Source organism: Doryrhamphus excisus, chromosome 13, assembly GCF_030265055.1.
Source record: "Doryrhamphus excisus isolate RoL2022-K1 chromosome 13, RoL_Dexc_1.0, whole genome shotgun sequence".
NCBI lineage: Eukaryota > Metazoa > Chordata > Actinopteri > Syngnathiformes > Syngnathidae > Doryrhamphus > Doryrhamphus excisus.
Window position 1 is genome coordinate 5340790 of NC_080478.1, and position 123468 is coordinate 5464257.

The following is a 123468-nucleotide window of genomic DNA, read 5'->3' on the forward strand; positions in this document are numbered from 1 at the left end:
CGCCTATTTCGGACAAAATCTCCAGTCCCGTTCCAATGCATTTCCATGAAATTTCCCTCGCATATATCGGATGGCCAAACACTGAGTGACATTCTCAAAAATAAGGACACTATAAAGAGTAACATTGAAGATCCAGAAAAAGCTGCACGAAAAGCGGGAGATGCCAAACGGATTAGAAAGGTCTCATATGACGATGTGGACGATGCACTGATGCTTTGGTTCCGGCAAAATGCTGGTTTACCGGAAATCCGCATTGACTCCGAGATGCTTCGCCAGAAAGCTGAATATTTTGCAAAGGAATTTGGCCACGAGGATCCAAAGATCACAACTGGCTGGGTTGACCGCTTCAAAAAACGTTGGGGGATCGCCAAGGACATTTTCCGGTATACGCATATAACGGATTTCGCTTATATCGGACAAAACCAGTGGGAACAATTGAATCCGATATATCCGAGGTTTACTGTATACAGTTTATGGCATAACATAGGACTTCAAAGATTTGAATGATACAAACACATTATTCTCAAAATATCATTCCTTCTTTTTCTTCCAAATGTTTGTTTTCCTTTCAGTATGGCATCGATAAGCCTCTGTAGGAAGGCAGGGGAAGAGAGCAGAGGGGTAAATTGCCCAATTGTAGAAAGGGAGATGAGAGAAGTGGGAATTGGGGGGTTGTGTGAAACATGTCAGGGTTACATGAAGGTAAAGGTGGATAGGGAGGATGGCTAACTGTGTGTGTGTGTGTGTGTGTGTGTGTGTGTGTGTGTGTTGGTTGCTTGTGTCATTAGATTCAGATTAAAGCAGAGAGGACCACTCTGGAGGACTCACCTCTGATTCACACAGTGTTACTGCGGGCAAAGACAAGCCACATGGGATATATATGTGTGTATATATATATTAGATATATATATATCATATATATCATACGTATATAACACACACACATGCACATGCTGAAGTCGTGATTCACATGCAGGATTACCCACCAGCAGAAATTCCTACATTGAAGGTAGCTACACATGATCCACAATGACACACACACACACACACACATGTGAGCTAATTAATCAAATGTGCTGTATTAATTAGGATTCAAATCAGTTGCTATGGGAACACCTTAAGGAATCGTCAGGTAGACTGTGTGTCTTTGACGCTTCCGATGACTCTTTAAGGATGAAGGCCAAGGGGGACCAATTCATAGCGCCTACAATGATTCAGCTCGATGCTTTTTACATTGCTAACACCCCCCCCCCACCACCACACACACACATAGAGACATTTCCCCTTAAGTGGCCTGAGGTGAACTTCAATTTGGGCTCGGTCATAGAGAGGCGGAGGAAATGGCTGTATTATGGCGGTGCGCGGTGCAGTGGTGCAGCTAAAAGAGCATATGTGTCGGCAGTAACAAATAAAAAAGAAGAGCGGGGTGGTTACTCCTTGCTGCAAACAGCAGCTTTGACATTTGTGGAAAAAGTTGAAACGCAGCTCGCTTTGCAACAGCTCTCATCGTCACCATTACCACACCCGGTGACTTCAATTATTGTAGTCTTACTTTGGTAGGAGCGGCTACGGAACTTTTACTGTGCTTTGCTGAGAATTTTTGCAACATTGAGTACCATAAACAATCAGAGGATGCCCATTAGGATACATTGTGGTCATCTGCTGCTATGCATTTTGCGTATTAACTAGAGAATGGTATCTTTTGTGTTCTGAACATTAGCAAAGGTAGAACCTTCATGTGTGTGTGTGTGTGTGTGTGTGTGTGTGTGACTCGCCAGTTGTCATGGTTGCGGTGTTTATCACCTCATTCCGCCGCGACAGAGGCCCGGGGGCACGTGTGATTGGCTTCAGTCAGACAGACAGACTCGAGAGGAAGTGGAGAGTGAATGGTTGGAGGTCGGGGTTGGGGGGACGTATTGGCACAGAGGAGTAAAATGCCAACACGCTGCAGAGAGAGAGGCGGACGAGTGTGGAAGGACGTTGGACAAATGTCAATGCAGGCCCTCTTCATGATGATCATGTCATCGTTTGAGCTGCGCAGTGTCGATGAATGCAGCATGCGTGTGGAAAATGAGCTATAAATGAAGGTTTTGTAGTAGGTCGGGGTTAGAAGAGGTGTCAGGTAATTTGCACGTGACATGTAAACCTGTAACACACGTAACCTGAATGTGAGCTCTTGTTAAAAAAAAAGTTATGATTAATTAGTGATGTACAGCTAACATCATACCACCTAGCTAATGTTTGCCACCTGGCGGCGATGCAACACAAGTATCCGTTCGGCAGTTGCTGACAAGGCAATTCACTCTAGCAACCTGTTATTGGAGAGCCAAACCCACTTACGAGAGTAACCGATGATGGCAACTGCCAGGTTAAACACTCCCGTTCTCTCTCCAGCAGTCATAATAACGTCGAAACAGATGGCATGCAGCTGTTTCCACATCCAGGTGGCATTCTTGCCCCCCTCGGCTTAATACAATCATGACAATACTTCCGGGTTCCCGGTCGAGTTGACATCCAATCAGACCGCACAAGAGTGACTCACTTGAACTTCTTAGCCAATCGCAACACCCCTTCGTCGTTCGCCTTGCCTTACTCGGGGGCCCACGCTTATCGGCATTGTTTATTTAGGAGCTGGGATTCAACTTAGTAGTGAGAGTTAATTGCTATGTTAGTTTTCCTGCCAGACAGATCAGAAGGAGGTGTCTATTTGAGGTTGCTGTACTTTCGGGGTTTTGCCAGACAAACGCGCCCCTTCGATATCCCAACCAATCAGGCCCCTCCATAGTGAATTGTAAGAATTTCTCATCCAATCACAGTACCACTTGTTTTGGCGTCGTTCATTTTTGCTCAGCAGACCGGAAGTTAATAGGTCTGTCACGCCGGCTTTTGTTTACTTCAAAGTTGTGCGTACACTTTGGCTCCAAACATAACCAGCGAATGCGTATCTGGACACTTACCTGCTGAATGTGTATTTATGTAGAGTAACGTGTGTGAGTTCATTTTAAAGACATCGCGTGATGCGCTTTGAGTTCGGCGTGTAAACACGCTGCTGTGGCTGGGTCACATTTTTAGCTGACATCCAGCTGAATCGGCGAAAGCACTAGAGAGTCAATCTGAATAGCTGCATTGTGGGGCGCCAGGCAAGTGTGTGTGTTGTGTGTGAGAGAGAGACAGTTGACTATCAGACCTCACAGGCCTCTGCAGCGTTTTTCTCTTTCCTCTGTGTCGTTTGTGCTCCCTAACGGCCCACGTTGCCACACGCACTCTCCATCATCGCTGCCTCCAGGCTGACACGCTGCGTGGCCGCGCTGAGGAGGAGGACATTACCAGCGACAGCGAGCTGTGCGCTTGTTTATGCTTGCCGCTTGCTGTCGGCCCACGGTGACAAAGTACCCAGGATGCCCCAGACAAGCAAGTCCAGAAACGCCCCGACATCGGACTCTCCACGTTCAGCAAGGAATCCAGACCCAGAGGAGTGCCGAGATGTGGGGGAGACTGGACGAGGAGGAGGTGGGGCTGAGGACAACCAAGGAGACAGTGAGATCATTAAATCTCCAAGTGATACCAAACAATACAGGTGAGATACCTACATAAGGTGACTTCCAACTCACAGCTCACGTTGCTCTTTGCATTATTATCTATCCTGTACTTGTGACATCATGGACAAATGTGACAAAACATTGTTGTGCGTTAGGTTTAGGCCACTACCAAGTACCAGCTGTAATTACTGACATAGTACAACTGTAAATACCATCTCATATAGCAGAGGTAGGGAACCTATGGCTCGGGAGCCAGGTAGGGCTCTTTTGATGACTGTATCTGGCTCTCAAGCATTTCTTACCACAATAAAAATGCATTTTTGCTAACATTTTAAAGTAAACCATCACAGAAATGACTGTTAAAAATAATATTCAAAATCAACAACTTTCTTATGCATTTTAATTCGTCCATCTATATTCTGCTGCAATACAGCCAACCATATCTATCTTTCCTGATGATATTTTCCAGGTCAAACACCAAAACTCGATTATTACTGGGTAATGCGGTAGTCTACCTCGGTCATTGAGATGTCAAAAAAACATGTAAATGTAAACTTTCCTCCTTTAGTCAAATAGCTAAAGCTGCAGAACCAAGCCTTCTGGTGAAGATGGCCAAAAGAATGAAATACGTGTACTGAATACGGTTCAAAACTATGCAGCAGCAGAAGTTGCATTAATGGCAACAAGTATTAGATTTATTATTAGACACTGCGCTGCTCACGAAAGTGTGCTGGCCACACCCATTGGCGTGGGGTAGTGTGCCTGGTCTACGCAATTAGAGCCCATTATATCTAAAACTGTTGGTCTTACATAAAAATGCACACATTTTATTGCATTCAATGTTTAAAAAATGTATATGGCTCTCACAGATACACATTTAAAAATATCTGGCCTTCATGGCTCTCTTAGCCAAAAAGGTTCCCGACCCCTGTCATATAGTGACCTACTTAACTGCAAACGTATACTGGCGTGCTTTAATGTGGAGCGTGCCAGGCACCTGCAACAGCCAACAACAATACTATACAATTGTTGTAGGCTACCACTAAATATTCACATTTTTTCATAGTGCTGGCCTATGCAAGTGCAGAGTGCCAGGCACCTACAACGGTCAAACACGACTGTGCAGTAGTTCTGCTGTCAATACCAATACCTTTAAACGCCGGGCTACTCCACCACAGAGAGCTCCAGGTGTCTTTTAGGGGCAAGGCGCTCTAGTGTGTACATTTTTAATTTGCAGTTACTTTTCTTATTCATACAGCTGCACTGGCTGTTTAAACTCTGCTATAAAAGACCGCTTTACAGATGCCATGTCTACTCTACAGGCAGTGTGTGTTGTGGTCAAGATGTCTACCGCTACACAGTGTAGTGTCAGTTATGGTAAAGGTCATAACTAAAAATGAAGCATCTATTTGTGGTGACAGAACAGCCGATGTCTACTGGAGCAAATACAGTATTGTGCAGCATCTGTTCATCACTCCCCAGGTACATTGTGCTGAACAACGGCCTCCGAGCTCTCCTCATCTCAGACTACAGCACCCTAGCGGCATTGGAGGAGGAGGAGGAGGAGGAGGAGGAAGAAGAGGAGGAGGAGGATAACGAGGAAGAGGAGGAAAAAGATGACTCTGGCGACGAAATGGAGGAGTCAGATGAGGGCAGCGACGATGAGGACGATGACGGAGAGGGGAAGAAGAGGAAAGGGCGTGCCGACAAGCAGGTATCGTCATGGTGATGCCAGCTGCAACTTTAGGTACCCCGTTACTAGTGGTGACATGGTGGAGGTGCACATAATGACGGTGTCTAACATAAACTCCAACATCATGGCTTGTCACCGTCACCGTCACTGATGTCTGGTTATCTGATGACCATATGTAAATGAATTTGTGTGTGTGTGTGTATCAGTCTGCAGCAGCACTGTGTGTCGGAGTGGGCAGCTTTAGCGACCCCGGCGACCTCCCCGGCCTTGCCCACTTTCTGGAACACAGTGAGTAATTATAGCAATTACAGTGAGAAAGCGGATGGGAGGGAGGTGGTAGCGGTCTAGCGCGCCAAAGGTTAATTCGCTTCAGCCTTTTACATGGTTACCCATCACCAATACATTTGAAGCTGACATCCACCGTATATGTATTGCACCTCTGAGTTGGATGAGATAAAACGTATTAATGGGGGGGTGTGGGGGGGAGGGCGACCCTTGTTAAACCTGTTCCAGAGGCTACTTTGTCTCTCTAATTACTCATTTGAACCTATTTTCCTGCCTGACTGAAAATGGCCTCAGACTTATTGCATTCATATTTAGTTTAGAGGAAAAATGTGTCATTTTAACAAGTGTACATTTTATTCTTGTATTTAAATTCTCAAATAAAGTAGAATTTGAAAATTATTTTCTTCTTATTTTTACAAATTATGGCTTATTTTATATATTTTTTCTTTGGGTATTAAAAAAAAAGAAATGGAAACTTATGTCTTTTAGGCCTGTCACGATAATCAATAAATCGATTAATAGATTAATAAATAAAAAAGTTGATCATTTTGCGGGCCTCGATAAATTGACGTGTGCATGCGTGGTTGTTCCTCTCTCTCCTCTCTCTTGACCACACAGGCTGGATGACAAGAGGCTTTACTCTGCATCTGTCTGGCGTTAACAGAGCGAGTGAACCCTCCTCTGTCATCCAGGCTACCGCAGACGCATGTATGAATAAAGGCACAAAAGTGATGGTTTCTAAGCCAAAAGCCACAGACCCAGCGCGGGAATACTGAGGCTTTAAACAGAATTAACAAAGTGAGCGTGTGAGCACCGATGAGCTGATATGTGGCGTTTGCTAGAAAGTAGTGGTGATTAAGAAGACAACAATCCTGTCCAGTTTTCCCCACAGGGAAGCAAACCACCTGCTCAAGGTGCAGCAGAGCCTTCACCCGACAGTCGATGCTTGCCGAGACGTCTGGTCGTCAAAATAAATATGAACAAATCAGCGATATAAGGTGCACGCTCATGTTGTCGTTGGCTATATGTTAAGCCTTCCTGCTAAGGGATAATACCCAATGTTTATTTTTTATTCAAGTGCAATTTGGTTTACAGAGACTTGATAGTACATCTTATTTATTATTGTGTGTGCTTTATTGGAGTTTTTTAGTTTTTGGTTTTTTTACACAAACGGGGTCTATTTTTTTGTTGTTTTTGGTTATGATTGTGAATTGCAGTTTTTGCTACAAGAGCCCGAGTTCACTGAGGGTTGTTTTTGGTCTTTTCCCTTTTAATTTATTTGATTTAAAAGCTCTTGAAATTCAAATTTAGAGAAATTTGAGTTTATTGCTTTTGATACAATGTACTATGATATTTCAACTCTATGCTATCAAAATTAAATTGTGACTTTTTTCTCGTTAGAATGACTTTTTTTCTTAATATTTGTAATTTTTTGTCATAAAATTTGAGCTGTTTTTTATTTTAAATTCAATTTAAAACTTTTAGCTTCCTCCTTGAGAATTCTCTTCTCGTAATTCTGACTTTATTCTTATTGTATATAGACTTTATTTTTCTAAAATTATAGCTTTTTTTGCAACCTGATTTTCCAAAAAATCATTTTGTGATTTGTGTCTCATAATATTATTATTACATTTTCCCTCATTATATTACAAAGTTATCGTCATAAATTCTGCCTATTTCTTCTTAAATTATAACTTTTTATTTGGACTTTTGTCTTGTAAAATGAAATTCTTAATTTTTGCTGGTTATTTTCACATTTTTAATTTTCTGTTTAAATAACATGTCTAGAATATGGTGCTGGGCATACAAATGTAAAGCGTAATGATAGCGCTGACACACCATGAGAAGTGTTGTGGCTGGTCCAATAGGTTACTGAAGTAGACGTTTTTGGTGCTGTACTCCTTATTACAAACTAGTGTACCAACAACTTAATTTTGAAGCCGCTACTTTAAGGTGTAACTACATATCGTTACTTTAACTAACACAAGGATGATTCAAGTATTAATTTAGATGTGGGGCAAAGGCTGCATGAGGTGTCCTCACTGGTCCAAAGAGGCCACTAAAGTTGGGCTCACAACAACAACAGATGCAACTCTCCTTGTGGAAAGCAAATGGAGCATCAGCATCATTATTTAAAGGCAAAGTACTTCATACAGTATGCATTGTTTTGCAATATATTCCCAAAACAAAAGCAAAATGTCCCTTGTGAATCTCCTTCACTTCTCCCAATGCCTCTCAGAGGACAAATTGTCTTTCTCTTGCACTGATGGGTTTGTCGAAGAGCTCTTGATGGCCAATGTGAAAACACGGCCACCATAAAAGCCGCCAGCCAATGTTTACAGCCGTATTTAGGGCCATCTTTTAGATAGCAACTTTGACAATAAATTTCCCGGCTGCATCCTACCGCCGTCCGCATCAAACAAAGCAGCCACAAAAGCGAGCGAGCTGAAGGCGGAAGCGTGTTGGCATTTTGTTGATTCACACTTTGTGCTTTGTTCCCAACTGCACGAGCCAGTGGTGTTCATGGGCAGCAAGAAATACCCCTTGGAAAACGGCTTTGATGCCTTCCTCAAGAAGCATGGCGGGAGCGACAACGCCTCCACCGACTGCGAGAGGACCGTCTTCCAGTTTGACGTCCAGAGGAAAAGCTTCAAAGAGGCGCTCGACAGGTGAGAGCGGATCACAGGTGCTTTTGTTGTGAGGGAAGAAAAGGAAGTCTGAGGGATGACATTTAAAGGTGAAGGCAGGGAAACTGAAAGCTTTAAGTACAAACATCCAGACATGTTTAACAACTCAAGTAAGCCTCAGGCTGCTTGTCATTGTGATTAAAAACAATGTTTCAGTGAATGCTGTTCAGGTATGCAATGATTTAGCCATCATGTTTGATCAGGTTAATGCAGGTGTGGCCGGGGGGGGGGGGTTGCATTTGTGGCCCCATTTTTGTTTTTGGCCCTTGGCACATATTAAAAATACAATTAAACAGGAAAACAACAACAAAAATTGAAAATAATTCAGTAATTTCATGATGTTAATGTGTAAATATTCTGAAATTGAAGAAATTGTCATTCATTCATTCATTCATTTTCTACCGCTTTTCCTCACGAGGGTCGCGGGGGGTGCTGGAGCCTATCCCAGCTGTCCTCGGGCGAGAGGCGGGGTACACCCTAGACTGGTCGCCAGCCAATCACAGAATAAATTGTCATCTTAATGCAAAAAGAAAAAAGTCATAATTGTATGAGGATGTTGAAGTCATGATATTGTTGGGAAAAATATGCAATTTTGTTAAACAATACAATTTAAATATTAAAGGAAAATGTTGTAAAATTATGAGCAGCAAAACAAAGAATGACATGGCAAATTTGAAAGATGGAGAAAGAGTTATGATGTAGAAGCTAGCAGGGCTGCACGCATACCTTAACGTTTAGGAACACAGAAAAAAATGTGGCCGCAATGTGAAATTTCTTAAATAACCCAATTTTATTATTAAAGTGGACTTATTGTGTTTTTTCATTTTTCAGCCCATTGTATTGAATTTTGGACTCCTGTAGAGCAGCGGCACACAATAACCCGCACAGAAAACTTTCTAGATCTTCCAGAATCTGCACCTATTCCAGCTATATTTCCTTAGACTCTCAAACAGTCTGTTTTAATTTATTCTATCCACAACCCACCTCCGGGCACGCACACTCCGCTGTGACTCCAGGAGTTGATAATAAATGAATAAACTCTTTGGAGAACTACTTGAAAAGTGGTTAGGAGCTACTGGTAGCTCAGGAGCCACTGGTTGGAGACCCCTGACTTGTCAGGTATGAACTCAATGAGTCGGAACATGGCTTTGTACATCGGTTGTAAAAATGTGTTCATTATGTGCTTTTTTGTGGGATTACCCTTGTTTTTCCACCACTAATTGTGGTGGAAAATGGCTATTAGCAACTACAGACATCGGTGAGCGTCTTTTTTTTGTTTTTTGGCCGATAGTCCAGCTGTGCCCGTGCGAAGCTGCATGTTAAAAAACATGTGAGGAAAAAACTCTCTGAAACCGACTGTTCACAGCCATCCCAAACATTTCTCAGGGCTCACGTCGACATCCATAAACCTCATTATCTGAAACTTTGGCATCATTTAACAGGAGAATACAACATTCTAACAAGATTTATAGGTCATTTATTGTCGAAAAAGCGCAATAGGTCCCCTTTAAACTCAAACAACGTACACTGTAACACTCATACATACATATACACAGTGCCATGCAAATTTCATATCCATGTCCATAAATATTAAAGTATCATACTGTACATACCATGGCATACTACAGTAAACCTGGGATATATCGGATTCAATTGTTCCCACTGGTTTTGTCCGATATAAGCGAAATCCGTTATATGCGTATACCGGAAAATGTCCGTTTTACGCATATATCGGATTTATATCCGGTATATGCGTAAATCGGATTTTATCCGTTCTAAAAAGGCACTTCCTTGACTATGTTTCCAATGTACCTGGACTGGGCAATGAAAAGAGACGTAAGGTAATGAGAATTGAACTTTATTGGACTCTGAGCATAACAAATTGTTAATTAAGCTAGGCCCTGTTACGCCCGTCAGGCCTACGTTATTTCCAATAGTGAGGTTAAGATCTCATTCACTGCTGTGCTAGTATTATTGACGTCACTCACTTTTATATTTGTCCTAAATCTGGAGCCAGGAGAAAGACAATAGCCAGTGACATCAACAAGATTAGCATAACGATGCGGCCATCCGATATATGCCAGGGAAATTCAATGGAAATGCATTGGAACGGGACTGGAGGTTTTGTCCGAAATAGGCGAAATCCGTTATAAAAAATCCGATATATGCAATTAATTTTTATTGGAAATGCATTACAGAAAAATCGGTTCTTTTTTATCTGTCCGTTGTGAGCGAATTTCCGATATATCCGAGGTTTACTGTACATCCTGTCCACACTTGTCACATGCAATTCCATTACTAATGGGGCATTATCTGTACAGCCAGCAAGTGTCTTTTATGTACATTTTGCTGGTGTCAGGTTTGGGCAAAATGTCAGTTTTTTCAGACTCCCATGTGTTTTTGTTACTTGTTACTTTATGCTTTTTTGTTTCATATTTCCACTTTTGTTTTATATTTTGTACCTACAATGTGCCATTCTCGGGCCCATAAAAGATGCAATATCCCTGGATAACATATTTGACAAGTGTTAACAAATGAGTGTCTCCTTGCTCTGTTTTTGTGGCACAATGAGGCAAAGCCTGGCTGCGGGCTCCCTTGCACACACACCGGGCTTGTGGAGGCTCGCTCCAGCCAAAAGCCTCTTGTGACCACTTGTTGATTCGCAAATGCATGACAGAAACACTTCCTCGCTTTCCTTGTTGATACTCGCCGCATGGGACTTGAGAGCGGAGTTCCAATGCATACAAATGAGAAAAAAAAGTCTTTGTGTATGAGTGGGGCAGCACTTGCATCACAGAAAGCAGCCATATGTTCTGCAACCCTCCAGTATCCATCTGATAAGTTAAGCTATTTAGCGCTACGTCAGCGGTGCAGCCGCACTCTCTCAGCCGCGCAAGCTAGCCTGTATGGCCGAGACGTCATCGAGCGTCAGCGTGAGAGCTGCCGAAAAGTTGTAGCAGACTTGTAGATTTCATTTACACTTTATTGGTGTTCCAATTCCTGCTTAGCACTGAAAAGCATTTTTTTGTGTTGCTGTTCTGTATAAATGGCAGTGACACTGAATTGGGGGAAAGAAGTTGACTTTGGGAGTAGTATCAAGAGGCGAAGTAGGCCTGTGTGAAAGGACATTCCTCAATGACACCACACCGCTGTCAATTTTCCCACCACTGACAGCCAAACGCCTCCATTGTTACTAAACCTTTTCTTTGTTGCTTTTCTGTATAAAAGAAATGGAGCGTAGCATAACATAAGCTGACAAGAAGGTGACACAGCAGTTTTTGGGCTTGTGGGGGTAGTATAGTATCAGAACCGTAACAGAGATGGTACCTCTGTGTAACAATATTCTACAATGCCAGGACCGGGGTTTTAAAGGTTTATCCATGACATTTATCTCTTCTCCGCCGTTATGATGGAAGCAATTGTCGCTGTCTGACAAGTATATTATATTTCACACCTGACGCTGATGCTCCAAATAGTGGGATACCCACTTCATGTGTTTCTGTATAAAAGGTGGAAGTGGAAAGGCACTCTTGTTGACTTGTGCATGACTCGTACGTAATTGTGGCCCCCTCTTTATCCCCCCTATATCAGGTGGGCTCAGTTCTTCATCTGTCCTCTGATGATCCGCGACGCCATCGACAGGGAGGTGGAAGCTGTTGACAGTGGTAAGTCTCCTTTTGCGTTGCAAAACCCGAGATGTCTTTATTTCGTGGTCTTGAGTATTTCCTCTGTCTGTGTCAGAGTACCAGCTGGCTAAGCCGTCAGACTCCCACAGGAAGGAGAGGCTGTTTGGCAGTCTGGCCAAAGCCGGACACCCCATGGGCAAGTTCTGCTGGGGTGAGTTGATGAAGCGCAACCGCCGGGACAAATAGAACACGGTGGACGCCCTCCAGCCGGGTGTATCGTTTGCCAAGTTCCCCGCCGCCCCTCCCTCCAGCTCTCTGCCGTTTTTTGCATTTGTGGACGATTTGTCTCTGTTAATTCTGCAATGTCCCTGCTCACTAGGGAACGCGCAGACTCTGAAGGAGGAACCCAAGAGGAAGAAGATCAGCGTTTACAAGCGGCTGCGAGCCTTCTGGAAGAAACACTACTCTGCCCATTACATGACCCTGGCTGTGCAGTCTAAAGGTCAGCAAGATGTGTCTTTCAGAGATTGACAGAACTCTCTAACGAGCAATCTGTTGATGAATTGACTCCTAATTAAATCGTATCGCTCTTAATGAAGATCCGCTCCATCCATCTTCAGCAGACTGTGGCTAATTATTCACAGCTCACCTCAAGTGGCCACATTCTTCACAGTGATGTCATCATCGGGCCCCCACACATTCTCCGACAGAAAATATCATGCTGCAGCCTAATTAAGAGCTGTAGAGAAGGCCGATGATGGCTAGTGCTGACATTTATGCCAAAAAAAACCCCAAAACGTTATGAATTCTTGCACATAGAAACTCAATATATCAAAAATAATGATCTTTGCAGAGTTGTCTTGGGGAAAGTTAAACCACCGGAACAGTTCAATGTTATAGTGCAACCAGCGTACATAAACGGGTTAGAAGTAAAAACACAAAAATCTAATGTCTCTGATGTGCATCAACTCAACCAACATTTTCTGTAAAGAATTGCACAAGACTAGCAAGATGATTTCAACAATTTTGTTTAGCTTTTTCTTTGGCTTATTTGCTTGTTCATAGAAGTGTACATTTTAGGGTAGTGGTTACCAACCTTTTTAGACCAATGTACCGGGGGCTCACATGGGGTGGTCCTACATAAAATAGTGACCTAATTTATCTTGTGTATTATCTTCTTACATGTGGTTTCCCTGGTTTCCTCCCACATTCCAAAAACATGCTAGGTTCAATAGCGACATCAAATTGTCCATAGGTATGAATGTGATTGTGAACCCCGCCTCCCACCCAAAGACAGCTGGGATAGGCCCCAGCATACCCACAACCCTAGTGAGGATAAGCGGCACTGAAAATGGATGGATGGATGTGGATGTGGATTACGTACTGTGTAAAACAAAGACAGGAACAACATCAAATTAAAAGCACAAAATGAATACAGACCCGCCATCATCCACCAGTACCAGCCTGGTTTTTGTTTTTCAAAGAGAAGATTAGACTGAACAAATACGCACATTCATTAAGATCATCAAAACTTATCTTTGTGCTTCCCCGCATACTTTCTAATATTTCCACAATTGGCATGCATTTACATAATATTTGATCTGGTTATTTAGTTTCCAGGTGCTTGGGGACCTCTGTTTTAGGCCATATAAGAAGTGTGAACCAGATATGGAAGTTTTTGTGGAAATTGGAATGGTAGCAGTCATAGATGAAAGATGAAACTGGCAGCTCGGCACAATATGGCTAAAGTGACTAAAATATTAGTCAATAATGGTAATAGAAGACGGATGTCTCACCACCCAGTAATTCAGCATATATTGTGAGGATTCATTCCACAAGTTTGTTTTGCTTTTGCCTTGTCTTTGGCTTTTTTGTGTGTTTTTGTGAAGCCACCACAAAAGGGGTACCATTTATGGTAAAGAGAAAAAGTGTGACCATAACCATAGAACTAAAAAGTAAAGATTAACACCTTTCCATGTCCTGCCTGTTCGGTACAACATGGCCAAAGTGACTAGACAGGTGCCGGTTTTGAGGTATACCACATGAAACAGTCACTGTATCATTCATTCATTCATTTTCTACCGCTTTTCCTCACAAGGGTCGTGGGGGGTACTGGAGCCTATCCCAGCTGTCTTCAGGCGTGAGGCGGGGTACACCCTGGACTGGTGGCCAGCCAATCACAGGGCACATATAGACAAACAACCATTCACACTCACATTCATACCTATGGACAATTTGGAGTGGCCAATTAACCTAGCATGTTTTTGGAATGTGGGAGGAAACCGGAGTACCTGGAGAAAACCCACGCATGCACGGGGAGAACATGCAAACTCCACACAGAGATGGCCGAGGGTGTCACTGTATCAAAATCACTCAAATATAGCATCATCCACTTCCTACGATATGAGAGAATGCGTGTCCAGTGCAGCCACTGTGTGAAAATACTTCCTGTGTTATTCCTCTCAGTCTAACTGGGTCTACGTGTGTTGAAACCACAGGCTTGCCATACATCGAGGATAAGTGCTATAAGCCATTTGTTTGTCCAACACTGAACAACATGCTGTGGGTGTGGTGTGAATGGGTGTTTGTCTATATGTGCCCTGGGATTGGCTGGCCACCAGTCCAGGGTGTACCCTGTCTCTCGCCCGAAGACAGCTGGGATAGACTCCAGCACCCCCGCGACCCTTGTGAGGATAAGCGATAGAAAATGAATGAATGAATGAATGAACAACATGCAAGTCTCAGTTACTAACAACAATCACATGATCCGGAAACAAAAGTTGTGACTTGCTGCTATGAAATAATAAAGTCACATTACAAGTTAAAAAAAAATATTTATGTTATGACCTAGATGGCATTTGCGCAAAGAATACAGTTGTTTTTTATTTATTTTCAATACACATGCTTCACTTTCATCCTGTTATATGGTTTAAAAATGATTTTTAACCCCCCCTCCCCCCTTTAATAAAGATATTTCAAAATAACATATTTTAGAGCTGCAACCATGATCTTCCCAAGGTTATCATCCATCTTCTGTGCCACTTATCCTCACTAGGATCTACTCTCAGAATCTCGTAACGGGCCACGCCTAGAAGGGGCTATTCATTTTTATAATAATAATAATAGAGGAAGAAATGGTGAATTTGGTGTTAATGTGAAGAGACTCACCTCCCAGGCATGTGCAAATATTTCATTCATTCCACAATGATGTCTTGCTTTTTCATTGGCTTTGAGTATAATGCAACCACACAATGGTCCCATCTATGGCAACAAAGATACAGCCTGACGTTAACCTAAAAAGTCCATAGGTATGAATGTGAGTGTGAATGGTTGTTTGTCTATATGTGCCCTGTGATTGGCTGGCCACCAGTCCAGGGTGTACCCCGCCTCTCGCCCGAATACAGCTGGGATAGGCTCCAGCACCCCCCACGACCCTTGTGAGGAAAAAGCAGTAGAAAATGAATGAATGAATGAATGATTTACTAATGCTGGACATTAGAGATAAGCCAATCGATCGGCTATTGATTAGTATGGGTCGATTTCTGTTTGCGTTTTCATAAAACTACATCAAGGGTTTAAGAACCTAAAAATGATTGTTAATATACTGATATACACGCTTCCTGTCTAGGCTCCTTGGTACAATACGGCTGAAGTGATCATTGGACTGTATAACAATATTCATAAAAATACTAGATAAATAATGGGTGTATTTAGTGCTAATGTCAAGAGAATGCACAAAGTAACCTCGGCATATTTTGTGAGGATTAATTCCACAATTTTAGTTTGTTTTTCTTTGCCTTATTTAGGAAGCGCAGGGCACTGTGTTAAAAGCGTTATAACGTGAGACCCGTAAAGATGCTCTGCATCATCCAAAAGTAAGTAGGGTTTTGAGCCAGTGGGTAACTTATTTTTACATCACAGTTCAAAACATTAAAATTGCCTGTACTGTGCAATTAGAGGTTTTACAGCAGCACTGGTTTATTTCTATTGTTTGCAATGGGGAAAAATTGCATTTGGGATTCGTGTAAATGTGCACTGAATAGTTCTAGCTACGATTACACACTCAGCCTGCTGTTGTCACAAGCATAGAGGAGGATCTTTTCCCCACAAGCACGGCTGAGAGGATTCACACAGCCAGGTGCTTTTCTGGCAAGGATAAAGCCTGTATAAATGAAATGCTTTTTTTTTCTTCTTCTTCTTTTTTCCACAATCCACATCATGCTGTGAGCACTCTGTCTGATATGTCACTTCAGCAATGACTTTTTTTCTAGCAGCAAAACAAACAACACAATGACAGAAGGGCTGAAAACGGGAGCGAAATAACTATGTAGCTTTGGTTACTATAATGGATGACGGTTAGTGCTGAAATAAAACCCAAAAGTTCCTTTCGAAACACCTTTTTTAATGTCATGCGTCGGCTTAACTGGAATTGTAGGAGCATTTCATTATATTTTAGGCGCTGTGTTTGTTGGGATTACTTTTAGCCACCACAAGGAGATTTGACTTGAGTGTGTGTGAATTAACAAAAATGCAGTTCAAATATTTATATATCCAATAAATAAATGATCATTAGTGTCACGCGACATGAGATGAGACAGTACACGACATTGGGTCTACGAGAATGAGATAAGATATTAACTTTACTTTTATTAAAAGTACAATGAAAAAATCTGAAAAATATACCACAATATATTGCAATCTACTCATATAATTTCTACTATGTTACATTCTTCTGCACTCTGTGTGTATGCTAGCAGCCCCGTTCATGCTGTTGTCCTATTGAACAAACCACCAACATGTACAAATTTATAGTACTCAACATGCAATTTGACTCTTGAATATGCTTGCATGCTCTCCATTTGGTTTCATTTTCAAGTTCAGTCTTTACAGTACAGATAAATGAAAAAATATTAGCAGTTTCTCTAGTATTTAAATCAGGGGATTGCAAAAAAATTCCTGTGCCTTGGGGGGGCATGACTATGACATGAATATAATTGAAAAGCACTGGACTAACCTAACATGCTTGAGGAATGTTTTTGGAAAACCGGAGTACCTGGATAAAACCCACGCAAAAACATGCAAACTCCACACAGAGATGCCCAAGAGGACATTCAAACCCAAATCTTCCCGGTCTCCTGACTGTGTGGCTAACACGCTAACCATTAAGCCACCGTGCAGCCACAGTCCCAGATGCGAACATTATAAATAGTTCTTGGTGTTATATTTGTAGATATATTGTTATTGTCACAAAAGCACAAAATTATGCTTTAAATGTATCTTTTACTGATATTGTGCTGAAACTTATCTATGTTCTACTGCTGATAACTAAAGAATTGAAAAAGGTACATACAAACTTTTTTTTTCCCTGAGGAAATATGAGAGTCTAATCTTTTTTTTTGTTGTTGCTAGGTTCGATGTTTATATAGCCATAGAACACAATACTTTGTGTGCCTTGGAAGATCAGTCAAAATAATCCAAAATGGCCGGTATTGAATGAGTTAATTTATTATCGTCCCAGGCTCGTCCCAAGGTTTGTATTTGCTAGCTATAATCACATATGAACGATAAAAGACAAACCCTTGAAACCAATTCAAAACTACTGTCCAAAAAGTAACACAAAACACCGTAAAACGGTCAAAGTGAACAAAACTGAAGGTTCTTCAGACACTATGCCTTTAGAGAAAAAAAGTTCAGCTATAATATGAGCTTTAATAATACACCCGTTTTAAAAATACAACCGGTTAATTGGTCTGGCATACTGTTTGGGGCCTTTGCTAAATTAGCAGTTAGGTTTTGGGCTTTTGTATGGTGACAGTTGCAATACTGCTAAACCGTAAAATACGACCTGCAATCTATCTTGTTAATAATAAATTAATTTTATGTTGAAAATATGCATAATAAAAATGAGGTAAGAGCTAAAAGTGGCCCCCGGGCTGCACTTTGGACATCCCCGCAAATGTGCCTGACATTGTCTGCCAGCCTGACTGACACATGCACACTTGCGTACTCATTTATCCTCGCCGTCTCTGTGTTCTCAGAGAAACTGGACACGCTGGAAGAATGGGTTCGAGAGATCTTCAGCAAGGTGCCCAACAAGTAAGTGTCGCTTCAAGGAGGCACTCGCTCACCACTGCGGCCATCGGGGTCCTGTCTCCTCAGCAGGGATACCACTGGAGATGTCGCTCCAGGGATTTAGCTAGTAAATGTCAAGACTTCAGCCATTTCTTTTTAAGCCTTTTTTCCCCTTATCGCAGGCAAACTCCCCCTCAAAATCCTTTGACTTGAAAGGGCTGTTAAATTATTCCTCCGTTAGTTCTTCGCTAGACATATTGTAAGATCCTTATTGTCACATGGTGACACTGTTGCTTTTCAGGTTCTGCTCATGTAGGCAATCTGAACCAGCTACGCCGGGTGTGGTCTGCAAAAGCAAATAACCACAGGGGCCTCGAATTAGCCCCACGCTCGCTCAACAATATTGGCATCGGGGCACCCTTGATGTAGTTTTATGAAAACGCAGACAGAAATCGTCCCATACTAATCAATAGCCGATCGATTGGCTTATCTCTAATGTCCAGCATTAGTAAATCATTCATTCATTCATTCATTCATTTTCTACTGCTTTTTTTTCTTCTTTTTTTCGTGGTTGGGTGCTGGAGCCTATCCCAGCTGTATTCGGGCGAGAGGCGGGGCCAATCACAGGGCACATATAGACAAACAACCATTCACACTCACATTCATACCTATGGACAATTTGGAGTGGCCAATTAACCTAGCATGTTTTTGGAATGTGGGAGGAAACCCCCCACAGAGATGGCCGAGGGTGGAATTGAACCCTGGTCTCCTAGCTGTGAGGTCTGCGTGCTAACCACTCCCCCGCCGTGCCGCCCTAGTAAATAATAATTCTCTGATGGTAATTGATGGTTATTACAGTTTATAGAGTTTGTCTATGCTAATACAGTATGTTGTGTTTCCATGTCTGCAGTGGCCTTCCCAAGCCAGACTTCTCCGACCTACTAGATCCCTTCGACACCCCGGCCTTCAACAAGCTGTACCGAGGTATTGTCTCTCTGTAAACATTTGCTCTCCAAACCTTGTGGTTAAGTTGGAACCAAAGATAGCGAAATGCTTCCAGGCATAAGAAGGGTGTCGTAGTGGAGCAGCAATAGTCACTCATGTTGTGCGTTTATGTGCCTGCAGTCGTCCCCGTGCGGAAAGTTCATGCTTTGAATATCACCTGGGCACTCCCCCCTCAAGAGAAGCACTACAGGTGTGTGCAAAAGTATTGCGACAAATAGGAAATGGCTCGGCAACAACGCGGCACTGACTTTTCTCTGCGTATTTGTCCATATAGCATGTAGTAAAGGCTGACTATACTTGATCAAACGTAAGGAACTGAACAAATGTTTTTGCTGCATTCCAGAGTGAAGCCTCTTCACTACATGTCTTGGCTGATTGGCCACGAAGGCAGAGGAAGCATCCTTTCTGTGCTCAGGAGGAAGTGAGTGTCTATTTGCTTTTCTGATTTGAGAGGCCTCCAAAATCTAATTTAAAGGTCTTCAATTTACTGGCGACTCACTGGCGAAGCGTTTTATTTTATTTATTTATTTCCCCGTCCCCCCCTCCATCTGCGGGGGTTTTTGAGCCCAATCTCCCAGACACTCTGCCGGTCCACTTGACAGTCTGATTCATGGATTCACTACATGATGTGTTGTCTTTTTTCTTTTAACAAGAGCATTTCAGTCTCTTGTTGCGGAGTGGTCGAGCCAACTGCAAAAACAAAAAAAAAACAAAAAAAAAACCTCTCATCAGCACCACTTGTCAGCGTGGATTCCATTTTGTCGCGTGTGAGCTTTTGTTTTCCATGCGTGATGAATGGCGACAGCGGACAGCTTGGAGTGCGCTGCAAATCGGAGCCAGTCGAGTGGTTTGCATTTGAGCGCAGACGATCTGTGTTAAGTGGTGGGCTTTCAAGTGCCCCTCATTGGATTTGGGTCTGGAAGGCAATAAAGCCGTGCATCCACTTCATTTCCTTCCCTGCATTTTCAGATTTTGTTTCAGTGCAGGGTGCGAACTTGACACAATCCATGAGAACATCCTTTTAATACAGCGGAAGTTCCCAAAGTTAAGTTTCCATAGGAATGAATTGACATAGAAATAGTCAGTTACAGAGACAAACTGTGGCCACCATAAAACTTTGAATAGATTATTTTTAGGTAACAATTTGACTCTCATACAAGTGAAAAGAAAGTGTTGGCAGTCAAATGTACCCATTTAATTTTGATGCTGTGATGTATGCAGAGGGTTTTTGCTTGGGAGGTTAGTCTTTTCATAAAAACACTGATCTTTGTGCACAGTAACTGTTGCTTTAGCCCAAGAGTGGAGTGCAGCCAGAAATAAACTCAAAATGTTACTTAATCTAACAAGAGAATAATTTTATGGCAATAACATTGTAATGTGGGCTGCACGGCGACTGAGTGGTTAGCACGCAGGCCTCATAGTTAGGAGACCTGAGTTCAATCCCACCCTCGGCCATCTCTGTGTGGAGTTTGCATGTTCTCCCCGTGCATGCGTGGGTTTTCTCCGGGTACTCCGGTTTCCTCCCACATTCCAAAAACATGCTAGGTTAATTGGCCACTCCAAATTGTCCATAGGTATGAATGTGAGTGTGAATGGTTGTTTGTCTATATGTGCCCTGTGATTGGCTGGCCACCAGTCCAGGGTGTACCCCGCCTCTCGCCCAAAGACAGCTGGGATAGGCTCCAGCACCCCCTGCGACTCATGAGGATAAGCGGTAGAAAATGAATGAATGAACATTGTAATACCGTCATTTTAACAGCATAAAGTTGAAATAATAAAATTAAAACATGTTATTTTTTTAAAAGTATATATATTTAAAAGTAAAATATTCTGAGACACACACAAAGCAACAAAATAAAGTTATGTTGCGAGACTGAAGTGAATATATTATTGAAATTAGAGAAGAGTAATAACAACAAAAACATTGAAATAGTTAGAAAATAAAAGAAAACAGCATAAATGGAAAAAATATAATGGAAAAAAAAATAATAATAAAATAAAATAAAAATAGAATAAAAAAATATAATGGAAAAAAGGTACAATGAATTTGTAATATCACAAAGAAAAAATATGTATTTTGGTAGCATAGAGTTCAAGTATTACACAAAAAAATTAATTTCAACAGTTCAACAGTAATATTATGAGAAACAAGCAAAATAAAATTATATTCCAAAACGTTTATGGAACATAATATTATGAACATTTATAAAGATTATCTAAGAAGAAAGTTTAAATATTTGAAAACGTTTAAATAAAATGTGGAAGAGAGAGAGAGCAAAGAGATACTAATAATAACATTTGTATCCTATAGAGTTATCCCTGTAAAAAGATCTTGAAAGACAAGACTTATGTTTCCTTATCGAGACATTAATTAGATTACTGTCACACCGCATGGAGTCAGCAATGGCATGTCTGACATGATAAGAGTGAAAAGAAGTTCTCCTCCTACTCTGTGTGGAAGTGGTAAGTTTTTGGCTTCTTTGTCCTTATTCCCACACTATTTAAAACACTTCCTTAAATTTAGAATACGGTAAATAAATAAGAGGCTAACTAGATAGCTTGCTAGCTTGCTAATGTATAAAGCCATTGCTGTGTCTCTGCAGTGACCCTGTTGCCTGCTCATTACAGTTGAGCAATGTGGTGTAAACATAGATTAATAGGAGTGTGAAGGTGACTATGGAGGTGTTATTTACTATCGAGGTGTTTAGACATGAGATAACACCCCTATAGTCACCTTTACACTTCTGCTGGCCAATGCAGTGGAACCTTGGTTACTATCATTAATTCATTCCAGAAGATCGGACTCTAACTGAAATTATTTTTAAAAATCATGATAGAGTGAAGCCATGAAATTCAAAGCACCAAAGATAATAATAATAATAATATTATACACCAATATTAAAGGACGGTTACTATAGTGTCCACTGGGATCCAGTATCATCTTGAAAGCCCCTTTTCAACAATGCATGAACCTTCCTTTCCATCCTTCAATCATCCAATCTAATCATATGTGTGACTGTAGGTGCTGGGCTCTTGCTCTGTTTGGCGGCAACAGCGAAACCGGCTTTGACCAGAACAGCACTTACTCCATCTTTTCCATCTCCATCACCCTCACCGACGAAGGTTTCCAGAACTTCTACCAGGTATCGTTCCCTGTTAAATGAGATGCATGCCACTTCTTATCATTTCCACGACTTGCACGCCGCCTACCAGCCTGGCTGTCTTGCCACTGCTTTTAGCAACGCAACAGGTTATTTGAGGAAAGTGTGGAGTGTTGTCTTGACAACGCTTGTTAACCAGGGGAGACATTCAACAGGGGATCTGTTTTGTAACCCTAATGGCAAATAAATGCTCTTTTAAATGTTACCACAACCTTGAGGACACTGTTTATTGTAATGGGGAAACGTCTCATGTTGTTAGTGGGCGTTGCCTGTCTCCATGCTTGGCTGATGTTTGTTGGATGTTTGTTTCTCACAGGTGACGCACCTGGTGTTCCAGTACCTTGCCATGCTCCAGAAGCTTGGACCTCAGCAAAGGCACTCACACAAACACAAAGCACATTCTCTACCTATAGGTTATCACATGGTTTGTCTGGAATCAGGCCAGGTATCATGCCCCCAAGTGTCAGTATCAGATACTGGCGCGCCATGTGATGATCTTATTATCACATACTATTTAATCATGAGCTTATTATCACGTACTATTTCATCAAAAGACCATTTTGTTTCCAGAAAAATTTCAGTTTATTACATGTATTATATCTAAACAGTGTAAACACAATAATTGCAAAAATATTTCAACAATAATATCTTATCAACAGTCTTATCTTATCAATGTCTGCGCTGTTCTCTGATTGGTTGTTTCACGGGCACTTTACCAGTGCAGCGCGCTCTGAGTGGACAGCTACGGGGGCTGATACTGGACATGGTTAAACTCTATATTTTATCAGTATCACTGCCCTGGGCTTTGACACAGTATCATTTCGGCCTTTTCCAATTAATACTGTAGTATGTGATAAACTTTGGTACCACTTTTATTATACTACCAAAGGTGGTGGAATGCTACCTAATGGGAGGAGCTAGACATGCTGTTGGTAATGGTAATGGTAATGTTGTTAGTAATGTTGGTCAAGAATGTGCTTTTTAAGTCAATTTTATATATATTTTTGCCTTAAATTAAACATTTTTAAGCATAAAAATAGCTAAATGAATTCACATTCTGGCAACCGGTCCTGAGTGTATCCTGCCTCTTGTCTGAAGTCAGCTGGGATAGGCTCCAGCATACCCCTGTGGCCCTTGTGAGGATTGGTGAGACACACAAGCTTCAGACTTGATCTGACTTGAAGCTGAAATTCAACTCTGAACCCCTGACGTCACTTCCTGTCCACACGCCACTCAACTCCTCTAGCACCGGAACGCAAGAGCACCAGTCTTATTTATGTCTATAATGGCTTATTTACTCCTTTTATGTCTACTATATTGGGTAGTATGGTTGGAAATATGACTATAGGGGGTGTTATAATATAACAGAAATGTATTTAGAAGACACTGAACAGGTCTTCTGCGCTTGAACTGCCAAAATATTGTATTTATAAATAAGAAAAATCCTACTTTGTGGGAATTCATTCATTCATTCACGGTCAGGTCTGGAACCGATTAAGCACGAAGGCTAATAATAAACGAGGGATTACTGCATCACTGAACACTTCTCCTACTACCTACTCCATTTACCATGACTCTTTTCCATTGGCAAACTACGAGGAACTAATTTTAGTACCTGCTCAGACAGTGTCGAGCAGATACCAACCACACTGCAAGCGGATTCATCATTTGTTACTTGGAACATGACAAACATCAACACATGATAATATTAGCTAAGCCTAGGGGTCGTCAATCTTTACTATCAAAACAATTTTTCCCCAGCCGCTAAGGTAACACACGTTGTAATGTTTTTAATAAATCAAAATTTAGGAACGTTTGTTGACGGCTGTGAAATAAATATTTTCTTTGTGTAAAATAACAGCCTTTTAAATGCTTTCGTTCCCAATCATTGAATGTGACTTGTATTTCTGATGCTCTATGCTGATCTTCCTTATGTTGGGGCAGGAGGATGTGCTCTTCACATAGGGTAGTTTATGACCAATATTTATCAATTATGATTTTTTCTTATGTACATAATGGTGAATTGGCTTGTCAATTTTCACCTCCAACTTTTTCACGTCCTCCTTCCTGCGGAGCGCTTTAATACTCACCTATTTTTGCCTATCGTGCAAAAAAAACCACCAAAGCAGTATAAATATGTCTTTGGGATCGGGTGTGAATTCATTACCTTTTTTGTTTGGGCCATAACTTAAAAGAGCCACACGAGGCTCCAGGGCTGTGGGTTGCCAACCTTTGGCTTCGCCTATTGCTGTGGAGGCTGCAGTATGATACAGTCCCCACTTTGCTTCAGTGCTCCATTTTCTTGCTGCCCACAGTCTTCTCTTGGATAAAAATAGTAAAAGGCGGACCGGCCCCTACATCTCCTGCAGTTTTTTGTTTGTTTGTCTTTTTAGTAGGTTTATAGTTTCCAGGCGTACTGTTTAGTAGTGGAAAAGCAACCACTCTAATCAGGGATGATGCTGTGTTTCTTGGTGCTTCTTTTCTTGTCATATGGAAAAAACAGCTTGTTTTTCTTTGAATGCCATCAGGATATATGAAGAGATTCAGAAGATTGAGGCCAATGAGTTCCACTATCAGGAGGAGGTAAGAGTCTAAATCAGGGGTCGGCAACCTTTACTATGAAAAGAGCCATTTCACCCACTTGCCCACTAAAGAAAAATAGCCTGGAGCCGCAAAACGTTGTATGTTTAAAACAACATTGGAGGGAAAAAAAAAGACGAGTTGGAGTACTCTTGCTAGTACTGGAGATAAACTTTTGTTTTTAAATGAGCTCTAATTTATTTTTTAGAATCGTCAAATAACTCATTAATAATAATTAATAACTCAAATAACTCAAAGTATTACTCATTTCCCTTCATGTTAACCTGTCAGAGAGAACTGGATAGCATCCTGTCTGCTCATTCAGTCACCAGTCAGAACTCAGTCAGGATGCATTCATGGTCTCACACAAAGTTGGATTTTTGTAAACTCATAACAAAGACGTGCATTTTCACCACACGGGTGCTAAAAAATATTCAAGCATTGCAAAGGGAGCCGCAACAAAGAGGCTGGAGAGCCACATGCGGCTCTGGAGCCGCGGGTTGCTGACCCCTGGTCTAAATGATGCTGTGCCGCATGCTCCAGTATCAGAGTCTCCAGAGTCATTTTGTATTTTTCCCATTTTATTGTAAAGCTGTGTTCCTTTCTGTCTTTGTCAGAGTGACCCTATAGAGTATGTGGAGAACATCTGTGAGAACATGCAGCTGTTCCCTAAAGAGGACTTCCTGACAGGAGACCAGCTGATGTTTGAGTTCAATACAGAGGTCAGCAGCTTCACTTTTGCATCGAAACAAATATTTTCTGTCAAGCCATTCCTGTTTGTGTCTTTGTGTGATGCAGATTGCTTTGTATAGAATGTCAAATTGAAGCTTTGAATGAAAGTAGCATGCTTTCTTTTCCCCCATCGCTGTGGGAGATTGTTCCTGCATAAAAAGCAGGCATTTACACACTGAAAGCAGGAAATTTGTTCCCTGCATGTGTGTTTGTGTGCAGGTGATTGGTGCGCCTCTGTCCCTGCTCACCCCAGAGAAAGCCAACCTGATGCTGTTGTCACCAGAACACGAGGGCCGATGTCCCCTCAGGGAGAAGTGGTTTGGAACACAATACAGCATGGAAGGTGTGTGTGTGTGTGTGTGTGTGTGTGTGTGTGTGTGTGTGTGTGTGTGGTCCACAACACACGTGAATACATTGTCTTCTCCTCTTCCCGCAGCAATGTTCTCACTGCTGTAAAACAATCCAGCCATTTATCTCTGTCTCTTCCATGACACACAATGGTGATAAGACAGCGTTGCGCCACATGAAAAATGCACTGAACGAGCGATTTTTGTAGAAGAAGCTGTTTATTTGCTGTAGCTTTCAATGCCCTGATGATTGTCTCCTTGCAGACATCCAGACAGAGTGGATGGAGCGCTGGATGGGAAATTTGGAGCTGAACAGTGAGCTTCACCTTCCAGAAGAGAACAAGTTCATTGGTAGGTGACTGGAAAATAGTCTCCTGAGTGGAGCATTAGTCATTCTGATAATAATGTGCATCAAAGTAGCTATTGAAGGACACCAAATTAGGTCTGTTTGTCCAACACACGGCTGCAGATATCTGCTGGAGGAGAGCCCTCCGTAAAGAGGACGGCGTCTCACCACTACAACTCAAGTTGTGTTGCAAACTGTCCCTTTTTAAATATATAAGATATTTGATAAGTTGGGGCAAAAATCTGCCATTTGGGCTGCCCCTTGTCATAGAGCAGAGGTAGGGAACCTATGGCTCGGGAGCCAGGTAGGGCTCTTTTGATGACTGTATCTGGCTCTCAAGCATGTACCACAATAAAAATGTATGTTTGCTAACATTTTAAAGTAAACATCACAGAAATGACTGTTAAAAATATTAAAAATCAACAACTTTCTTATACATTTTAATCCGTCCATCTATTTTCTACTGCAATACGGCCGACCATATCTATCTTTCCTGATGATATTTTCCAGGTCAAACACCAAAACTCGATTATTACTGGGTAATGCGGTAGTCTACCTCGGTCATTGAGATGTCAACATGTAAATATAAACTTTCCTCCCTTAGTCAAATAGTCACCTAGCTAAAGCTGCAGAACCAAGCCTTCTGGTGAAGATGGCCAAAAGAATGAAATACGTGTACTGAATACGGTTCAAAACCATGCAGCAGCAGAAGTTGCATTAATGGCAACAAGTATTAGATTTATTATTAGACACTGCGCTGCTCACGAAAGTGTGCTGGCCACACCCCATTGGCGTGGGGTAGTGTGCCTGGTCTACGTAATTAGAGCCCATTATATCTAAAACTGTTGGTCTTACATAAAAATGCACACATTTTATTGCATTCAATGTTTAAAAAAATGTATATGGCTCTCACAGATACACATTTTAAAATATCTGGTCTCCATGGCTCTTGTAGCCAAAAAGGTTCCCGAACCCCTGTCATAGAGGGTCATAATTTTATTTACAGTATTCATATAAACAGTTATCCCTCGCCACTTCACACTTTGAATTTTGCAGCTTCACTTTTTTTCTAAAATATATGAATAGATCATGCTATTTCCTTGAATACGGCCTATTAGTAAAAACAAAAAAGCATATTTAAGACAATTTTACCTATTTTTGCGTAAATTTAGCGTTTTCAAGCATAAACATGGCTAAGTGAACAACCACAGAAATACAGTAATCCCTTGTTTATTGCCGTTAATTGCTTCCAGATCTGACTTCATAGTTGGAGCACGGTAAACCTGTTCATATCTAGAAAAAACTCAACTTTAAACCCCTGACATCACTTCCTGTCCGCCCGCCACTCAGCTCCCCCACGGAACGCACTTATAACAAAACACAGGTCTCTAAGGAGGCGCAGGGTGGTCGAGCGTGCTGCACCCCACCCACGCAGTGGCATTGCCCCACCAAATCAACATTTTAGAAATGAACGCTCCACCAGTAAAAGCACAAGGCAGCTCCACTCATTGCTCATCTCCGTGGCTGTGTGCACGCACGCCTTTCCCTTGCCTCCCTGCCCTCCCACATCCAATCACCAACATGCAGCACGTCCATCCATCCATTTTCTATACCGCTTATCCTCACTAAGGTCATGGCGATATGCTGGAGCCTATCCCAGCTGACTTCGGTCAAGACCCTGGACCGGTCGCCAGCCAATCACAGGGCACAAACAACTCAGATTCATACCTTTGGACAATTTGGAGTTGCCAATTAACCTAACATAATTAATTAATTAAAATCTAGCTGTGAGATATATTTTTTTACTGTTCATTTTTTCTTCTCTCAAGGAGGATAAGGAGGCGATACCGAGAATATACCATCAAAAGTTTTCCTATTTTTCGATGTAGAGCATGAATGCAGGTGGATCACAACCCCATTGACTGCATTAGCCTGCTGCTGTTTTTAATGTAATTGTCAGGAGCAGATGACATATTCCACAACACGGTGTACATGGTGAATGACACGTATGGTGGCCTCTGATGCGCAGTCCAATGGGCCCTGCCCATTTAAAGGCAGTGAGAGCCGTTCGTTTGATTGGTTAAGATTACACTCGGCTGTGTTAAACTTTCTCATGCCTTTTCTCCTTCTTCTTTGCCACTTGCGCCGATGGGAGGCACTTGTGCTGCGTTGGACTGCGCTGCTCAGGAAAATTGCAATGTGCACTGGCCACACCCTGTTGGCACGGCCTTGGCACGCCAGAGGCCGCACCTGGTCTACGAAAATAGAGCCCACAGTCTTATTTATGTTTGGCTCATTTTCTCTTATTAGGTGTACTATTTTGCATAAAAGAGGTGACTGACTATAAGGGACATTTCATTCTAGAAGACTCTAATACTGCAAATATTCCTTAATAAAGAATACCACTTTGTGGAACTTGTCTTATCACAGTCTGCCTGGAAACAATGAACTACAGTACCCACATTTACAGTAATACTTGGCTAGATACTGTATGATGTGTTGCCCGAGTTTTGGTTTATGTCAAGACAACAAAGAGGTCCATCCCGCCTGGTAATAGTGGGATTATTTTCCAGGCATACGGTGGAGCATTATTTCCAACTACTTTTGACCACGTCCATCCCTTTGTGACCACAGTGTCCCCATCTTCTAATGGCCCAGACACAATGTTCATCTCACAATGCTTCCTTGAAAGCTATAAGAACCTTTTGAGGGACTGTGGCGGGATTGGAGATTCACAACATAATGATGCTTTACGCTGATATCATCCTTGTGCTTTGCATGGCATCTGGCTTAGCTAAACCATTCCAGGCCTCAATTTAGTATTGTTTGCCCTTTTTTGTGTCATTATGTCTCACGACAGCTTCTTCTTTTGCAATTGCTGAGGTTCATTTCTAGTCTTAACAAGTTCCTGGATGCACTCCACAATAGCGGTTCTGTCAATGCTGTCTTGCATTACATTTAGTTCCCTCGTTAATAATAATCACTGATCTAATAGAGGCGTTATTACTCGGGCTTTAATTGGTTAACTTTATATTCTAAGCTCCATTCAGGCGGGGCCCGCTGTGCTAATCACACTGGGAGCATATCAGTATTCGTCACTCCTCCTTTATCTCATGATACATAATCCCTGCATAATTAAGTTTCTGTCTCTCAACTTAAAAAAAGAACGAAACAAGCTCTATTTACATCTGCACAGTTTCTTATAAAAATCCTTGAAATGTGCAATTACTGTCAAAATAGCTTGTGTGCGGAAGCTAACAACAAAACTCAAATAGACAGCACTGTAGTTTTTTCTGAGTTTTTTTTTCTATTCTGTAGCACACAATGTCAGAGGTCTCGGTTAAAAAAACAGCAAAAAACCAACCCATGACAACAGGATTTGAACAAATAATGAACACAACCCAACCAAATCCACATCAACATAGTCTTATGGTCGTGCAGCAAATGCAAAACAGAATAGATGTGCCTCAAACATACCTGATTGTTGTTAATACCTTTTAGATCTGCACTGACAGCAAGCTCATTGTTGTGGATTTTGTTGTTCGTTCTAGCCACTGACTTCACCCTAAAGGCTTCTGACTGCCCCGACACGGACTTCCCAGTGCGGATCGCAGACAGCGAGAGAGGCTGCCTGTGGTACAGGAAGGACAATAAATTCAAAGCACTAAAAGGTGTGTGTGTTTGTGTACTCTTTCCTTTACATTAATTAGTGAGCGTGAGCTTCTGACACGTGTCGGTTTTCTCTGTGCAGCCTACATCAGATTCCACCTAATCTCTCCTGTAATCCAGCAGTCTGCTAAGAAGTAAGTGTTTTAGTTTTTAGTACAGAAGCTCACAATAGTGAGTGCACCACTCACATTTCAGAATATTTTCTCAATGGGCAATACTGGAATCAAGCTTGTATAAACACTACTGTCCTCGCTACATCACCATTCGAAGCGCCTACTCTTATCACGGTTTCTCACAGAGTAGTTAATAAATGATGGCTGTTTTGTGGTTGGATACGGCTTTTTTTGTACATTTTGTACAATTGTACATATTCTGGCCCTTAATTAAGCTGTTTCATTCATAAAACTCACAATAGGCACAATAACAACAACAGAATAATTTTAATGCTAACATGGGCTACTGTGGGCCGTAACCCACGACAAGCCAAAAAACTCTAAACCTCTGATGTCACTTCCTGTCACTCCCTGTCCTACTGTCCACCCACCACACACACAAACAGGAGTTTTATTTATGTCTTATTTACTCCTATTATGTCAACTATACATATATTGGGTAATACAAGTGTAAATCCATTTATATCCGCCATTACATAATTAGCACTGATGAGCCACCCCAGGAAGTACGCCGTCCCAGGTGCAGTCAAACAGCCCAGGAATGTTATTAACTAAATGTGTCCAAATGAGTCTTCTAGGGGTCTCCTTAAACAGGCAGGCTTGGCCAACAATCAACACCTCAGTTTAGCCAAGGTTCTAAAGTAAAAAGTTACAGGAAATCCATTGTTTAACATCAATGAGACACGCCTCAAGATTAGAGCAGTTCCGTGGGTCGGTTAGCTTTAGTGGCACATACAACTGAGTGTCGTCGGCAAAACAGTGAAAGCTAATCTCATTTTTGTGAATGATGTCGCCGAGCGGCAGCATGTAAATGTTGAACAGAAGAGGGCCAAGCACTGATCCTTGTGGAACTCCCCAAAGGACACCACAGTACTTGTAACTACACAATGCGTCCAATCCAGGAGATAAGAGCTAAGCCAAGAAAGTATCGGACCAGCGTTCCAGTAGGATAGAGTGATGGACGGTATCGAAGGCAGCACTGAGATCCAGTCATAATAATATTGAGGAGGTGTTAAGAATCCATAGATAGAAGAAAATGGTTTGTCACTTTTGCAAGTGCTGATTCAGTAGAGTGTTGCACCTTGAAACCAAACTGAAGAGGTTCAAATACATTTCTCGAGGCCATGTGATCATTGAGCTGTTGCGCTACAATTTTTTGAAGGATATTCGGGAGGTTAGACCCCAATAATTTGAAATACTCTTGGGGTCGAGGTTTGGTTTCCTGAGTAGATGTGGAATCACTGCAGTTTTGAAAGCTGCATGCACAGTGCCGGAGGAAAACGATATTTATGTTTAAGTTTGAAAGACCTATAATTGGGAAGTTTCCCAGGAAGGGGGTCAAGCTCTAACAATGGCAAAACCCACATTTAGAGGATTGTAAACTCCATAACTATGAAAATATTCTGTTTATTAATATTGAATCCTACCTGGTGAAAATTCACTTATCACAGTTGAGTCTGGTACCAATTAATCGCGATAAATGAGGGACGATTGTAGAGATTTATAATCTACTAAAAATGAGTCAACCCACATTTATTACTTTCTCAACTTTTGGAAGTACGAGTACAAAGACAATTGTGTCACAATTGTGATAATTATGCAGTCAAGCATGGTGGTGGTAGTGTTATGGTCTGTGGTGCATAAGTGCTGTCAGCACTTGTGGGGGGAGCTGTGGTTCATTCAGGAGAGACAAATTCCAACATGTACCGTGATATTGTGAAGCAGAACTGGGAAACTGCATCTCATGGCAGATTTTATTACCATACAGCAGTCGCCCCTCATTTATCGTGGTTAATTGGTTCCAGCCCCGACTGCAATGAGTGAATTTCCACCAAGTAAGATGTAATTAAATAAATTGAATGTTGATGGTCCGCTAAAATGTTTCTTATACATCATTAGAGCCCTACTATATACATGACATAACACCCCAATATTCACTTTTACACGCCGATTGCATGGCATTAAAAAAAAAGATTCATCTATCCTCACTCTGACGTTTGTTTATACAGGGCAGCCAGTCTGACATGCATCTGGCATACAGGTATGCATTACTGTTATCTTATCTTACACCACATTGCTCAACTCTTATGGAATTGCTAGGGACAAAGAGACGGCCCCAGCTTCAAGCATAGCAAGCTACCGAGCTAACTAGTTAGCCTCCAGTGTAGTTATTCTAAACTTAAGAAAGGGTTTCAAACGGAGTGGGGAAGAAGGAAAACATAAGAAGCAAAAAAAGTAACACTTAATCCTCTTGGGCATGGAATTGAGCAGAGCTGCACAGGTTATTCCTGGAATCCTCTTCCACTCCATGATGACACTGGTGGTAGATGTTAAAGACACCTTGCGCTCCTCCACCTTCCTTCCACCCCAGAGGTGCTCTGATTTGTTCAAATGTGGAGGAGTCATTCATGTCCACTCCATCACCTCCAGCTTCCTCAGCAAGGCACTTGTCATTGGTGTTTGGGCTCTTTATCATGTTGGAAAACTGCCATGCAGCCCGGTGTCTGCTTCAGTTCGTTTTGCTCAATGAACCACAGCTCCCCAGTGCCAGCAACACTCGTGCATTGAAGGCCCATGACGCTACCACCATCAGTAATACTCTCTTGTGTGTTTACAGCTATTTTACCAATAACGGATGTGTATGGCTCATTTTCAGAGGACAGTAAATCTATATTATGGAAAGCAGGAAGTGAACAAATTGTAACGGTTACTGATTGTAAAAGTACCAGATGGAGGGGTAGGATTTAATAAGCTTTGCTTCTTCCTACTCCTTTTGGACATGTGGAACTGGGAACTGATTATGGGATGCACTTAACTGTAATCTGATGCATGTTCAAATGAAATAATACCATTACCATTACCATGACCATGACCATGACCATACTGCTATACAAGCGGTACACTGACTAATCTTCAAGTTTCATTTCTACAGTACTGTCCCTTGAGAAGATATACTATGTGTTTGTTACTTTGCTTCCATTATTCCTCATTCCTTCCTCCATCTGTCATCACCTTCCTTCATCTGTCTCCAACTGCCTGCTTCATGTGTTGCAGCGTGGTTCTGTTTGACCTGCTGGTCAACATCCTTTGCCACAATCTGGCCGAGCCCGCCTATGAGGCCGAGGTAGCCCAGCTGGAGTACAAACTGGTCTCCGGAGAGCACGGGCTGGTGATCAAGGTCAAAGGATTTAACGACAAACTCCCCGTGAGTGAGTGCAGCTAGACGGATTGGTTTGGTTAGCAACCCATGTCGTAATAAACCACCAGTGGTTCTTGTGCTATTCCACCTTTTTTGTATAATAATGCTCGATTTTGATTAACCCTGAGTTATTGTTTATGGTCGTCGTTTGCAGTTGTCTTATTGAGCTATTATAGGTGCAACATTCAATGATGCATTGCTTTAGCTGAGCATTATAATTTCTATGAAGGCAGAATATTATACAGCACTTGCATTAGATCAGGCCGTGTACTTTTTCCTCATACATAGCTGCTGTTTCACCTGATCGTTGATCACCTGGCTGATTTCCATGCTCCGCCGGACGTCTTCAGCATGTTCACCGAGCAGCTCAAGAAGACCTACTTCAACATCCTCATCAAGCCTGACAAGCTGGGCAAGTGAGTGCATTTACCCTCCGTTCAAATTCAGTCCTGTGGTGCCTCCTAGTGGCCCAATATATCCCAAATACATGTACATACATACATCAACCCCTCCTGTCAGGGACGTACGCTTGTTAATCCTGGAGCACTCCCGCTGGTCCATGGTGGACAAGTACCAGGCGCTCATTGCCGGACTGACCAGCCAGGAGCTGATGGACTTCAGCCGGAGGTTCAAGGCCGAGCTGTATGCAGAGGGGCTGGTGCAGGGTAACTTTAGCAGCGCTGTGAGTGCACACCACCCACCAGCTCATTACATACAGAACGGCAGGCACAGATTTAACAGTCAAATGCCATGTATGGCAGTTCGCTAAAAAGCCAGAGAGATGCGTCTTTTCTATTTAGGGCGTGAATCATTTTCACATTTTGCCTTTTCTGTTTTTTTTTGTGTGTTATTTTATGATGCTACCACAGGAGGGTATGAGCTGCAGAGAGGAAAAAGTGAGATGACAAGCGTAGAACCAGAATTGCACGCTTTTGTGACATGGTCATAATAGGGCTGTCTTGAGATATAGGGTATATAGGGCATGCCATGTACGTGGATATGCGGAGATGACAGCCTCCATCTCAGTTTTGTGTTATCAATGACAAAGTATATTATTAGTATGAACCTTTTCTTTTTACATGACAATTTTTGGACCTTTTAAAACAAATATTATGTCTTTATTCTCATAATAATCTGACTTTATCGTATAACATTTACCCAATATGAATTGCAACTTAGCCTTAATAAGAGGCAATGTACATACGCACAGTTCGATGGCTGCAGTTTAACCCTGGAACAGATTATTTCCGCCGAGCGTGTTGTAACTGTTTGTGTTCTCTTCGATGTGTACCTAACTGGCCCTTGTTTTCATCACAGGAGTCAGTGGGCTTCCTGCAGTACGTGACAGAGTGAGTCAGCCGCTACTCCTAATGCCCCCTACCCTCATGACAGCTTCAATACACTCACCGATGCTCGTACCTGACATCGGCCGTCATTTGCATGAGTCTCAGTTGTTGAATCCATCATCCCACCCCCCGCACCCCCAATCTTTTGACCTGCAGCAAGTTGCAATTCTCCAAGCTGCCAGTGGAGGTGCCGGTGATGTTCAGGGTGGTTGAGCTCCCCCCTCAGCACCACATTTGTAAAGTCAAGTCGCTGAATAAGGGAGATGCCAACTCTGAGGTCACAGTTTACTACCAGGTATGCACACACATACACTTGTCTTTTTTTTTCAAAACCAATACCAATAACTTTATGCTTCTCCAGACCAATATGATATGTATGGATAAAAATGGGCATATTTCTAACATGGTTGCTAATGGTGATTAATCTGATTAAAATTTGTAATCATTTAACACCATTTAACATCATTTAAAAACTGTTTATCATGCCTCGGTTGGGTTCCTTATATTCAGTCCAGTGTCCTGTATGTGATTGTACTGTTATTTTTTTTTATATTTTGACAACTTGGGGGAAAATACATGGGCGTCACAAGATTAAACATGACAAGATTTCTCGTTTACCGGAAACAGGCTCGACTTACTACTGGCAATGCGAACCAGACTCCTGCCCCGTTTGTACAAGGACCGGATAGCACGTAGTAGCGCGCCACCAATGCCGTACTCCCAGAGCACCCCCCAAAGGACGCCACGGGGGACGCGGTTGAATGCCTTTTCCAGGTCCACAAAGCACATGTAGACTGGTTGGGCAAACTCCCATGCACCCTCAAGCACCCTTGTGAGGGTGTAGAGCTGGTCCAGTGTTCCACGACCAGGACGAAAACCGCATTGGACCTCTTGTATCAGAGGTTCGGCCAACGGTCGTACCCTTCTCTCCAGCACCCTGGAATAGACCAGGGAGGCTGAGGAGTGTGATCCCCCTGTAGTTGGAACACACCCTCCGGTCACCCTTCTTGAAAAGGGGGACCACCACCCCGGTCTGCCAATTCAAAGGTACTGTTCCCGACTTCCACGCAATGTTGAAGAGACGTGCCAGCCAAGACAGTCCCTCAACATCCAGAGCCTTGAGTAATTCTGGGTGGAACTCGTCCACCCCCGGGGCTTTGCCACTGAGGAGCGTTTTGACCACCCCAGGTACCTCAGCTATGGTGATGGCACTGTCCACGTATGTGTCCTCAGACTCTGCTTCCTCTATGGAAGGTATGTCAGTGGGATTGAGAAGGGCCTCAAAGTATTCCTTCCACCGTCCGACTACATCCCCAGTCGAGGTCAGCAGGCCCCCGTCTCCACTGTAAACAGTGTGGACCGGGCACTGCTTCCCTTTTCTGAGCCGCCGGACGGTTTGCCAGAACCTCTTCAGGGCCGACCGAAAGTCATGCTCCATGGCCTCACCGAATTCCTCCCACACCCGAGTTTTTGCCTCGACAACCGCCGAAGCCGCGAGCCGTTTGGCCTGACGGTACCTGTCAGCTGCTCCGGAGTCCCACAAGCCATCAATGCTCGATAGGACTCCTTCTTCAGCTTGACGGCGGCCCTGACCTCTGGTGTCCACCATCGGGTTTGGGGCCTGCCGCCACGACTGGCACCGACCGCCTTGCGGCCACAGCTCCGTTCAGCTGCCTCAGTAATGGAGGCACGGAATATGGCCCATTCGGACTCAATATCCCGGTCCTCCCCCGGGATGCAGGTGAAGATCTGTCGGAGGTGAGAGTTGAATCGACGAACGGGAGACTCTGCCAGACGTTCCCAGCACACCCTCACTTACTCGTTTGGGTCTTCCAGGTCTGTCCAGCATCCTCCCCCGCCATCTAATCCAACTCATCACCAGGTGGTGATCAGTTGACAGCTCAGCCCCTCTCTTCATCCGTGTGCCCAGAACATGCGGACGCAGGTCTGATGATACGACTACAAAGTCGATCATAGACCTGCGGCCTAGGGTGTCCTGGTGCCAAGTGCACTTATGGACATCCCTATGTTGGAACATGTTGTTAGTTATGGACAAACTGTGGTTCGCACAGTAACATCACACCGTACGGGTTCAGATCAGGGAGGCCGTTCCTCCCAATCACGCCCCTCCAGGTCACACTGTCATTGCCCACATGGGCGTTGAAGTCTCCTAGTAGAACAACGGAGTCACCGGCCGTTCCTCCGCCAAGGCTGCCCTTTGTCACCGTGTCTGTTCACAATTTTCATGGACAGAATTTCTAGGCGCAGCCAAGGTGTTGAGGGAGTCCGGTTCGGGGGCCTTAGAATCTCATCTCTGCTATTTGCAGATGATGTGGTTCTTATGGCCTCTTCAGGTTGTGACCTTCAGCGTTTACTGGGACGGTTTGCATCTGAGTGTGACGCATCTGGGATGAGACTCCTCCTCCTCCTCCAAATCAGAGGCCATGGTTCTCAGTCGGAGAAGGGTGGAGTGCTCCCTCCGGGTTGAGAAATGAGGTCCTGCCCCAGGTGGAGGAGTTTAAGTATCTCGGGGTCTTGTTCACGAGTGAGGGAAAGTGGGAGCGTGAGGTCGACAGATGGATGAGCGCAGCCTCGGCAGTAATGCGGTCGCTGTCCCGGACCGTCGTGGTGAAAAGAGAGCTGAGCCGGAGGGCAAAGCTCTCAATTTAGAGTAGAGCTGCTTCTCCTTCACATCGAGAGGAGTCAGTTGAGGTGGCTCGGGCATCTAGTCTGGATGCCTCCCGGACACCTCCTTGTTGAGGTGTTCCAGGCATGCCCAGCCGGGAAAAGGCCCCGGGGCAGACCTAGGACACGCTGGAGGGATTATGTCTCACAGCTGGCCTGGGAACGCCTTGGTGTCCTCCCGGTGGAGCTGGAGGAGGTGGCCGGGGACCGGGAAGTCTGGGCTTCCCTACTGAGACTGCTGCCCCAGCGACCCGGGCCCGGATAAGCAGAGAAAAATGGATGGATAGATGGAAGATTTCTCGTTCGTTTCCTGGGCACAAGGCCTGTGATGATAATAAATTCATGAATTCATCACACAATAAAAGAACATTAAGTCATTCATTCATTTTCTACCGCTTATCCTCACGAGCGTGCTGCGGGTGCTGGAGCCTATCCCAGCTGTCTTGGGGCGAGAGGCGGGGTACACCTTGGACTGGTGGCCAGCCAATCACAGGGCACATATAGACAAACAACCATTCACACTCACATTCATACCTATGGACAATTTGGAGTGGCCAATTAACCTAGCATGTTTTTGGAATGTGGGAGGAAACCGGAGTACCCGGAGAAAAGCCACGCATGCACGGGGAGAACATGCAAACTCCACACAGAGATGGTGGAGGGAATCGAACTCGTATCTCCTAGCTGTGTGGCCTGCATGCTAACCACTCGCCACAATAAAAGAAAATGAATTATAATAATAATTTTGCCGACCTCAATATATTGCCATGTGCATGCGTGTCTGTTTTCCTCGTCTCTGGCCTCCAAACCGGCAGGAAGAGAGTTGACTCCATGCATTGCTTTCAGCAATTTGGCACGTTTGTTCTGTAGACAAATGGCATGAATGGAGTGAGCCCACTTCTCAGTCATATAGTCTCTTTGGTGGGTGGAGACAAGGCCGTAGTATACACACCATAGTATACGCACCAAGTACAGACGAGTGTGTTACCTCATGAGGAGCAATGGAAATGAATTAGCACATTGCAATATATTGTCATATTTCACGGTACTTTCCTTAAAATCTCATCTTGTCTCATTCTCATAGACCAGAGGTGGCTCGGGAGCCAGGTAGAGCTCTTTTGATGACTGTATCTGGCTCTCAAGCATTTACCACAATAAAAATGATAACATTTTAAAGTAAACATCACAGAAATCACTGTTAAAAATATTAAAAATCAACAACTTTCTTATGCATTTTAATCCGTCCATCTATTTTCTACTGCAATACGGCCAACCATATCTATCTTTCCTGATGATATTTTCCAGGTCAAACACCAAAACTCTATTATTACTGGGTAATGCGGTAGTCTACCTCGGTCATTGAGATGTCAACATGTAAATATAAACTTTCCTCCCTTAGTCAAATAGTCACCTAGCTAAAGCTGCAGAACCAAGCCTTCTGGTGAAGATGGCCAAAAGAATGAAATACGTGTACTGAATACGGTTCAAAACCATGCAGCAGCAGAAGTTGTATTAATGGCAACAAGTATTAGATTTATTATTAGACACTGCGCTGCTCACGAAAGTGTGCTGGCCACACCCCATTGGCGTGGGGTAGTGTGCCTGGTCTACGTAATTAGAGCCCATTATATCTAAAACTGTTGGTCTTACATAAAAATGCACACATTTTATTGCATTCAATGTTTAAAAAAATGTATATGGCAGATACAGATACACATTTTAAAATATCTGGTCTTCTTGGCTCTTGTAGCCAAAAAGGTTCCCGACCCCTGTCATAGACCCATTCTTGTGTCTTGTGTCGTGAGCCAAATGTCTTGTGACACTCCTTGTAATGAACCCTTCTTGTTAGAATGAAAATGTAAAATGTATCATTCATAAACCCATGTACAAACTATCATTTAACAAATTTTTGTGTTATAGTCTGGGCCCAAAGCCTTGCGGGAGCATACTCTGATGGAACTCTTAGTGGTGAGTAATATTTTTATGTTGTCAACCCTCCAGTAGTCATTGAGTGGCATGTTGTCTTGTAGATGCACATGGAGGAGCCTTGTTTTGACTTCCTACGCACCAAAGAGACTCTGGGGTGGGTCCGCTTTTACCCTTTAGCCTTTCCATTAAACAGAGTTGCCTCTTCTTATTGGTCAATTGGACCTATTTTCCTGCTAACCTGCTCTTCAGGTATCACGTCTACCCCACCTGCAGAAACACTTCTGGTGTTCTGGGTTTCTCCATCACCGTGGAGACTCAGGCCTCCAAGTTCAAGTGAGTCTGCAACAACATTCCCCCCCCCATGCATGGCCCAACTTAAAACATTTCAGTTACGCTAGCGACAGCTTGACCCTGGAACAGATCGTTCCTATTTCCATTTTTTCTGTGGAGATTCTGATTGGCTGCTAGAACAAAACCAGTTGCCTGAGTGCATTGACGATTCGTGGACAATCCTGCTTCTCAGCACAGAGCTGGTGGAGCTGAAAATTGAAGAGTTCCTCACTTCGTTTGGGGAGACAACACTTGGTGCGCTGACTGAGGACGCCTTTACTACGCAGGTTTGTGTGCTAGAACCTACAAAGCTGTTCTTGTCTATTTGCGTTTCTCAGCCATAATAATAATAATGATGATAATGTGGATGTGCTGGACAGGTGACTGCACTAGTGAAGCTGAAGGAATGTGAGGACACACACCTTGGCGAGGAGGTGGACAGGAACTGGACTGAGGTGGTGACACAGCAGTATGTGTTTGACCGACTCAGCAGAGAGGTGACACAATCATAACACATGCTGGTTAAAACATGACTGTATTTTCTGGACTATAAGTCACATTTAGCAAGGTTTCTTTTTTTTTTTTTTTTTTGGAGTGTCCAACAATATTAAATACATGAGAGAAAAAGCCGAAGCAAGACGGGAGGGAGCAATGTTTACACCAGAGATGTCAAACTGGTTTTCATTGAGGGCCACATCACAGTTATGGCTACCCTCAGAGGCCCACTTGTAACTGTCAGTTTAAATGAATACAAATATGAATATAACCTCATGTTTGTTATTACACAATTGCCCATGAATTTGATTATTATAAGGAATGTCAAGGTGACAAGCAGACATTCAAGTATTGATAAAAATATTGATAAACAGCCTAAATTACCCACATTGTCATTGTATCAGCCGCAGGGTTCAGCTGGTAGAGTGAGTACTTGTCTCCCAACCTGAAGGTTGTGGGTTCCATCTTCTGCCCTGCTGTGATCATGTTGAAGTATCCTTGGGCAAAATACTGAACCCCCAGTTGCTCCTGATGCTGTGTCATCAGTAGGTAAATGTAAACAGTGTCAAAGCGTCAAAGCCCTTTGTGGAAAAGCGCGATACAAATGAAAGACCATTTACCGTATTTCACTCAGAACTGAAATGACATCGGCGAGCGTCATAAAATGCTTGTTTGCTTTAACAAGCGGTAAAACACATCTCGTAAACACACTCATACAGCCACCTTAGGATGCTCTGCTAAACTAAGCTAACCCGCTGGCTTCTATTCACACGGCATAAGAGATTTTTGCCAACGTTTGCCCGTGTTTCAGGTCATCGTTTGGAAGGAGTACGTTCGGGATGGAGTGGGCTTGTGTTTGTAACAATGGAGCAGTCTTCCGCAAATGTACATCCCCTCACAAATGTTCCTTCTCCTCATCCTCACGATGACAGCATTTCATCCACATAATGTCGATTCCCACAAGATTACACATTCAACAGCAGATTCCGTTTTTACTGGCCAATTGCCCGATTCCGTCTGTGATCAATCATAGATAGATAGATAGATAGATAGATAGACTCCCTTTATTGTCATTGCACAAAAACACAGCAGTGAAATGGCCAACGAAATGTCGTTGCCTGGCTCCCATATAACAACAGACACAAAAGAAGATAAGTAATAATAAATAATAATAATAATAATAATGTGGAGAATAAATAGATAGAATAGACACCAAATATGAACAACATAATGTAAAGTGCAGCGTGAACAGTAAATTGCCCAAATAATTTAAATCATTTAGATAAATAATAATAATGTAAGTAAAGGTAGAGGGGCTTATTTGGCAATCATAGGGCCCTAATAAAGGTAGCACTTGCTACTTGTTACAAATTATATTCATTCATTCATCCATTCATTTTCAATACCGCTTATCCTCACGGGGGGTCACGCTGGAGCCTATCCCAGCTGTCTTGAGGCGAGAGGCGGGGTACACCCTGGACTGTTGGCCAGCCAATCACAGGGCACATACGTATAGACAAACAACCATTCACACTCACATTCGTACCTATGGACAATTTGGATTTATGGCCACCGTGCAGCCTGCGTATTACATATTGTATATCATTTGCTGTGTAAGTCACACCTGATTGTCACGGGACCAACCAAACTGAAACAAGTGTGACTTAGAGTCTGGAAAATACGGCAACCTGTATTGGCTGTCCAGTCTTTGGACAGTGAAGTTTATTTTCATCATTTTGCCGTTAAACATCCCTAGCAATGATTGAGAAATGAAAGAGGGTATGATTAAAATGTAGACTTTAGTTGGTGTTATAATTTCTGTCAGATCAGGTTGTAATTTGTGTCTGTCTTGCTCAGTAACATGAGTACCCTTAACGAGGTTTGACAATGTGAAAACACAGAGGGCTCGGTGGAGACCTTGCTAATACAGTCGACGGAACTATCCCCAGGCACTCTCCAAATATTAGAGGAGGCGACGTAGCTCCTCTCAAAGCCTTTCATTTCCTCCTTTCATTCACAGTATTCAGCACCCGCTTGGACGCCGACTAATTAGCCGAGCTCGGTTGTCGCTGTCTCAGCAGTGCTTGGGAGTTATTAGTTTAACTCCGACTAAGTTGACTTCTGCTTTCTATTTTCTGAGTCAAAACAACAATCTTTCCCGTAAGAAAAAATGGAAATAGAAATAATCTGTTCGAAAGGCAAACGCTTTATTTACCTGTCAAGGAAATTCAATTCAAGGTAAATCCTTAACTGCAATACAAGTGTAAAAATAAATTGCTAAAATGGAAAAACATAAAATGCGTTTAATTTTGAATTGTTTTTGTTTTGCTAATCCTTTGATGCTCTCTACTAGAGGTGTAATTTCTGCAGACATTTTGGTTGAATTCTAAATTTGATGACCGCCAATATTGTCATATGGCCCCATCACGTCCAGCAGGTGGGGCTGCTGTTAATGCACAACACCGCCACCTACAAGCCCGGACTGCAACATCAACTCCCAATTTTGAGGCATCTTTGAGCTTTAGTGGGAGTCTGCGGTCCACTCCAGTGGGAGTGCTGTTCTAGTTGATTCATTTGTCGTGCATGTGTTCAGGTGGAGGCTCTGAAGCAGATGAGCCGTGACGAGCTGCTCTCCTGGTTCCGAGAGCACCGAGAAACCAACAGTCGCAAACTCAGTGTGCACGTAAGCGGCGTTCTATTTCACTTCTATCCATACTTCCTCCTCTTCGTCTTCTTCTTCTTCACCGTGCTCCTCTTCTCCCTCCAAGGTGGTGGGATTCGGCGTGGAGGAGAACGACAAGGAGATTGCTGACGACGACAACCAAGAAGAAGGCCAAGGGGAGGGTCCAAGCAGCTCTGCATACGGGGAGGTGTCCAAACTGACCTTCCTCCAGCCCTCGCCCAAGATGGCAGGCGCCACAGCCATCATGGACGTCCCCACTTTCACTCGGGGCCTCTCCCTCTTCCCTTATCATAAAATACTCAACTGAGACACCAGCGCTCTTGTCGGAGCGGAATGTTACACGTTTTAAAAAGAAAAACGAGTCACGTGAAAGCTGCTGAGCTCACAGCTCAGAGACGTGCTTTGGAGCGGGGTGGTGTGACAATTTGGAGCGGAGCCGTGTGCACTCGCTATTAGCTGACCTGCTTTTTGCTGTGGAAAGGAATCGTGTAAAGGAATAATTTAATGAGTGATGAGTGAAAGTGCGTGACTTAATAAAAAGAATCACATTTCCACTCAGCGTTTCCTTCTGCAACTGCCGGTAAAGGTGGAGAAACAGGATTTATTTTTACTTTTTTTCTGTGTAACTTCCTGTGTGCTCTTTTTTAGATTGTATTCATTCATTCATTTTCTGTATCACTTATCCTCATTAGAGTTGCGGGCATGCTGGAGCCTATCCCAGCTGGCGAGAGGTGAGGTACACCCTGGACTTATCACCAGCCAATCACAGGGCACATACGTATAGACAAACAACCATTCACACTCACATTCATACCTATGGACAATTTGGAGTCACCAATCAACCTAGCATGTTTTTGGAATGTGGGAGGAAAGCGGAGCCAGTCAAATACTGATACTGAGTTAGCTTAGGGGAGGATTTTTGCCAGGAAGCACAATTTGGTAACTTTTCAAGTCCAATTATAGTCAACAATATTGATACAATGAAACAGCAATTTCCTGAGGGCCCTCCTTAGATACATGCTTGTCATTGCTTGTCCACACAAGTGCAAAAAGAAGCTAGCCACTCTACCGAGTGATGTGATGCCTTCTGTGCTTTCCAGGGAGATGCCCAATTGTTTGTCCTGTGTGTACGGTGTCGTATTTGGGTCAGGAAGTCCTGATTCAGGCTTCTTCAGGGCTGTGCAACAAGCTGCGACAAGTGCCTCCGTGTTGCCACATCAACTGCTTGGTGGCGGTCCTGCTCCAGTGAACATTTGTGACTTGAATCATACACATATTTCACATTACTGCACTTTAAAAAAAATTCTATAATTTGTGTTTTAATTGCATCCACAGGAAGCCAACCAGGATAATAACAAGCTTGATGTTTACATGCACGCATGAACGCTTCAGACAGAAAGGTAAATAGAGGGAAAAGATGGCCTGCCCTCATTTTTGTGTGTGTGTCTCTAAAGCCAATCAGTGCAGCAGGGTGTATCGTCTAAGCCTCTGTAATGTGTCGCCACGTTTATTCATTCTGGAGTCGTAATCTCACAGCTCCCCCGCTGGCCTGCCTTTAGCATGGCAGCGCTAGCTGCAAAGCGAGCTCAGCCGCAGGCAGACAGACACAGATAGAGATGCACTTGTTTAAGTAGAACTAGGATAATGCTACTCATTATACTGGAATTATAGCCAGCATGGACCCCCGCTTGTGGAAGCGTTTGCAGTTTGTTTGTCTCCATCTGGCTCCTTTGGAAAGTCAGTGGCCTCAAATTTAGCCCAGTATATATGACAATATAAATGTTGTTACAGTGTTAGGTTTAGCATCCAACCACTAGGTGGCGCCTTGTTTATGCTATTTTAAATTGTTTTCTGCAATATAACTTTTTTTTTATGAAGGGTACATTTACTGGACATATGATTTTTACTTTTTCGTAAACCAAAAAAATGCAGATTTTCTTTTTTCATCGCATCCATAATCCATGCATTATCTATAAGGAACGCACTAGCTCTCAAACCATTTATCTAACATTTGAATTATGGAAAGCAGTTGTTCTCAAACCATTTAACACAACTAAAACATGTGTGTTACTTTAATTCAGGTATGAATGTGAGTGTGAATGGTTGTTTGTCTATATGTGCCCTGTGATTGGCTGGCGATCAGTCCCCGCCTCTTGCCCGAATTCAGCTCGGATAGGCTCCAGCATACCACCGCAACCTTATTGAGGATAAGCAGCACAAAAAATGGATGGATGTAACATTACTGTCACCTAGTGACTAGTGTGGAGTACTACATATCGTGTCTTGAATGTATCTTCTGAAAGCCTCGTATTTATATTTGAGGTCATTTAGCTAGTTTTATGCTTGAAAATGTTTAATTTAGGCCAAGAACATGTACAGTTTACTTAAATGTGCATATTTTTTGGACTACTAGGTCATGGTCAACCACTAAACAGTGATCATTTATGAATTTGTTTTTTAAAAAAAAAAAAAAGGATCGAGTGAAGCTGTGAAATTTGAACCATGATGTGGACAGGGACAACTGTATATATTTCATTCGATTTCAGCAAATCTTGGCTTAATTTGACATTCATACCATTTACATATCACATATTTAATGTAGGTGGCACGGCGATCGAGTGGTTAGCGCGCAGACCTCACAGCTAGGAGACTCGGGTTCAATTCCACCCTCGGCCATCTCTGTGTGGAGTTTGCATGTTCTCCCCGTGCATGCGTGGGTTTTCTCCGGGTACTCCGGTTTCCTCCCACATTCCAAAAACATGCTAGGTTAATTGGCCACTCCAAATTGTCCATAGGTATGAATGTGAGTGTGAATGGTTGTTTGTCTATATGTGCCCTGTGATTGGCTGGCCACCAGTCCAGGGTGTACCCCGCCTCTTGCCCGAAGACAGCCGCAACCCTCGTGAGGAAAAAGCGGTAGAAAATGAATGAATGAATATATAATGCATGTATTTCCAATATAATTTTATTTGTAGTCCATCATACCACTAAGTGGAGCCACGGTTTAAAGGGGACCTATGATTCTTTTTCCTCTTTTCTGACCTATAAATGTAGTTAGAATGTTGTATTCTTGTGTTAAACCATACCAAAGTTTCAGATAATGAGGTTTGTGAGTTTGGAAGTGCGCCCTGAAAGAAGTTTGGGATAGCTCAAAACGCTCAGTTTCAGAGGGCTTTGTAAACCTGGAGGTTTGTGATGTCACACATGGCCGGGCTTCCTTATATGGGCGTGCACCGTAGGCCAGATACACTGTCTGCCCTCCCCCGAGCTCTGCTTCTGAGTTCACGTTGTTGACAATGACTCCCAGGAAGTGTTTCTTTGGGTGTAAGGGAAAGGTGCATTTGTTTACAATTCCTAAAGACACCACCATCAGGCACAAGTGGTTGGACTTCCTGATTCCCTACCAGCAAAAGAAATTATTATAATCTGTAAACAGCATTTCACACTGGACTATTTTGTGAACATGGGCATGGGTGATACAGCTGGACTAGCCGACAAACTTGGTGAAACCTGACACCTTTCCAACATAAATTGGTCGTGTGGAAGAGTCAGAAGAGTAAGTAGTCAGTAACAATTTATCAGTGTCCTAACTGCTTATTTTGTGTAAATGATGGAACAAAGCTGCTTGTCTGTGTAGCATTGTAGAGGGAGCGGGGTTGCTAATAGCCATTTCCCACCACAATTAGTACCTGAGTTTTTTTTTAACACTGTTAGTCCTGCTAAAACGTGTAATGACCACATTACACTTGAGATCAACAAACTCTTTATTGATCGCATTACACTTGACGTGACAGAACGCTAATATGCTAAAGCGACTTACCATTGATATACGTCTTGAAGTAACCTGTTTTCTTGGGAAACAGCACCGAAAGTCATCCTGAGCACTCGGGAGTGTGACCAATCACAGCGGAGGCGGGGTGCTTGGAGGCGGGCCTTGGTTGGAAGCATGAAATCCAGCTGTCATAACCCCGCTGCCCCACCACGAACAGTTCCATTACAAACCCTTTATCCCGGACTCACACTTGATCTGTCACGGCCACCCCGTCACTTGTCACTTATCATTCATGAGCTACAAGTGAATATTTAACTGCCTCCCGAGGACAATGTAAAATTACAGGCATTTAAAATAGGTGCATTTTTTACTTGGACTGTAGCTGCAATGACTATTCCTGTTCCTCCTCCTTCACTACCGCCCCGTCGTCCTGTTGCCCCGGTGGTCGGCACTCCATAAACCGCCCTCCTCACCCGCCCTACCGGGACCACCGGAAGTTAGTGACCGAGCGCCCCCCCCCCTCCCCCCCACCACCAGTAGCGGCGGGGTTCGACCGAGCTTGCGAGCGCAGCCATGCCGAGCAGTGACGTTCATCTGGCGGACTGCCGCCTAGTCTCCCGCGGGTCACGGAGGAGCACTCCCCGAACTAATCCACAGGTCCTCGCCGGCTTCTGGCACTGAAGAAGGGTGGGAGAAGAACAAGAAGCACCAGCGGTGAGAGGATGATGGTGATGATGATGGTGGTGGTTGTAGCGAGAGAACATAGGGGCTCCTGGTAGCTCTTCATGACCGGGGTGAAGAAACTGGAATACCGGACCGAGTTGTGCTGGGAAAAAAGACAATAAAAGAAAGCCGTGCGGCCATTTACGACAAAGGTAAGGAAGAGGTCTGCACTCTGGACACATTTGCACATCTATTAATCTGCGGAAAAATGAAGCCAATCGATGTAACATCTGCATACAACTTAGTCACATCATCTGCACCTTCTATGTCATATCTACCATTTTTGTCCAAACGCACGCACGTCAATCAACGTATGACTCAAGAAAATCACATCTAAAGTGATTTACATTCTGTTTAGACATACATAGTTTTTTTGTGAACTTTATAGGTACTTGATATACTACTCATAAGTGTCCATCAGATGTACTTAATAGATAAAAGACAAATATAAGGATTTTAGGAACTTGTGACATACAAAGTGGCCTATTTTGCAGCTTCAATGTAATATGGACACTTTAATAACCACACGCGCATTTATTAACTCAATTGCAGAGCGTACCAGTTATTTAACACTGAATAATATTTAGAGGTATTTTTAAGTAATGATACTAACCTAAAAAAACATATTTGATATTGCGCTATTTACTGTTAAAGAAAAATCAAATGTGTATTGTTGCGTTTCGTCACAGTACACAGAAGCAACTTCTCTTTAAAATGTCAGTGCTGCAGGTGATAAAGATGTCTGCCTTGACCCTGGATGGGTTACATCATAGGAAGGGTCATTGCGGTCACCTTTCATTCCTTCAATTTACCAATAATTACTGTTTGTCCAAAGTGCAGCCTGAAGGCCATTTATAGCCTGTGGCTCATTGAAGAATTCAAATGAGGAAATAAGGATCCTTTGATTTTTCAGTGTGCAGCCCTCGCTAGGACAAGTTTGGACACAGGGCTAAAAAACTAACAAAGTCCACTATTTGAGGAAAGAGAACTTTCAGAGTTCAACCTATAAGGAGCTTTGCAGAGGTGGAGACATAATAGATGGCGTAGCATGATGACACACTGGGCCAGCACTCATGATTCTGAAGGCCCTGGGCAGATTAGATTGACATGACATTGACAACACATAGAGGCTCAAATCTGACTGGGAAAAAAAAGCAAAAATGAGCATACACATACACCAAGGGTTCTAGACTTTTTATGGCGAGGACTGAAGAATGAAAGAATGCGAGAGTCACTTGGATATTTTGTAAAGCAACTCATGCTAAGATGTGCTGTGAAGTTATTCACAGTAAATTGCCAGAAAAAACTGCATCTCAGCTCTGAAATAGTAGGGGAATAAGCGTATTATTTGTCTCAATTGTCCTCTTTTTTCTTTTTTTTTTTTAATTTCATGAATATTTCAACTTTCTTCTTAATCTTGTCGAATTTTCTTTTGGTAATATTATGACTTTATTCTATAAAATATTTTTACTTATATAGATATAAGTTTTTTCCACAAACAAATTTTGTTTTTGATAATAGGACTGCACAATAAATATATAAAATAAAAAAATTCTTTAATATTAAAGTCTATTCGGTTATTAAAATTACCAAGTTTGTCTTCTCGTTAGTGATTTTTGGTCCAGAACAAATGTTGTTTTTTTTTGAGGACAGAAGTATTTCTTGCCACTTTATGTTGTATATTTTTCATATGTAATTTCCAAATCATTTTGTTGTCTACTATAACGCCTAGAAATGTATTTTCATTCACTTTGTCAATTTGTATTTGTATAACTAAAATAATGGTAATGGTAATATTTGATAAGAGCAGAAAGGATACCTACGCATAGGTTCAGGAATAATCTGTTTTTATCAAACCATTTTAGTTTAGTCATTTTTTTAGCTCTTGCATGCCTTCTTCATAACAGAATGCGGTAGTATCTTCTGCAAATAATACTAGCTTTAGTATTATTTATTTTGTGACTTTACAGAGCATTTCTTAACAGTTTTGGCCCCAGTATCGACCCCTGGAGTACGCCATATGATATATTTAACGTTTTGGCTGTCCGTTAGTAATTCGTTATAATTTCCAAATATATATATATATATATATATATATATATATATATATATATATATATATATATATATATATATATATATATATAACCTATGCTGAATACTTTTTTGGAGGAATTGTGGAAAGGAAACACACAAGTATGTAAAAACTCTGAACTACCTATGACTCCAAAAGCTTACAACACAAAAAATAAAATAGTTGGGATCATAGTCCCATTGACTCATTGACTATGTCCCTGTTGTAGCCTCAGAGCATCACTCTCATGTCTCTTCCTTATCGTTTCCCAGAAGGCTTTGCGGCACAGGGGATGTCGTCCGCAGGGTGACTCTAGCAGGTAAGTCTTTCTTTTTGCCGCATGAATTAGTTGTGCTGTGAACTTTCATCACAGTAGCGTGTTATTAAAGCTTGTGGTTGAGCTGAGTAGCGGTAATAGTAGCCGCTCTAAACACAAAAGACTGGATGATTGGATGCTGTGCTCTTGTTTCAAACGACTTCAAAGCCAAATCATCTACTTTTCCTCCTCCTCATTGTGTTCCCTCTCCTCACACGTCTACGCCAGTGCTTTCAAAAGAGAACTTTTTTCTTTCTTTTTTTCCCCCCATCTTATACTAGCCGCCTAAATTGGCCCCCCTGATGGAAAAATATTGTCCAAGGGAATGATACTTGAATAATTGAGTGCCCCGGGGGCTTTAAAATTGCAAAAGAAGCCCGCCGTGATTTCCTGCACGAAGTTGGTGGAGGAGAAGGAAGGAGGGCGCCTCAAGGAAATATTCATATCAGGACTTAAAGAATGGTAGCAGGTAGCAGCAGCGCTCCTTCTCTTTGTCTATTCTCTCTATACATTCACATTATATATACATTTTATCTTTGCATTTCATCTTTTTTTCATGGCATTTCCAATGAAACATACTACAGCACCTTTTTGAACGTTTTTTAACCATTTTTACCCCAAAAAATCATACAGTTTTTTTATTTTTATCATCACCTCTCTTCTGATAAAATGTAAAAGCAGTATAAATACTTTGGGAGCGATATTCCCCTTTAAACCTGCAATAAATGCCTGTGCTGATAATCAGATCTGGTCCTTGTCTCCCCGAACGATTACTGACACCTAGTGGCCAGTGTGGAATAGTACTTTGACAATGAAAATGCTTTTTCTGCCCAATTCATTGAGACATTTTATGCTAGAAAGTGCTTCATTTACACCAATAAGTACAGTTTTCCGAAATATGCAGATTTTATATGCAGACAACTTTTGCTTGTATATATTAGAACAACTCAACAAAAACACCTCCACATCAGTAAAAATACACATAGAGGACTGAATATAATATTGATATCACCATGATAGTATCACTTTGGTACCGAAACTACCATGGTATCGATAAGATCAATATTTGTATTGATCTTCAGCCAACCACTATTCTTCTTCTTTCTCTTTGGCCTTTTCCCTTCAGCAAATCAATCTCCTCCATCCAACCCCGTCTTCTGCATCTGTATCTCACACCAACTACCCTCATGTCCTCCTTCACTACATCCATGAACCTCCTCTTTGGTCTTCCTCTACGCCTCCTACCTGGCAGCATCCTTCTACCAATATAATCACTATCTCTCCTCTGGACATGTCCCAACCATCTCAGTCTGGCCGATAACTGACTTTATCTCCAAGGCCTCTAACATGTAATGTCCCTCTGATGTACTCCTTCCTGATCCTATCCATCCTGGTCACTCCCAATGAGAACCTCAGCATCCTCATCTCTGCTACCTCCAGTTCTGCTTCCTGTCTCTTGACCAAACAACATGGCTGCTCTCACCACAGTTTTGTATACCTTTCCTTTCATTTTAGCTGAAACTCTCCTATCACGCACCATGCCTGACACTTTTCTCTACCCGTTCCATCCTGCCTTCTTCCCACCTCTATTCCGTACTATCAAATTGTGGAGGGGTTTTCTCCACAATACTGACTGAGCAGGGTGCCTCACTACTATATTGCATGACAATGGAATCTACAATATTTTTAAAAGATAGATTAGTGTGGTTGTTTGTGTTTCAGCTCATCACGGCCAGCCATCAGAGGATATAATTATTATGTATATTTGCCAGTTTTTGTTCATTAAGACGCAAACTAACTCTCTACGCTTGTGGCCGTTGTAAATGCAGCGCGGTTGCCATGGTTACAGGCGGGCTGGGCTGGTATTATCATCCGTAAACATTATTGTCAGCGGGACTTAACCTCTGCATTATGCAGAGGAGAAAGCCACGACAGGGCCTCTCCGACTTACATGCATGGAATGGAGGCTGAAAGTGAAGGGAAAAATGAGTACAAACCTTAATGTGGTCCATGCTATTTTAACCATTGGGAAATGTTGGGAAATGCTTGGGAAGTCAATGAATGGAAATAATGCAACCAAAATCTCTGAAAAGATCCTGGTCACATTTGGAATTGGACTGATTTGATAAATGGATAGCTTTAAAGTGACTAAAGTTGTCATACCTTTTCGCAAAGTACTCAAATCAGTACTCAAATTTTCCATGAAAGTATCTTGCGTTGTCTAGAACAGCGGTTCTTATGTGGTCATAAAGGTGGTGGGAACAGGACCCAACATGTCCTGTTCCCACCATAGTGGCTCAGGGCCCAGTTAGACACATTTAAAAACTGTCCCACTTACGTTGAAAATTTACAACAATGTTTTATATCGATTTGGGTAAATTCTCTGATTAGTGTACAATATAGCATGCACCTTGTCGGTTATTAACTCATTTGCTACCAAAGATGTATTTATCCGTCTTTTACGGGTGATGATGCAAATCCACAATAAAAGTGATCATGTTGGGGCAGTTTTAAGCTGGAAAAATGTCCACAACAAGCAACCTGCAGCAACCTGGAGGTGAAAAAGGCACCTTGCCGTTTTTTGAAAATTAGCTGAGATTGAATGAGGTAAGGTGGCACGGCGGTCGAGTGGTTAGCGCGCAGACCTCACAGCTAGGAGACCAGGGTTCAATTTCACCCTTGGCCATCTCTGTGTGGAGTTTGCATGTTCTCCCCGTGCATGCGTGGGTTTTCTCCGGGTACTCCGGTTTCCTCCCACATTCCAAAAACATGCTAGGTTAATTGGCCACTCCAAATTGTCCATAGGTATGAATGTGAGTGTGAATGGTTGTTTGTCTATATGTGCCCTGTGATTGGCTGGCCACCAGTCCAGGGTGTACCCCGCCTCTCGCCCAAAGACAGCTGGGATAGGCTCCAGCACCCCGTGACCCTCGTGAGGAGAAGCGGTGGAGAATGAATGAATGAATGAATAAAAATCCATATATTTATTATTTATTTATATTTATATTTATATTTCTTTTTATCAGCCTATTTGATTGCTAAAACATGGAAACAGGTCCAGGAAGTCAGCTTGGTTGCCCGTCTATTGTCACCTTGTGGTGTAAATCTGGAACTCACAGGCGAGAGGCAGGAGAGGTGAGCTTAACAATTTATTCATCCCACAAGCAACAAAAAGCGATGGTGCAGAGAAGGGTGCACCATGGGACAAAATTGACACAATGGTATGGCTGGGGGTGATGGCTACTGAACGCACATAAACAAATACAAGCAGCGTAGACTCCACACAAGTGTAGCATGGTGCTAAGAGGAATAATCCGGCGTTTAGGTGGTCAATCGGTATCAAGTGCATCTAGTAGCTCCACCAGCAGGGCAAGTGGATCTGGAAAAGAAATAAAACAAGGAGCAGGCAGGGCAGAAATAATTGAATGTGGGACGTGACATCTTTGATGTCATCGACGATTGACTAACTAACACAGTTATGCAACTTTTCTTACTGATCACGGCTGCAAAATAATGCACTCATAGCAATTCACCAATGTGGTGTCCGAGTGGATTTTTCTGTATTTTGAGGGAAGGTCCTGACATTATGACAGAGAGTTTATCATTTTTAAATAATAAAGGTGGGATTTTTTGTTGTTGTGTTGGAGCCAAGCCATAATGATACTGGAAAAGTCATTATTTTTTGGGAGATTCAAGTTGGAATGTTGATTTTTTTTAGTCAGTGGAGGAAAAAAAGGTCTACATGCAGACTAGTTGAAAAATTGCTAGAATATGCATTTTGCACATTTGGACCTTAATGAGGTTTTAAGTAGAGCTACAATATGCAAAATCCACCTGAGATGTTTTCTACTCGGCACCAAGGAGGGGGCTCCATCGTGATCTGGGGTGCTTTTTCATTCAGTGGAGCACTGGAGCTGCAGGTGGTGCAGGGTCGTCAAATGGCGCTGATCACATGCAGACGAGGGCTCTGGTCTGTGTGGTAACAGCTGGGTTCTTCTACAGGACAACGCTGCAGTTCACAATGCTGGCTTGACCAAGGACTTCTTCAGGGAGAATAAGATCACTCTTTTGGACCATCCCACAGGTTCCCCTGATCTAAATCCCATAGAGAACATTTGGGGATGGATGGCAGGGGAAGTTTATAAAAGTGGCCATCAGTTCCAGACAGTTGATGCTCTTCATGAAGGCATCTTCAACACTTGAAGAGCAATGTTCCCAATAGCCTCCTGGAAACACGCACATCAAGCATGCCCAAACCAATTCTTGAAGTGAGGAACAAGAACGGTGGAGCTACTCATTGTTGAGTCCTACTGAGAAATGGTTTTGTTCTGGTTTTGAGAGGTTTTTTTTTTTATTTTTTGAGCGATGATCTTAAACTTTAATTGTTGTTTTAAAAAACGAATTAACATCTAAATATGCAAAAGGTCAATTCCAATATATTTTTCAACTGCTTTTAAGATTTTGATCAGGTCTGTACAACAAAAGAAGGACTCTCACCTTCCATCTGTAAAAAAAATCCATTCTATAGAAATCAGCAGTAGAACACTGGTAAGTTTCAGCAAAATATCAGTTTTCAACAAAAAATTCAGGAAAAATGCTTTTGTGAAATGATATGTTTCAAGCATAACTTTCACTTTGACACAAATTTAGCCAAACTGTCTAAACAATATTGCCACAACATAAACAACACAAAAACGGTTGTTTAACGTGAATATAACCTTTTTTTTTTTACAACCATTTGCCAACTGAACTGTGTGTATGCACACGTTTGCACGCATGTGCATGTGTTAATATTACCCTTCAATGCGCAACCTGTTTCGCACTACACGGCGAGATGCCTTTACACTTCCTGGTTGCTGCATAGCATGGATTTCTATGGGACAGATGCATGCCTCGCTCTTATAAAATGTACTTCTGCCACCTTTTTTCACCTTAAAACTGCTTCAACATGAGCTCTTCTATTGTGGAGTTGCATCATCACAAAAAAAACATAAATATGTCAAGCAGCATCCAACATGCACACTGTAGTATTGCACTTGACTAAAACCGAAGAACTTCCATTCTGTCATATTTTTTTTATATGAGTGGATTTCACAATGTCATTTTCTTTATTCTCAACCTCAGACAAAACAAGCCAGTCTTGTACGATTTACCTCCGGAATCCTCTTGACAGCCTGTTGTGGCACTACTTCATCCTGGAAGTTTGTTGTATATATTTCCTTTTGTTAAAAAAAAAAAGTAACACAAAGTCGATGTACCACTTCCTGTACGTAATACGTAACGTGTCCCAAGTCCCTTTCACTCAGTGAGTTGCATTGCAAAATGGTCCAGAATGAGTTGTGTTTATTCCATTAACAGTTCAGGTTGGAACGCCTTTGGTGCATGCTGAGAATGCCAGATCAGCATGTGATTGTACATGCGTGTAGCTTAAATAGAACATTGGTGTAAAGGTGACTACCGGGCGGAGTGTTATTTCATGTCTCCAGGGTTCTAATGATGGTAAGGATTGTAGGTTTTCTATGGTTCAACTACAAAAATGTTCAATTTCTTATCATTGAATCGGGTCTGAAACCAATTAGTAGTCATGATGATGACACAGAAGGCTTTTCTGTATGTAAAAACTGTATTTTATGTTGCTGGAGAGATTTTCATGGCAGTGGTGCCTCCTTTAGATGAACATTTGAAGCCCACCTCAGTGATCTGAGTGCTTTTATGCAACCTGAGTCTCAGCTGGTTGCCTGGCAACCACATGGAGACAAGTGACTGTGTCCCCCTTGCAAACACAAGACACACGGCTGGCGCTCATTTAATCCCCATGAAATATCACAATTTTGCACCTTTTTGTTGGTGTTTTTTGTTTCCATCCTCCTACATCAGGCTGGAAAAGGAACATCATGTGATCAGACTCCCTCAGGTTGTCACTTCTTTGGGTTAAAAAAAAAGAGTTGCCAATCATCAGCACATAATCTCACATGTGACTCTCACTTCCTGGCCCGTGTGTGCGTGATGCTTTCCCCCTGCCGAGAAAGCAAATTAAAATATGACACCTCTCCACTCATCGCTTTGCACGGCGCTAAAAATAGTCGCGTAAGAGGAGCGTGAAACCTCTTCACCCTCACCCTGCGTTGGCAAACACCACATGGTACAGGTCCACAAAGGATGACGCCATGCTCGCTGGTGAAATCATCCATTCTCCAAGTACAAAGAGGAAATAACGTCACAAATGATTACCAAAAAAGATTGCATCTTGTTCCATGCTATACAATACATAGTATACTAGTTTGTGTGAGCTCACTTTTCCACTTCTGAACCGCAACACACACAAAAGTGAAAATGTGTGAAAACACTCCACCCTACTGTGTTACCGGTGCTATTATTTTTCAGGCAAATACTCCACTCAGTGGCGCCGATACCAAAGCCCAAAAGTGGGACTGACTTGAAATTCTCAGACAGCTTTACAAAACAGAAACTGTATCTTTTTTGCTGTTTGGTTGAATCGCCACCAAATTTGGTACACACCTTTAGGAGACTTGCCAGCATATGTGTGTGAATTTGGAGTAACATTGGATGAAAAACATGGCCGCTATCAAGCAAAACATCTGAGAAACTAATCGCTTGAGGGATGTCCCGATCTGCTGTTGATATGAGCGTCTGCCATCCCATCCAGTTCCTCTAGAACAGGGGTGCTCACACTTTTTCAGCATGCGAGCTACTTTTAAAATGACCGAGTCAAAATGATCTACCCACTACAAAAATGCAAAACATCTATTTATTTTCAAATGTATTGAGGATTATTTGTACGTACAATGTATGTTGATGTACCTTACATAACCAAATGAGCCAATATTGCAAAACACACATAATTAACTATTAACATTTTTTGTAATTACCTCCACATTACTCCACATTTCCCTTCTTTGGTACTGCGATGGTAGAATGGCATATGAGGCAAACGCACTTGGAAAAAGACATTGTGAAAAAAAAGTCCACCTCCCATTCCGTATGGAAGTGATATGTTTTTGCCTTTTTACTTGGTCCAGTTTTTGCCTTTTTACTTGGTCCAGTTTTTGCCTTTTTACTTGGTCCAGCTCCTTCACTCATTTTAGTGACCATAAACTTTAGCGAGGGCTTAAAATCTGACGCAATTCGCCGACTAGCTTAGCACTTTGCATCGTTGTTTACGCATGAGCGGTGACCTAAAGGTCAAAATTCAGTTGTCATCTGACTGGTTGTCCTGTATGTCAATCAAGTAACGGGGATGGATGATAGGCTGACATCGTAAGTTCTGCTGCACTTAGAGACGTTGTTTGATTTGATTGGTCGCCCGAAGGGCAACATTCAGTTGTCATCTGAATGGCTGCCCTGTATATCAATCAAGTGACGGCATTGATGCTAGGATGATATTTTTTTAATGTCACGCCGCGATCGACCAGCGATCGACCAGTACCACCTCCGCGATCGACCGGTAGATCGCGATCGACTTAATGAGCACCCCTGCTCTAGAACATTTGTAGGTGCAGTAATGCGCCTCCATGCTGGTTGCCACTGGACTCCCGCCACTCCCACGCCACCATACAGACATGTCCGTGCTGTACCGTGGCGAGTTGGATATTCTGCTCCGTAGTAACAGCGGTAGTTCCCCCTCACTGTACCCGGTGCAGGGAGCCGCTCTAAGCGCTGGTTGTTCACACTGCGGATCGCGTTGTAAACAAGTTAGTTTGCCCGCCCATTTTTCCCCATTTTATCTTTATTGGATGGACTTTGATTGGATTAGGTACTTGACTCACAAAGGTTTGTTACAAAAGCCAAACAATTGTTGGCCATGCTGTGTAATAAATAAGTCAATTCAGCTTTGGTGGATCAGTACTGAATTGGGAAGACTATTTGAAAAATAGTATCGGAAGCCAAAAAATGGGAATTGGGACAGCCCAAATGTGGAAATAGCTGACAACACAAGTAAATAGCAAGATAATGTCTAGCAGACGGACACGAGTCAGACCCAAGTCACAATTTGGATGACTTCAGGCTCCAATCGATAAAAGACTTTCAACCCGAAAAGTTGAATTTTGACATCAATGACTCTGGGTTTGACTCTGGGTTTGACTCAGGGTTTGACTCAGGGTTTGACTCTGGGTTTGACTCTGGGTTTGACTCTGGGTTTGACTCAGGGTTTGACTCTGGGTTTGACTCTGGGTTTGACTCTGGGTTTGACTCTGGGTTTGACTCAGGGTTTGACTCAGGGTTTGACTCTGTGCTGACGTGATTGTGGACTAGATATCCATTGTGCGTTGAGTGAAATGCGTCCCCATTCAAAGTATTCAACTAACGTGATCTGTGATTTGGCACAGTGGCCTAGTGGTTTACATTCGGTTTGGAGTTTGCTCCGGTTTCTTCCCACATTCCAAAAATATGCATGTTAGGTTGTTTCTAAACCCCAATTTGTGCTGTTTCTGATACACGGCCATTCTTCTTCATCCCCCTGATAAAGGGGCTTCCAGTGTGTTTTGCGTCTGTGCAGTGTGAGGTGGTTTAAGGTGCTCGGACAGAGTAGTAGTGGTGTCTCTTGGCGTCTTTGTCATCCTGCTGGCGAATCTCCACCGTGAGCTTTTCTGGCCTAATTCTCTTACATGTTTGTCAAAGGGGCTTAGTTTCTCCTCCGCAATGATTGCATTTCTTTTGTCTGTATTTGTAGAAGTCATCGCCAGGCTTCATAATTACTGCATAAATGTGTGTGTGTGTGTGTGTGTGTGTGCGCAGCACATTACACTGGTAGGCCAGGAGGATTACAGTGAAGAAGAAAGAGGAGGCTTGGTATCACTTTTAACGACATTAGCGTGGCCCGCTGTGTTTATAATTTATTACAGTGATGCAATGGAGGAGCTACACACACACATACACACACACACGCGCGGATGTCTGCATAGTTTTAGCTCATACGCACATACATTCAGGTGTGTTCACTGTTCACTGCTCTGTTTCCAATGCAGTGGATGGATCTTTTTGTCCATTTTTCATGCAACTACATATTGCATGAAAAACATATTTGCAACAAAACATAATGCATCACAATCAAGCGGTAATGTTTGGAGAAAGAAGTCCCAACATTGCATGAAAATATACTAGTTAGAGAAACAAAATGGCAATAGTATAAGAACAAGGTGGAATCATTTCCGGAATCCCTAATGTTACAATAAAAAAGACAACATGAAGAGGCAAGAATATGAATAGTATAAGAATAAATTGTGAATATTATGACAAAAATGTAGTAATAATTTGTGGGGAAAATTCCCAAAGTTGTAATATTTAAAAGCTGTAGTATAAACTCCATACTGTATATGTAAGATTAATATTTGTACAGTATTATTTGATTTCACATGTCATGTTATAAGGCAAGAAAGTTCTCATTTTATTTATTTTGAAGTATTTTAGTATAATTTCGAGTGGTTAGCATGTAGGCCACACAGTCAGGAGATTGGGAAGACCTGGGTTTGATTCTCCTCGTGGCCATCTCTGTGTGGAGTTTGCATGTTCTCCCCGTGCATGTGTGGGTTTTCTCCGGGTACTCCGGTTTCCTCCCACATTCCAAAAACATGCTAGGTTAATTGGCCACTCCAAATTGTCCATAGGTATGAATGTGAGTGTGAATGGTTGTTTGTTGTTGTCCCCGCCTCTTGTCCAAAGACAGCTGGGATAGGCTCCAGCATACCCGCGACTCCAGTGAGGATAAGCGGTAGAAAATGAATGTATGGATGGAATTTCTAAATTGGTATTATAAAAGTTGTATACTACGTAAGTGTCAGACAATGCACAGCATCATCACCATTTCAGTGGCAGATTACTATCACTGCCCTCCCCCTCTGATAGATCTGTCTGTCTGTCTGCTTCAGTCCTAATTTTAACTAATAGGCCTGTTTTCTTTTTTTAGGCTTCCAGAGAGATGGAAGATATTGAAAAAGACATTGTCCAGTTGTGTCATGGCGCCCCACCTTCACCCACCCCCACACCTCTGACTCTGCTAATGTAAGTCAGGGCACATACGTTGGGACCAATAAAATGTCCACGATTTGGACCTTGTGTAGCAAATTGTGTCCTGTAGCATCCTTCTTGTGTTCTGTGTGTGCAGGGTTTGATGGAGATCAGGTCGAATGTCAGCGGGAACAATCGTGATAGCAGGAGGAATTCTTGCCGGAGTGATACTGCTGTGCATCATAGCAGTCCTCTGTTACTGTCGACTCCAGGTAACACCTCCAAATGGCTTTCTTGACACAAAGCTTCACTTTAACCAGTGGCTTTAACACGTTTAAAGTGTTTTGACAGCCACCATTGGGGACACACTGAAAACAAAAGTGAAGGTCAGACTATTACGTGGAAAAGTTAACATTTTAATCATAGCGCTTTAATACTTTGTTTCAAAAATCACAATAAAGTTGACTACAATCCTAAGAGCGTGTAAGAAGGAATATTACAGCCAACTATTAGACAAGCATAAAAACAATATTGGAGCAACCTGGGGCATTTTAAATAGTATTATCAGGAAAAGTAACAAGAAGACAGACTAGCCTAATTATTTCATGGTGGGAAACACCTATAATGATGATTGACGATGACGATAACGATGAGACATTTGAAACGTTCAATAACTACTTTGTCATTATTGGTCCAAAACTAGAAGAAGGGATTGTGAAACAAAGTAGTAGCAAGGAAAGGAATGAAACAATAGAAATGAATCCTAATTCTATGTTTCTGATAGATGTAACAAAAAAGGAAATCATCGACATTGTCAAAAATTGTAAAGCAAAAACATCAACTGATTGTAATGGAATCGAAATGGACACTATAAAAACGGTAGTCAACGAGATCTTAGAACCGCTGATGTACATCAGCAATTTATCTTTTCAGACCGGAAGATTTCCCCCAAGAAATGAAAACAGCAAAGGTTGTTCCAATTTTTAAAAATGGTGACAAACACCAACTATCAGACAGTCTCCTTACTACCACAATTCTCCAAAATGATTGAGAAGCTATTCAACAATAGGCTGGATACATTTATTAATGCCAACGAATTCCTATCAGAAAGTCAGTATGGATACAGAGCTAATATTTCTACCTCCATGCCACTGATCAATATTACGGAGGAAATCATAGAAAGTGTGCAGCCGCAGTATTCATGGATCTGACAAAAGCCTTTGATACAATCAATCATGACATCCTAATAACTACATTAGAAAGGTACGGAATAGGAGGATTAGTTCTGAACTGGGTCAAAAGCTACTTAGCTGACAGGAAGCAATACGTACAGCTAGGAGAATACACATTTGCAAGTTCATATATTACGTGTGAAGTTCCCCAGGGGTCAATACTGGGACCAAAACTGTTCAACTTGTACATCAATGATATCTCCAAAGTCACAAAAGACTTAAAGCTGGTATTATTTGCGGATGATATCACTGCTTTTTGTTTTTTGTTCTTGTTGAGGTTGAGAATAAATATATGGATTTTTATTCATTCATTCATTCATTCATTTCATGCAGGGTACACCCTGGACTGGTGGCCAGCCAATCACAGGGCACATATAGACAAACAACCATTCACACTCACATTCATACCTATGGACAATTTGGAGTGGCTAATTAACCTAGCATGTTTTTGGAATGTGGGAGGAAACCGGAGTACCCGGAGAAAACCCACGCATGCACGGGGAGAACATGCAAACTCCACACAGAGATGGCCGAGGGTGGAATTGAACCCTGGTCTCCTAGCTGTGAGGTCTGCATGCTAACCACTCGACCGCCATGCAGCCTATGGATTTTTATATTGAATTTTTTTTTTTTTGATGAAAAATGCCATACTGTTACCAGAAAAGCCATCCTTTTTTAAGAGGGCAAAGTTTACAAGAAAAAAAGCAGCGATCATACAACCTCTTTCTTTCATTTGCCATATTTTTGAGCAAAAACTTTTTGAATTTTTTTAGCAAAAAAGGTCATGCGATAAATACTAGACACTGAAATGTGGTAGTTTGCGATGAGTGAAACTTTTTTTTATAATTCTTAAAAAGGGGAAGCTGAAGTCTCACCACAGGAACTTTTGATATGATTTCTGTCAGCAAATGATAAAAAGAGAATTGTAATAATAATTGAATAAAATATAAATAATATATAGGCTAGATTAAATAATATTGATCATTTAAGAACTTAATCTTTAAACATGAATCTTCTAATGATTAAAATAATAATTAACCACATTTGTGTCTGTGAAACTATTTTTGGTCCTATTTGTTTCATGGGAATTTTCCATATAAAAACATTTCCCCGTGAGAAGTCACTTCCCCATGAGAAATGACCTCCATTCAGGCCAATCAAGTACTGAAGCCCCCCCCCCTCCCCCCCGCCCCCCGCCCCCCGGCCCCTGTACCTCTGTCCCCTCTGCAGTATTACTGCTGTAAGAAGAATGACTCCGAGGCGGACGCGAGCTCGGCGCCTCAGCCCGACCCGCTCTCTCACTTCCCGTGCAACACGTGCAACGCGCTGGCCAACGACGGCGCCGCCATCACACCCGTCTCCCTGGATCAGTTGGACGCGGTGGCGTCCACCTCCCACCACAGCAACGCCTGCCGCGCCTGCTCGCCGTACACGCGCCGAGCCGCACTCCCTTCCCCGGAAATGCTCAACGGAGGCGAGCGTCTGGGCTTCCATACCTACTATGAGAACCCGGCCGTGTCTTTGCCCCAGGGCTCCACCCCCACTTTGAGCTACTACAGTGGCGCTAACGTGTTCCCGCCACCGCCACGGCCCTACAGCACCCAGGTGTAACATCTGACCTGGAGGAGGCGGACTCAGGTGATTCTTCCTGACCATGTAAGGATGCGTATTTGGACTCCACAGCGTGGGGGGGCTTCCTGGTGGAAGCTCAAGTACTGCCAAGCTGAAGATTAGCCAAATAAATCCTCATCCAAATGACAAAACATACACAAAGTTAGGCTAACCCACTACAATTCTCGTTAAAGGGTGTCTTCCTTCGGGACATTTCCTGTTTGTGTCACATCTTCCAGAAGTAATGGATGCTAAAAACACACACACACACACACACAAAGTGGACATCTGCCCCTGCGATGCCCCGCATGGACCTTTTTAAAATGATTTCGCTATTTCGTCACTCGTTTAGCCATCTAAAGTCCTAGGTACTATATCTACATATGGTAACTCACTAGAATGTAGTAGAACCATGTGACTTATCCTAGCCAATCAGCAAAGAACAGTAATAATAATAGTCATGAAAAAGCGCTATGAAACATACAGTATATTGAAAAAATGCAGTTTATAACTGACATATATTGGAATGATTCAGTTTTATGTTTTGCTTAATAATAATATTAATGTAAATAATTTCCCTATGAAGAGAAAATATTGTTTTAATTGCAATTATAATTGTAATTAATTTATTCATTATTCAAATAGTAGCTTTTTTATCCATTTTCATAGGTAGACAATATTATGCCAGGTTTTAGCATGTTAATGTTAGCATGCTACCATGAGCATACTAGTATTTATTGCAATTTTTACATGTATGGACTTTAGTGCTAGATGTTAGCTTGCTCACGTTAGCATGTTAGCATTTCTAGCACGCTAACATTAGCATATTTGCATTTTTAACATGCTAACATGAGCATACTAGCATTTATTGCAATTTTTATGGATATGAACTTAGACACTTAGCGCTATCATGCTCTGTGTTAGCATGCTAACATTTTTAGACTAACATTTTTATAATTTTAAGAGGTCAGCACTTATACACTTATACACAGCATGTTAAATTATATTTGACACATTTTGATTGTTCTTCAAATTTTTTCTTCATTATTATTTATTTAAGTGTTTTAAAATTCTTTAATTTTAATTGTTTTTTTTTTTCAAAATTCATTGTTGAAAATTGTTCTAAATAAGGAAGTAATGGACACAAAAACATAAGTGAATATTTTCACAATACCACAAGAATCCCTTATAGCCAAGCAAATGTTTACTAAATTTACCAGATGATTTACTAAATCTTTCAATGTAATATTTATATTGTTCACCAAATATTACTTACTATAAAAAAACATTAGTACTATTTCAAATTCTTTTGATTTAGCTTTCAAACTATAATGATCGGATGGAGGTCCTACAGTACTTGGTCCTCTGAGACCACCTCTCATGATACCTGCAGTTTTGAGTTGAAGGGGAGGGGCGGCAGTTTCTGTTTCACCCCCAACCCCGTTGTTTACGCACACACACAGACACACAAAGAGGCTAACTGAACATGAGGGCTAACAGTTTTCCTATGAGTCGTCTTGTTGGAGGAAACCAGAAGACGACAAAACTTTCCAAGGGAGTTCCCTTCCTTTTCAAAATAACAACAAAAAAAAACAAGCACGTGCTGTCGGTTTTGGTTCCAGAGTCTTCCTTCTGTCCTTCCATGGAATGACGACTTCTTGCTGCTTCTTTCATTCATCCAATGACTTGCTATGATAGTTTAGTGTCATGCCACACGTACAGTACCGTATATGCCTGTCTGTTCGATATCTTGTGACAGCTTTGGTGACAGTTCTACTGTGTGAAGCACACAGTGAGGCCAAGATTAGGTACACCCGCGCCGTCTAATGAAGTCCAACTGGAGAGATGTCACCAAAAATCATGTCTTTTCAAAAATGTATAACAATTATCTTTTTTTAATGATGTACAGTAAAATATGATTTTATGGTTATAGAATCACACTGCATCATACTGGGAGCTGGTGGCAAGGTTTTTTAACATCATAATATAAATATGGTATCACATAATTATTGTATTTTATTAGAATATAATAATAGCAATAATATAGCTCCTCTTGACTAATAGTTTGTAGATTTTTTTTTACATACTTATAATTTTTAATAATTATTTATAATTTAGATTTAATCTTCATGTTTTTCTTAACATCCTGTTCTGGAATGTTCCGGAATTGTCGAAAATGGGATATGTTAGAGCTAGTTACATTTTGGGGGTGATCCGGATCACCAAATGGATACAGGACTTATTGAAATTCTTCAACAATTCTAGATAGAACCATTTTCAGCATTTGCGCATACAACTCCACAAAAAAATGGTCAGAGCACTTGTTCAGGACATTTAGCTTTCCCGGTACATTGCGCTATCTTGCTCAGTGTTAGCATGCTAGCGTTAGCATGTTAGCATTGCTAGCATTAGCATACTAGCATGTTTTGTCATTTTCATTGGTAGGCGTATAAAGTATAAACACTTACCATTATCATTTTAGGTGTTAGCATGCTCATGTTAGCATTTCTACCATCCTAACATTAGCATAGTAGCATTTTTATAGATAGGATCAGGAGGGAGTACATCAGAGGGACATTACATGTTAGTGTTAGCATACTAGCATGTTTTGCTATTTCCATTGGTAGACGTATAGAGTAGGTGTTAGCATGCTCATGTTAGCATTTTTACCCTGCTAATATTAGCTGCGTAGCATTTTTATCCATTTTCTTGAGTAGACACTATTTGGTTCTTGCATGTTAATGTTAGCATGCTAACATGTGCATACTAGCATTTATTGCAATTTTTACAAACATGGGCTTAAGTAGACACTTGGCGCTATCATGCTATGTGTTAGTATAATACATTTTTATTATTTTCAGAGGTAGGCACTTATACACTTATTATGCTCGGGTCATGGTCAAGGAATCGAATACAGTATGTAGATCAAATATTTATGGTGTAAATGACAGTATGGGGGGAACTATGGCGTTTGGCGGAGGTTTGCGCTCTCCAAGTGCTCTTCTCGTTCTTTTTGTAGTGATCCTTACAAAGGATTTAAATTTTGGGTCTCAAGAGGTTAATTGGATATTTGTTAAACTGTTGTTTCCAACTTTTTTCTTTTTTTTAATTGTTTTTGAGGTTTTTTGGTACAGCGCTTGTATTGGACGTCATTAGATTGTGCAGATGTACCAATCTTTGTGGTCTGAAAGTGTTTAGATATTTATCACAAAGTATATTCAGACACAACGTTGTTTCCACTGAGGTTTGTCTTAAATTTGTTGTCATGTGGTGTGTTAAATGAGCGACCTTTCTTTGTTTTGGTTCCTTTAACTCAGGGGTGTCCAAAGTACGGCCCAGGGCCATTTTTGGCAGGCGGCTTTTTTAAATTACATTTTTATTTATTAACATATAAATAAATTGACATTAATTGATTTAATAAAAAAATATAGTAAGAATATAATCAGCACAAGAAGAAAATATACAAGATTAAATAGTCAGAAAAAACAGTAGTGATTAAAAACAGCTGTAATTTTACAAGAGCAAAGTCAAAATATTAAGAAAAAAAGTTGAATTCTAAAGCGTAAAAAGCAAACACAGCAATGAATAAAGTTAAATAAAGTAATTGTTGGAAAATTAGCTGATTATAAAAATGAATTGAAAATACAGTGGGAATAAAGAAATCTAGTAGAAAATATGCAGGTTAGTATAATAAATACACGGTCAGGCAGAATCATCTGACACATTTGTAGGTTAAATAAAAAGCGAGTAAAGTAAAGAAACAAAAAAGTGTTTTTATTTTTGAAAAATACATATAATGCCATTCTGTTTCATTATGTTGTAAAAATGAAATCAGTTCTGGCGGTGCGAGGTCGGCCGGTTCATTTTCGTTGCCTTTTATTTAACCTACAGATATGTTAGATCATTATGCCTGACCCCATAGTTGGAGGGGGGGGGCAGAAGTGGAAAAAACAACTGTAATAAGAATAAGGTCAAAATATCGAGAGAATAACCCCATGTCATCGGTCAAAATCTCGAAGTGGCCCTTGAAAAGTTTGGGCACCCCTGGTTTAACTAGACCAGGGATGGGCATTTTACGTATGTAAAGAAACAAGTTGAGTCTTTGTCATCAGCGCCCCTGCTGGTTGCAGCCAAGCATTGCGCTTCGTATGAATCCACGAATGGCCGACGCCCATCCCCGGTGTAGACATGCAGTGGACGTACGCTAGATGTTCACATAGCGTCACATGCCCGGTAGTATCCTGTGTAGTCCGTTCAAGTATGTTGTGATTTCAGTTTGACTTTCTGTTAGAGCAGAACCTCCAAAGTCCGACACGCCAAAACTGGAACCAAAAGTAGGCCTCAAAGGTATCTAAACGTTTAGCATACAAAGACTAAATCATGCAAAGCATTGTTTTCCACTTTGGAGGTTCTGCTCTATTTAAATGAATTTACACTCCTTTCTCTTGTTATCATTGTTGTATTGTTCAATTTTATTGAATTATTTCATTTGAGTGATTTTGGGAGGGATTTTTTTTTCTAGTAATCATTTTTTACCTTGGTTTTGCCCCACAATTGAATTTTTTTTTCTAAATAGGAATAAATGTTCTATTGCCTGGAAAGTTTCCATACTTGCTATCACTCTGACAAAAAATAAATATACGTACTGTATATATGATATCTATTAGGGATGCTCCGGTTAGGGTTTAATGCTGCCGATACCGATCATCCAAGACTGAAATGGGCCGATACTGATCACATGGATTAGTCAGACATTCTTTGATTTATTTATAATGCTAATAATATAATGCTAACAATGCTATCATTAATAGCGCTATTGGCCAGGGGTGCGGTTTAAAGATGAAAAGTCGGTCATCGCTGCAGGCTGAAGGTGCTAGCATAGGGTAAAGGCTTTTGTGATCGGCGTTTATTGGCATATGATACTAATCGGTGGCCGATCGATCGGAGCACCCCAATAAGAAAAAAGTCGAATAATGAGCTTTCACTTGTATAGAAAAATATCTCAAATAAAATCCATTTTATTTATGACATTCAGTTTTAGCCTTCTTTTCCTTTCACTTTCATGAGGTCAATAAATTGGGTCACAAAAAAGGTGTCATTCTTTTTTTTTCTTCCTTATTAATGTTTAAGTATTCAGTTGCTTTACCTGCTTGACTTGTTTTCTGCCTGGCAACAAGCACAATAATAAAACTAATAGCCAAAGGAGAGTGTTTTACACACACACACACACACACACACACACTTCATGGTTTGTGTGCTTTGCAGCCACGTGCTTGTTGTACTCGTGTGCTTTCATCTTGGAGGCGTCCTACAGGTTCTGTCAGAAACTCGGCCAGCGGGAAAATGTCTTTTGAGCGTTTGGTGGCGAATGGAAGAGAAGAGGTGGGTGTGTCTTTTCCTTCACACACTCAGGTCTCATATAAAGCCTGTGGAACCTGTTAGCACCTAGTGTCACTTCCTGGAATACTTCTTCATGTTTGTGTCTTCACCTTCGGACAACAGCTTCACCCCCTCGCTTTTCTTCCCAGCACTCCACATGCCCTCTTCAGCTGGATGCTCCTGACCACCTGGAAACAAAGAATCCTCTGCCTCTGCCCCTTGTTGGTCATCCTTGTTTTTGGGGGCGGTCGAGATGATGGAGGAGGTGTCGGTCACCATGTCCTACGATGCCCAGCTGTCGGAGCAGATGACCGAGGAGGCCATCCTGGCATGTCTGGTGGCCGAAACGCAACCCAGCTTTCCAGTAAGCAACTTTTCCTTCTTGCCTGCGAAATGTAATTACAGTAGTTGTACCTGCACAGGTGTTGCAGTCTAAAAATAGTACAGGCACGTTTTTAGCCACAGACAGTTGAGCATCAAGTCATCATGTTGGCATGCAAAAGCACATGTTGGCTTATTATTATTATTATTAAACACTTCTATGCTCGGACTACGTTATGCTAGCCATAGCATTTCAGTATGTGGAATCAAACTATGGAATGGATTGAGTAAGGAAATCAAACAATGCACAACGATGAGCCAATTCAAGAAACAATACAAGCAGTTGATGTTTGCTAAATACAAGGATGAAGAGTCTTGAACCAGTCATGATGTGCTATATATATCACTATATTGACACGCACTATGGTACCCATTATGGCATTGGATGCTCATATCACCGAGTACTTCAGTATGTGACAAATAATAATTGATTATTTCAGAAAGGCACAAAGTGAACAAATGTAACAGTTAGTGATTGTAAAAGTACCAGATGGAGGGGTAGTATTTAATAAGCTTTGCTTCTTCCTACTCCTTTTGGACATGTGGAACTGTGAACTGATTATGGGATGCACTCAATTGGAATCTGATGCATGTTCAAATGAAATAAAACCATTACCATTATTATATTAATATTGTAATGTGCAGTACTTGTTCATATAATGGAGAAAAACAGTTTAAACAGTATGTAAACAACAATACCAAAATAAGTTGTTTTACATGAAAATGATCATAGAGTAACATAGAGTAAAAATATAACACCATGAACTATTACAATATATATATTGTATATATGTATATTTAAAAGATATATACAATTGTCACATTTGCAACAGAACTGTGTGTGTACTTGGGTTAAAATGTAAAAAAAAAAAAAACCCTCCTTCGCACAACATGGGGAGATGCCTTTTCACTTCCTGGTTGAAGCATGTATTTCTACGGGACGATGCAGGCTGTGCGCTTACAAAATGCACTTCTGCCACCTGGTGGCCGTTTTTTCTTCATCTTAAGACTGCACCAAACATGATCTGTTCTATTGTAGAGTTGCATCATCACCTTTTTGTGCTTCTTGCGCAAAACAAAAAGTAAAAATACATATTTTACATTTTGAATTGTAGTGAATGAGTTAAAAATATAGAATTTATAAATATATTGAATTTATATTAAAATAACCTACATTCACATTGTCAAAGGGGATACATAAATGGACAATAAGTCCAGTTCACAAGTTGTTAAATATTAAAAATACATTGAAACTATTTATCTTCAAATCATCATAATCACATATATCAAAACTATGCATATTAAAATAATAATTCGTTCACATTGTTAAAATGGATTTCCATTAACATAATCATTTAATTTATTTAAAAATGTGTATCTTAACTATTTAACTTTTTAGCATGACACTAAGACATGCTAAAAAGTTAAATAGTTTAGTCTTATTGACATGCTAAAAACTGAAAAAATATTTTATATTACCAAAATATTACAAATACATCGAACCTATTTGGATTAATATAATCACATGTTTTTAAAAAAGGAAAATCTATTGACAATATTTATAGTGAATTTCTTTATTGAATTAATAATTAATTAATAATTAATAAATAAATTAAATAAATAAATAATAAATTTATTCTTATTTATATGTTGTCCAATATTTAAAATTATTAGCTAAATTATTTGTATTAAAATTATATTCACATACAAATTAAAACTATATAAAAAATAACAAAACATAACAAGTATCTTAAAGTCTTCATATGTGGTTAAATATAAAAATATATGTATACCATTTTTAGTAAAATAATAATATAACAATCATATATTAATAATAATAATTGTAGGAGCCATGAATGAATTTGGATTGATTTTTTTGTAGGTGCATGATGGTTTAAATTTGAATAGTGGTGTTTGTTATTGTTTATGATATTTAGATTCGTTGTGATCACGTGGACACGGGAAGTAGGTCAATTGGTTATGGGCGGTGACATTTCATTAATATAGGCACCTGTTCACCTGTGTGTGCAGGGAAGAGACAGAGAGAGGGTGAGCAGGGTTGCCGTATTTTTTGTTGACCGCTAATTCATTTAAATCTCTGTGATTACTTTGATTAGGAGTTTGTGCACGGTATCATAAGTTGATCATTAATTTTCTTTAATAAAAGGTTGAACTCATTTTTTGTATCTCGGAGATTTTTTATGTGCGGCGCGTCAGACAAAGTAAAGGCCCGGCTTCAGCCTCTCAGCGACTCTTTTGGATGAAGTCGCTATATTTTGTCAACAAAAAAAAGGCATTAAAAGGAGACATCAGGACAGCACAACGGATCAATGGATCAAGAGGACAAAAAGAGGAAGCTGATTAAATCCAACAACCATCGGACATAAAGTACGGAGGTAGGAGCTGGCTGTCAAACAAATTTGGAGCCGCTGCAAAGCGAACTACAGCCAGGCAAGCTCACCAGTGGATGTGCGCATGAAGCTGTACGTTAATGGAAGAAATGCGGCTTGGAAATTGACTGCTGTTTGTTCATTGGGAATGATGGCGCGGTGGATTGAGGGTTGAATCCTTCGGCGCATCGGCGTTATTTATTGCGAGACATCCTGGTGCTGAAGTTATCTCCATGCTATAAATATGTGAAATATCGCTCTCTCGCTCCGACGTTGCTGCTGCTCTGCCGTTATGTGGGATGATTTTTGGATGAATTTCCTTTTTGGCTGTGGATACAATTTAAATGCACAAAGAATACATTGAAGAAAATCCCAAAAGGAAATTAATGGAGGAAACTGAGTCAAAAAAATGCTGCTGTTGCAAGTTTTGAAGTCCATGTGTTTCAAAGGTGCAAACGAATAAATCAAAAGGATATGTTTAAAGGATCTCAAAAGGAGAAAAATTAAGTGAAATCAAAATATAAAGATGAGTGAAATAAATGCTGGTGTTGAAATGGAGTGTGGAAAAAGAGAAACGAAACTCACAGCCAAGGCCTGGGCAAATAAAATTGAAAAACTTCAGCATGAACGCAAAACCTTTGTGAATAAAATTAAAGGGCTCATACCTGAAATGAAAACGCTTATGAAAAGCAAGGGAAACGTCTCACGTGTTCAATCTCACCTGGAGAACTTAATTCAACTTTGTGAAAATGCTATCACATCACATAATGTGTTGATTCCTTTACTTCCTGAGGACGAACTAAATAAACAAAATGAATGGTTTGCCAGCATCATGAAATATGGTAACACGTTTGAAGAGGATGTTAAAAGGTGGCTTAGTGAAGCTGAGGAGCCACAGCAAAATAACAGTCTTGGCCAATCAGATCCTGCTGCAGTCAGTGAAGAAGTGCTTCATTTACCAACTGAGGATGAACATCAAGCACCAACTCAGGCTGTGTCCATAATCACGACAGAGGACATGCAAGATAACATAAAACCAAGTGACAGTGTATCAAACGTGGGAAGCAAGAACTATGTTACTGGCGGAAAGTCTGTTGTCTCTGCTGCTTCTTCGGCACGTCTTAAAGCTGAGGCTGATTTGGCAGCTTTAATGGCAAGACAGAGACTACTGAAGGACAAACAGGAACTGGAGGAGCAGGAGGAACAACTGAGGAGAAAGAAAGAGCAGTTAAAATTGGATGAAGACATTGCAGCGCACATGGCTAAATTAAATGTGCTACGATCTCAGAGCATCTTAAGTGGAACCTCATCCAAGCGCTCCAATGGAATGAACTCTTACCTGGAGAAAGGAAAATCTAAACCAAAAGCTCTCAATGCTAACGCAAAAACATTTACTCCACAAGCGTCACTGAAACAAAGGGAAACCAAACATGATTACATGGATCCAGGTGCAAGGCCTAAGGACAAAGCTGTACCCCAGTTCATCTACTCTGAGCCTGTGTCACTTAATGAACCCAAACGTTCAGTGAACCACCGCGCTCATGGAAACACCCAAGCTCGAAACGAAGATTTATGGAGTGCAGCATTTGAATCAAAAAATGAGGATCAAAACAATATGCTAGGAATTATGAGGAAGCAAAATGAAATAACGACGCTTCTGATACAACAGCAATGCCTCTCATCATTGCCAAAGAGAGAGATCCCAATTTTTGATGGTGATCCATTAAAATATCAAGCGTTTACTAAAGCTTTTGAGAATGGTGTGGAACGAAACACTCAGAGTTACAGTGATAGACTCTATTTCCTGGAGCAGTAAACTAGAGGTCACCCTAAGGAACTGGTTAGAAGCTGCCAGCATTTTAACCCAGAGAGGGGCTACGTCAAAGCCAAAGCTCTATTGAGGGAGCATTTTGGGAATGAGCAGAAAGTTGCCGCAGCATATATGGAACGGGCTCTTTCATGGCCTTCCATTAAAACGGAGGATGCAAAGGCTCTCCAGGACTACAGTCTTTTCCTCAGAGGCTGTTCTAATGCCATGGCAGGGGTGGGATATTTGCACGAGTTAGATCTGCCTGCCAATATGCTCTCCATTATAAGGAAGTTGCCTTACAAATTCAGAGACAAGTGGAGAACCGTATCCTGTGAGCTGCAGGAGAGGCGCAATCAGAGACCAACGTTCAATGACATCACCAATTTTATTGAGAGACAAGTGAAGATCCTGACTGATCCAGTGTTTGGAAATATATATGATGCTCCCCCAGCGACAATAAATAAAGGTGTAAGCAAATTCAAGCAACAGTCTCGTTCTGGAATGAAAGGAACCAGCTTCGCCACCACGGTAGCTCCTGTAGAAAACACTCATTCTAGAACCAAAGAACAATTTCAAGCTGCAAGGAGGATGTGTCTTTGTTGTGGAGGAGGACACATATTGGATTTGTGTCCCCAGTTGGAGAAAAGACCCCACAAGGAGAAGATAGGCTTCTTACGAGAAAAAGGTGTCTGTTTTGGCTGCTTGTGTATAGGACACATTAGCAGGGATTGCAGAAAATGGATTTCTTGTGCAAAGTGTGGTCTTTTACATCCAAATGTTCTTCATATTCCAAATACAAAGTCAAAGGACTCTGATCAGGCCGAAGGGAAATCAGAGAAAGCAGTGGACAGCACCCTGGTGTCAAGTGGTCTCACTGGGGCTGGTGATCATGATTGTAAACTTCCCATAGTCCCCGTACAAGTTAAGTCGAAGAAGGGCAGCAAGATTATTATAACCTATGCTTTCTTGGATCAGGGAAGTACAGCAGTATTCTGCACAGAGGCACTACTGCACAAGCTGGGCCTCACAGGAAAGAAGGCACGTATTCTCTTGCGGACCATGGGCCAAGAAAGGGTAGTGAGCAGCCATATTGTGTCAGGACTGGAGGTGGCTGGTTTAAACTGCGATAATTTCTGTGATCTGCCCAAAACTTTCACACAGGAGTATATGCCCGTCCACAGTGGGAACATTCCAAGACAGAGGGATCTTCAGAGATGGCCACATTTGAAACATGTCCAGTTGCCTGAGGTGGAGGCAGGGATTGAGCTGCTGATTGGGACAAATGTTCCCAAGGCTTTGGAACCATTGCAAGTCATTCATAGCGTCAATGGTGGGTCCTATGCAATTAGGACAATGCTGGGCTGGACTGTGAATGGACCTCTAAATGGAGAAAGTGAGGAAGCGATGGATTGTGAGCATCCAGAGTTATCTGTGAACCGAGTGTCAGTTGTGAATTTGGATGAACTTTGGCAGCAGCAGTTCAAAGTGGATTTCCCTGAATGTAGTATGGATGAGCAACCTGGAATGTCAAGAGAGGATCAGAAGTTTATGGATTTGGTTAGAAACTCAGCAAAGCAAGTGAATGGTCATTACCAGATCAGATTACCATTAAGGAATGAGGAACTCAACATGCCAAATAATAGAATAATTGTTGAGCAACGCGCAAAATACCTGAAGAGGAGGCTTCTGAAGGACTCGTCATTCCACGCAGAATATACAGCCTTCATGAATGATCTGGTTGCCAAAGGTTATGCCGAAGAGGTGCCTGAAGAGGAGTTGGACCGCTGTGATGGTAAGGTTTGGTATATCCCCCATCATGGTGTCTATCATCCAAAGAAGAGGAAAATCAGAGTCGTTTTCGACTGTGGAGCGAGTTTCCAAGGAACATCTCTTAATGCTGAGCTCCTGCAAGGACCGGACCTGACCAGTTCATTGATTGGAGTGGTGACCAGGTTCCGGAAAGAACCAGTGGTGATCATGGCAGATATTGAGTCCATGTTTCACCAGGTAAGGGTACCAGCTGAAGACGCAGATTTGTTGAGGTTTCTCTGGTGGCCTGATGGGGATTTAAATCAAGAACCCAGTGACTTCAAGATGATGGTGCATCTCTTCGGGGCAACTTCGTCTCCCAGCTGCGCCAATTTTGCTCTCAGGAAATGTGCAGAAGATAATAAGGAACAATTCAGCCAAGAAGTGATTGATAAAGTCCTACATTGCTTCTACGTTGATGATTGTCTGGTGTCGGTGACTTCAGAGGAGGAAGCTGTATCTCTCCATCATGACCTTGTCTCCATCTGTGCAAAGGGTGGTTTTAAGCTTAGGAAATGGATAAGCAACAGACGTGAGGTTATGGTTGCAATACCTGAAAGCCACCGAGCAACAGACATGACAGACTTGGACCTGGATCAGGATCAGCTACCAGTGGAGAGAGTGCTGGGTGTGGAATGGTGTATTCAGTCGGACACTTTTTAAGTTTAAGATCATTATTAAGGACAGACCACTCACCAGGAGGGGAATTCTCTCAACTGTCAGCTCCATCTATGACCCTCTTGGAATCCTGAGCCCTGTAGTATTATTGGCTAAGAAAATCTTGAGAGATCTGTGCAGGAGATCACTTGGCTGGGATGACATCATACCTGTACCAGTTGTCAAAGAATGGACGACGTGGCTACAGGAACTGTGCCGTCTAGAGGGTTTTAACGTCATGAGATGCCTGAAACCACTAAACTTTGGAGAGACGACCACAGCACAGCTGCACCATTTCTGTGATGCAAGTGAAGATGGCTACGGGGTAGTGACTTACCTGCTGTCACGTAACAAAGACTCTCAGGTACACAGTGCTTTTGTCATGGGAAAGGCAAGGGTGGCTCCACTTAAGTCTGTTACCATCCCTCGTATGGAGCTAATCGCTGCCACTATGGCGAGCCGTATTGATGTCCTGTGGAGGAAAGAGCTACATTTGGATCTACAGGATTCTGTGTTTTGGACAGACAGTGCATCTGTACTCAAATATATCAAGAATGAGACTTCCAGGTTCAAAGTTTTTGTTGCCAACAGGGTCTCGGAGATTCTCAAAGTTTCACTGTCTTCTCAATGGAGGTACGTAGACACTGCAAGTAATCCAGCAGATGTGGCCTCGAGAGGCTTGAAAGTGGATGCATTCCTCAAAAATCTAACATGGGTGTCAGGTCCACCTTTTCTTCATCAACCTGAGAGTACGTGGCCTGTTAATCCTGAGGATGTGCAACAGCTTCCATCAGATGACCCTGAGGTCAAGAAAGCTGCTGCAGTGAATGCTGTACAGGCCAGCGAGAAGGATGATGCTTTGATTCACATGATCAGTTATTTCTCATTTTGGACTGGTCTGAAAAGGTCTGTAGCTTGGATGTTGAGATTCAAGAACTGGCTTTTGGCTTGCTGTCAGAAAAGGAAACAGTTGACCACCGAGCTTGCCCAGTCTGATTTGGATGTGATACACAAGGAATGTTCTTTGAAGAAGAATATGGATGTTTTCCAAAGGGAGAATCGTTCAAGTTGTCTGTCAGTGGAGGAGCTGGAGAAGGCCGGGATGGAAATCATCGGGTTTTGCTAAAGGAAGAAGTTTCCAGAGGAATTCTCCAGACTACAACAAGGCAAAAGTGTTAAGGGCCATAGCCAAATTTATAAACTCTGCCCACTGGTCGAAGATGGTGTTCTGAGAGTTGGCGGTCGACTGAGCAGGTCTTCTATGCCTGCAGAGGCTAAACATCCCATTATATTGGCTAAAGATTTCCATATCTCAGACATTATTCTAAGGCATATTCACCAGGAAGTGGGACATGGTGGCCGTAACCACATGCTCGCCAAACTGCGGGAGAAGTATTGGATCACTGGGGCTAGTTCAGCCATAAGGAGAGCTCTGTCTAAGTGTGTCATCTGTCGGAGACTGAATGCTCAGCCAGTGTCCCAGCAGATGGCAGATCTACCTGCTGAAAGAGTGACTCCAGATGAGCCGCCTTTTACTCGTGTTGGAGTTGACTATTTTGGACCGTTTGAAGTGAAGAGCAGAAGGAGTGTTGTAAAGAGGTATGGTGTTATTTTTACCTGTTTGGCCATACGGGCAATTCACATCGAAGTAGCATCTTCATTGGACACAGACTCCTTCATAAATGCACTCAGACGCTTTATAGCAAGACGAGGTCAAGTCCAGGAACTGCGCTCGGACAATGGGACAAACTTCATTGGAGCAGAGCGTGAGTTGAGAACAGCTATTGAACAATGGAATCAGTCACAGATTAACAATGCACTTCTTCAGAAAGGAATAAAATGGACCTTTAACCCCCCCGCTGGCTCACATCATGGAGGATCTTGGGAGAGGTTAATCCGGTCTGTGAGGAAAGTCCTAAATTCTACTCTGAACGTGCAAAATCTGGATGAAGAGGGCCTTCACACGGTTCTTTGTGAGGTGGAGTCCATCGTTAATAGCAGGCCGATTACCAAGGCATCTACAGATCCGAATGATCTGGAGGCCTTGACGCCAAATCACCTGTTGCTGCTGAAGACCTTACCATCTTTACCACCAGGAAACTGCCAGGCAGCTGACCTTTACGCTCGCAGGCGATGGAGGCAGGTGCAATACATGTCAGATTTATTCTGGAAAAGGTGGATTAAAGAATACTTACCACAACTGCAGGAGCGTCAGAGATGGTCCAGAGTGAAGCGCAACATTGTCCCTGGAGATATAGTGCTTATTGTGGACAACACAGCACCTCGAAATTCCTGGGTTATGGGAAAAGTTCTTCAAACCTTTCCAGATAGAAGAGGATTAGTGCGGCAGGTGCGCATCAAAACAAAGGGCAGTTGCTTGGATCGTCCAATTACGAAGATCTGCCTACTACAGGAAGTTGAAGACTTGCCACAGAATGATGGCTAAAATCTTTTGATTGAGCCTGATTATCGACTTCACAGACTTTGGATTCAAGATGAAAGAAGACAGAAGACAATATATGTATTATGGACTTTAAATATGAAGCTTTTAAGTGTTACATGTCTCCTATTGATATGAATATGGGTAATTATTATGTGTGAACCTAATAATTAGGGGCTGGAATGTAGGAGCCATGAATGAATTTGGATTGATTTTTTTGTAGGTGCATGATGGTTTAAATTTGAATAGTGGTGTTTGTTATTGTTTATATTTAGATTCGTTGTGATCACGTGGACACGGGAAGTAGGTCAATTGGTTATGGGCGGTGACATTTCATTAATATAGGCACCTGTTCACCTGTGTGTGCAGGGAAGAGACAGAGAGAGGGTGAGCAGGGTTGCCGTATTTTTTGTTGACCGCTAATTCATTTAAATCTCTGTGATTACTTTGATTAGGAGTTTGTGCACGGTATCATAAGTTGATCATTAATTTTCTTTAATAAAAGGTTGAACTCATTTTTTGTATCTCGGAGATTTTTTATGTGCGGCGCGTCAGACAAAGTAAAGGCCCGGCTTCAGCCTCTCAGCGACTCTTTTGGATGAAGTCGCTATAATAATAATACATTAAATCATAAATTAATCATAATAATAATCATATATTTTAATGTCTAAAAATATATATATAAATTGTAATTATAATAATAATAAATTAAATCATACATTAATCATAACAATAATCATATATTTTAATGTCTAAAAATATATACATTGTAATTATAATAATAAGAAATTTAATCATAAATTAATCATAATAATAATCATATATTTGAATGTCTAAAATATATATATATATAAATTGTAATTAGAATAATACATCAAAAACATTTATATTAAAATAATCATATTCACATAAATGCTGTTCAATATTATATATTCCAAAAATGTAGATTTGTTTTTAAAACCCATCCATCATTTTCTACCGCTTATCCTCACAGGGGTCTTGGGCATGCTGGAGCCTATCCCAGCTGTCTTCGTCCGAGAGGCGGTACACCCTGGACTTGTGTGCCTATCATCTGGCTCGCATCCTTTGATGTCTTATCTCTTGTTGAGCCTTGCTTGTCATTTGTGCGAGCAGACTGTGTGTGTGTTGTTAGACGCCATCGTATTAAGTAGCTCGTATGTCTCTTTTGTTCCTATGGAGGTCCCGACCAAGAAAGCCAAACTGAGAGAAAGCCGTCTGCAAATCATGGAGGATGAGGAAGACCCCTTGAACAAATGCCAGGTGGGCAAGTGTTGAACTCCCTTGATGCCAAATATTTTTTCGTCTGTGTGTCTTCAAGTCTTTGTCGTCATGTGTCCTTGCTGTCAAGTGTTTACACTTTCTAACTGCTTGGTTCTTTGGGCCTTCTTTAGATGGAGAACCATCGTCTTCAGCAGGCCAGCCTCCGTCTGGAGCGGGAGAACGACAACCTGGCCCAAACACTCATCACCAGCAAGGTGGCCCTCAGGAGCGCCCTGGATAAGGTCTCGCTTTCTACCACCTTCTTTTTCATCATGCCTATCTCATGCCTATTATTTATAAATAAACATCTAAGCCAAAGTATGTTTCAGGAGATGCGACTGAGTGCAAGTAAGTCAAGCTTAAATAGTCAGTGAGGAAACCATAGGAAACCATTCTTTGGCAGAAGCCACAACAAGCTTGCTAACTCATTGCAGTCCAAGTAGGTCGGTATTTATACCAGTACAACAACATACATCTTAATCACCGTGTCATCTTTCCAAGAACACTTTACTAACAACACCAAAGTCATCAGCAGAGTTAGACTCTATCAAACCACTCTCATGAGTTGAAAATAAATAACAGCATTTTCAAGTTTTCTTAAGGCACTGCGTCTGAGCAACACATTCCTTGGGGCGTTGCAATGACGTCAGCTTCCCTCTTTTTGCTTGGGGCTTTGTTTTCCTCTGGTGGACAGCAGCAACATTGCAGCACCATTTGCGATGCTTTCTATGTTCGCCGATGAAATTGTTTTCTATAACAAAATGCATTATGGCAACCTTTTCAAATGTTTTTTTCATATTAACATTATAATACATTTGAGTGTTAAGTTGTTGGGTGATGAGTTTAATGTTGTTTGTAAGATTAAACCGTGAGTCAGATTGTTGAGTAATGACCTACTGCAATTTCCAATGGGTTGACAAGCTTGTAATGAGTTTCATTCACAGCTCATTCTGTCAAACTTCTCATCCGGTTGCCAGGCTTTCACCTTAATATCAGCTATGAAAACGCTGCTGTTTCACTGTGTAACTCATTTCAAGATGGCATCAACATTTATTGAGAACCCGGCGGACATGGGGAAAAAAATCATTAAGGCAGCATTTTTAAGGTTGCATGTTTGTCACACTTAAATGTTTCAGATCATCAAATACATATAATTATTAGTCAATGACAACACAACTGAACACAAAATGAAAATAGTGATTTCCCCCTTAAAATGTAACTGTGGTTTATCACACCTGCATTCAAGTGTGGTTATAACCACAGAGAGAGACCACAGAGAGAAATGGTGAAAACATGGCACAGTGGTGAACCTTCCTCAAGAGTGGCCGGCCAACCAAAATGACCCCAAGAGTACAGCAACGACTCATCTAAGAGGTCACAAAAGACCCCACAACAACATCCAAAAAACTGCAGGCCTCACTTGCCTCAGTTAAGGTCAGTGTTCATGACTCCACCATAAGAAAGACACTGGACAAAAATGGTGCGCATGGCAGAGTTCCAAGACCAAAACCACGGCTGAACAAAAAGAACATTTAGGCTTGTCTCAGTTTTGCTAGAAAACATCTTGATTATCGCCAAGACATTTGAGGAAATATTAAATTAAATTAAATTAAATTAAATTAATACATAGATACATAAATAAAAAGGCCTTCATGCTGGAAAAGCCTCCAATGTGGCTGAATGACAACAATTCTGCAAAGATGAGTGGGCCAAAATTCCCCCACAGCGCAACTTGCTCATTGCAAGTTTGTTGCTGCTTAGGGTGGCCCAACCAGGTATTTGGTTTACAGGCAATCGCTTTTTCACACAGCTAGGGATAAAAATATACATTAAAAATATATACATAAAAAAATATACATATGTACATAAAAATATATGTACGTTAAAAAAATCATAATTGCATTCTAGTTGCCTTGCATCCAAAAAGGAATATATAATACTTGTACTTTGAAGTAACGCTGTAGTAAATGTGTTTACTCATTGTTTACTTCTGCATACACTGACGCTGACTGATGTTGTTGCCAGGCGGAGGACAACTTGGACGAGCTCACCAGCGACCTCCTGCTCACCCGCCGTCGTCTGCAGGTCACAGAAGAGGAGAAGCGCAGCAAGGAAGAGGAGGCGGCCATGGTGAGTGAACGGCGGCATTGATGTCACTGAAGCCTGCGTGAGACGCTAACGCCTCTTGTCTGTGTGACTGTAGTTAAAGGAAGTGTTACGGAGGGAGCTGGAGAAGGCGGAGCAGGAGGTGAAAAGGTCCTCAGGCATCATAGCAGACTACAAACAGGTAAGGAGGAGCCCGCTTCATCATCTCATGGAGGAAGTGCGTGTTTGCATGTTTTTTGTTCTTTCGTGTGCCGCTCAGATCTGTTGTCAGCTGACATCACGCATGGAAAGACAACAGGAAGCACATTTGCAGGAGATCCACTCACTCAAGGTGACAAACGCCCCTTCCTCTTTCACAGCACCACTCAAAACTCAACAAATAGTAGAATTCAGAGAAAAAACAGTCCAAATATAACATGACAATAACAAAGTCAAACAAATAGTTGCACGTCCTTGCAATCATTTCTTCATTTATTCATTCATTCATTCATTCATTCATTTTCTACCGCTTTTCCTCACAAGGGTCGCAGGGGGTGCTGGAGCCTATCCCAGCTGTCTTCGGGCAAGAGGCGGGGTACACCCTGGACTGGTGGCCGGCCAATCACAGGGCACATATAGACAAACAACCATTCACACTCACATTCATACCTATGGACAATTTGGAGTGGCCAATTAACCTAGCATGTTTTTGGAATGTGGGAGGAAACCGGAGTACCCGGAGAAAACCCACGCATGCACGGGGAGAACATGCAAACTCCACACAGAGATGGCCGAGGGTGGAATTGAACCCTGGTGTCCTAGCTGTGAGGTCTGCGTGCTAACCACTCGTAATCATTTATTCATTCATTCATTTTCTACCGCTTTTTCCTCACGAGGGTCGCGGGGGTTGCTGGAGCCTATCCCAGCTGTCCTCGGGCGTAAGGCGGGGTACACCCTAGACTGGTATATGAGTAAATTATTTTGGGGCTGCACAGCGGTGTGGTTAGCGCAGGCCTCACAGCTTGGAGACCCGAGTTCAATTCCACCCTCGGCCATCTCTGTGTGGAGTTTGCATGTTCTCCCCGTGCATGCGTGGGTTTTCTCCGGGTACTCCGGTTTCCTCCCACATTCCAAAAACATGCTAGCTTAATTTAGCCACTCCAAATTGTCCATAGGTATGAATGTGAGTGTGAATGGTTGTTTGTCTATATGTGCCCTGTGATTGGCTGGCCACCAGTCCAGGGTGTACCCCACCTCTCGCCCAAAGACAGCTGGGATAGGCTCCAGCACCCCTGCAACCCTTGAAAATGAATGAATACATTATTTTTGTCGCAGAATCTTGAGTGTTGATGAGGCCAAAATGAGGACACTTGTGTTTTCTGTTTTCTGTTGTCCGGCACAGAGCAAGATGAAGGCTTGTCCTCATTGTCATCATGCTGAAGAATCAGAAAAGGAATCTGCATCATCAGAAGACCCGGGTTTGGTTGTTCCAGGCTGGGGTAGGAAGCACGCTGGCCCCTCTGAGGCACAACAGAGGAGGGAGGACCAGGAGAAGGCCTCCCTCACGGCTCAGATTAGACAGCTGGAGAAGGAGCTGGCTCAGACCAAACTACAGATAGTGGAGGCCAAATGCAGGATCCAGGTCACATGACGCCCATCGCTACGTTACAGTGGAACCCGCTTACGTCGCTCCACAAGCCTTCGATGTGGACCAGATCATCATCCTGGTCCACCGTGTTCTTCTCATGACTAAAAAGTGCAGAAGGGGTGTCAACATAAGCGGGTTCTACGGTACTAAGATGTCCAATAATTGTACTGATCCCAATCCTCATGATTGTTGGTATTCCTGGTACAGGAGCTGGAGCACGAGCGGGGCATCCTAGCCAACGACCTCCAGGAAGCAAAGAACAACTGGATCAGCAAAGCCTTGACCTCGCTCCGCCCGTCCACTGACGGGGTGCCGACGTCAGGCAGGGGCCTCCACGGTGGCTCCCTGTCTGGGTGGAAGCTGTCGTGGCCTCACAACAACGGCAGTCAAAAAGAAAATAGCTGTGAGAAAGAACGGGCTGACGGACAAAGCTGGAATGCACCATAATGCACACCAGGGGGTGCTCTCGAGCAGTCTGATACGATGGAGCCTCGGGATGTGAACATGCATTGATTCTTTTTCACTTCCACAAGGGGAATATTACAAGAGTAAAGTCATGAGGGGAAAAAATCATAATATCATAGGAAGTGAGGCAGCAGCAGTAGTAAAAAAAAATGGTTGGGTCACCCTTGGCAAAGTTCACCTTTTGTCTCGTCAGACCACAGAGTATTTTCCCAAGGGTCTTGGGGTCATCAAGATGTTTTCTGGCAAAATGGAGACAAGCCTTAATGTTCTTTTTGTTCAGCAGTGGTTTTGGTCTTGGAGCTCTGCCATGCGCACCATTTTTGCGCAGCGTATTTCTTAAAGTGGAGTCGTGAACACTGACCTTAACTGAGGCGAGTGAAGCCTGCACGTCTTTGGATGTTGTTGAGGGGTCTTTTGTGACCTCTCGGATGAGTCGTTGCTGTCCTCTTGGGGTCATCTGGGTTGGCTGGGCACTCCTGAGAAGGTTCTCACCACTGTGGACAATGGCTCTCACTGTGGTTTGCTGGAGTCCCAAACCACACTGATGTCAGTCTCGGGGGGCACAATCACCTCGCACAGGGCCATGTGGGATTGGATTTCTTTCCTCAATAATAAAAGGTTGAACACAAACTGTTGTGATATATTGATTTAAATTAGTTTGATGATCTGCAACTAAATTTAGTCTTATAAAATTTCCAAAAAATAAGAAACCAGGAAGGGGGCAAACACTTTTCCCCACTATGACTGTGTACTGTATACTGTATACCAGACTGTGTACTGGGGAGACTACTGTATACTGAGACTACTAAAACAAGATAAATGACTCCTGCCTGATGACGTCAGGAAACTAGCAGCAGTTTCTCTATAAGGGCCTTTCCTGTGATGCGCCTCTCCTTCCTCTTTCACTTTCAGGCCCGCCGCCGCTTTTTAAAGATCAGCTGACGCCTCTGTGAGTCCACACAAGCCGGTGAGCTACTGCAGCCTCACTAACTCCACTTTGACTCTGACTTTGACTTTGTTCAGCGTTTGATTTGACCCCAAGAGCAGCAGTCACCATGGCGAGTGTGTGTTGCTGGACCCTCCTGGTCGCTTTTGTTGCAAGTCAGACCGCCGCATCATCAGGTAGTGTACCAAGATCCCTTGGGTCTTGTTTACCCTTTAAAGCCTCGCAGCCATGCTTTTATTGTACATTGTCTTATTTTTAAGGATGTCCAGAGTCAAATAATTGTTCTCCCGTCCAACATAATGAATTAAGAATAGAAAATAGATATGAATATTACAAAATGACACAAATGTGCATTTAAAATAGTGCTGAAATTGCTGTATTCATCACATACATTAAGAAAATATTTACTTTTATTAATATTAAAATTACAAAATGATAATAGAAAATGAGTGAATTTAAAATAGATTTTAAAAATTGTGTCTTAAAATGTTGTTATATTTATCACATTAATTAAGGAAAGAATATCAAAACATTTTACAAAAATTTATATTGAAATACTGCCAAATGTATTGTATTTTTCACTGGTTACATTTAATACACAAAAGTATATTAAAGTACCAAATTACTATAGCTAATAAACCACACATCACATATCACATAAAGTAAGTTAAAATTGGCCAAGAAATGATATTGCAAAAATGACCACAAAAATGTTTACATTTGTCCCTACAAAAAAATGACAAATGTTTTATAAAAATACTGTCAAAATGTAAATACAATTAAAATGTCAAAAAACAAGTTGAATGTCGTGATTCACTCAAGAAGAATTGTTTTTTTTGAAGTAAACTTAAGTTTTTATATAGTTTATCTGGCTGTAGATGTTCAGTTCTATTAACATCTCCTTGAACTCCTTTTTTCTCTCTCAGTGGATCCTCCCATCAATCCCACAGTGCATTGCTGGTGTGCAAGCTATCCCAACAGGACCTTTTGCTCTTGGCCTGAACCTCCTAACTCTCAGCCAGTGCGCTACATCGCCTCCTACAGGTCAGTTATAAAAGCAGAATAATATATCACAGAGTGTGGTGTGAATGGTTGTTTGTCTATATGTGCCCTGTGATTGGCTGGCCACCAGTCCAGGGTGTACCCCGCCTCACGGCCGAAGACAGCTGGGAGGGGCTCCAGCATGCCCGTGATCCTAGCGAGGTACAGACAATGGATGGATGGAAAGTCATATAGCCATATCTACATGCGTGTGTATTTCAGTGAAAGACACCAGCCGTCCGTGACCAAGCAATGTCAACTCACGACTACCAACTCGTCATCATCACGAGAGCAGGTACTCCGTAGAAATTATTTCAATGAAATTATGGGGGGGCAAAAATTGTTAGTGCATGTTCTCCCCGTGCATGCGTGGGTTTTCTCCAGGTACTCCGGTTTCCTCCCACATTCCAAAAACATGCTAGGTTAATTGGCCACTCCAAATTGTCCATAGGTATGAATGTGAGTGTGAATGGTTGTTTGTCTATATGTGCCCTGTGATTGGCTGGCCACCAGTCCAGGGTGTACCCCGCCTTACGCCCGAAGACCCCCGCGACCCTCGTGAGGAAAAGCGGTAGAAAATGAATGAATGAATGAAAAATTGTTAGACACACAAAAGGCCCATAGGAGGACAAAAATCAATCAACAACAAAAAGGGGAAATAATTGACTAAATGTAAAAAAAATACATATACAATAAATAAAAATAATTTTAGAAAATCATAATAATAAAAGATAATTTAACATGAATATATTAGTCAAAGAAACGGAGTGAATATCTGTATTTAATTACTATTGCTGCTACTAATGGTGGAATCAATATATATATGTATATATCCGTAATATACCAAGCAAGAGAAGAATTAATAAGAAATCCCCAGTGACATATTCATATTCATTTATATGATACTGGAACTTTCAATTCGCATTTCCCTAAATTCATTTTGCTGCATTTCCAGGTTTACGCAAAACAACTTTTTACTTTTTTACCAAAAAATCCCCTCCAACCAAGATGCTTAAATTAATACATGTATTACTTTTTTTTTTTGAATAATATTTGTCAACCCCATAGTATTATTCGGATTGTGAATGGAAGCAAAATGCATAAATGGACACAATTTTGTTCATGAATCATACACATTTTTCCTCTATAATCCTTGAAGGTACATGTGTTAATTAATTGTATTTTTGTTTGGTAAGACGCTTAAATCAGTACATTTTTCTGCACCTGTCCAGGTGTGGCACTGTCCCCTGCGTGACCTGAAGCTTCTGACGGATTACATCATCAACGTGACGACGCTTTACGACAGAGGCAGCAGCTCTCATCTGAGCAGCTTCATGCTGGAGGACATCGGTGAGGACAAACATCAACACGGCGATGAGCAGCTGACCACCTGAACAACACCATTCATTTACAGTGAAACCTGACCCCCCCGTGGACATCAAGGTGTCCCCTCACAACGTCAGAGCAGTTCTCATAGAATGGTCGGCTCCTCCCACTTGGACGTACCTGGACATCGTCCCCTTAAAGTACCAGATCCTGTACCATTGGAACATCAAGGGCACCACCAAGTCTGTCACTGTGGGTTAGCATAAGACGTATTGCCGTTCTTACGTTTGATGTTTTTTTTAAATGTTTTTCTTCTCTCGTGGTCCAGCTGGGTCCTCTGGAGAACACCAGCGTGGAGCTGAAGGGTCTGATCCCAGGTAGAAGCTACCTGTTCCGGGTGTGCGCTAAGGAGCTGCTGGGTTTGGGTCAGTGTAGTCGCTGGAGCTCACCCGTCACTGTGACCTTACCGAAGAAAAACCTCTAACATGATTGTATCTGTACTTGGAATAGTATTCATTGGAATATTGCCTTCAAAGTAAAAAGATTGGAAGTATATTCATAACGTTTGAAGTTTTGTTTGAATGGAAGGTATCTGATCAAACATGAATACTCTGGACAGGCGCAGCTGCCTGGTGATGAGTTGGACTTGATGGCGGGGGAGGTTTGGGTACCCCCAAACGTGTGATGAGGGTGTGCTGGAGTCTCTCCTTCGTAGAGTCTTGGACTCTCACCTACGGCAGATCTTCAAACGCATCCATGACAAGGAAGGAGCAGGATATTGAATCTGATTGGGTCGTGTATCGTGCCTCCATGAATGAGGCCACCCGGATCAGTGCTGTGGCCGCGACCCCAGACCCTCGGTGGACCCCAGAGGTTAGGGCTGCTGTCAAGCTGAAGAAGGAGTCCTATCGAGCATGGATGGCTTGTGGGGCTCCTGAAGCAGCTGACAGGTGACAGGTACCGCCTGCCGGTGACCGAAGGGTGACAAAAGGGTGACCGAAGGGTGACAAAATGGTGTTGGGGATCACACTCCTCAGCCCCCCTAGGAAAGTCTATTCCAGAGTCCAAAGTCTATTACGTGGGAGTTTGCCTCTACATGTACTTTGTGGACTAGGAAAAGGCCTTTGACTGTGTCCCCCGTCATACCCTGAGGGGGGTTGGTAGCATGCTACTATGTGCCATCCAGTCCTGGTTGGCATTGCTAGCAGGAGCCTGTTCCCGCTGAACGTTGGCCTCCACCAAGGCTGCCGTTTGTCACCAATTCTGTTCATAATTTTTATGGACGATAATGTCCGTATGTCTATGTCTATCAAGGATAGGGACATTAGGATCTTTGCTCTGCTATTCGGAGACAACGTGGTCCTGATGGTCTGGTCTGGCTCAGACTTTCAACATTTACTGCGGAGGTTTGCAGCTGAGAACCAGGCTACTGGGATGAGATTCAGCACCTCCAAATCAAAGGCCGTGGTTGAACTCCTCGGTGTCTTCCTGGTGGAAGAAGTAGTAGTTGATGACCGGGAAGTCTTGGCTTCCCAATTGAGACTGCTGCCCCTGTGGGCCAGACCCAGATAAGCGGAAGAAAATGGATGGATGGATGGATGGATGGAGCGTATCAGTTTATGGAAATACAGTTGTCCCTTATTTAGCTCAGTTAATTAAACCCAAGTAGGATTTAAGATTAAGAATCAAATATTTTTGTAGTTCTGGCATATAAAACCTTTTTCCGATCTTGTAAATGCATTTTTAGCATTATTAGAGCCCTCTAATAATAAGAGTAAAGGAAAATAAAACAGTAAATGTGTTCCCTGGGAGACCTTCGTGACGGACAGGAAGTGATGTCGGTGTTTCAGAGTTGAGTTTTAGCCTAGCCCCCATAGTAGCCCATCTTGTTATGATTATGTTGTTATTATTGTGATTGTTGTGACAAGCTGCAACAAATGTCCGTTCTGGCGATCACGCCTGGTGCTTGTCTCACCCAACACCGACACCTAGTGGCCAATGTAGAATACTACATTCACAATCAGAATGCTTCCTCTGCCATGTATTCGTATTTAGTTATTTTAGTTAGCTCATTCTATGCTTGGAAATGCTTAACTTGAATTGGCAAGAATCAGTACAATTTGATGAAATGTGCTTTTTTCTTACTAATAATAGGCTGTATTCGACCACAAAACAGCAATCATTTATTATTTATCATACAGAGTGAGGGTGCAATGTCCAAACCACGATGTAGCGTGGGACGACTGTATGCCTTTTATCGACAGGTCAGATATATGATATGACAACATAGCCAGTGGTGTCCCAAAACATTCGCACAATACTGCGTTTCAAACATATTTTGCAGTCCAAAAAACAACATTCCAAGTCAGTCAAGGACGTCCAAGATAAGCGGCGTGACAAACTCAGAGTGCCTGACCCCCATAGTGAAAGAGGGTGCCCTGCGAAGGTGCCCATTGAACCTCTCTGGGCAGTAGGAGCCCGGGCCCGGCGTCGCCATGGAGTAATTAGGTCTTTTAGTCCTGCTCTGCATGGAGAAGGAGGGCTGGCGCTGGAGGTAAACATCCGGGTTGGTGCTCTTGTACTTGTTCGGCCCGGGGCTCTTGGCCAGGTCCTCAGAGGGGGCGCCCACCTTCCTGCGGGCCGACATGCTGTAGCTGACGCTGGACGCCCTGTGGGGGACCTGACTGCCCAGCAGGTTGGGGAGCACGTAGCTGATGGCATGAACCATACCAGAAAAAAACATGTAGCTCTCTGTAGGGCAGTGGTTCTCAATTATTTGATCACTTTTACGCATCCCCCGATTTGAAATGCTACTTTTTGTTTGAATTGTTTTCTGCATATAAAACTATCACTGTAAAACTCTAAGAACATGTTTTGTGTTCATAGTTTTAGCTCCCTGGAACACATTCATTGGATTGACTTGATTTCTTATGAAAGAAATTGATCCGGTTAGCATCCATTTTGGTTCGGAATTAATGACACTAACTAAGGTTCCACTGTATGTGTCAAAATTTTAGCTAGCAAGCCAACGCTTCATGGAAAGTTGATTTTTCTCGATCACATCTGTAAGATGTAAAAAGTTTCATTAAAACTTATACTGCTTCTGGCAACCTGGGGCAGAGTCCTTCCCTGCCCCGAACAGCAGAGAAAGAACCAGGAGAAACAGGAAGTCACATAAAACCTTGCTAATGCTATCTTCTAATGCTAACAGTCAACCCTCACCTGTTGGGTGCTGGTACAGCATCCACAGTTCGATACCGTGTACGAGCGCCGATCGTGTAAGCCGGCGGTTTCTGGTGAGCATTTAGAGGAGGAGCCTTCTCAGGACTGTAAGCCCCGGGCCCCGGAGTCTGGAAGTCACTGCCTGCGACAACGTAGTTAGCATCCAACCAAATATGTTGTTTTCCGGTTATTATACGGTACAACATTACCTTTAGCGACAATGCGCCTCCCTCGGCCCAACATGGAGTACGACGGCGTGTCCATTCGGCCAAATCGTGTCACCTTGGCGTCGACGTGGTACCTTGGTCCTGGACTGGAATCCACAGAAACCACTACACGGCACAAAGTAAGTCACTTCACATGTTAAAAATGGGAGCGTTTCACGTAAAACTAACGTTGATTGACATTTTTCAAAAATATATAGCATTACAGCAACAGAACACTAATGTCGTGCTTTTTCAGTAATGTCAAAAATGTAAACATAGCAACGTGTATTTAACGGTAGCAATACAATGACATGACCTCCTTGAGATGTGCCAAACATTAAAAATGTTAGCGGCATCTTGTATATGCATGTTTTGATATCGATAGCTTAACATAAAGGTCCTATTTTCTAAATGTACAGGAGTATGACGTAAACAATGTTTATAACGTTAGCATGATTGAACATTGAATTTGCTAAAGAAACACCTGACAAATATCATAAACATTCAAACCGTCGTGTGTTGGTTTTGGGGTATGTATCGTAAGCTTGACTTAGCATCTTTTGATAGTTGACGTTAATAACATTACGATGACAACATGAAACCTATGCAAAGTAACAACACGAATGTGTCCATTAATAACAATATATGTATTAAATGCAAAAAAATCCTTTGTACAGAATTTCAACAATAACATGACTTGATATATTTCATATATAGAGTTGTGTCCGGTGATCTAACGAGTGAGTTGAACTTGACAATGAAAACAAAACCAGCTGGCGTAACTCATCTTGGAAACATATACAGTACAATAAAACTCTTTATTTTTCATAAATGAATGTATCAGATGTAACGTTAGACTGACTTGACTGTTTTTGAAGTAAGGATATTTAACATTAACCAGATTTGAGTGACATTTAGGGTCATTATTTTCAACGTTAAAACTTTGTCAAGTTACGTACTATATTTATTTGAAAGCAAAATTAGCGTTAATCGACATTTTTCGGGAATGTATTGAACATTAACAGTCGTGTCCCATGATATTTGTGTAGATGTACGTATGTGTCATAAAAACAAAAACGAGTGACCTGACATCTTGGATTTGACGTTCAAAACAATAAAACATGGTGTAACTCAGGGGTGCTCATTAAGTCGATCGCGATCTACCGGTCGATCGCGGAGGTGGTACTGGTCGATCGCTGGTCGATCGCGGCGTGACATTAAAAAAATATCATCCCAGCATCAATGCCGTCACTTGATTGATATACAGGGCAGCCATTCAGATGACAACTGAATGTTGCCCTTCGGGCGACCAATCAAATCAAACAACGTCTCTAAGTGCAGCAGAACTTACGATGTCAGCCTATCATCCATCCCCGTTACTTGATTGACATACAGGACAACCAGTCAGATGACAACTGAATTTTGACCTTTAGGTCACCGCTCATGCGTAAACAACGATGCAAAGTGCTAAGCTAGTCGGCGAATTGCGTCAGATTTTAAGCCCTCGCTAAAGTTTATGGTCACTAAAATGAGTGAAGGAGCTGGACCAAGTAAAAAGGCAAAAACATATCACTTCCATACGGATATGGAATATTATACGGATATTATGATACGGATATTATCCACGACTGATAAACATTTGGAAGTGTGCTTGAGGCTGGCTATCAGCAGCTACTGTCCGGACTATGCATCCCTGGCTGGTTCAATTCAGTGCAAGTCATCAAAGTAAACTCAGGTAATTACAAAAAATGTTAATAGTTAATTATGTGTGTATTGCAATATTGGCTCATTTGGTTATGTAAGGTACATCAACATACATTGTACGTACAAATAATCCTCAATACATTTGAAAATAAATAGATGTTTTGCATTTTTGTAGTGGGTAGATCATTTTGACTCGGTCATTTTAAAAGTAGCTCGCATGCTGAAAAAGTGTGAGCACCCCTGGTGTAACTCATCTTGAAATCATACAATAAAACTGTTGTAACATTTCTGGTAAATGACTTTCTGGTAAATGAATGTATCAGAAGGAACGTTAGCCTGACTTGACATCTTTTGAAGAAAGTATTTCCCGTTAATCAGACTGGAGTGACATCTAAGGGTGATTTTTTCTTTCATTTTATGGTTAAGCAACATTAGCGTTACTCTTATCTTCCGGCACTGTATTCAATGTTGATAGTCGTGCCCTGTGATATTTGTGTAAATGCATGTGACTTAACTTCTTGGAATTTGACATTCAAAATGATCAAACATGACATTACTCATTTTTGAAACATATATGAAAAACTGCATGTGATATTTTTCGTAAATGATTGTATCGGAAGGTTGGAGTGATATTTACGATAATTATTTTGAATGTTAAATCTTTGTCAAGTTCCATGTATTGATTGTAACATTAGCTTATTTGATATCTTTCCGAAATATATTAAACGTTAACAGTCGTGCACAGTGATATTTGTGTAAATGCATGTGTCGAAAACAAACAAGTAATTTGACTTCTTGGAATTTGACGTTCAAAATGATCAAATGTGATAAAACGTAGCTCATCATGGAAACATATATGATTAAAAAAATTTGTAACATTATCCTGACTTTAATCAAGTCGGAGGGACATTTAGGGTAATTATTTTGAACATTGAAACTTTGTCAAGTTACACGTATTCATCGTAAAGCAACATTAGCGTTACTCAATATATTTAGGAAATGTATTAAACATTAACAGTCAAGTCCCGTGATATTTGTCCAAATGTATGTATCGATAAAACAAATGAGTTGGCATCTTGGTAGTTGATGTTCAAAACAATAACTCATCTTGGAAACATATACGATAAAACTGTTGTGACATTTTTTGTAAATGAATGTATCGGAAGTAGTGTAACATTAGCCTGACTTGGAATTGAATGTTCAAAACGCTAAAACGTAGCAGGCCGCCTCTTGGAAATATACACGATAAAACTGCTGTGTGGCATTTTTCGCAACATTAGTCACATATTTATCGTAAGACATTAGCCTTACTGGATATCTCGGAAATCTAGTTATTTAACGTGAATAATGTTAGATCAACATTGGGGTCAGTGGGATTAGTTTGGGTAAGTATTTGTTGTATTAGTCGATACTTTCCGCCACGAGACTCACGAGCGCTGCTGGTGCGGCTGTGGAAGGTGTAGGCGGGGCTGCTGGGCTTGGTGACGTCATGGTTGATGTAGCCCACAGTTGGCGGCAGAGCGTAGCGTCCCGGACCCGGTCCTATTGTGGTGAGACCACGAGCGATGACATAGCACGTAGATTATTCCCACGTGGTCCATTTAAAAGCACACACACACACACACACACGCACGCGTATTCTGTATTTCATATACTGACCTCTCTCTCTGGCTGAGATTATCGGCCGTCTCTTCACAATCACCTCTTCCATAATACTCCCACTTTCTTCTTCTTTTCTTTTCTTCTGTCAGCTCGGACACTTCCTTGTGTGTGCCCCTCCCCCGGGGATCAATTATACATGACATACTGCAGGTGGGAAGTAACACAATCTTGTCCGACCTGGACTCAAAGGACAATAAAAGTTGTCGGTGGTGGATGGAACAATAAAGCTATGTTGAAGTTTGAAAGAGAGTTGCGTTAGTGGTGCTCATGTATAAAATATAAAACAATGTTTATGGTGGATGAATATGTGCAGGATTTGGTTACGCTTGTTTTCTGTAACTAACACACACCATTAAAAATGGAAGAAGTTCCCATGGTCTTTTGTTACAGGCGGTGATGACATGATAATGATGACCAGCTCACACTGGTCACTGCTTTTTTTAACTTTTATGTTTATTGTATGGCAATGGCAATGGCAATGGTAATGGTAATGGTAATGGTAATGGTAATGGTAATGGTAATGGTAATGGTTTAATTTCATTTGAACATGCATCAGATTCCAATTGAGTGCATCCCATAATCAGTTCACAGTTCCACATGTCCAAAAGGAGTAGGAAGAAGCAAAGCTTATTAAATCCTACCCCTCCATCTGGTACTTTTACAATCAGTAACTGTTACATTTGTTCACTTCCTGCTTTCCATAATACAGTTTAAGGTTTGGTTTGGTTTGGTTTGGTTTGGTTTGGTTTGGTTTAGTTTAGTTTAGTTTAGTTTAGTTTAGTTTAGTTTAGTTTAGTTTAGTTTAGTTTAGTTTAGTTTAGTTTAGTTTAGTTTAGTTTAGTTTAGTTTAGTTTAGTTTAGTTTAGTTTAGTTGAGTTGAGTTGAGTTGAGTTGAGTTGAGTTGAGTTGAGTTGAGTTGAGTTGAGTTGAGTTTTGTTTTGTTTTGTTTTGTTTTGTTTTGTTTTTTTTAATAATGTACCTTGTACCGAAGTACTCGGTGATATGAGCATCCAATGCCATAATGTGTACCATAGTGCGTGTCAATATAGTGATATATATAGCACATCATGACTGGTTCAAGACTCTTCATCCTTGTATTTAGCAAACATCAACTGCTTGTATTGTTTCTTGAATTGGCTCATCGTTGTGCATTGTTTGATTTCCTTACTCAATCCATTCCATAGTTTGATTCCACATACTGAAATGCTATGGCTAGCATAACGTAGTCCTAGCATAGAAGTGTTTCAAATGTACTTCTTCCCTGAGATCATATTTCTCCTCTCTTGTAGAGAAGTATTGGATGACATTTTTAGGTAATTGGTTATTTTTAGCCTTATGCATTATTTTAGCTGTTTGAAGATGAACTATATCAGCAAGTTGAAGTATTTGTGATTTTAGAAATAAGGAGTTAGTATGTTCTCTGTAGGCGGCATTATGAATTATCCTTACTGGCCTTTTTTGCAGTACATTTAGCGAGTGAAGATTGCTTTTATAGTTATTAGCCCATATTTCCACACAAGAGTGTGGAGTGATTTCTGATTGAGAACAAATTTTGCTTTGTTCAATACTGAAATATTTCTGGCCACCTTATGTTGTGTATTTGTAATATGAGGTTTCCAGCTCATATTTTCATCTATTGTGATCCCCAGGAATTTATTTTCCTTCACCCTTTCAATGTCCACACGGTCTATTTGTATTTGCTGGTACGTGTCCTTTCTGCTGTTACCAAACAGCATGATTTTAGTTTTACTTAGGTTCAAGGACAATCTATTATCACCAAACCATCTTTTTAGTGGGACCATTTCTTCTCTGACCTTTCTAATGATTTTGTCTGTACTCCCTCCAGAACAAAAAGCAGTGGTATCATCCGCAAAAAATACCAGCTTTAAGTCTTTCGTAACGTTATCATTGATGTACAAGTTGAACAGTTTTGGCCCCAGTATTGACCCCTGGGGTATGATTACTATTATTTTTATTTTATTCTATATTTTTATATTTATATAATTACTAGTATTTTTTTGCATTAAAAAAATAATTTCTATTTTTATTTTGTGAATAACACACTTGTTTACCAGGATTTCAACCCGTTTTTATTTTATTGCTGATAACTCATCTTATGTTTTACTCGTACCACTACTATTTGTCGTGTTTTATTTTACACAGTCTGCTAGGTTTTTAATATTTATGAATTACTATGTGGATTATTGTCCAATCTACTCTTTATTTTTTTGTTTGTAATTTAAATTCCAAACTGAACATAATTAAAATTATTCAGTAATGACATTTTTATATTTAAAAGTTTGTTTATCCTGTCAATTTATTTTATTATACATACATATTATATAGTTTGAATGTTGTTTTATTATTTATTATTGTAGTATTAGATTAGTTTATTTTCTCAACTGAGTTTTCAATTTATTTTTATTTATGAACACAATAAAATTGGCTTGTTCATCTGGGTAAATTAAAAATATTTTCCATTTTATTTATTATAACTCTTCTTAAAATCATTTTTATTTTCTAATTTTAATTTTCTAAGTTTTCCCATTTTTATTTTTTTCTTTTATTATTTTATTATCATTATTTTATTTTCATTAGTTTCTTATTATTTTCTTTTTTGCATGCAACACATTTTCATTTATTTTGTAACAAAACACACACACACTCGGTCACTACCATGTTCAGTCATTAATATTTATTTAGCTAGCTAAACATAACTTAGGAAATAAAACGTAACTTTATACATATTTTAAATACAGTGGTATGATTCGGTAGAAAAATAAAAAGCAGGCAATGATTTGTCAGGGCATTGCATTGTGGCCTAAATCAGTTTGGCACATGGAAACACACTGGATGGACTATGACACTGGTTGCATTGACAGGGAGTGACCATGAGGTGGTGCCCACTAGGTGGTGCCCACTAGGTGGTGCCCACTAGGTGGTGCCTTGGAGCTGCAGGATGTAAGAAAGTGTTTTCCTGCCGCTTCCCTTGTCAGCCAGTGTCCAAACCTCCTTCCAATTCCTTGATTATTCGTCCTCTTGTCTCGTCAGTCCCCTTGCAAGCTTTCCATGCAAGTCAGTGCTCATGTGGATGGGGGTGGGAGACACCACTAAAAAAGGAAGGCTTAACTCTGGATGTCCTCTGCAGGAACAAAAAAATGTCTTTTTGTAATTTTACCAGCACATCCAAATCACATCCACAAACCACACTATGTTCCTTTATTCTGGGATTTCTGCTTTTGGGCTCATAAAAAAACAAAAACAAAAAAAGAAAAAAATAGACAGCAGCATGTGCTACGATTTATCCCCTTGGAGAACCTAAATGAAAAGGACAGAATCTGTTACAAATTAGCCTTTAGCAAGGGTGAGCGGGTACGTGTGTGTGCGCGCTCCGGAAGAGTGATGCTTACCTACCTGGTTGCGTGCTTTGTGCGACTTCTGCATGAGCACCCTCCACTGGTCGTACAGCTTCATGGACATGCTGCTGCAGCCGTAGGCGTGTTTGCGCACCCAACCGAAGAACTGCTTCAGCTCCCGCCGCAGCGTCGAGTTGGAGTCGCCGCTCGATTTGGAGTCGCAGGAGCCCGACATGAGACGCTCTGCACAATCACAACACACCAAAAAAACAACATTGTGGGGGACGGTGGCTTGAGTAAACAGACGGGGGAACATCACAAACCAACGAGCGTAAAAACATCCCCTCAACTTAAGACCGGCCTTGATCTTTTACAACATGGATGACAGTGATTTTATTTGGCCCACATTTTTCTTTGACTTGGCTTCAACACGGCTGTGATTTCACGTTTGTTTTCATTGTATCCCTCTGGAATCCACAGTTGGATTTACAACACATTTCCCTCTTTTTTCAATGTATTGAATTACTATGGGGGGCTCGGCCATCTCTGTGTGGAGTTTGCATGTTCTCCCCGTGCATGCGTGGGTTTTCTCCAGGTACTCCGGTTTCCTCCCACATTCCAAAAACATGCTAGGTTAATTGGCCACTCCAAATTGTCCATAGGTATGAATGTGAGTGTGAATGGTTGTTTGTCTATATGTGCCCTGTGATTGGCTGGCCACCAGTCCAGGGTGTACCCCGCCTCTCGCAACAAGACAGCTGGGATAGGATCCAGCACCCCCGCGACCCACGTGAGGAAAAGTGGTAGAAAATAAATGAATGAATTACGATGTAGTTTTTTCTTATCTAATCACGTTTTTGCTTAGTAGTAGTAGTAGAAGCAGCATAATCACAAAACACCAACACGTGTAATATTATATAAATATTTTATAAATATTATATCAATATTTTATTTTATTTTTTGTAATTTAAAAGAAAATATTTCAAAAGCGTTTGAGTTGGCTGTGATATGGGGTTGATTTGGCAGTGTTTGTATATAAATATATACATATATATATATTCATTCATTCATTTTCTACCGCTTACCCTCACAAGAGTTGCGTTTTTCATTTTCATTTCATCACCAATTTTGTGTGCATGCTCACCGCTGTGAGGCGTGGATGCGGCGGTGGGATGGCTCCACTCGCTCCAGATTCCAGCTTTGCGAGACCCGTAGATGCCCACCGGGTTACACCGGACCTGGAAGGGGATAAAAATCAGCATCATGTAAGACACCAAGCACCAATGTTAATAATAATAACTAATAGTGTGCTAACAGTATTACAATGTTAATCATAATATGACAACACGTACCTGCACAAAGTACACAGTTCCAGGTCTGAGTCCCGCCAGTCTGCAAGATGTCTGATTGCCGACATCATCCATCACCTGCAGGTCAGTGGAGAATAAACAGCATTAATAAGAAGAAGAACAAGAAAAGAAAACATAAAGGCTTCAATCAGGCGTCCACCACAAATATGTTTGTATGTCTGGTGGCTCCTGATCAGCGTGTTTATGGAAACATTCCTGCTATTTATCAGTGCGGAGAAGAGCGTGCAGATGGAGACAAATCAGTCACATGTGCCAGGCGATTAAAGCAAGAGTAAATAAACAGAAGATGAAGAAATAATGTAGTGTGCCATCCTTGGACGTGTAATGATGATCATGACAGGAAGGAGCCCGCATGGCCACATTGAAGACATTAAGAGCTGCATCTGTGCACACTCGCTTAGGTTAGGTTCATGTGAGGCCGTTTTCATCACCAGGGTATTCATTCACGCAATAAAATGCAATACTGGCAACACACCACTAGATGGTGCTACGGTGGAAGAAGTTACTTCTTACTTGTTTTGCATGCTTTTAGTAAATACATTTAGTGGCGCTTTTAGAGTGCTGTCTTAGTATCAGCTTATGTGACTTCCTTCCTGTTCCTGCCAGCTTTCCCTGTCCTTTATCTGTTGTTTTTGGGCAGCTGATAAATTAGTGATTTTGCTGAGCTTATTCCTTTAATGAGGCAATAATATATATATATATTTTTTCTTACTTATAGAATATTTTTTTTATAATAATCATTTTTGATTTTCTGATTATAATTGTCATTTTAATGTAAATGTATGTGTTTAGTATATTTTATATTATTATTTACGTATATTTAGTTCATTTTTACATGTAACTTTTGCATCCATATCAACACATAGTCATGCTTTATACCTTCCAGTCCTGGCTGTCCTCCAGTCTGTAGCGGATCTGGTACTTGGCCTGAAACAGGAAGTCTTTGAGCGCAGGCGGGGCCTCCCAGCGAACGCTCAGCTGGTCCTCCAACTGCCCAACGCGACTCACTGTCACACCTGATGGAGGGTCCGTGGTCACTGTAGGAGGATGACAACATAAAGAAAGAATATCAGGTAAATTTACTCAAAAACTGCATGTGGATTTCTCTTGGAGATGAATTAAAGTATCATATTAATTAAATTAAAGTATATATTCTATACTCTATCTACAGTGGTGTGTAAAAGTGTTTGCCCCCTTCTTTGAGCATCAAATTACGACACAACTGAACAGAAAGTGCAGTTTTAAAGTTTGAAACTTTTATTATTACGGGAGAAAAACATGTGTGCATTAAAACATACCCTAACTGAGATTAATTGCAGTCTGTCAGTCTGAAAAAGGTTATGAAGCCATTTCTGTTCTATTACCCCCAAGAGTGCAGCGAGGACTCATCCAAGAGGTCACAAAAGACCCCACAACAACAACAATCCAAAGAACTGCAGGCCTCCCTTTCCTCAGTTAAGGTCAGTGTTCATGACTCCACCATAAGAAAGACACTGGACGAAAAATGGCTTGCATGGCAGAGTTTCAAACCAAACCCACTGCTGAACAAAAAGAACATTAAGGCTTGTCTCAATTTTGCCAGAAAACATCTTGATGATGCCCAAGACCTTTGGTAAAATACTCTGTAACACCACATTTAAAAAAAAGAACAGTAAAATATGGTGGTGGCAGTGTGACGGTGTGGGGCTGTTTTGCTGCTTCTGTTGGTGACCTCAAGCTGAAAGCAACTTGGGTTGTGCAGCAGGACAATGATCCAAAACACACCAGCAAGTCCACCTCTGAATGGCTGAAGAAAAACCAAATGAAGACTTTGGAGTGGCCTAGTCCAAGTCCTGACCTGACTCCTATTGAGATGCTGTGGCATGACCTTAAAAAGGCTTCATGCTGGAAAAGCCTCCAATGTGGCCGAATGACAACAATTCTGCAAAGATGAGTGGGCCAAAATTCCTCCACAGCGCTATAAGAGACTCATTGCAAGTTACCACAAACGCTTGATTGCAGTTGTTGCTTCTCAGGGTGACCCAACCAGTTATTAGCTTTAGGCGGCAATCACTTTTTCACACCACTGTCTATAAAATGAGTAAATAGGCTTTGCTACACATCTTAAAATAAAGCTTTGAGCTCTACCAACTAGCCATCTGTGAGCTACAGAGGTAGGACATTGCTTCATTGCTGTTCCACAGGACTACAATGTTGTCATTTTAGCTCGCATAGCTATGCTAGCATTGCTAATGCAAAAATGGGGGGAAAAAAGCCAAAGACCAAAGCTGATAGAAGTAATAGGCGTTGTCACGTACGTATATTACAAAGCTGAGATTTGTTTTTTTCTTGAAATATATATAACATTTCTTATCAAATCTTTACCAAATATCAAAGTGGCCCTTGCATCCTTTCTATTTTGGACATGGACCTGTTGTATGTGATGTATGGTATCGATTACTTTGGACAAGAGGTACAGTCTAAATGAAAAAAAGTGGCTTAAGTGCTCATCCTACCGTGGAGAAGGGGTGAAAAATACTATAATACGGGGGAACTTCATGTAAAAAACTACAGTCAGGTGTGGCTTTTTCCCGCATCTGAATGCAATGAGTCTGATTTCTAAAAGCGGTAAACCGACTCCTTGAAAAATCTAGCCTTGCTAATGAAGGGTAACGAGTTAGGTTTGAAAGCATTAGCATCTATTTGGACGTTCCCTTTGCTCGGTGCCAAAGAAAATAAAGCCCTGCCGGTTGCTGTACCCAACACTCAAAACAAACGGTGTTCTGACAGACAATCAAACAGGTCAGCTGCTGTCCCGGCTACCATAAGCATGTCCGTTCAAATTCCATGTGGAAATTGGAGCTGCTGTTTAGCTGAGCGCACCTTGAGAGAAGTCATTATGAAAGAATGTGTGTTACGGTAATGAACACATTTATTTCTTCTCCTTACAAGAAGCTGCTGATCTTTCTGTCGTCGGCCAGATGGTCCAGATCAAGCGAGAGCCATCCTAGCTTCAGGGGGTTGCCTCGTTTATGTTAGCGGCTGGAGAAATCAAGTCCATTTCCGACTGGTGGGCTTGATGTCTTTATCCAAAGAAAAAACACCAAGCCTCGCGGGGGTTTGCGGTTTTCCGACGTCTCAGCCGTGGCTTTTTCAAATTTCACCATCAGCGACCTTTTTTGACAAGCCGACCGTTATTTTCACTTCCCTCGCCTTTTGTTTGGGGTTTGCTTTTGTCAGCCCCAACCGTTAAGAAAACACGACAACCTCCAGGGGGCCGATGGGAAAGAGTCCGTCCGCAAAGGGAAAGACTTGACATCAAGTATTTGTGTGGGATTGGCTGGGATTTAACAAGTGGAAAGTCAAACAAACTGGGGGAAGATTGAAAACAACGACTTACTATGAGAGGAGAAATATTAAACCATAAGCTCCAACGTATGTCTTCTGTTGACATTATCTCCTGAGGATTTGGTGGAAAGGAGTACAAAAAGGTCAAGAAACATAACACATCAACTCGTTCAATCCCGGACGTTTGTGTTGAAACTTGTGTTGATGCAAGTTTAAAGTTGGAATTTGGGCCATAGTTTGCCCACCCCTGCCACAGATGGACTCAATTCATATACATATACATATACATATACATATACATATACATATACATATACATATACATATACATATACATATACATATACATATACATATACATATACATATACATATACATATACATATACATATACATATACATATACATATCACTGTTTTCCAAAGTCAAAGCTGATGTGTGAATATCTTGTTTGGGCTAAAACACAAAAAGGTCTGCTTTCATGGATTTCGGCTTTTTCCTGGTTACGGAGTCGCCACAGCGCATCTTTTGAGTCGCATACTGTTGAAATGAAAACATATTCACATGTGACATGTGAATGGGAGGATATTTGCATATTTCAATAAAACTAAGAATGAATCGATGACCAAAATCATTTTTCATTAGTTGGGTCATCGATGGCGGCACGGCGGGCAAGTGGTTAGCACACAGACCTCACAGCTAGGAGACCAGGGTTCAATTCCACCCTCGGCCATCTCTGTGTGGAGTTTGCATGTTCTCCCCGTGCATGCGTGGGTTTTCTCCGGGTACTCCGGTTTCCTCCCACATTCCAAAAACATGCTAGGTTAATTGGCCACTCCAAATTGTCCATAGGTATGAATGTGAGTGTGAATGGTTGTTTGTCTATATGTGCCCTGTGATTGGCTGGCCACCAGTCCAGGGTGTACCCCGCCTCTCGCCCCAAGACAGCTGGGATAGGCTCCAGCACCCCCGCGACCCTCGTGAGGAAAAAGCGCTAGAAAATGAATGAATGAATGGGTCATCGATTAACCATCGATTAATTCATTAATTGTTGCAGCCCTACTCTGGTTAATTAAATAGTTGTATTAACTCATTCAATCCCAGACATTTTTCAAAAAGCCGTCCCTCTCGGTACCAGACATTTTTGATCATTTTGACTGATTTTTCAAGGTGGTGTTCTAGATGAGACTTTCGTCTTTCATGAGAAAAGAAAAGTTTGTTTCTACCTTTTTCTGTTCTTTAGTAATCAGCAGTAGAACATAGGTAAGCTTCAGCAAAATATCAGGCTTTTTGTGAATGCATCGATTTGTTTTCTATGCCGCTTATCCTCACTGGGGTCATGGGGGTATGCTGGAGCCTATCCCAGAGGCGGGGTACACCCTGGACTGGTGGCCAGCCAATCACAGGGCACATATAGACAAACAACCATTCACACTCACATTCATACCTATGGACAATTTGGAGTTGTAATTATTATTAGTCGCCATATATATTATATATTTAGTTACAACATAAACAACACAAAAAAGGGTTGTTTTTGCATGAAAATAACCTTTTTTTTACAAATATAAAACCATCAATTATTTACAATTTTCACATTAGCAACTGAAGTGTACGCGTTTCCCTTTAATGCCTAACCTCCTTCCTGCAACACGACCCCTAGCCTTTTCACTTCCTGGTTGTGCATAAAGCTCGCTTAAAAGGCAAAGATGCACTTCTGCCCCCTTGTGGCCGTGTTTTTGGCTTAACACTTAACACTGTGCTCTCTTTTACTGTGGAGTTGCATCATCGCCTCTTTGTGCCTTTAACGCAAAATAACGTAAATGCAAACCAGCGGTTGGGTTGAACAAATGTAAAGATATGTTTTTGATAGCGAGCAAAGAGAGCGTTCAGGAACACTCAACATTCCTCTTTTTAATCCTCTCTAAGAAGCTTGTCAGCGCTGACAGGACGCCAACATGTTGCCTTTTAAAGCCTTGTTTTGGAGACTCCTGGTTAGCTTATCTTGGTGGCGTTAGCCGTGAATAAACCAGCACGGGCCAAGCTCAGGGGGCAACCGCTTCGTTGCATCAAAGTCTTCTTTTCGTGTAGCTGGAATGTTCCAGACTGAACTACTAATCAGACCCCCGAGTCTCATTGGTGTCGGACTTGAAGCGGACCCACCAAGAGACCACCATATCGAGTTTCAGAGGCACATCAAGCGTCCATCAAACCGTAATCCCTTTCCGGTTGGCTAGTGCATGCGTACACACCTGTGTACACCCCCCGCCCCCCGGGGCAGGGCGGTGCGGGGCTTAGTGAGAGTATGGAAAGCAGCGTAGGCAGCATGTAGGCGACTCCGTAAGACTTTTGTTTTGTTTCCGTCGGGTTGCCCCGGACGCTCTTTTCATAGAGCGGGTTGTTAAAAACACATCAAAACCGGCGGCTGCGTCATACGCCGTGAGTCACGCACGTCCACGGGCGCTGCTGAAGGTGGGAACACCTTCAGATGGACGCATTCCACCGTGGCAAGGGGTGGGGGTGTGGGGTGTGGGGGGTGGGGAGTCCACGTTGTCCTCGTAGTCCTCCCAGGCCTGACCCGACTTGTGCTGGAGTCTTCCCCCAGAGATGACGCAACACACTGGGATTGAGCCAGCCTTTTTATCTCCGTTGCCAGCACGCTGACTTTTACTGTACACGATTGACTTTCTTTACTTTTGACTCTTATTTTTCACTAAGAGGAAGTTGAATTCAGTTCACCTCGGAGTATATGGATTCAAATTCAAGAAATTAATGAATTAATTCATCAATCAATTTCTCTTCCGATAATACAAATATTATGGCAATAAAGTCATAATTAAAGGAACCAAATTTACAAGAAGAAAGTTGAAATTGTTGGAAAATAAAATAAAAAAACAACAGAAATTGAAAAAAAACAATAGAATAAAGAATAAAATGGTAATATCATGAGGGAAAATATTGTCATTTTTCTCATTTTTTTTCCTTCAACGTCATTTTGTGTTCAATTGTGTTGTCATGGACAAATATTTAAATTTGATTTGATTATTTTGTCATGAATTCATTTAATTATATGTATGCATATCTTTATTAGTGCTTCAAAACAACTCAATCTTAACTTTTATGTACTAAATATCTGGATTACTTTGAAGTAGTAGTATTAGTAGTAGTAGCATTGATTTATGTATGCGTTTTTTGTCATTTCTAAAATAACTTCGTAATAAACAGTGGTTGTTATTATTATGAGTCCTTTTGTTGGTACATTTGACCTAATTTGAATCAAAGGACAGAACTGATGATAAACGATGATATGCTCCCCGATTCCCTCGGTAACAAATGTTCCCGGTGTTAGCCAGCAAGCTTAGAAGCTGACAATAGAACACGGGTGTCCAACGTGCAGCCTGGGGGCCATTTGTGGCCCGCTGCATATTTTAAAAATATCATTTTAACCAAAAATACAAACAAAAAATGGACAAATCTGTGGTCATTTTATAAGAATAAATACTAAATAATGTCATTTTAGCTGCATAAATATGAAATATTATGAAAACAAACAAAAACCTTTGGAAAATCAGCTTATAATGTGCTGACAAAAATGTCAAAATATTATGGAAATAAAATCATAATTATGAGAGAAACATTTACATAAAGAAATAGTTGGGGGGGGGAAAAAAACACAAAAGGAAAAATAACTGTAAATTTGTCAGAATAAAGTCAAAATATTCATAGAAAACGGTTGTATTGCAATGAGAGAAAAAAAGCTGCACATTCATGAGAATAAACTAATATTAAAAATATACACTAATGTCATTTTAAAAGAAGTTGTACTATTATGAGTAGAGGGAAACTTAGAATAAGTTAAGTCATAATATTATGAAAAGGAATTTTCTGAAGCTTATTTAAAAAGGAAGTTTACAACAACAGAAAAATGGGTATAAAAATAGCAAAGCGAGACGTCTTTTCACCTTGATGTTTTTTTTTTTTCTTTGAATAAATCTAACCTGGCATATCTACATGTGCTGCTTTATCAAAGTGGCAACTACATGCTTTCATTTGAATTTTGGACGCCCCAGACTTAGAAGTTGGAAGCCATTGTCCTCCATCGCAGCCCAAGGCGTACCCGACACCGGGATCAAAGCGGGGTCAGAGGTCGCCGGTCTTACTCACCCACGTCTAGAATGTCCAGCGTGATGACGTCCGAGGCGGCCTGGCCCAGCTGATTGGTGGCCTCCACCCAGATCTCATAGGGGGTGAAGAGGTGCAGGTCTCGAGTGATGCTGCATGAGTACGGCTGAGCGTGAGTGTAATCCTCGCACTCTTTCTCCTTGCCGTACCACCTGTACAGACGCACAACACACTCTGAACATGTCATTGACTTTTATGACATCCTTATTTATACAACACGTGAGCGCAGTAAGACGCTAGGCTGGCACACCTCAGGGCACCCTAGTCAACATTCATTTCCTTTTTAAATGTATTTTTTTTATTGCTTAAAGCTTGCAAATAAGGTTTACATGCCACCTGAAAGGCATTTTATGAAATGTCCCTCTAATTTACAACTTGATAAAGGGGATTTTCCACCTTTCTTTTATCATATTTTAAATAGTTTCATTTCATCAATTGTAATTTAATGGAGTAATTATTCCAATCATGCTTCACAAACAATAGTTCAAAACTAAAGCTGTCAATCGATTCAAATATTTGATCGCGATTGATCGCAGTTTGCCCGTAGTTAACTCAGAATTAATGACATTTAACAAAACAGTTCAGTCAGCAAGCATATTTTTATATTACTATTTTTCTTTATTATTAGCATATTTGCTCACAAACTAATTAACTGGCTCACAAACAAATACAAAAAATGTGAGCGAGTGAGACCTCTCACATTGACACTAACATTATTTTTTTATTACAGTGTCAGTTTATTTTATGTTTATTTATGATGCTTTTAAATTGTAAATGTTTGTGAGTAAAAAAAAAAACTAAGAACATTCATAAATGATTATTATTAAAGATTTGCCTCAATGCACATTTCCTTCATGAAACGTACAAATGAAAATACCTCAAACATAAATAACATAATAATATATTATATGTATAATAATACATGTGTGGGTTTTCTCCGGGTACTCCAGTTTCCTCCCACATTCCAAAAACATGCTAGGTTAATTGGCCACTCCAAATTGTCCTTAGGTATGAATGTGAGTGTGAATGGTTGTTTGTCTATATGTGCCCTGTGATTGGCTGGCCACCAGTCCTCTTGCCCAAAGACTGCTGGGATAGGCTCCAGCACCCCCTGCGACCCTTGTGAGGATAAGCGGTAGAAAATGAATGAATGAATGAATGTATAATAATAATAGTATTATTATATTCCTAATAATGTGAATGCAACAGAATTGAATTATATTAAATATTCAATAAAATAATTTCATAATATCAAAAAATGATTACATTATTAAAAATATCAACCGATATCACATTTTAATGCCAGACAAATATTGGACATCCCTTGTAAATACAGTATACATAATATAAAATATAAATAAGAATCATAATAACTACATAAATAAAGATCTGCTAAAACCGCCTGTGTATCTACGTAGAGGTTGTTTTTTTATATATAGAAATCACAAAACTTACAAAAGTTATAGGAATTTTAAAAAACCATAGTCATCAAACATGTTTGTTTCCATTCATCAATACAATACAGTTATACAAATGACGAATAGCAGGTACATTTTGTCCTCTAAATAAACATCCATATCTATTTTTGATTTCCCTCCCATTGCTGTCATTATTATTATTATTATAGCTTCCAAACTACTTGAGCATGAATGAACAGCGCCTCTGCTGGCGCATGAAGATAACATGAAGTAACGCGCTTCATGTTGCCTCGGTTTATTCCAAACAATGGACTCCTTATATCGTCCATTGTTTATTTGAATCAGGTAACCAGCATGTACACAGTTGATTATGTAAAGCAGGGGTGCTCATTAAGTCGATCGCGATCCACCGGTCGATCGCGGAGGTGGTACTGGTCGATCGCTGGTCGATCGCGGCGTGACATTAAAAAAATATCATCCCAGCATCAATGCCGTCACTTGATTGATATACAGGGCAGCCATTCAGATGACAACTGAATGTTGCCCTTCGGGCGACCAATCAAATCAAACAACGTCTCTAAGTGCAGCAGAACTTACGATGTCAGCCTATCATCCATCCCCGTTACTTGATTGACATACAGGACAACCAGTCAGATGACAACTGAATTTTGACCTTTAGGTCACCGCTCATGCGTAAACAACGATGCAAAGTGCTAAGCTAGTCGGCGAATTGCGTCAGATTTTAAGCCCTCGCTAAAGTTTATGGTCACTAAAATGAGTGAAGGAGCTGGACCAAGTAAAAAGGCAAAAAACATATCACTTTCAAACGGATATGGAATATTATACGGATATTATGATACGGATATTATCCATGACTGATAAACATTTGGAAGTGTGCTTGAGGCTGGCTATCAGCAGCTACTGTCCGGACTATGCATCCCTGGCTGGTTCAATTCAGTGCAAGTCATCAAAGTAAACTCAGGTAATTACAAAAAATGTTAATAGTTAATTATGTGTGTTTTGCAATATTGGCTCATTTGGTTATGTAAGGTACATCAACATACATTGTACGTACAAATAATCCTCAATACATTTGAAAATAAATAGATGTTTTGCATTTTTGTAGTGGGTAGATCATTTTGACTCGGTCATTTTAAAAGTAGCTCGCATGCTGAAAAAGTGTGAGCACCCCTGATGTAAAGTATACGGGTTTCTTACCTGAGTTTGTACTTGAGCAAGTACTGTGTGCTAATGCTGGTCTCTCCCTTTCCTCCAGGAGCCCAGCTGCACGTCAGGTCTTTGGTGTTCCGAGACCAGCAGGTCAAATTGACTGGCTTCTCTGGCGGCACTACAGGACACACGGATGGACAGAAGATATGAGGAAAAGAGTGGGAAAAGATAAGTAGAGAGGATTCCAAGTGACCCGTGTTATTCCTTTGATTCGTACGCCAGTGATGTGCCAAAGAAAACGCTGGGCTTTTTTTTCCTTTATTTGGTAAGCAGGCTTTAGTGTGCAATCAGAGCTCACATCCCTGCCAACATCTCCGGGAACATAAGGTTCTGAACACTGGAGGCACACACACATCAGGATCCACGCTGCCTCTGCTCCTGGGTTTGTACATTCTGGTCTTTCTATCTCGGTGCGGCACCACTCCTAACATCCCAACTTTACCACCGCGTCTTTGCAGGGACATTTTGCCGACTGATGTACGCTGTGCATGGCTTCTAACTGCATGGAAGGTAGCGTGCTAATGATGATTACATCCTAGGGACCCCATTGTGGTGCAGGTATGTTTGTGTTTTGAAAACACCCAAGCAGACTTTACAGTGGGTAAAAATATATGAATTATTACATGCCAAGAAAATCTAATTGCTATGTGTAATTGCTTTTTATATTCATGTCCTTATTTATTTATCATTTATTCAGCATTATATTTTAAAGTAGACTTTACAATCATTCAAAAATACACTACACAAACTACACATAAGGCAAATAAAAAAATATATATTAATAAATGTAAAGATGTATTTTGGCTTTCCCCCCCATATTATTGATGTATTATTTATTAATAATTTATTTATCATTACATTTTACAGAAATATTAATTATTACAGAGCAAGATTTTTTTTTCATATTTGTATGTATTTATTATTTTAAATCTATTTTTAAATATATTTTAAATAATTTTAAAACACCCAACAGACTTGACAATGGTTAAAAAAAATTGTGTTACACACCAACAAAATTCAAAATCTACATTTAGTTATCCTATTATGAAAAATTCTAATGTCAAGTTTTCACATATTTCTAAAAGCAAATGTTGGCAGGTATGAAAAACAATGTGTGTCTTAAGCGGTGGCACATTATAGTAAAAAAAGAACCCACGCAGGGTCGCTGTATGGGACCTTTAGCGTCCTGCACCCACACCTTCTACTAAGCCTTCCTCCTGATACCAAGAAATGATTTGAAGCAGAAAAAGTGTCTTCAAGCACCCTCAAATGGAAACGAGAGGACAAATCTGGTGTACAATGGCGGTCAAAGAGCCAACTGAGGAGGCACATTTTTGAGTGGAGGAGGAATTTAAGGCTTGGTTTCTCGTATTCAGGCTGCAATTGACAAGAGCGCTGTAAAAAGTGTTTATGGGCCGGCTCGCATGTACGTATGATGACTGCAGGGCCTTATAAGCAGAAATGTGTGTGAAGTGTCAGACTGATGCCCTGTGAGTGATAGTGCGAGTAATGGACCACACAGGCGCTCAAAGCGTCACATGAGCGACACACACACACACACACACACACACGGAGGCCCTCGCTTCGGAGGCAGGAGCACTAAAAGTTAAATTACGGCCACGAGTGTGCAGGGACACTGCCCACTGCTTCCTCCTTTTTTATTCCCACTTCCTTTCCACTCCTCGCCTCAACTTTATTAGCCTCTAATTCCAAAATGGGACCACACGTGTTGGAGGATTTCAAGACAAACTCACTTCCAACGTAGATGCAGGAGCCAGCCAGGATGTGACCCTTGTGGTTGTGGCACACTAGGTTGTCGCCGGACGTCTGCCTGGAGGCGTTGAGGCCGCTCAGCGTCACGCTCAGGTTGGTGGCGCTCAACACTCGGTACGTGGAGGCGGGCAGCTGCTGGCCGTTCAACGTCCAGTACAGCGAGCTGGCGTGGATGCCGAGGTCGGGGTGCACCCAGCAGGAGGCCGTCAGGTTAGAGCCCATGCGGAGGACGGGGTCCTGGGGGTAGATGACGGCTACCTCGGGGGGAAGGGAGGGGGGTGTGATGAGAAATACAGTAGCTCAGGGCTTCACAACCCACTTTTATTTCACTCATTTTTAATTTTACATCCCAAAGTCATTTTTATTTACATTTATTTGCATTATTTTTGACTTTTATTTAACTCATTTATTTTTATAATTTTTTTACACTTTTGTTTAAGTCATTTTTATTTAAATACATTTTTATTATTTTTCACACTTTCATTTAACTTATTTTATATACTTTTTTACACTTTAAGTCATTTTTATTTATTTTTATTTAAGTTATTTTTATTTTATACATTATCCCTCTAGACATGAAATAACACCCCTATAGTCACCTTACATTTGTATCACCCAATATAATAGATATATTCTGAGAAAATCAGGCATATTAGACATGAATAACAATAATAATAGTTTTTTCTGGAGATTGACTCCCTGCAGTATGGTTTCATCGCAATGTATTGTAACGGTGGCTTTAAATGGCTTTATTATTATTATTATTATTATTATTATTATTATTATTATTATTATTATTATTATTATTATTATTGTACCTTGTGGTCTAATCTGTTGTTTCACAGAACAATTACTGACACCTAGCGGTCAGTGTAGAATACTACATTCACAATTACAATGCTTTTTCTGCCCTGTATTTGTATTTTAGTTCATTTAGTTTCATTCAGCCATTTTTTTAGTTCATTTAGCCATTTTATGCTTGAATATGCTTATTTTACAATTTGCAATACAATTTATAGTATTCAGCAATCCACCATTCATTCATTTTGGAAAAAAACAGCGATAAAGGGGTGATGTTTGGACCGCAATGTAGTGAGGGACGACTGGGGGCCTGAAGGACAAAGTTTTGTGAGCTTGCTCTTTTTATTCTGACAAAAACAAAGAATGATATTTTTAAGAGGTCTCAATAGCAAATAATTGAATTCTATTTATCAATATTTAATGAAAAACATCTCCAAATTTTGTGAGTTTTCATTTTTAATTACAGTGATTTATTAACTCATTTGCTACCAAAGACATCTTTTACATTTTTTTGTGCAAGAGGCACAAAGAGGTGATGGTGCAACTCCCCAATAGAAGATATCATGTGTGGTGCAGCCCTGCATCTTCCCCATTGAAATCCAAAACAACCATTTTTTGTGTTGTTTATGTTGTTTCTACATTTTGGCAGAATGCATATGGGTAACTTCTGTTTATTTGGAGAAATATGACATTTTCCCAAAGGCCAACAGGACACATAAAAGTTGAAAATGTGCTGAGAATCTGAGCGACACTAAAAACTAATAGCGTCTGGGTTTATGATCGCCGGCGATAAAAAGTTCCACCTGAAACTGTTAGCCGCAACGCCTATAAAGGTTACAGTCATTCATCACAACAGCAGTAATGACCAATTAGCGTCTTGTAATAAACAACAGGAAGCGACTGACTGTGTCTATTGTCTTCTCCTCCTTCATAGCGGCCTTTAAAGCAGGAGTGACTAACAGGAGAGTGCTTCTCTCCACCATAAAAAAATCCACCTACTTAAGCGAGGAAACACATAAGTTTGATTTATTAAAGTTATACTGCGCGCGCCGCTGAACATTCTCTGAGACCCGAGCTAATGATGTCACTGTTTTGATGTGGTTCGTAAAAAAAAAAAAAAAAAAAAAAAAAAAACCTCTCTGTCTGTCTGTCTTTTCCCCGCATGTGTTAAAGGAATTATGGCCTGCACACTTGTTGAAAGTCAGCCTCCCGGGAGCTGCTGCAGGGATTGGAGGCATATATACTTCAGCAGGGGCAGCTCGTCAATAAGGAGGCCCGTCAAGTGGGCGCGTAAGTGGCATTAGGATTTTCACTGGGTCCTAATCCAGTCCAGCACTTACGTAAGACCCCTTGGAGGCCGGGAAAAAGTACATTGTTGCACTTTTAGGGACACCCTCAGCGGTACTTTGTACTTTACTACCCTTGACGCTTGCCTGTTTTAGACCTTTTTGCCTTGGGAGAAGGTACAGTTACACGCTGGGAAAGAGTTCCTCTTCTCAATTCAACTGAAATTTCAACCAAAAATTTCAAACATGGCTCCCACACTCTTGCAGTTTTTCAAAAAGTAGCTCATAAATTATTATGAGTCAAAACCCAGACGTACATAAGAAAATTGTACATATTTTCAATCCTAAAAATGGCTAAATGAACGGATATACATATGTACTGTTGTGTAATATCTGCGATGTTGTGTGACGTCAGCTAGCTCCTGTATAGGTGCTGAGTGTTAGCATGATTAGCAGTGTGGATAGTGCCAGAAACTGGCGTGAGTTGTGGCTGACAGCAGCTCCTGTGTGAACGTTCAATGTGCCGTTGCAGTAGTACTTTACTGTACTACACTCACCGCTAGGCGTCAGGAACGTTACGTCCATGACACAGTAGCCAACCAAGTATCCTGTCTTATTTATTTATTTTCAATTGTCAACTTTATTGGCTAATACAAGTTTACACTTGTATTAGTATACTGTATTAATATATACAGTAGAAGGTCAATCCCACGTCAACTCTGTCAACCTCTGCTATGTGAATCACTACACCACCAATGGCCTAATATTATGTTAGTGCATGATATGTTATTGTAAGTTTGGGCATATGGACTTCCATAAAACATCCATCAAAGACACACCCCTTCAAAACAAATGCCCCAAAGGACCAAAACAAAAAACTACAAGCATATCCCCATGCTGTGTACCGTACATAAAGAAATCCACTGGAGCCCTCACGGCACGGGACATTAATTCATGTCCTCAGTTGGACGAAGTACAGGACTTCAAGGTAGCTCCGGAACCAACATGGTACAAGTGTGACCTCTAGCTTTATGAATATCGGGTCTGAAAGGAGAACCTTTGTGGGGTGCCACCCCCCAATGATTGGCCTGCATGCCCCCAGGTGGGCGTATCCAAAACAATTTGCTGTCAAAACCAGAGAGTCCCTCAGCACAAAGGACCCCCAAAAGGTACAGGTATGCCCCCACACTAACTACACTCATCTTTAAGGGTAGCACCCTGGTGACTATTTAGACCCGTAAAAGTCATTTTTCTCGATGAGTTTTGACTAAAATGAATAATGTTTCTCAAAGGACAAATGATTGGACTTCCGAGTAGCCGAAGAGCCAAGAAGGTGCAGGTATGTCCGCGTATGGAAAAACAGGGAGTCCATTACTGTCTCTCAACCTCTGCAGTATCAGACTAATTAATGTTTTTCCAAGTAGGTGACCCCAAGACCCCTAAGCAGTACAGCTATTTCCCCACGCTGGCTACTACCCCACTGACAAGATATTGGCGCCCCCAAGGTCAAACGGTGTCTCCAGTTGGACTCATGATTGGACTCCAAGGTATAGCTCCAGAGCCAAAACGGTACAAGCATGTCCCCAACGGGAGAACCTTTGGGGGTACCAGCTTCTAAAGGTACTATGATGTCATTTCTTACTCGGGTACTCGTATCTTAAGAGCATGATTAGCAGAGTTCGGAGACATTTGAAGAGCAAAAAGCCACTCATCTCCGTCCATGTGCAACTTACGTGTGGGCAAGGACGACACGGCAGCAGAGTGCAGCACCAGGAGAAGCCAGCCCATATCTATGACCACTTTCATGTCTTTATCCTTCTTCTCGCTCCCTTTCTTGTGGCCTTGCTTCGCCTCCACGCGATCCCGCTGCTGTCCTTTGGCGCCAAAAGAACGCACAAGTGCGCACAAGATCAAAGCGTCTTCAAAGTTAGCAGACGTCCTGCTCCCTCGTCTGTCCTCTTCGTCTTGTTGCTTCTTCCTGCAGCTTAAATCATACACAAGTTCATACTTTTAAGCCCCGCCTCCTGCTCTCCCTCCTCCTCCTCCTCCTCCTCCTCCTCCTCTCCTCTCCTCTCCTCTCCTCTCACTAATTTCCCCTCTTTACTCCGTCCTTCCCGTCCTTTCTTTGTTACCTCTTCCTCCAAACACCCCACCTCCTTTTATTGATGATTATGGAGAGAGTCAGACTTCCAATGAAAATGCCCCGTCACTTTCCAGGATGTGGCATTACACCCGCAAGTCATAACATTAGGCACACCTGCACAATCTCATCTAAAAGCAACATGATATTGGCTAATAATGGAACAGGAAGACTGCCATCCACATTCACTAGCCGCAATTCTGTTAGCACCAATTCCGATCAGTAGATCATTATACAACAATAACCCTCTTATCCACAGCATGATTCGCATTTGGAAACAAATTAAAGCCAGTTATAACCTAAATTCTATATCCCCTGCTCTACCCATAGATAGAAATCCTACTTTTGCCCCGTCTGGTCTGGGGGGAAGCTTTGCCAAATGGAGTCAGAAAGGTATAAAATGTGTTGGACATCTATATATACAGGGTATCTTTGCCTCATTCTCTCAACTACAGCATAAATTTGGATTGGAAAATAATTCTTTCTTTCAATATCTGCAAATTAGAGATTATATACGTAAACATATGGAGGACTTTCGAAATGAGTCAAAAACATTAATAAATGAGTGCCTGAAATTGACAATAGACGAACCAAAACTGATAACACGCATCTACAAAGCCCTCCTGTCAATGACCCCCTCTCCAGCTCATATACATAAGCATAAATGGGAGAAAGAACTTGGCGAAACGATTACGGAGGATCTCTGGGATAGTGCACTTGAAAAGATTAATACATGTTCGCACAGTGCCAGACATTGCCTTATTCAATTTAAAATTATATACATGCTCCATTTCTCAAAGGAAAAACTACATAATATATACCCAGATGTCTCACCTATCTGTGACAAGTGCAGATCTTCGAAGGCAACTCATCTTCATAGTTATGCACTTTGCCCCAAAATATACTCTTTTTGGTCTGGTGTTTTTGATATAATGTCCAAGGTTTTGGGGATTGTGCTAAAGCCAGAGCCTTTGCTCATTATCCTTGGGGTTTCTGAATCCTTTCAAATGTTAAATAAGGCACAACAATGTTTCATTTCATATGGTCTCATTATAGCGAAAAAACTGATTCTAATGCTATGGAAAAGTGTAAGTGTACCATCAACTAAGATGTGGCTAGAGGAGTTGACAAACACACTCCATCTGGAAAGAATAAGATATATCTTGAAAGACAGACTTCAACATTTTGAAACATCGTGGCAACCTTTTGTTCAATATCTTGTACATACGAATCAAGCTTAATGATGGATGTAACATGTACTACAAGATTCAAGTGAGGTTTTAAATGGGTCCTCAACGGGGAGGGGGGGAGGGGTGGGCTGGCAACCTGCTTTGTTGTAATGATGTTATGTTTGTATATTATGCTTTGTGTTCTGAGTTTGTATTTTGTATATTTGTGTTATAAAAAAAAAACCCCAATAAACATACATGGGAAAAAAAAAAAAAAAAAAGCAACATGACATCATGGCCACATGACGGGGGGGGGGGGTCAATTGTAAAGGTCAGAAATGTCATTGGATTATTGGAATCATGTTATTATTGTTGCTATCTCATATCCAAATTGACATAACTCTTAGCTAAATGTTCTATTGTCCTTTATATAGAAAAGAAAAAGGGAGGGGGGGGGGGTGTTGAGCAATTCCAAGAAATGTGATGTAATACAGTACATGAATGAAATTCAATTAAATGAAACTGTCCAATGAAAAACATGGATAGTATTTTTCATTTCTATACAAAAGCCAAAGAGGAAAAAACACACAAATGCTGACTAATTCCAAGAAAGTTGAATACAAATGTAAACAATGGAAAGTTATATTTTGATTGATGTTAGAAATGCACTGTAATGTTTCACATACTTGCCCAAATAAAAAATAAATAAAAAGTTGATATAATACACAAAACTATAAGTGAAGGCAGCATGGCAGCCACACTGTCAGGAGATTGGGAAGACCTAGGTTGGATTCTCCACTTGGGCATCTCTGTGTGGAGTTTGCATGGTTTCCCCATGTGTCTGTGGGTTTTCTCCTGGTATTCCGGGTTCCTCCCACATTCCATTATTCATCTATATGCACCCCAAATCAGTAGTGAGGATACGGATTGGAAAGCAGTCTGTAATTGTGGCTAGCCAATCAAAAACTTATATCTCCAAATTGTTCTTCTCATTTTTATACAAAAGCCAAATGGAAAAAAAACAATAAAAATGTTGAACAAGTCCAGGATATTTCATAAAATACATGAATGAAAATGAAATACAACTAAATACCAGCTGGTGACCAATCCAGCTAGGATAGGCTCCAGCGACCGTAGTGAGGATAAGTGGCATAGAAAATGAATGGATGGATTGTAAATGAAATGAAACCAGGTTGTAATTGTGACTCTCCCATCATTCATTCATTCATCCATTTTCTACCGTTTATCTTCATGAGGATCGCGGGTATGCTGGAGCCTATCCCAATATGTCTATATTACAATTTGGCAATAATAATTTTAACAATAACAATTTGGCGACCCCAAATTGTTATTGTTAAATATTGGGGCTGTGGATCTTTTTCTATTGGCATGCAGCACAGTGTAGAATTAAAAAATAAAACAATTCTGAAAAAATTGGATAAGCAGACCTACAATGCAAATTATTGTCTTTTTTTTTTTTTTTTTAAAAGACCCCCTCACCAAGTGTTAGAAATGGATTATAATTCATTTATATTTGAAGTATGTTATGGTTGCTGTTGTTTGACTTTAGTGTAGTGAAGTAGTGTTCCATTTCTGATCATGAAGACCAGTCAGTCACATAATGGCATCAGACTTCCTGGTGGTTGGCAGTAAAGAGGTAGGTCACATACTTCCCGGGAAAGTCAAGATAATCCTCCACAGAAGAAAAACAAAGAAAAGATTCCCATAGTGGTACCGCCTCTTTCGGGCAAAGTTGGCTATGTTGGTTTTTGGGAATCCTGTCAGGATTTGTGTGGGGGTGGGGGTGATCAGTGCAGAGGCATAGCAAGGATGGGGAATTCACACAAAAAAATCCACATTTTGGCCTTCAATTGAATGGGCACAGTGACTAACATCCGACTGAACAAACACAAGTTTAACGCTCGATCGTGAGTCACAAGGCGTGCGGACACGAGTGGAAGCATGAGTGCCAACATGCGCGACAGACCTTTGGCTGACCCACAATGTCACCCTTTCTCCCTTTACTTAGAAAAGGAGCTCTTGTTCCCTCATCATTTCCCACTCAAGGGTCCTTGTCACCATCCAGGAAGTGTCCGAGGAATGTTATGACACAGCCGGGACACCGTGTTATTTAGATACTCCATGCCTCATCTTCTTGTACGGTGTGGGATGGAATGCCATTCCTGCCTCTGTGGATTTCTTTTTTCTGCTTGAAATTGTAACTAATACATTATTTGAAATAGTGCTAAAGCTATGAATGTCATAAGTCAACACTTTCATGCAGGAAGATTAGTTAACAAGACAAGAAAGAATACTCTATACCTCTAACGGTCATCAGTGAATTAAAAATGTATTTCATTACAGTGAGATGCATTTAGAAATGGTTAGAAGTATCAAAAATGGGCATTTTATGGATGTTTTATTATCATCCATGAGTCCATTCTGTGTAAAATCAAAAATAGAACTTTTATTGCCATATTATGACTTCTCAGTGTCACATGGCTTTATTCTTTTAACATTTTTTTATAATGTTATAAGGTAATTCTTGCAAATTATTTTTTTTTCTTGTACTACGTATTATGCCATCATTTGAAAAATCCAACATATTTTTGTAACATTACAACTTCTCTCGTAATCGTATGACTTTTTTCTCACTACAAGGCAACTTCATCACAAAAATACTGCTTCTTTTCTCAAGCAATAATGGATGTTTTCTTGTTACATTGTATTTTTCTCAAAGAAAGTGCTTCTTGTGCAATGTTTCCCATAAAAGAGAGAAGTGTAATAAAAATAAAATAGTCATAAATAGGGATGTCCGATATTGGCTTTTTTGCCTAAAACCTTTTTTGCCTAAAATTGTCCAACGCTCGATTTCCAATACCAATATCTCCTGTGGTGGAATGAGCACTTATGTGTTGTATACGCCATTTTTTTAATATCGGTTTTCATGAACAGGAAAAAATCTGATAATGCCGATAATTACCAATAATTATCTGACATCTCTAGTCATAAATACAACTCCATCCTAAAAATCAATCCGCTTATCCTCACGAGGGACACAGCTATGCTGGAGTACAACTTTTATAAAAAAAATATATGACTTCTGTAACATTGCATATTTTTGTCATACTATTACTATTACTATTACTATTACTATTACTATTACTATTACTATTACTATTTGCTTCTTCCTATGTTTAATGAATTAAACCATAACAATAACAACGTTGTTCTCAAAAGTACCACTTTTTTCTTGAAATATTATAATATTTCTTGCAGTGTTATCCTAAAAAACACTGCTGTATTCCAATAATATTTTGACTTATTTAATCAAAATATTAGTACATAATAATAATAATAATAAATAAAAGCTATATTGTCATTTTTCCCCCTGTAATATTACAGCTTGGGAGGCCAAAACATTGACAATTACTGTACTTGGTAAAACGATGAGCCCTTTGCCACCAAATGGTGTGCGTTATTGATGAGTAGATGAGCACGTTTCATGTGGTGCACACGTCCATATGTGTAAGCGTGCTACAGTGTCAATGTTCACCACATGTCTGACAAAACGTATGGAACATTCATCACTCAGCATATGTAATTAATACATCAGTTACCATCTTAAGAAGTGGAAAAAGAAGATGTAGGATGGAAATCGTTGGTAGTGTAGTGGTTCCCATAGCTGACTTGTTCATGACAACAAAGCATTTAATGGCTTGTTGTTTATGAAGGTTGTCTTTGTTCCATCAAGAGGCTTGGATGGGAAGCCAGGAGGATCACGAAGAAAGGGACATTACGGAGGGCTTTGGGGGGGTTGGTAATCAAGGCGAATGGTTTGGCTTCCTGTCAAATAGCCATAGCGCCCCCCCCCCCAGCTTGGACTGATTGGAAGGGGAGCGTTTGTTTGCAGAGGAGGTCAAGCCCATCAGCGTCTTGTTACAGCAAAGTAAGGACGTTATGGGCGCAAGGAGGAATGATGGGATATCATCTGCTTGTTTGTGTGTGTTTCTGAAGAAGACAGAGTGATTTAAGGAGGACCCCCTCCTCACATCCCCTCCTCACATACTTTCTAAAGCCAGGATAGCAATGCTGGCATTCGCCGCAATAATGCATGACAGATGTACATCAACATGTTCTCTCTTTCTCCTCCCATCTGGAGCCACTGTGTTGTCAGCCACTGGCATCATCCAGTGCAGAGGACAGGATGGTGGCCTCCTTGTGGTGGTTGGAGGGTACAGTTGGCACCCTGCTGACGGGGATGCTTTGTAGGGACTGGGTACTAAATGGTAGCATCGTGAAGGCCTTGTTGAAACCACAATGTTTATGATTATGCGCTACATTTCCTAGCATTGTTGAGGGCCTTTACATACATTCGAGTACAGGAAACCCCCCAAAAGTTGGAGAAAGTGCAAAGAACCCATGTTGGTTTGGTCAGTTTATACTTTGGCAAACGCCTCCTATAGGGACTTTGATGGAATGATCCCAAATCAAAATCACAGCTACCAGACAGACGGGACATGATAAATAGGGAAGGCTGTCCCATAAGGCTCCCTATAAGCAACACAAATTAAATCCAAAGGTCTGCCTTCTATTGGGATTGGTGTGAATGATGAAATCAGTGCAAAATCATGCATTTTTTTAAATATCGGTTTTCATGATCGGGAAAAATTCAGATACCGATGTCGATTAATATCACATTTTTATGATATCGGGCCAATAATTATCATCTCTCTCACTGTATATACGTATATATACGTGTATATATATATATATATATATATATATATAGATATATATAGATAGATAGATAGATAGATAGATAGATAGATAGATAGATAGATAGATAGATAGATAGATAGATAGATAGATAGATAGATAGATAGATAGATAGATAGATAGATAGATAGATAGATAGATATCAAATCAAATCAAATCAACTTTATTTGTATCAACTGCAAAGACATGCAACACAAAGTGCTTTACCGAATTTTAAAACAATTACCACAATTAAAAGGAAAAACAAATACTAAGATGTCGCGGACAATTTGGAGTCTCCAATTAACCGAACATGCATGTTTTTTGGAATAGGAAAAAAGTTTTTAAAATAAATTATATTGTCTGATTTTTCCCATACAATATTATCACTTATTTTACTTTTTTTGTGTGTTTACCGCATATATATGTACATTTACTTATACAACTTTTAAAAAATCACATTATTGCAAATTGAACGTTTAGGGTTAATCACGTGTGTAAACCAGTGCAGCCCTTACATGAACTGTAGTGACATAGTTTGAACAGTAAGGGGCAGCAGATCCCCAGTGCAGCTCTTTAAAAGGTTTTTCACACATTTCAACTTAGTAAATCTGATTATTATTGTTGTTTAGGCAGACGTTCTGACAGAATTAAAGTAAATTGCACAAAAGAGTCACACCATTAACGATGAAATATTGTACTGCACTTTACTTTATGTCATATGCATGCACTATGTCACCAGAATGAATCCCTGAAAGTGAGTGACAGTCACAGTTAGACTGCAGCTAATCATGTGCTTGAAAATAATCTGAAAATATCAGCTATAAATAGCAAATAACTTTTTTGTTCCCTTGTTCTTCACCTTGGCAGGGTGTGGCGTGTGCCATGTGATGACACTAAAACCACCAAACGGTAGGAAAATGCGCAACTTGTCATGATGGGTGGCGTACTGACGGAAAATCCACAGCCGTGCACACGCCCATGAGGCGCTGCCAGGAAGCTGATAAAGCAGGTAAATCATCTTCCTCATTTAATGATCCGCATACACCTTGAATGCAGCATAATGTATATAGGCCACGTTTAATGATCAAGGGGGTGGCTGTTTTTTTCTCCCTGTGATGTGATCTCCTATGTGATGTGTATGTCATTGATCGCTGTTTGACTTCTATTTACACTTGCATGACAGTTAAGGATGTTAAAATCTCCATTCATTAAATTCATAATAGTTTGACACTGGAACTGATTATGGACCAGACTCCAAACCCCTGTGACCCCTAGTGAGGACAAGTGGCAGAGAAAATGGATGAATGCTTAACTTCTTTTTCAACTTCAAAACATCTGCCAGAACGACCTTTGCAGTGAACCTGTGGTGTTATATTTTAAAAGTGAAGACTAACTGTGTCTACGGGAAGAAGTGAGAGCAACACCCCATCACCGCACAGCTTTGGAGCCCAATCAAGCGTGTGATTGTTTCCTGTGGAAACAATCTATGGTCCAAGACATGCATATAAGTCTGGAATCTCTCGAGTGGGGTTTCCAGATGAGGTTGTGATGGACCAGAGGAACAACTTCACTTCTCGACTAATGCAGCTCTTCCATCAGCAGGTGGGGATTGTGCCCATTAAAATCTCTCCATTCAACCCTCAGACATTTTGTTTAGCAATTCATTCAGGTGCTGAAGATGATGCTGCAGACATTCATACCTGACACGAGACGTGACTGGGACTGATGGCTGCCTTTTCCTGCTTTTTGCTTCATGGGAGGTCTCTCGAGTTCCACAGGATTCTCCCCATTTGACATATTGCATGGCTGGGAGGCTCAGGGCCCATTGGACCTGCTGAAGAAGAGCTGGGAGGTGCCTAGACAGACAGCCAGAGATCGCAGTGTGGTGCAATACATGCCGGAAATGGGGGAGAAGCGATCTAAATATCGAGAAGCCGCAGACGTTAACCCAGCAGGCTCTGTAGTCTTGGTACGACCGACACGCCAGGGTCCCGTTGCTCCTGCTGAGCTCCAACATTATCCATCCTGAAGACGGGCCAGATGAAGAAATTCACAATCCGGAAAGGAAAAAGCTGACGTACACTTGCTGGAGGAGTGGAGGAAGGCCTGGATACAGGTTCCTGTGACGTTCCTGCTGATATTAGAGCTGGACTGCAAGGATGCGGAGGACACAACCTTTGCGCACCTCAACAGAAATGCGGAACTTGTGCTTGACCACTTCAGCAGCAGTCCAGTCAGCTCAGTGCTCTCCAAAGGGTATCTGAAATGATTGCTGCCTGAAGGACTGCACCACTCCATCACAGTTGGTCATCATAATGAAGTAGGATGGGATCTCTTCGAATTTGTATAGACTTTCACTTGACTTTCACAAGTCAATCAAATCTCTGAGTTTGACACCTACCCGATGCCCAGGATTGATGATCAGCCAGGCCGAGTTCATCACCACCCTGGACCTCTGTAAGGGCTACTGGAAGGTACCTTTGGAAGGGTCTAGTCATCTCTAGCAGCCTTCCAGATGGCTGCAGGTCTCTTCTAGTTCACTATGATGCTCTTTGGTCTTCGTGTTGTACCTGACACTTTCCAGAGGCTGATGGACGGTGTGCTGCGGGGATGTGAGGACTGCAGTTCTGCCGACCATGATATTGTGATCTATAGCAACACCTGGGAGGAGCACTTGACCCACCTGAGCTGGGTCCTGCTGCAAGTACCAGTGGGCCAAGGAAGAGGCACAATATGCTGTCGGTTGGGACGTGAAGCAGTCCAGCCTCAGCTGGACAAAGTGGAGGCATGCAAGTCTGCCTTCGGCCATGGACAAAGGAAGAAGCGAGGTCCTTCCTCGCCTTAGTGGGCTGGTATCGGAGTCAAGGTCTCAGAGGAACCTGGTGATCTGGAGCGAGGCCTGTGAGACAGCTTTCCAGATGCTGCAGACGGGCCCGGTGCTCGGAGGTTCCGTGAGCAGACAGACACCTCTGCTGTGGGACTGAGCCATCATCATTTATTTTTTTTATACTGGTTTTGAGCAAATACGTGACAGTCTACAATTAAAGTGACTTTTGAATGATAATGATGATTAATGGTAGCTTTTGAAGTTGTGGCTTTTAATGACGTCCTTCCTGGTGGCCCTAGCTAGATGAGCCAGTCTCGTGTATACACTCACCACCTCATCGAGGACAGCCTGACAACAGAAACCAACAACAGAAAGCAGCCTTAAAATGTAGTCTGGTGCTCTGCCATCCATCAGGCAGCTACCAATATGGGAGATTAAAGTTTCATCATTTTATTTTTTGTTTCATTTTTTTTTGTGAAACCATTTGTTTTTCCATTGCTTTGTTTTACAGGGACAGTGTACATTCATTCAACAGGTTAATTTTCATCTGCCGCCCCTGGAGAGATGTTAAAAATGCCACTCAGCCACTCAGTTTTGTTTTATCACTGATAAAACATATGAACTTTTTCTCCCTGCATTAATTTTTTTTGCTATTTTTTCCACAAATATTTTTTTGTAGTACACTTTTCTCGTGGGCGGCACGGCAGTGGAGTGGTTAGCGTGAACACCTGACAGCTGGGAGACCAGGGTTCAATTCCACCCTCAGCCATCTCTGTGTGGAGTTTGCATGTTCTCCCCGTGCATGCGTGGGTTTTCTCCGGGTACTCCGGTTTCCTCCCACATTCCAAAAACATGCTAGGTTAATTGGCCACTCCAAATTGTCCATATATGTGAGTGTGAATGGTTGTTTGTCTATATGTGCCCTGTGATTGGCTGGCCACCAGTCCAGGGTGTACCCCGCCTCTCGCCCGAAGACAGCTGGGATAGGCTCCAGCACCCCCGCGACCCTTGTGAGGAAAAGCGGTGGAAAATGAATGAATGAATGATTTTTTCTTGTTATATTCTGACTTTATTCTCATATTTTGACTATATGTAATAT

The 123468-nt window shown here is 41.4% G+C and overlaps 7 protein-coding genes across 13 annotated transcripts; 5 read left to right on the forward strand and 2 right to left on the reverse strand.

Annotated features, from left to right (window-relative positions):
* Positions 1 to 3377: 3377 nt before the first annotated feature.
* Positions 3378 to 43236, forward strand: LOC131140033 (nardilysin-like). 2 transcript variants are annotated; one of them, XM_058090099.1, is made up of 31 exons: positions 3378 to 3577; positions 5022 to 5253; positions 5439 to 5520; positions 8033 to 8186; positions 11796 to 11869; positions 11946 to 12041; positions 12210 to 12332; positions 17869 to 17926; positions 18813 to 18886; positions 19028 to 19097; positions 19251 to 19328; positions 21930 to 22050; positions 22385 to 22443; positions 24597 to 24651; positions 25266 to 25370; positions 25600 to 25723; positions 25992 to 26078; positions 29625 to 29744; positions 29825 to 29876; positions 32970 to 33120; positions 33403 to 33530; positions 33634 to 33796; positions 34432 to 34463; positions 34617 to 34755; positions 39066 to 39113; positions 39176 to 39228; positions 39324 to 39407; positions 39598 to 39691; positions 39785 to 39901; positions 42493 to 42582; positions 42668 to 43235. In XM_058090099.1, exons 1-31 carry the CDS (start codon positions 3399 to 3401, stop codon positions 42887 to 42889), a joined length of 3264 nt encoding a protein of 1087 aa, XP_057946082.1. In that variant the 5' UTR covers positions 3378 to 3398; the 3' UTR covers positions 42890 to 43235. The 2 variants fall into 2 exon arrangements, with proteins under 2 accessions (XP_057946082.1, XP_057946083.1); XM_058090100.1 differs by lacking the exon at positions 3378 to 3577 and having other exon boundaries at positions 5139 to 5286; positions 42668 to 43236.
* Positions 43237 to 46770: 3534 nt separating this feature from the next.
* Positions 46771 to 67363, forward strand: LOC131140035 (protein FAM163A-like). 2 transcript variants are annotated; one of them, XM_058090103.1, is made up of 5 exons: positions 46771 to 47229; positions 49424 to 49470; positions 59393 to 59487; positions 59564 to 59705; positions 61896 to 67363. In XM_058090103.1, exons 4-5 carry the CDS (start codon positions 59613 to 59615, stop codon positions 62274 to 62276), a joined length of 474 nt encoding a protein of 157 aa, XP_057946086.1. In that variant the 5' UTR covers positions 46771 to 47229; positions 49424 to 49470; positions 59393 to 59487; positions 59564 to 59612; the 3' UTR covers positions 62277 to 67363. The 2 variants fall into 2 exon arrangements, with proteins under 2 accessions (XP_057946086.1, XP_057946085.1); XM_058090102.1 differs by having other exon boundaries at positions 46774 to 47229; positions 59591 to 59705.
* Positions 67364 to 67374: 11 nt separating this feature from the next.
* Positions 67375 to 83220, forward strand: LOC131140034 (rab GTPase-activating protein 1-like). Its single transcript, XM_058090101.1, has 8 exons — positions 67375 to 68019; positions 78343 to 78423; positions 78555 to 78665; positions 80449 to 80553; positions 80627 to 80710; positions 80789 to 80860; positions 81911 to 82150; positions 82364 to 83220. The coding sequence occupies exons 1-8, from the start codon at positions 67909 to 67911 to the stop codon at positions 82601 to 82603; spliced, it is 1044 nt and encodes a 347-aa protein (XP_057946084.1). The 5' UTR covers positions 67375 to 67908; the 3' UTR covers positions 82604 to 83220.
* Positions 83221 to 83453: 233 nt separating this feature from the next.
* Positions 83454 to 86418, forward strand: ebi3 (Epstein-Barr virus induced 3). The gene is made up of 7 exons (XM_058090889.1): positions 83454 to 83588; positions 83669 to 83743; positions 84494 to 84611; positions 84831 to 84903; positions 85841 to 85958; positions 86023 to 86186; positions 86263 to 86418. Exons 2-7 carry the CDS (start codon positions 83677 to 83679, stop codon positions 86416 to 86418), a joined length of 696 nt encoding a protein of 231 aa, XP_057946872.1. The 5' UTR covers positions 83454 to 83588; positions 83669 to 83676.
* A 1720-nt stretch (positions 86419 to 88138) lies between these two features.
* Positions 88139 to 92841, reverse strand: odf3l2a (outer dense fiber of sperm tails 3-like 2a). The gene is made up of 5 exons (XM_058090783.1): positions 92726 to 92841; positions 92498 to 92608; positions 89366 to 89488; positions 89157 to 89298; positions 88139 to 88645 (listed from the first exon to the last, which is right to left on the reverse strand). The coding sequence occupies exons 1-5, from the start codon at positions 92775 to 92777 to the stop codon at positions 88300 to 88302; spliced, it is 774 nt and encodes a 257-aa protein (XP_057946766.1). The 5' UTR covers positions 92778 to 92841; the 3' UTR covers positions 88139 to 88299.
* A 2567-nt stretch (positions 92842 to 95408) lies between these two features.
* On the reverse strand, positions 95409 to 113483 carry crlf1a (cytokine receptor-like factor 1a). Of its 3 annotated transcripts, none has more exons than XM_058091068.1 (9): positions 113206 to 113483; positions 109367 to 109639; positions 107601 to 107730; positions 104947 to 105116; positions 98334 to 98491; positions 97437 to 97511; positions 97229 to 97322; positions 96143 to 96327; positions 95409 to 95870 (listed from the first exon to the last, which is right to left on the reverse strand). In XM_058091068.1, exons 1-9 carry the CDS (start codon positions 113276 to 113278, stop codon positions 95805 to 95807), a joined length of 1224 nt encoding a protein of 407 aa, XP_057947051.1. In that variant the 5' UTR covers positions 113279 to 113483; the 3' UTR covers positions 95409 to 95804. The 3 variants fall into 3 exon arrangements, with proteins under 3 accessions (XP_057947051.1, XP_057947052.1, XP_057947053.1); XM_058091069.1 differs by having other exon boundaries at positions 95409 to 96046; XM_058091070.1 differs by having other exon boundaries at positions 95409 to 96046; positions 96139 to 96327.
* LOC131140546 (uncharacterized) lies at positions 107665 to 114914 on the forward strand. Of its 3 annotated transcripts, XM_058091072.1 has the most exons (4): positions 107665 to 107994; positions 108071 to 108170; positions 112765 to 112811; positions 112897 to 114914. In XM_058091072.1, exon 4 carries the CDS (start codon positions 113771 to 113773, stop codon positions 114851 to 114853), a length of 1083 nt encoding a protein of 360 aa, XP_057947055.1. In that variant the 5' UTR covers positions 107665 to 107994; positions 108071 to 108170; positions 112765 to 112811; positions 112897 to 113770; the 3' UTR covers positions 114854 to 114914. The 3 variants fall into 3 exon arrangements, with proteins under 3 accessions (XP_057947055.1, XP_057947056.1, XP_057947057.1); XM_058091074.1 differs by lacking the exons at positions 107665 to 107994; positions 108071 to 108170 and adding an exon at positions 111425 to 111476; XM_058091073.1 differs by lacking the exons at positions 107665 to 107994; positions 108071 to 108170 and having other exon boundaries at positions 111359 to 112811.
* Positions 114915 to 123468: the final 8554 nt, after the last annotated feature.

Bases quoted from the DNA above. Each gene is read 5' to 3' on its own strand.
- LOC131140033 (XM_058090099.1), top strand. From the start codon at position 3,399: ATGCCCCAGACAAGCAAGTCCAGAAACGCCCCGACATCGGACTCTCCA. The intron at 17,927-18,812 runs GTAAGTGTCGCT...CCATGTCTGCAG, and splicing joins TTCAGCAAGGTGCCCAACAA to TGGCCTTCCCAAGCCAGACT. The intron at 39,902-42,492 runs GTGACACAATCA...GCATGTGTTCAG, and splicing joins TTGACCGACTCAGCAGAGAG to GTGGAGGCTCTGAAGCAGAT.
- LOC131140035 (XM_058090103.1), top strand. From the start codon at position 59,613: ATGTCAGCGGGAACAATCGTGATAGCAGGAGGAATTCTTGCCGGAGTG. The intron at 59,706-61,895 runs GTAACACCTCCA...TCCCCTCTGCAG, and splicing joins TCTGTTACTGTCGACTCCAG to TATTACTGCTGTAAGAAGAA.
- LOC131140034 (XM_058090101.1), top strand. From the start codon at position 67,909: ATGATGGAGGAGGTGTCGGTCACCATGTCCTACGATGCCCAGCTGTCG. The intron at 78,666-80,448 runs GTCTCGCTTTCT...TGTTGTTGCCAG, and splicing joins TCAGGAGCGCCCTGGATAAG to GCGGAGGACAACTTGGACGA. The intron at 82,151-82,363 runs GTCACATGACGC...TTCCTGGTACAG, and splicing joins AGGCCAAATGCAGGATCCAG to GAGCTGGAGCACGAGCGGGG.
- ebi3 (XM_058090889.1), top strand. From the start codon at position 83,677: ATGGCGAGTGTGTGTTGCTGGACCCTCCTGGTCGCTTTTGTTGCAAGT. The intron at 84,612-84,830 runs GTCAGTTATAAA...TGTGTATTTCAG, and splicing joins CGCTACATCGCCTCCTACAG to TGAAAGACACCAGCCGTCCG. The intron at 85,959-86,022 runs GTGAGGACAAAC...ATTCATTTACAG, and splicing joins CTTCATGCTGGAGGACATCG to TGAAACCTGACCCCCCCGTG.
- odf3l2a (XM_058090783.1), bottom strand. From the start codon at position 92,777: ATGGAAGAGGTGATTGTGAAGAGACGGCCGATAATCTCAGCCAGAGAG. The intron at 89,489-92,497 runs GTGAGTCTCGTG...TGTGCCGTGTAG, and splicing joins CAGCCGCACCAGCAGCGCTC to TGGTTTCTGTGGATTCCAGT. The intron at 88,646-89,156 runs GTGAGGGTTGAC...TCATGCCATCAG, and splicing joins GCTGTACCAGCACCCAACAG to CTACGTGCTCCCCAACCTGC.
- crlf1a (XM_058091068.1), bottom strand. From the start codon at position 113,278: ATGAAAGTGGTCATAGATATGGGCTGGCTTCTCCTGGTGCTGCACTCT. The intron at 107,731-109,366 runs GTGAGTTTGTCT...TGTGTCCTGTAG, and splicing joins CTCCTGCATCTACGTTGGAA to TGCCGCCAGAGAAGCCAGTC. The intron at 97,323-97,436 runs GTACGTGTTGTC...ATCCCCTTCCAG, and splicing joins GAACTGTGTACTTTGTGCAG to GTCCGGTGTAACCCGGTGGG.
- LOC131140546 (XM_058091072.1), top strand. From the start codon at position 113,771: ATGGAACAGGAAGACTGCCATCCACATTCACTAGCCGCAATTCTGTTA.